A 118,059-nucleotide genomic window follows, 5' to 3' on the forward strand; every position below is an offset into this window, starting at 1 on the left:
TTTTACTTCATCTTATTACTTTAAAGACTAATGAGGAACTGGACTTTCAGAGTTGTTTCAGGGAATTGTTGTGATGGGTGGTTAGTACAGTTCTTAGGGATGTTCTGAGATAGAAGCAGTCATCAGAAACCTGGGCCTCCTTATAGTGCGAGACACTGAAGGAGTCTGTGGCTGACTTGCTGGATAGTTCCTTTCCTTAAATTCCTATTTAAGTATAACAGCTACTGGAAGCGTGACAGGAGAAATAATTCCACACGGAGGAACATTGGAGTTTTAGTTTATAATAAAATAATCCAGCTGAAAAATTGAGCAAAAATGTGTGTATTAGTAAAACCCACAAATATGGGTGGGATACTGAAGGGATTTAGACTCTCTGTGCTGGTAGTCCCCTTCCAGCTATATGGTAACATGCATTTCCACTAGAGTAATTTGCTCATGTGGCAACTTGCAAGAATGACACAAGGCAAAATAGGGCAACGAAGTTTGAAGTATGGAATTCCATAATTGCCTTTATTAGCAGTGTTCAGAGCTCAGCACTTAAACAGCTTGACTGAGAGGCCTGGTTTAAGGGACCATGAGCAATTTCAAATGCACATCTACATTCCAGGAGAGACAAAGAAAAACCAAAGGGTAAAAGTGAGTAAAGTGAGTAAAGTCATTGGGTGGTGTAAAGACAGTTTAATAGAGAAGCAAGAGCTGTGCATGCAAGTAAAGCAAAACAAGGAATTCATTCAGCACATCCCATGGGCAGGCAGTTCAGCCATCCCCAGGAAAGCTGAGCTTCATGGTGAGTGATGGTTGCTTGGGAGCACCTCTCTGTGAATGTCCCCTCGTCCTTCTTCTCCCAGCTCTATATGCTGAGCATGGCACCAGATGGTAAGGAATATCTCTTGGGTCAGCTGTTCCCAGCTGTGTCCTCTCCCAATTCCTTTTGCCCCCACAGCCTCCTCATTGGTGGGGTGAGAAACAGAAAAGGCCTTGGCTCTGTGTCAGTGCTCCTCAGCAACAAGGAAAAGGTCTCTGTATTATCACCACTGTGTTCAGCACAGATCCAAAGCACAGCCCATACTAGTTACTGTCATGAAAATGAACTCTACCCTAGCCAAAAGCAGCACACTCCAAATGGTGGAAAATACAGTATAACTGATTCTCAGCTCTGCTTTTTCATAGTGATAAAGTATTCATGGGGTTTATGTATACTGGGTATCAGTGCTTGAAGCTAAGAATGACTCTGTAGTGCAACTAGAATTCACAGAAATCCCAATCCTTGTTGATTGGGTTTGGGCATTGCCTGCAAATATGTAGCAATCCAGGCTCCTATGTAAGTTCAAGCCATAGTAATGCTTGACTAATGGCTCCTGAGGGAGAACTGTGAGAGTCTTTCAAAGTGGAACAGTTGTGAAGTTGCGTCAAAACAGCTTTGTTTTGAAATTTTAGGAAAAAAGAAACATTTTCAGAGTTGAAAATAGGTGGGTCTTTTCAGAAGCACGTAGGCAAAATTTAGATGCCCAAGGCTCACTTTAAAAGCCCAATTTATTTATTGGATTTAGAGGATGAAGTCTCACCTTAAAACTGATAGAAATGGATAACTCTTTCAACTTTTCAGACAATAAGAATAAATTTTCAAATGTTTAGTAACTGAAATACCTAAAGTTCTTTCTTCTCCCTTAGCAGAAAATAGAGCAATTTTTCTTCTTCACCAGTAAAGTGCAGCAGAAGCAGTTCAGCAGCACTATATCCCACTGGGATATTAATGCAGGGAACCCAGCCATTAGGGAAATATAAAAGTGCTTGGCTGTACTGAACTACTGCACCCCACAGGATATAAAAAAAAGAAATGAACTGGGAGAGAAATAAAGTTGTCTAGGCTGTCTAAGGAATCAGTGATTCTTTAGGAAGAAGAGGTGTCTTTAGTGGAAATAGGTTCTTTTTATGTTATTTTAGCCTTTGTGGCACAGACCTGTCTTGTGCTATATGAAAGATATCTTTCGTTCTCATCAAATTGCCTTGATCTCTGAAGACAGCCTTTATTTAGTTTAATTTGAGGCTTTGAGATTCTCCTTTGCGTATTATCTATTAACCCACTCCAAATCTAGTACTAAGTTAAATGCCTGTTAAAAAGCTGGCATGTAACTCATGTAGCAGTGCTACATTCTGATAGCACATGTGAACACAGGTTAATTTAAAGTTCAAGGAGCTTGATTATATTTTAAATTAGGGAAAAATTGCCTACCTCCTTACACCTGCAAGCATTTAGTGGCATTTTTCTGTGCATTAAATATGTCTTGTTTTCTTTTGTACAAGATACAGAAATTGTGCAGATAATGATTTTTAATTTTTATATTTCATTCTGGGAATTTAGCAGTGGTTAAAGACTGGACAGTACTGCAGCAGATTGAATATATTCACTGAAGTATCACAGCTCACAATGTGATTCTTTCCCATGTGTTTTTTCTACTCAAAGAATTATCAAGTGCAAGGAGGCTCTGGCCAAGTCCTGTCTTGATGTGCAAACAGCCTAGTTTAAGGTGCAAGGCAGAGGGAAGAGAGCCTGTGCTCTTAGGAGATCATGTCTTCCTACCAACACTGAGAGATTCTTGAACAAGAGGAATTTAATTACTTTTATTATTGTTTTTTCATTCATTCTCTAAGGAAGAAATCAGCATCCATGACTTTCCCCTGACAGGCCTTGTGCTTCTTTCTGAGTCCAATCCAAAACATGGAAAAATGTTTCCTCCAGTCCTCTTCCCAGTGGGATAAATCAGAATGTGTAATCCCATTTTCTTATGCCGTTAATGAATGGGTGTGACAAAACCTGCTGTTGATTATTCAACATCATTTCTAGTTGCTGATGGTGATTATGTTATCCCTAACACAGCATTATGATTTTCATGTAGGGATTAAGTGGTGCGAGCAAACATTTTTAATTATTTTCTCTTACAGTGATTTGCAAAAGAGGAAGAAAAGAAAGAAGAATCAACCCAAACCTCTGTTGAAAATTGGATATGTCAATAGAATAATTTATAGATATATTTTCACAAATTTTCAAATGGCTTTTTAGTCCCTATAAATGTTTTCCAAATCAATGGAACAAACAGTGAAGGATTAATATTAACCATCAAGCAGTTCAAGCAATAGAAGAGAATTTTAACTGCTGGTCTATACAAGAGTAGCAAATATAACATAAAATATGAAGAGAAATATCCATGACAAAAATATTTCAATTATTCCCTTCACCAAATCTCTTCCTTCTCATCCCCTTCCTTTTCACAGCTAACATTTACTTAATGAAAAATGTCTCTCATTTGTGTCTTCTCAAGAGAAGCAGCATGAATTTAGGGGAGAGATTGTTAAGGAGCATAGTCTGAAGAGAGAAATTAATTAGGCCAGTGCAAAAAAGAGTGATGTAGTCCAACTAAAGTCTGAATTTATTGTGTGGCATTCAGCTGGTTTGGAGGGTGAAAAGTCAGCCACAGAGAATGCATGAACCAATTATTGTAAACAAAGAGGAGGAAATTTTGCAAATATATATATCTCTATATATATGCACACACAGAGCTATAGTTTCTGTTTATCTAGTCTGCTTAGGAAGGGACACCAGAATTCAAAAATATTTCAGGCATGGGGATTGTAAAAATTCCCTGCTAGGAAATATTTATCAGTGAAGTAAATCTGAAAATTTCAATGGAGTTCAAAACATTTTGGTGAATTAGATCAAACATTATGAAGAAACTTTGCAATTTACAGAGGATATTACACAAATATCTGGAAAAATGGAAGGAAGAATTTACATATATATTTTTATAGTAATTGATAAACAGCTTCAATTAAAGTAGTAATTAATTTTTTAAAAGCATTTGGGATTAGGAATTAGGTTAAGGACCGATGAGAAATGCAAATGATGTCATTAGTGGAGAAGTGAATTTTATAAGGAAGCACCAAACGTATTTGGTGGCAGTGGTGGAAAGGCATTGTCCTCTAATCGTTACTTGCTTCAGCTAAAATGTTCTGAAGCTTTCCTTGAAACCACTGGCAGCATAACTGCCTTTAGAATTCTGGATTTACTGCTGACCATTTATTTCTTGTTCAGAAAATTTTGTTCTCCTGCAGATGGAAGTGTAGTCCCCACAGCGGCTTTAGGGGCAGGCAGGAAGCTCCTAATGCCTGCTAAGTGAATAACTTAGGGGTGTTTCTTGAATCCTCACAAGGATGAAGTTTGAGGTTTGCCCTCTCTGTCTATAAAGATTGTTCCTCTTCAGTAGGATGGATATGAAGGTGAATAAACTGCAGAGAAATTCTCAGTCAAAGCCAAGAATATATTGAAAATTAAAGTTTAATTCCTCATTTAAAAATTGCCATTAGCATGTCCATTGTATTCATGAGTTATAGATGAAAGTGGAAAAAAGAAGCTGAACCCTTTTTATGGACTGTAGAGATAGATAAACAAACTTCTATATTACATATATTTATGGAACATTATTGTGTTTTGTAATGTCCCTGCAGGAAGTTCACAGTTATTGATTTAAACCCTATTCTGGGACTGCTGGTTTGGATTGATCTTAAAGTTTATGTATTGTTTCCCTCCTGAAGACAAAGTGTTATATTTCAAATGGGTTATCAGCCCTTTTGCTTAGATTTACTCTTATATTGATTAGTTATTGGTGTTCTTTAGTTAATTTAGCAAAAATGCCCCTAGCAGTGTATGTTGGATCTCATGTTTGTTTTTGAGAAATGTAGCTCTACTGTGTTAGCCTAGAAAAATGCAAAAATGTACCATTATAAAAATAGAGCTATTTTTAAATTATTTTGTAGATCTTGTGCTCAGTTGTTAACATTTCTATTACATTAAGGTGCCAGATTTTGAAATCACTGAACATAAAATTTCAACTTCCAGAGGAAAAAGAATAAATATCTGATTATAACTGATAGAAAACTGAGCAATGTTTTACAATCATAGTTTTTCCATAATTATTTCTTATTTATTTTTGTTTTTACAATACAACACTTATAATATTGGTAGTATATTATACCAATACTGTAATACCAATATTATAGTATTGGTAGAATAATGCCTAACAAAACAAGGGAGGTTTAGTGCTCAATACCTGCTGTAAACTGATAAACAGGCATTCAGCAAAACCTTTTGAAGCATTTGTGTGCATGTGTTTTTGCACCTGCTAAACTAAAAGCAGTAAGTTTTAGTTAGAAGCTTATAGCTGTGTGGTAAAAGGTGTGTGTTTGGTACTGCAAGTACCACTTGATGCATATTTTAGTCTCATTCATACTATAGAAACAAAATCTACAGACAATTTAATCAGATTATTAAAAAGAAAGCTAATATTAGAACCAGAGTTTCATACTGGAAGATAGTAGAAGGGTGGAAAATTCCACTCTGGGAAACATGGGATGGAAATGAAGATAAAGCCAGGCTGGCCCTTCTTTGGGCCAACCTGTGCTGTTCTTGACAGAAAAAATTTTAACCTTATTCCCCCATTGAAGGTCTCAAGAACTGCAAATGAAACAAGCCTTCGCTATTAAAAACTTTCTTGCTTACCAGCTATATGGGATCTTCCTTCATGGGTTTTAAACCTAAAGCTTCTTGTCTGATCCTAAATATAGAACAAGTCCTTCTATTCTTCTCTGCATGTATTTTAGATGTTTTTAGGACTGTTAGACATTTCATCTCCTTTCTTCAGACTAATCAGCACTAATAGTTTGGTCATTCATCATTCTCATTGCTTCCCAAGCTGGGTGTATTATTCCAGCTGAGACTGACCTGAAATTCAGAACATATGGGAGGTGTTTCTTTCCTGCAAACCATTTCCTCACACTCACTAGGAAGGCAACAGATTTCAATGTGAGTAGAAAACATGAAAGTCGATTTTTAGTGCTAAAAGAGTCTTAAAGTCTGTACTCCCAAAATAAAGAGCTGTGTGGTGCTTCTGTATCAGAGCATACTCTGGTACTATGAAATTGTTCTGTCCCAGGAAACCACAGACACCAAGCTCAGTTTAACAAGCCTTAGGACACCAAGCCTTTTATCATCATCTGGTAGGGACTTTTTAAGATTTGATACCTTGTGGTATACTCAGAGCAATTTATCCCAGACAAAATCAGGATAAATGCAGCAGCAAAATGCATTTTATAGAAATGTTAATGTTGTAACAGAAGGACCAACATATTTATTCAAGCAAAAATTTCAAACTTCCTGCAATTTAATTTTTTCTTGCCTTTGGAAAAAAAATTCTTTTTCTTTCAGAAAGCTATCCTGTACACTGAACCTACAAAATGCACCTATATTTAATATTGAGGTTAAATGCCAAAAAATTACTATACTGCTGAAAAAAATCTGGAAAATGGTTGGCTTTTAAGATTGAAATAGAACAGGGTCCTGTTTTTCAGCGCATAGATCCCAATGAGTAGACAGGACATAGAACTATGTAATCAGAAGCAGATTCTTAGAACCCTTTTCCTATGAAGCAGTACTTTCTCTGAGGCACAAATAAGCAAACTTACAGTGGCCTAAGTGTTCCATTAGGTATGAATGAAAAATCTTTTGCTACAAATACTTTTCTTGCTTCATGTGGGGTAATTGCTATGTACTGTAATGGTCATTTCCTCTGAATTACATTTCAATAAACAAGGCAAAACAGGATATCTTCCTGGCAAGGAGGCAATCTGTGCCATTACAAAAATTAAGCCCAGTTATCCTGATACACAATCCCAAAATCTATCCCATAAACTATTCTTACCACAGCAGGTCCTTGCTGGGGCTTGCAGGACTGCACACATATTTCTTTCTATCCCTCAGCTTTGTCTGCTTTTCAGAAGCATTGATTCCACTGAATTCTCTCACAGAGCTGTCTGTCTTCTTCTAGGAAAAGCTGACAACTGTCTTACACTCACTTGGGTTTTAGAGATCAGTTCCAGAATTAGCTGCATTTTACTTTGTGAAAAACCTGAAGTATACAAAGTTGCCATGTTTTCAGCTCCATCAACAGCGCTGCAGCCTATTATAAAAAATTCTGTTATCCAAGGTGAATTTTGCAATCCACTTGCCCAGGATGACTTGAAGAATAGATTTTGGGAAAAGAGAACATGCCCAGCACCCCCCAGGTGGTTCAGGGCCTCTTCTCTTTGTCAGTCATTGTACACGGTCAAGCAGATTTTCACTGTTGTTTCTCCCTGGTCTAATAGAAGCTGTTGTTTTCTTTAAATTTTTCACAGCCATTTGCCAGTAGCAGAAATTTTGTTGTTGCCTTTCTGGTATCTGACACAGCGTGATCTGACCTCACAAGATAATTTTCTCTGGAAAACTGTGATGTATTGGTGCAATGGATCCTGAATTGGAGAGCACATTAAACATTACCATCTGTATCTGTGGTCTGCCTAAAGTTCTTAGGGGTTGCCCTTTGCTTGGCTGTTTCTTGGCTCCAGCATGCAGAGTCCTGCCTGTTTTACAGGCAGCATTGTAGTTGTTTTGTCCAGCAATTCTATTCTCAGATCTATTAATTTACCAAAACACAGAGCAGCCTTTACTGAAGCAGAATGTCTGGGATGTCAGGGACTCTAGATTTGGGGAAATGTGGTTTTAACACTCCAGTACTTACATGTTTGCATTTTTAAGATACAAAAACACCATGAAAATGCCAGTCAAAGCTGGTGTTATCTTTCACTGACGCATTTCATAGTTTGTTTCACTGATTCAGTAGTTTATTTTGGGGGGTATTTTGATGGTTTTCTTATTCTGGAGTGGCTGTAACCTTTCATATTTCAGTACTATAACCTCTGAATTGCCCATGCTGAGGGGTGCTGCTCTGGTCTGGCTCAGCAGTGTATCATAAAGTGGAATTAACCATGTCCCTTACATATGATCTCTCTGTCAACACGAAAAGCAGTGTCTGCTTACTTCTAGATATCAATGTCTGTTAGCAAAATAGTATGTTTGAAAAAATGTTGTTTCCACACTTTGCAGCCATTGACACATTTAATGATTACATTATTCAACATTTCTTCCTGTGCAGTTTTGTCCCCTCTCTGTGGTTTCATCCAGGGACGTCAGCTCTCCATTCTGCCACGCTGTTTGGCCAAGGTCTACCCTCTGTGCACATACCTGTCATGAATTTGAATGGCAGTTTCCAGTAGCTGTGGATGTGTTCTTGGGCTCACACAGCCCTGACCCCAGCCCAGCAATAAAACTGCTGCTGTGTCTGCTTGCCAAAAGCACTGCTCTTTGGTCTTACACACTCTTATGTCCTGTGCATACAGTAGAGCTGAGAAATTGTTACCAGCTGCTATTACAAGTAGATTCTATACCTAAAGCAAGATTGCAGTACTGAATTCCAAACTGGTAAAGTAGAGCAAGTCTGTAGTGAAGGAGAAAAAAAAGATACAGTATTTGCTACTTTCCCCCCCTACTTGATGCAGTTTCTTTTCTGTGTTCTCCCTTCCCTTTCTCTCTTGCTCTAAACCATAAATTGTAATAATTTTAAGAACTGGAAATCAGATCATACCTTGTTTTAAATCATATGGGAAAGCCACTGTGTTGTGTTTCTATAGGATACATCCTTCAATGGATAGAATGCTGTCACTCATAGTTAAATTTTAGACCTTAAAAACTCTGGGTGCACTTAGTTTGCCAGAGTTGATCAGAAAAGTGAGTTTCCTACATAGTATATGTATGTGTATTCAGATAGCTTTTACAATTTTAACAAAATTTTGGCTCCCCCCCCAAATCCCAGGTTACTTTGGGAACCTTTAAGAGCATTTAGAAGGAGAACATTGACTACCCTTATTGCTGTGTGATCTGGTCACTGTGACCATTATACCAAATGTGGCCATTTGCAGGAAAAAGATAATGGAAAATGTCAGACTGTGCCTTACATTTTGTGTCATAGAAGATGGGGCAGTAATGTTTCTAAAAAACAACCAATAGTCATTGTTTTGATGATGAGAAGTGGCACCTTGGGAAACCTGAGGCTGTCGAGGATGAAAGTTGGCTTGATATGTATATATTTGTTGTAGTACACAGTATGTGCAAATTCTATACAGTGTGGAGCTTTGGAGAGTGATCAACAAAGAACATATTTTCTTCTTTTGATAAGTTCCTTAGCTACTTTGTTTTAATGGAAGCGTTTTTGAAAATGTTTATAAAGAAGACCCTGATTTGACCATGACAAATCTGTTGGATACTGTTTTTTCTGGTTATTTTGGGGACTAGAGGAGTTTGGTGTTCAGAAAAAAAACTAAACAAACTTTTTTTTTAATCTTTCTGCAGAACATGAAGATGTTGTTTCCAAAATGGAAATAATATCATGTTCAGGTCAGATTTTTGCAGTAGTTTCCACCAAGTGTTTAAACACAGAAACACCCACTCAAATATTTATGGCTCTGATCCATCCATGATTTATTTATGTACTCATCTTGATTTTATATGACTAACCCCATTACTTTGCATGATTTTGTGTTCAGAAAATATTATTGTTGATACTGGCAAGGCCTGTCCACATGTAGATTTTTCTGCCTAACTTCAGCTGTTCATCGCAGAAATTGCTTGCTCTTTTTGATTTCATGAAATGGCATCTTTCTGGATAGATGTGATTAACACTGTATTAAAGATATTTTCTAAATACTGGGGGGGGGCGTTTGCTGGCTTCTTTAGTTTGGGTTTTTGGTTTTGGTGTTTTTTTATCTTAATGCGGAAAAGTTAGAATATCGTTTTTATAAAAGATTTCTCCTTGTTAGGTTGCTTATTTGCTTATTTATTTGTTTTCAGAGCTCAGTATCAGTCATAGTTTTGACTTTTCCAAAATTCCCAAAGCATGACACTTGACAGGCCTTACCAGAGTTTCAGAAATTCCATGTCCACATTTACAAAAAAGACAGGTTGGGTCTATGTTCTGACATGGTATGAAATAGCTCATATGCATAGATTGGGAATATCACCCTTACTTTCTGAGTTTTCCAATAAAGATGACAGTTTTTGAAAGTCACAAGAGATTATAGAGATATGTTATTAATATTGTATAATAAATAGAAAATATTTTCTAATTTTTCCCACTTATTAATGTAAATACTTTGTTCTGAGAGGAATTTCTTGAACTTAAGTTGATTGTAGACTTCATGAGCTTCAAAAAGCCCTAGCTTAGCGTCTAGATGGAGAATTTTGCTTTGTAGTCCTTTTTTAAGAAGGAAACCAACTCTTTGACTAAATATCTGTGTCACAGAATGAGACATAGAAAAAGCTTAAACTGATTCACTTCTTATTTGTAACCACATTAATGGTTGGTGCCCTCATGTTAATGAGGTGGGTGCAAGAGGGGAGTCAGGGGTAGGGAACGAAAATCTGCTGTAATGGTTTGAGAATGCTCCTGTCAACAAATATTCATAGGAATTTTGTCCTGGGATTACCCCAAATTGCCTAGCTTCCCTTGCAATGAAGTAAAATTGCTGCTTATCACCTGCTACCAAAAGTCTTAATGCCTGAACATTTCTTCACAGAAATCTAGCTGCCAAAAAGCTAATTGAAGGTATTCCTGTTGTGGAAGCCACATTTACAAGATGCTGTGTAACCACAGGGACATATAGGCTTACGTAAATATTTGTTTCTCCACTGCACATCATGTTTTATCCTTAGCAGTGCAAACACAAAGATGTACCCAAGAATCAGAGTCCTCCTGAGAGGGGAATTGGCTGCACTGAAGATATTTGTCACTTCATTCTAGGTGGTTGGTATATTCTGTAACATCTGTACGTTCTTTATACTGGATATGCAATACACAAAATAACAAGGAAAATGACTTAGGGGCCAGTATATAGAACTGATGAACTGAGACATGTAATCCAATTATGGGGAATTAAGCTGTTTGTGAATATAGCTTCTAATGTCACTGCCTATTTCTCCAGAATTCCTTTTTAATGTTTTTATTTAATTATATGGGATCATAAGTACCGATGCTGAACCCCAGGGTGTTCTGGATTTCTTTTGACAAAAGTTTTTTCTTTCTATTTTAATTTTCAAGTGAAGTTATAGCTTTTGGGAGCAATGAACTAAATGGAAAGGACTGAACAATTTGGTCTAATTTTGCATATTATTTCTTTCTTGCATTTCAGGAAGGGTTATCAAACTATGGTATTCTGGGAAAAAAAATCAAAATCAACACATGGGCATCTTGATTGGAAACTTTCTGGCTGGCTTTATTTCATAAGGTTATTAGTTTGTTATCATGGATTGCCAAACTGCTTCTCATATTCATAACTGAGCTATTTAATTCCAGCTGTAAAACAGTAACCAGAAATTAAGAAGGCTAAATATTTTGCATGAGTCCTGAAGTTCATTTATTGCCTATCCTTGTCTCATTTTCTATAGGCGACGTTAGTGTTTCTGCTGTCCTGAGAGAGAGCATTAGACTTGTGATAACCTTCAGTGTGGCTGGGAAGGCAAGTGAAATGAGGTTACTTGCCAGCTTTGCTGTCGTTCATTTGCTACTGTCTGTGTTCCCCGTCAAATCCTCTGTGTCATGAAGATATTTGTCCAGGATGTGATTTTCTAAAAGAGTAACTAAGTCTTTGCTCTCTTCAATAGCTTGTAATTTATCATTGTCAAAAATATGCAAGCGTTTCTTTTTGTTAGATGCATGAGAACAGAATATAAATGCAAGTGTGTGAGTGACACTTTGAGCACTGATGCCTATGGTGGCAATCAATCACAAGGGCTTCAGCAGAGCAAGGTTACTGAAATGATGTGCTGCAAACCCAGCAATATTGCAGTAGCTCTGGGTAGCTGGGGCTTTTATTACTGGTGTTACTGAGATGCTCAGGGTATTGCTTGCCTTACATGCGCCATGATTGGAGTGACTCTGGGAATGTGCCTCACGTCTTCAGGCACATGTACAGTGTAGGACTTGAAAGAGATTTATGCACTGATAGTACAAGTTAAGTTTTGGAATTAATGAAATTTAAGAAAAAGGTTTTGGGAGACATTTCTGAAGTAACAGTAGACTTCTTTTAAGGATGGCTGTAAGGGAGTTACTTTCCTATTAGCTATAAAATGGGAAAAGACTGGGGAAGGAATTTTTTTCCCCCTGATGGTTTTTAATTTTTTCTTGTTCTGAATGTTTATATGTAAAGGCAAAGGCATATAACTCACCCTCTAAATACCACTGGGCCACTGTGGCTTCATGAAGGAATGTAATTGCAAGAGACAAAAGAGGTATGTTTTTAGGCTATTCACAGCCTGCCACTGTCAGTCCAAAATTTCCCCCCTCTTTCATAAGCAGGAGGGATGTGAGTTGTGTTCTGATTGGATGGTGGCCAGACCAGCTGATGGTGGCTGCATCACTTTAAAAGCAATGGAGAGCACCAGCATGTGCTTGCAGGAAGGTCACACTACTCTGGAACTAAACCAGTAAATTTCTGTGTAAACAGGAGTGATTTATCTTGCACCTTAATTATGGATGGGAGGAGATGTGCCGAGGAGTACAAAGGAGTACAAACCAGGAGCTTGAGAGCATAGGAATCACACTCTAAAGGGAGCAAAGGATTTCCACATCTTTCATAAGCAGGAGGCTTGTGATGCACACAGGGATGATACAGTTGCCACGCAGACTCCAAGAGGATTACCTACACACTCCCAGTATTTAGAAGTATGCTTACTCTGCTAAAGTGGAAAAAATCCTTAAACCTTCATACAAAAAAAAAGGTGAGGCTAAGTATATCCATGCCTATGCAACTAGTTTAGTGTTTTCAAAAGAATATATCATATGTGTTACACAGTCATTAAAAACCCCTCCGAATTTAAAAAGAATGTGTTAGCAAGTAAAATAATATTGCAGTCCCATTTAATGCCCCTGAACTGGAGCACTACTGTAAGAAATAGCCCTTGTTGATAAGCAAACAGCAGGAAGCAAGAATTATGGTCTGTACAAGAATGTGATCTCTTCCCAACGACAGGAGATCCAAGTGCTTTTCAGAATATTATGCAAAGGAGACTGAACTAAGAGAAACTCCAACCAAAATGGCCAGACTGTCCACTCTGCTTCATATGGTGTTTCTTGTGGCATGTTATGAAATGCTGTTTCTCATTGCTTTTGAGCCTGACAAATTCTATGCATCATCATGTTATTTTGTGTGAAAGGATCACCCTGAGTTTCTTTTCAGCACATTCTCTTTTCCAGTGACTCAATGTCTCAGTGAGCTTATTCCTCACTGCTTTTCTCTGTGCTATTCCTTACAGCACCATGGAGCCAGAAGCCATGCAGGGGTGGTTACCACAACACTTAGGGATGGGATCATCAGACTTGATGCTTTTTCCACACATTCACATGCTCTCTGGACTTCAGTCTTTCCTCTGAATTTGTTTTTTACTGCATACTTTATTTTGAAAAAATGATCACTTTTTCATCTGCAAAATATATGTATCTTGAAACAGGGTAGAACATAGATGGACTCATTGCATAGCATGAAACCAGAGGAAGAATGGCAGAGAACAGTAGTAAAATAGATAAATATGTATGTCTTATTGTCATTTGCTATTCACAAAATTTGCAATGCTGTTTAATTTACATGAGAGCTATGAATATCTAGAATTAGTGCATTAAAATATTTCACTTTATAATGGCTGTCACTGTGATGAGCACTTAGCTTTCAAAGCTAATCTTTGCTTTTGCGTAGAGGGCAAAAATATTGTTCATTTCTGTGAAGGACAGAGCAGGTCACTGACATGAAAGAAGGCTCTGATGAGATCCTGCCTGCCATTCATGCCAAAAATACAGTAGACATTATTGCATTTCTCTACATAGTAATCTGCAGACATTGGAGGCACAGGACAGCTGCATTCTGCCCTACACATAACACAATGGTCACCATACATTTAGCACAGTGAATTCATGTACATGTGACTTCACTTTTTTTCCAGATATTTGAGTATATATATATATATATATATATATATATATAATGATGGAGTACAGGTAAGTGTCAAGCATATGGGTTCTGTTTTCAGTTGAATGATACAAAACAGAGGCAATGTAGGGAAACACTTGAACTGTATTTATTTTCATCTTTACTAATTACTTGTAAACATAGTTTTAAAAAAACAGTTCATTCACTTTTTTCAAGTCATAATACTGTAAGGTTACATTTTCCCTGTAGAGCACTTACATGTGATTAATATTCTCTGTTGGTGCAGTTCTCTGTAAAGATTGTATTATATTTATTTTGTCCACTGATATATAGAAAGTAGAAAAATGAAGGCTAATAATTTTGGGGAACACACACAACTACAGCGTTAGGAAGATTAACTGGGAGGTTCCCCAGAACACGAGTCAGATATGCCATGTGGCAGCAGTAAAAGTAAAATGACAAGCAATATATTATCTGGGAAAATCCACATTAGCACACACATTTAATCAACCTTAGGATGGAATTAATGAAGGGGTGAAGTATAATAAAGTATGAAAACTATTCATGTACCCTGAGACAGTCTTTCTGTGCTTTGAGACTGTCTTCCCCAACTGCTGCCAGGTGTAATGGAGTATAAATAATTGGTTTAGAGTGCTTGGCCAGGGAAGATGAGGACTGAGACAGGAGCATGTTTGTTAATAGATTTCGTCCCTGCCACAGGCATCATGGGGTCTTTCTTCATTATGTTACAGATACACAGATCTGTGCTTCTCAATGTGTCTGTCCTGGCCAAGGTATAACTCTTGACCCCCTGCTCCACTCAGGGCTGTGTGAGCATGGATAGAGGACAGAGAAGCAAATAAGCAGACAAGTGACCATCAAGGAAACTGTGTTGTGGTACAGGAGTTCTGAGAGCGTGTGTGTGTATGTATATATATGTATATATATGTGTGTGTATATATAAAAATATATATGAGTGTGTGTGTATGTGTGTATAAAACTTTTGTCAAAGGGCCAATGGATAGCTGGATTATTCCATTATGAAAATAGTAAAAAAATAATAAATGAGAGGAAATCCACCAGTAGCTACAGCAGCTTTTGATGTAAGTTGGGGTATCTGGTATAGCTCCAACACCTCACAGATGAACAGCCCCAGACTTAGTTCTAGGGCCCAGGTCACACAATGCCCACACTGAATAATCCTAAAAATGGTATAAAACATCCTCTAGTCTGTCTGGGCTTGACACAAACGCCTCATTTCTAGAAATGCTGTCTAGTCCTCAAGTTTTGTGTAATGCTATTGTCATTACCAAAACTTAAGGATATGTTTTACATTCTGGATACTTTCAGAGAGTGTATATTTTAAATGAGAATAAACATTTAGTAGCAGAAACAATATCAAAATATCAGTGGTTCAAATATGTGATATATGCAATAGTACAAATATTTCTCCCTTATAAACTGAGTATAGAGCCAAACACTTTATTTCTGCTTTGTTTTATTTTCAATATATGTATGAACATCTGAAGCTTTCAGAGAAAACCGAAACCAAACAAACACAACAACCAACCCCCAGAAGAGGTAGAATGATATAAATTACCTATTCTTCAAGAAATTAGGACTTTTTGTCCATTTCTTTGAAGCAGCTGAGGACATGGGTGACTGTCACTGATGGAATAGCTCACAGAAAAATCCTTAGTCTCGGCTGAGTGCAATGGATGTAATACTCTTCAGAATTTCAGCCATGGAATCCTGATAGTATAAGAGATTAGGTAGTGTGCAAAAACCAGAATACAAAAAGAAAACATGTATAGAAAAAAGAATGAAAAAAATGCTAACACAAAATCTGTTTCTGAATTTTGAGTTTGATCTAGAAAAGGGATTTTTTTTATCACCTGGGTAAGAATTATGTAAGGCGAACTGAGGTTGGCTTGTGTGACCCAGAATCCAGCACTGAGATGGAAAATCCAGAGCTAGGTAGGATTGATTGCTGCTCAGTCTATCAGGCTCAAAGTAGTCTGAAAGTGAGTTTGTTTCTGACCTGAGAGTATATGGAAAAGAAATTAGCTGTATTTATTAAAGCTTGTTTTCTGGATAAAAATTCAAATCAAATAAAATGACTCAGAAAATATTTCTGTGGAGTTAGACACTGAATTTACAAAATCTGCATTTTTACCTTGATGTGCACTATTTTCATATTTCCCTTTGTAACTCTCCTGCATGGCTTTTCTGTCTTTCTGTGGTTTTAGGTTTTTGTCTTTCTATTCAGCCTGTAGGTATTTTGCTGTTAAAAGAGAAAAACCTGAATAGGTTGGTTTTGTTCCTTCATCTGGAGGACCTTTGAGAATAATGCAGTTGGTGATGTGAGACAGATTTTTTTTTTTTTTTCTTTTTTCCCCTCAGAAAGGATTGTCTTCTTTCCAGGCACATTATGAACACAGAGCTCAGTTCAATCATTCTTAGCAGAGCAGGTTGTTCAGTCCGAGGACATGTTACACCCTGACAGATAAATCTCATGCCGAGAATTAATGTGCGCCTAGCTTGAATCTTCAGTCTGCCATTTTCTTTTGGATGTGGTGAAGAGGTGGAAACTGGAATTCTCAGAATTATCTCAGTTTGCTTTGTTCTTGGTGAATTCCCTGTGGGAGAACTTTTGTCATCTTGAGAGCTGAAAACATTAGTAAACTCTTCGTCTCCCAAAAATAAGTAAAAAGAGTGAGAGCACAGTTTCAAGTGCAAACCCATACCATTAGCTAAATATAACAATGGTGTGTATCATGCAGTACAAAGATACTTCTGGACTACTGGACTTTAGATGTATGTTTAGCAACTTTTAAGACTCCCAGCTAAGTAAAACATAAAACAATTAACAATTTTTCCCTAAATACCTTTTAATTAAAATTTTAAAGCTATATTCAATCATCCCCTCTCTGCCTCAGCAGGTTTGCTGGCTTGTAAAACAGTGGAAGAATAGAAGCAATGGTCTCCTTTTTATAGGAATAATAGGATGTCAGGGAACAGTGGTAACCTGAAATCCAGATACCTCTGATACGTGCCTGTCCAGCTGACAGAGTGGAGATACAGAAAAATATTCCTTAAATCAGCGGTGCTATGTAAGTCATGGCACAGTGGGGCTGGATACTGTGCTACCATCTTCTGACAACAATAAAAGTTATATCAGAAAGATGTGCCTTTTTTTAACTTGAGAACTATGTAAGTTTAGCCAAGTCATTTAAGTTTCATACCACCACTTTAAGTGATTAAAAAAAAAAAAAAGAAAAAGAAAAAGCAGGCTTGAAGTTCTTTTGCAGAAGTGTATTTCAGAATTGTTAAGTGGGATTTGCTTACAAATCCTTTAAAACATGTCACATAACTCATATCTTACAAACTACTTTGTCAATGTAGTGTGAATTGGACAGTTTTGAGTAACTGGACAGACTTTCACTGTGAAGAACTATAACCCTGATTTAAATTAGTCACATATTGAAGTATAAGTCAATGTGTATCATTCTATACCATATGCCAGTGATTCTGGGACTTGATTCTGTGTCTGTTCTTATCTCAGTTGAATGAATGATATGCTCTACTTCATGGTGTGTTTTGATTCCTTGTGGTATACAGACAACACAGGAAAGCAAAAATTGAACACAGGGCAGAGGTGTTTTGCTTCAATCTTTGCTTAAGGAGGGGAAGAGAGAAACCAAGGGGGAAGGAGAAACCACTTACATATGACTGCTGAGATGTACTGAGATTTCCCAGCCAGGGAAGGGAAACAGTAGGGATACAAATAATAATATTTTCCCAGTAGATGAACGAGTCAATCAAACCATGATTAACACACACAATCAAAGAGTCATCTCCTGACATGTAAACTACCAAAGTAGGGTGGGCTCTCTACAGGGGGGAACTCCTTTTTTGGAGGGGAGATGGAGTGTTCATGCTGAGGCATGACAATATGAACCACAGGTACTGTTTAAGAGAAAGGATAATATATCACTCCTTCCAGTTTCAGCTTCACAAGAAGTCAGTTTTATTTAATTACTGTGGTAATTAGGGGCTAAATTGGCAGGGCTTCCAACCCATTCTGCCTCACATGCAGGCACTGCATCAGGGTCTGAGCTTAGGCAAATCTTCAAATTATGCCTGAGCTTTTCCTCTGTAAAAGAAGTAAAATACAATTTTCCATTTTGAGGGGGGGACATAAGGACATTAATCAGATCACGTACTTAGAGTAGGTTAAAAATATCCAATAATCTAGATTAGACTGTGATGGGAATGTTCTTGCCCAGGAGCCAGTCACAGTTACACTGTGGGTTGTACATCACTCTCCTGCATACACAATAATCTCTGTGAAAAGATGCTTGTGAATTCTTACATGAAATAAACCAACCAGAATTCTACATGAATGTTATCAATAGACAATGACCTTTGCTAATGAAAATTATAAGATACCATATGAATGATATGTATTGTGATTGAACTTGCACCTGTGTGGACACATTTATGTATGCTTTGCTATAAATAGGTATTAAAGTGACTATTTTCTCTCTGTTTGTAAGAAATACCTAGAATCCTAGTAAATTTATAGGCAAGGACATCCTAACTGTTGTCAAAACAGCCCAAAACACAAGACAATACAATGAGGTAATTTGTGTATTAATGTAGCACTAAAAATTGAATCAAAGTGATAATTGGTGTTTTGAAGAGATACAGAACTTTACATTGTGAGAATTGTCCTCTGGGTATCTCAGTAACAAAGATTTTAACATAAATAAGAGAAAGAAACACCTGTCAACCATCTTCCTTGTCTCATGTGAAATACAGGAAGAAAGTTATTTATATTTGGAGCTCTAATATTAAGAACAAATATCATACTTTCCCCTGGCATCCTTCCAGGCAATTATGAGCAGAGTCAATGATGGAGAGATATGTTAGGCTATGACTGACTGGGCTAAAATATGATAACAGTTTATAGCATTATACCAGGCAAGAAAAATGGTGTCAAGTATGATACTCCAAAGTCTGCAGGGCACTTAATAAAAATGATACACATGTCGTATATTTGGATAGCTAGAAAATTTGTACCATTCTTTAAAAAACAACTTTGCTGAAAGGGTCTAGGCTGGGCTTTTCCATATTTGATTAACAGAACAGACAGGAGCATATAAGAAATGTTCTTGATTTTTTTACTTTGTCACTGTCTCAATACTGACCATGCAGCTGTGGTGTTTAGATTTCTGCACCTGTGAGATCCACATACACAAGATGACAGGTTATGTAAAGAACTAGAGCTTCATCTGTCATAAATCAGCAGAACCAAAGTGGGTGGGATTCTGTGTTCATCTCTGCTGGTGACCTGAATTTGTGCATTCCTGCTACAGACACCTTTTATGTGGAGACTCATTTCATGTTGGCTTTTGTCATGTAGTACCAAAGGCTGGATAGTAATAGGAAAGTAGTTTGTGAGAGGTGTGGGGTGAAGCTTTTAATAAATAACTTTGCCACTGTCACAGCCTTCACCAGTCCTGCACAAACAAAGCCATTTCCTCACTTCCATTGTTCACTTGATGTCCATAAACTGATTCTAGGCTGCAGTATGAACAAGTGAATTTCTAAAGCCTGTTTGTTTTAGCCATATTCCAGCAGTGACATGAAGTAATATTAAATTAAATGCTTCAAGTATAACAGAGCCTAGCAGATTGCTACCATCTTCCCTTTGGGTTAAAACATCAATGTAGTTGCTAACTCACATACATTGAACAGATTTATTATGGTGGGCACTCAAAAGAGTAATCTTAAGTTTGAACTGCCAAATAGATATCCAGTTTATGCAATGTTGGAAATCAGCTATGTAGGAGCTTGCATGACAGATTTTTATGCTTTTATGGAGTTAATGTCACAACTCCAGCCTCTTGCTTTCAAGAGCAGCAGTTTCTGTGTCAAGTATTTCCTTTAAAAATAATTCAAACACAACAAGGAGGTACTTCTGCAGCTCCAGCCTGTAAGCATAAGGCATAGAATAAAGCATAAAAGAAAGTAAAACTGCTGTGAAAATACAAGGGCAGAGAAGGAGTCAGGGTGGCACAGAGTATTAGCACTGCATTATGGTCACTTTGTTGCTGAAAAATCCAGTTTGCTGGTACCTGTATTTTCCTAACTCCTTTTCCTCTGTACTAAAACTGACACACTAAAAATTCATAATGTAATCATCCACTATATAGCAGTATTCCTGCAAATGTCTTGGAGCGCTTTACAGTCATTAAAATCAAATTAAAATACTATCTCAATAAATGGAAGAATGTGCATAGTAATTCTCATCTGAATATTAACCCACTCTAAGTACTGGCTTCTTTCTAGAAAATTCTAACAAAGAAAACAACTGCTTTCCAAAATGCTTTCTCTTTGAACTATTCTGTAAAGGGTACCATTCCCAGACTAAATTCTGCACCAGCCATCACAACTGCATAAGGTCATTGCAGTCAATAGAAGTACTCAGGTATTTAAAGTTATGTTTAAACTTAACCAGTGTCTTAGATGGCTTTTACTGCTGCTAAGATGCTCTTAAAATAATGTGAGGAAAATAAAAATAATTTATCCTCTATTCACAGAGCACAACTTTATTAATGTTTGCTTATTGTATATTGCATATGCTAAGAAACAGTCTCCAAATATTTTTTTTTTCTTCTCTCAGTCCTAAGGCATTTGGTGTATTTGTCGCCTGGCAATATCAAATCCCATCAGAGCCATGAATCCCCTTTTTTCCATTCATCTGTTTCTCCACTGTCACACAGAATATGCAGTAGTACTCACTTTGGGGAACTCAGATGGATCCAGCTAGTCTGGGTGGTTGTGGTCCATGTGGTCATCTCTTCCTGTTAGTGCAGTGTCTCATTCACGGTATTTTTAAATAATGTTGGCACTCAGTCTGCTTCTTATTTGTTGGTCACTGCATATGGAAGCTAGAAAGCAACAGCTAATGGTTTCCAATTTTCATCAGTGTAAGCATCAATCATTTTGCAAAATACTTTTATCCATAGTTGCTCAGCTGTTCTGCAAGAAAGCAGGTGACATTTGACTGCACTTGGCTGCAAGTAGGAAGCCTTCGTGTTCTCTAAGCTGTTTCTTTATTTACTATTTGCATTATGTATTAAATTATTGGCATGCGTTCATCCATGACCTCTGCTAGATTGACTGAGCATTTTTCCCCTCCATTTCTCTGCAGCTCTATATTAAAACAGTTTTTTGAGCAGAAATCAATCAAATGAGGAATGTATTTTTTCAGTGAGTCTCCCTGGATACCTGGTGGGTGAAAAAATTTGCAAAGAAGTGATTATGTCTTCTCACTTAATTTTTATTTCTTGAGATTCATCAGCTAAAGAGAAGATTAACACTACCAGTTTTTAAAAATATTTGGTGCTTAAAAGATTAACTACATTTAGTGGGTTTTGCTTTGAGCTCCAAAATCTGTTCCTTTCCCTCGAATCTCCTCCCTAGTCAGTTTTTATGAAACAAAATGGAAACCAGCAGCTAAGTATTAGTTTAAAAAAAAAAGAGAAATGAAAAAGGTATGAGAAAAAAACCTAAACTACTATCAGCTGAAATTAAAAAAGCATTATGAATCCCTTCAGCAAAGGAATGAAATTACAGATTCAGCATGAATCAATCACTTGAGTGGAAGCTTAATATCACTTTGAGGATAAATAACATGGCTCTGTGGTTTATTGCTGTGTGTTTATTTTTTTCTGCAAAGGCTTCTTCTTGAGGTCTCCTTACAGAAACACCATCTGTGGTTTAACTGGGATTCTTTTCAGCCAAGAAGAAGCATTGGATGAGGTGAGATTCTGTAGCTTTATAGTGCTTTGAGTAGGAAACACTAAACAGTGGAGGAGGGAAGAATGAACCACTCCTTTAGGGCCTATTAGCAGTGTGCAACAATATTCTCACCCTAGAGGAGATTAGGGCTAATACTTCATAATTAATGGAAGGGAATGTGGTTCTCTGAGGGCTTTCACTCTGTAATTGACACATGGTGCCTGGATTGAGTTTTCTCCCTGTGTTCCATATTCATGTTTCAGAAGCACTTTTGGTATTGAGATATGATCTCCTCTGTAATTCCCTCAGAGTCAATAGTCTGCATGTGCAGAATAACATGCCCTGCTCCTAACAGACCAATCTTCATGAGTTTTGGAATGTTTGGTTTTTTTTTTGTCTGAACCAGGGGTTATTCTAAACTTAGGAAGAAGTGATATTTAGCAGCTTTCAGAATAATTTTTAGGATGACTACAATATTTTCAAGGCTAAAATACAATATCTTAGTTGTTGTAAATCAAAGCAGAACTTGAGTGTAAAGAAATTGCTAGTGGCAATAGATAACAATCTGTTATGATGATGACGAAGAAATGGAAAATAATCATCTTGAGCCATTCCAGCTGTCCACATTTTGGGTCAAGTAGACACTGACCATCTTCTGAATGTAAATGATGTGTGAGTGTTTTTTAGTTACTCATATTAACAAAAAGTGAATCCACTTCTATTGAATTCTTCCATGAGATTTCAGATTACTGGAAGAGTTCTACTAGGCGATACTTTATCAATTTTCTGGTGGAGAATGAAGCACTTTTAACATGTCTTGCTGTTGTGAGACTGAAAAACTTGGGACAATAATGTTTAAATCCCGGAGTTTTACATTTCTTGCTGTAAATGAACCATCATATATACAGAACCTGTGCAGATGACTCTAAATAAGCACAAACCAACAAAATTATAGGAAGAGTTTTGAAAACAATATGTGGGTGTTTGAGGAGATAGAAGATTTAATTATTATTAATAATTAATAATTAAAACTGATTGCAAAATGACTATATTGCCACTATAGAGAGAATCCTTAATTTTTTGGGGGGGTTGATATAAGAGCCCTAATCTAGACTGAACATATGCTTAGCTTTAGGAGCAACAATTAATTAATGTGAAGGGAGCTGATTAGATGCTTTCATATACTGGTGGATCCAGATTTGCTTTCTATTTCCATATAATACGAAAGAAAGCATGAAAATTAACATATTTAAAAGACCTTAATGAATTTCTAGATGATTAGAGCCTCAGTCTCACTTGCTTTCACTGGGGCCACAACTCCAAGTCACTTTCTAAAACCATTAAGCAGAGCAATAATTACCAAACTGTGTGTGTATCAAATTCTCTGTGTATTAACATAGCTGAAAATTTCAGCAGTATAATTCACTTTAAAACATTAAAATCAGTCTCTGCGATGTTTTTAAAATCTCATCTATGTCGTTTAAAGACAGTGCTTTTTTATTTCCAATCTTGATTTTATTTGGGTGTCTGTGGGTACTTGTGATGTGATCTCTGACATTTCTGTGATTTTTAAGATGTGCTCTGTAAGGCTGCAAAAAGACTGTATTGAAAATAAAATAAACCTCACTATTCTTCAGAGATATATACCAAAGATGTGTAGTAAAACTGTTCTGACTAAAGTATCTGTTCTAAACTCCTAGAGAGGCAGAAAGTACTTTAAACAGTATGCTAGTTTATGCAGGCTTATGGTACTAGTAATCCTAAATTCTTTGAAACATGATTTTCTCAATGTTGGACACTTAGAACACAGAATTAAATGATGCTGAAGGCTCCAGTCTGTGGCAAGCACAGACTCTTTCCTATGGAACTTTTCTTCTTCTTGTGTTCTATAAACAAAGCTAAAGTTTGGATGTTATTGAAATGGTCTCTGGGAACATAGGCTGGCCAATCAGCCTAGGCCAATCAGCCTAGGGGGAGGTTTTGAGCTGACCCAATCTGGATAACCTTCTGAAAGTCTATATAAGTTTTAGAATTAAATAACAAAATCAGAAATTCGCCACATTCGACATGGCTTGGTTCTTGCACTCTGCTAGTGGTTCAACAGTGACACCCATCCACATGCAATATATTAGATCCCAAGTTGCTTCCATTTAAAATTTACATTGTTCAAAAAGCAGGCAGTCCAACATGCAGTTTTACAATAATAAACTTGCTGGTTTCTTAATGTGTCAAAACAGGGGTTATTATGTATGTTTCAGAACTGAGTTCAAGATCTATATGAAATATTTATGGCAAAATTTTGCATAGCAGTATATTTTTTACAGATAAATATTCAACCAACTTTAAAAATTAATTCCTTTCTGCAGTGTGACAATGTAGGCTATCTGTAGATCTGTCCTGTGGCTAATCAGGTGGCTAAAAGATGAAATACCTTGTGTTTTCTTATTCTCTGTCTCCTTTCTGACCTAAACCTTATTTCCATAAATGAGTCAGATTATCACATGAAAAGTAGATGGTTCCACAGTAAGTTATATCAATATACTCAATAAGAAAACACGATTCATAAAGAGGTGTAATAGAGGGTTGTTTTGCAGGTGTCATCCTAACCGTTATTTACCATTTCAGTGTGACAGCATGAACAACTGAGCTGAAAACTGCACATCTTTTAAGCCTCCCTCATATTCTTTAGCAAGATTTTATGTATTATAAATACTCTCTATATTTTAATAGTTAGATATTCGAAGTTTTCTGAGCTTGTATTTGAAGTATGTGCTTTAATTGGCACAATTTTCATCTCCTACTTACAATAGTGCAGAACTGTGTTGTCTACTTTTTAATGCAAATACCAATTGGGACAAATGGAATGAATCCTCTACCGTTTTATGTATATTCACAGTGGGTTTTGTAATGTCAGGGTGGCTCCACCTTGTTTAGAACAGAGGAAAATTTTGTCCAAGTAAATTTAAAATTTCTGTCTAATGTAATCCATTCCAAATACAGCTGAGCTAGCCAGTTTTTAAGAATGGGATTCAGCCTGTGTATGAGCTAAGTAGAGATACACAATAGAAATACATGCTGCAAAGTGTTTCAGTTTATTTTTACCCAGTTTCAGGATGTTTATATTTTCTCCTCTTTCTCATTCCTTTCCTCCTGTCTGCTTTTTAGTTTTTATTCTTCAGATATTAAAATAATTGTCAGTTTCTTTCTATCCAAATCAGCACCTTTTAACTTCTTGTCTCTTCAGTTGAACTAAGATTGTCTAAAACTGTTTTTCACTTTCTGTTTGTTATTCTGCTTGTCTTGAGACCACCCCACTCCTCTGGCTGCTTTTTCAATGGAAGCCTAATTTTCCCCTCTCGTATCACAGCTTTTAAGATTCTGTTTCAAAGGAGACAGTAGCCTTAGACTTCATATTATCCCTTCCTCCTAAAATAAGCCATTGAGAAAACCAAAGGAAGACATTGATAACCCATTTAAAAGATCAGAGGGAGAAAAAATGTTCTAACCATCTAATTCATTACTTTCTGCAGAGAGAGAGTGAGTTGAAAAATCACTGATGTTTCTGGGCTAAGTTAGTCTCTTTGCTTGATTCTTGCATGCTTTGGGTCACACTGTCAATTAACATGCTGGAGAAGTGAGAGTGAAAAAAAAAGAAAATATTCCTACTACTTTTTTGATCCTTTCTTTCAGGCTGGTTTACTAGGCCTTAGGACAAGGCATTCCAATTAACAGTGAGCTGAATGAATCCTGGAACAATCCCACTAGGAACAGGACTGAGGTGCATTGTTCTGCCCCCATGGAGAGTTAAGGGAATTTGCAGTGCTGACAACTGGCTTCTCAAAATCTGAAACTCAGATTTAGGATAGAAGGGAAATGACTGAAAGTGGCCTAGAATGATTCATTCCTTATCACACATCTGTCAATATCAATGTTTTGCTGTTTATCTGTAGGCAGTGAGAAGGGGAAATAACATCTGTTGTGTAATGATTGCTAAGTTTTGCCCTCTTTCTTAAATTTAAACTTTTAAGGTACTTGAATCTCTATTAATGTTTAGAAAAAGAATAAACAAAATATCAAGTGAAAAAATAGCAACTTTGCCTCTTTTCTCACAACTGAGACATTGCCAAGGAAATGAAGCATAAAACAGGAATTGTCAGCTTTAGAGTTGCGTGTGAAGGGATAGGATTAATATATTCAAATTTGCAGCTGGGCTTGAAATGTGAATATAGACCGTCAGGCAAAATGTGATGGACTTCAGCTATGTGTTGCAAATGGCCACAGACAGGGGCTAAGGGAGCTGGTTTTGCTGGTCCTATTCTTTCCTTGAAGGTCTGATACAACATTCTATCTTTCATGGATTCGATATTCTCCTTGGAAATTGACTTTCACAATGTTATTGTTGTTAAGTTACAAATAAGGTTTCCGTAGTTCACGGAAAGCACCATTATCCAGATAGTGCCACAGGCCCAAAGAGCAGCCCAGTAATACATTTTAGCAACTGAGAAACTGAGTTAGAAAATGGGTGCTGTAACAAAGATGAAATGCAAGCGATGCTTTCAAGCTAAGTTTCAGTTCTGTGTAAACTGCATGGTGGCAATTTGAAGACAACAGCAAGCAGGATGGAGGTGATATGAAGGGTCTCTGTCTGAGGCAAAGGTAGTAAAGTCTGTGACTGGACAAAAGGAATTAATTCTGCCTAAGTCCTGTGAATTTATAGAAAGCAAAAAGTAAGGTAATCAGTTGCCATGAAGGAAAAAAAAAATTTCCTGACCTTGCATTGCCCAGGAGCAACACTAGAAACCAAACAACTACACAAGAATATGGTCTCCCAAATGGCAAAACCAAACACTTGATCGAAACTCACGTAGCTGTGGGTGTAATTATTTGTATTTCCTGTAGAGTAGGAATAGCTACTGATAGTATTCATGAGGTGACTGGTGACATAATATGTCATAATATTTCTGTTTTGAACTGCTGTGGTAAGTCAATTGTTTTCCCATGTTGAAGGGATTTCTCTTTGAGCAGCGAATTATAGAGTTTCGGGGAATACAGCTGTGAAAAACAAATGCCATCCAATGCAGGCTGCAATGAAGGATACAAATGATCTAGTTACATGACCTTCAAAATTAACTACTAAATTAACTTCTCTTCCTGTCCTGTAAACTAGAATGCTGTGCACTTGATGGAGACTGAGAGAATCTTACAGAAATTCACAACACTATGTATAAAATATTCTGTGCAATACATGCTGTTAAAGTATTTTATTTTTTTAATATAGTGCTCTCAAGGAAAGAATCTAACCAAAGCCAGCTGCATTTATTAGAATATGGCATCCAGGAGCTCAATCATGAGAAGCACACAGATCCAACTCTCCTTTCATTAGGACTTTATTTCCTAACATTTTTAATGTTCACAGAGTCTGATTTAGAGCTCTTATTAGATACTAAACCAGACACCACCTGAGGCCTTGTAGAGACTTGGGATGGAAGGGCTGAACCTGCAAGAGACAGCTGAGAGTAATGATCATTACATCCATTCTGTGCTTCCTGTGAGTCACCTCACCAAAGGGTGCCTGCTAGCTGAAAATTTCCAAAAGTACGGGATAAACCTCATCCCGTGTCTCTAAAGCCTCTGAGTGAAAGGCAAGATGGATCTCAGACTGAAGTGTGAGTGATGGGGAGACACAGATGGAGAGTGCTAGAGAGGACATTTTGCCCTCCCCAGCTGCTCTTCAAATGTTCTCTGCTTCTCTGTATCTTCATAGGTCTTGGCTTCACTGAAATCCCATTGTTAGAGTGACTCAGAAGGTCAAAGGAGAGCTATGTGTGTTTTTCTGTAGGTTTACAGTGTCATATCAATTTTTATTATTGTGTGATTTTCACTAATAACAACAAATAAAAGTATCAAATTCAGTATTTAAATAGGATAACACCACTTGCTACAGGCAAGAGGGCAGCATTCAAAGTACAATGTTCTACTGCCATTTCCAAACACTCTTTATCAATTGTCTCACTACTTTGGGCACAAGGCAGGTGTCTTGCAGGGAAAAGCAAAAACAAAGGTTATTTTTAAAAAAACAGGAACTGGTTGATGCAGTTACTTACTTGCTTAGGAAACAGGGCATGTAGGGGATAGTCATTCTTAAAAAGCATTGTGCATTTTTTGAACTTGTGGCAATTACCTTGTGGCATCCATTGTAACTTGTCAGATGTCTCCTCTGATCACATCATTTTGTGATCCAATGAGTTAGGACAGATGTTACCTGCTATGTCACTTAAAGGAAATGCTAAAAAAATGCATCTGCCCCAGGGTTGGATTTTTATAGTTTCTAGGAAAAAAAAGCAGAGCAGCTTTGAAGAATACAAGACTTTGGAAAATTAAATGGAAGCTAAGACTAAAAGAATAAAGAAAAAAACCCCACAAGGTGCTGCTGATTAGAATATAATATGCACACTACAAGATAAAAATATTGATAAGATTAGTCAGCAGGATGCCAAGCATGTTCAGGAGCTATAAATGGATGGCTGCAGAGCATGATCTCCCTGTAACAGAGGAAATGGCATAATAGCAGATTTACTGCTGCTCATGCTATAGACACAATTGGATCAGATTAGAGCATCCTGATATCTGGCAGTGGGAAATGCATTCCTCAAAAAAAAAAAAAGGAAACCTTTATAACCTTTTCAACTTATACTGAAGTTTACTATATTATATTGAAGTATATTATTATTTGAGACAAGTAATGCTTCCTAACCTGAGGCAAAAGTCATGTTCTGACCTAACCCTAAAAGTAAAGTATTTAATAGTTCTGTATTCTGCAGTGCAGTCAGTGAAGCTGATCTCCCTACACTCAGAAGGATTAGGTTTTCAGTAAAGATGCAAACAGTAAATTAAGATTGAGGATTACAACTTTTTTCCCTATCTGATGAGAAAAAGTGTAAATTCTTTTCATATATATAATGTATTTATACATATTTGTTGAGGGTGATAAAAAATGAATAAACAATTCTTATTCTTGCTGGTACCAAGCCTGTATCCTCATGGTCATTTAAGGGTTCAGGACTCACATTTAACATGCTGCATACCCCTAGCATGTGGTACAAGAGGTGGGTACTCTGCATTATTAACCTAGTTTTTAGATTTAGTGGCTAAATCCTTTTCCACAAGAGCTTAATGTATTTCATCTCTACTGAATGATAGCTAAATGGAATTTTAGAGGAAGTATCTGCCAATTAAGTGAAGTTATGCAAATATTATCTTCACTCTAAGCACTTGGCATTGCTTTTTATTTGACAAGGACGAGGGAAGCACTGTTTATATTTTCTGTGTTAAAAGGGGGCTTTATTGTCAGGATATTTATGCTTTTCTGGGTTTTGCAGTAAGAATAGGATGCTTTCTTAGATCATCTTCTGATGTAGTAGTAAGGATGTGATTCCAAAGCTAAAGGAAATCTGTCTGTCCATAGTGATTAATGTCAGCCTAAAGTTGCCCTGTGCCATTTTGAAGTCAGATTTTGTTTTATTTCAAAATTTAAGGAGTTCCAAGTTACTCGATCTCATCTTCAATTAGTAAAAAATTAGAGTCAATAAACTTAAACTTTTAAAGGAAAAACACAGAAAAGAGTATTTTAAATGTGTATATGTACACATACATATACAGAGATATCATATATATATTTATGTATTTATTTATTTATTCATTCCTCTTCCTCTCTCCCCTCACACCTCCCAACAGTTATTTTGGACATAACTGGATACTTATTAAATTAATTACCTCTGTTTCAACCATGGTTAAACTGCAAGTATAGATAAAAAGCACTATTACATAAAACTGGTACACATTATATCAGCTGGGCCTGAGACATGAGAATATAGTGCTATTACACTTGTCTTGATCTTGACCATCTCTTTAACCATCTTGGTGTTTAGAAAGCAGGCTTTAAATAACCCTAGATAAGAAATGTTAAATAGTTGATAATGAAGTACAGTTGGATTTTAAGGCTGCAGGATGAGATAGCAAGGAATTCTATTATGAACACAGAAAACAATATTTAACCCTTGGACTAACACAGGATAATTTGCAGTCTCTGGAAATGCCCAACATCAGAGTTATGCACCAAGATTTAGACTAGAAACATATTTTGTCTAAAAGGTCTTTTGAAAAGAATGGAGAAGTTCAAAGACTTTGGAGATAAGGAGATAGTGGTGCTCCTGCATTTTCCTTCAAAAGTTGTGAGAATCCCTTAGCACAAGGTAATTTAATCCCAAAGCAATTAATTTCCATCAGTTCAGATCTCAGTTAACAGTCAGTAATGACCTGCATGCATTAATCCATTGAATGAGTCTCTTTGAAGCATTTTTAACCAATTTATGAGCAGATGTACAATATGAGGTTCTTTAACTAGAGGTGCTTTACACTGAAATGTATGAACTGAGTCACCATGTGGGGGAAGTTTAACGACATTGAGTCAAGTTAGTGGGCTAGTCAGCTACTGGAGGTGGCACCTGATCTGCTAAAATGGTATTTGTGTCTTCAAAGAGGCAAGACACCCTATAATTTAGTGGGAGAAATGTCAAAACGAACTCCTGAATAACTTGGAGTTAGACAAACTTCAAAAGAAGTAACTGAGTTTGAATGGATACCATGAATCACTCCCAGAAATGAAATGGTACTTCAGCAGGAAAGGCTTTCTAATAAGGCTGATATGTGTATATCTAGAAATTTAGAAAGGCAAAAGAGGATTCCCCCCCACCCCCAAATGATAGTACATCAATTAATCAATTTTAATTAATCAAATTAATTAAAAGCAGCTAGCTGATGAACCAAAAATCACTGTCAAGTCCTCCAGAAGTCTGAAGAATTTGAAGCCAGATCAGGCTCCATGTTTTTAAAGCAAATCAGCACTTTACTTATAACAGCTAGAATTATTTATACCAAGCAGACCTGTATTGGGTAACAAGCACATTTTCTGCTCACAGATATGACTACAGAGTAGGCTAATTGCCGATATTCTGCACAGCTTTGGCAATATCACCTCCAGTGACAAGTGCTATAAATTCTTATCCTCAGAATAAATCTCTTTAGGATTTGACACAGTTTAACACACCCATCATGTTCTGGGAGAAGGGTTTGTGTGCAATGCATCACAAGTTCAGGAGCCCTATGCTGCTGTCTCTAGATTTGTGAGCAGGGATGTTGGCTACCCATGAGCTTGACAGTCTTTTTTTCAGTTTCAGTGAATACAAGTTGGCTGGGAATAACTTGCAGCTGGTACAACTCTATTTTTAAATAAGAAATTAAAATTAGCTTTTCTGCTTCCCCTCAAAATTCCATCTGCTACAATTAATATTAACACGATTTCTAACTTGTCCTTTTAGCTATATTTTTAGAAGGACTCCATAAAAGGTTAGTGTGAAGAACTTAGATTTTGAATTTTTGACAATCTGCCTGCAGAAAATGTGATCCTTGATAATAACATGTAGGTCAGAAGGAATTTTATTTAAAACTTTCCAACTAATACACAGTACAGGAAGCACCCTCAAGCATGAGCTGATTTTGAGATATTGTTCAAGCCTTCATCCCCATCGCACAGTGGATTCCATACCAGCGCACTTAAGGAGGCTGGAATTCAAAGATAGCTGAAAAACTGAGCTCAGAAGAAGCTGCCTACACTTCATCAATAATGCACATCTTCATCATCTACAAGTGCTACAAATATAAAACAATAATTGGAAGTACAGAGAAGCCTTTCAAAGATGTTGCTCTCTGTTCCCAGTGCTCTAGTGGGTATTAAAGGACCTTCCTAAATTAGGTCATGACATTTGTTAAATTTTCCTATTTGGAAAATATTGGCCTTAACTCCATAAGGAATTTTATCTAGAGACTTCTAGTGAATTGCAATTGTATATTTGTAGATGAAATTGGCAACATTTTCGCCCAGAAGTGATCCCAAGAAGCAATTGACCATAGAATTGGTCATATTGGGTCTGTTTTATGAGAACTTTTCACTAAATAGCTTATAAAATGCTCTTCAATGCAAAAATTACCTTCTATATACTAAACTAATTTTAAGACTGTAGGACTTCAGTTACTTTTGGATGCTGAATAAGCCAGTATTTGCTGTATTTGAAAACAAAATGCTTCAGAATAAAATGTTGTGAATATTAAGCACAGTCATGTTATCTTGCCCCAACTTGAGTCTGGTGGACATGAATTTTTCTGTGCATTTTTAGGAGAGGACTTGTAGGACAAGTGCTATGGTTTTTATTCAGCCTGTTGCTTAACTCATGGGTCTCAGTGCTAATGCAGCATCAAAGACTCTGCAATAGGTGTTTGTATTTTGTACAGGTGACTGCAGGTACACATAAAGCCACATCCATTTAGCACTCAGTTGCACAATTCTACACTTACTTTCAGGCCAAGTTTTATAAAGAACACTGCTGATGTTTAATACACTATCAGCAGTAATTCTCTGAAATATGCACAATACCTAAAAAAGAGTGCTGAGAGTTACCTTTTTCTTTTTGGTGCAGTCTGAAAAAACTCCCAAAACTTTCGCTGTTGATCCAGCAGTCTTTTCATTCTGTTGAAGGATGACCTTTCTGGTTAATATCTAACCTTAGGAGTGATAGTAGAGGATGGAGTCTTAAAGTCTGTGGATACCTGGGAATTGGCACTGCTGCCTGGGCAGTAGAGAAAGAGCATGAGCCAGGGTGAGAAGTGCTCACTATGATAGAATATAGAATGGCTGAGGACAGAGGTCCTGAGCCATGTTGTATTTGCATCTCTAAATCAAAATACATTGAAGAAACCAGCTGTTGATCTTTAATTGTTTGGATGTAGTTAGCAAATTAAATTTGCAAGCTCTCCACTGTCCTCTTTGCTGCCATTCAACTCCATTCTGCTGTGTATTGAAGTAATTCCAGTAAGTACCTTAGCTATTGCTGAGTAAATAAGTGAGTAAACACAATTACTGCTATAATGAGCTGAGATCACAGTTTCTAGTTTGAAAATATTTTAATAAAGGAGAAATTAATTAGCACTCACTTAATGACTGTTCTCCTTTGCCTGTGTTGAAATTACCATTCTTTATAGTTGGTGGGAATTTCCTAAACAAAGGCACCAATAAAGTTAACCAGCATAATATTATTTTGATGACATTTACTTAATGGTTCTTTTAAAATAACTTTTTAATTTAAATCATTAAAATTACCTTCTTCATTGAATATTTATTGGTTTGTATACTTTACATGACTTGTCTGGCACAAATGTTGGCCCTGGTTCAGAAATTTATGTATCTACTGCTTAACTTTAAATATATACTTAACTGATAATTAAATAAATCTTAATTAAAAGTGACGTGGGATCTGAATTAAGTCGTTTTCCAGATAGAATAACGTGAGGTAGAAAAGTAAAGAGAATTTGGAGGGTTAAAAAATAAAAAGTGCTGTCTGCAGTGAACTGAAGTTCAACAGTCTTTTTCAAATAGTGAATGAATTGAGTTGACCCAGAGTGGTTCTGTCTCTGTTTTATATAAACAAGAGCTGCCACTTTCAGTTAGAGAAGTAAATATAACCTGCCTTTATGCAGGCATGCAAGCCTTATAAAGTTTAAAGTAAAAGCTGTCAAGGGCATAGTCTTTTTGTAGCATCACCACGTAATAGAAGCACAGTGCACAGAAGCAATTGCTGGGCTCAGAAAATGAAGGGAATCTACTACTAGTGTGCTGGAAAAACTTTTCTCAGGCTCTAGCTTAATACAAGAGTCTTAGGTGATGCCAAGGGATTGGTCTAGATTGCAGCAACCTAGACTTCATATCTCTCTAGAAAGCCCTGGGAATAAAGAAATTAGAGGTGTCAGAAACTTCCAGGCAATGAAGATGGCCACCTTCTGTTTTGTCCGAGACACAGCTTCTTTTAAAGTGGATTTCCCACTCAGTTTACTTACTAATTAAAATGAAACACTGCGCAAGCTGCTCTGTCCCTCCTACGCTTTTACACTCTGGAGATTTACATGTCTGAGTCTCTCACAGTCCCTATTTATAAATCCACATTTCAAGGAGCTATAGTGACATACTCTTAATTTCTTTCTGCTGGCCACCACTTTTCTGTAAGGAGTTTTAAAAGAATAATTAAATTTCCTTACAGTTAAAAGTCCAATTATTCTTTATGGATTTGGGCAAGGGCAGTAGTGGTTTCTCTGGAGGTTTGATGACAAGTGCTCTCTGAAGAGGCCTGACAAAATAAGTGCATTACAGTCCATTGCCTCTGCCTCGTGGCACAACAGTAAAGAAGCCAGGTGCAGCCTTGCCTCTGTCATACCCCAATGTCATTATATGGCATTCTTTACAAAGTCAGTTCTACTTGTATCATATATATAAATCCCCATGACCAAAATTTAGCATAACACAGTACTTATGAAATGTCTAGAATCTCAATGCCTTACTGGTGTCATGATAACCTCAGGAAGAAATAAAGTCCTTTAGGAATGTGATAAAATGCCTCTATTTCTGTCAGGAGCTGAGTCCTTAGAGTCAATAACTGCCAATAATGTAAACTTGCTTCCTGTAGCCAAGTAGTCTTCAAATATATTTTCATCTCAGTGAAATAATTCTTTATTGTATTTTCAAATTGTGTGAGAATTTTTTTAATCTAGGGTTTGTTTTCAACTTTTTGCTGTGGCTGTTATCTCCTTTAAGAATTCCTTACTTATGTATCATTTGCTCATTTTAGTAATGTAAAATTTTCTGCAAGTCACTTTGCAGTTGAGTGTGCAAATGGGATCCCGGAGTTCCCATTTCAGTTTCATTCTCTCTGAATAAAATTGTCCCTCTTGATCATGATTTATTTTTAATGGTGCAATTTGTGCAATTCTTCAACGTACCGTTGCTCTGCATGAGCAATAGTGTCATCAGTGTATTTTCCCTGGAGAAAGGATCAGGATAAGTACAGAAGGCATTCAGGATCTCGGGAGGAAATGCTTTTCCCATGAGCACACCATGTTGGGGGAGGCTAAGGCACAGCTGTAGCAGGGAGGCCACAGCACATGGAGTTCCACAGAACTCTCATGCAGGAGAAGTGAGGTGCTTTGCACTGATGTAAAGGAAATTGATGTTCGTGACTGTTGCTCTTACTGGGTACTGTCAGATGTGTGCTTTCTTGTGCAAATGAGAGCTACAGAGTGCTGCAGTGCCTCGTGTCCACTGTTTCAGGCTTCTGAGTCTTAGTGACACAACTTTTTTTCTACATGTTCGACAAATACAAGTATCAAGTTCACATTAATTTTTAAACCAGATTAAGGTTGTTTGCAAACAAACAAAACCCTTGAGGGTTCTGTCAATGCAGAAGTCAAACACTCCAGGGATTGATTCACTCCCTATGAATAAACTAGTTTGGAGTCATATTTCTGAATTTTGTGCTCTTTTATTTAATCCAAAACTTTTGTTAAGGTAGCAACTCTCAGAGCTCAGCAGTACTGAATCTTTCTCACTCTACTCCTCCTGCTGAGAGACTTAACCTTACTGTTTTAATGTACATTATTTTTTTACCTATTTTTAAAAATCTTTATATTATTTTTAATCAGGTTATTGGTTGTTACAACAGATTTCCCTTGAGCAGCTATGCAGGTGTCTTGGGAAATTACATAAGACTGTGATATAGCTGGAAACTTAACTCACCCCAGCAATTTATAAAGTAGTTCTGGATTTGATGGGAATTGGAAGTGACTTATGGAACACACTGTGCTATGTCATCTCTCTGTGCAGTACGGAAGTCTGTGGTTACTTTGGTATCACATCAGAAGACAAAACAATCTCTTCAGTAAATATAATCCATATTCACCAGTGTGTTTGTTCCCATGTTGCTCTTCAGCACACAAGCAAATACCTTTGTAAGAAACAGTCAGTGACATGCAAAATACAGTTTTCTGCTATTTCACTAACCCTGAGAGACTGAACTATACAAGGCAGCAGTTGGATTTTGGATGACTAAACCATTTACATGGTTACATTACAGTCTTGTAAGACTAATGTATCAGGAGGCTTTTGTCTCCATACAACCTATAATGAATAAATAATATTGGTGCAGTTAGTTAAAGCAGTAGAACAAAGAGGCTGGAGAACTCTGTTGGAACTGCCTGGATGTTATGTGTGTGGACAGCTGTTAAATTGCCTACCAACTTGAGGGGAAAACCTGATTCCCCCAAAACTGGAAAGAAAAGTTTCCTGTAACATCAGGGCAAAGAGGTCCAAAATTAGATACTTGAAGTTGTTTAAGAGGCCCATATGTTATCAGTTTCTCAGACTGCTTCTGCTTAGACAAGCCATGCAGTGTGTTTCCACTCAGCAGTAATTGGGCTGTACCTTTTTGTGACAACACCTTCCCTGAGTGCTCATCCCAAACCTGTGTCAGCAAGGCCTCATGTACTCTTTGATAGAGCTCAGTTTGTGTCTTTATCTGCTCCAGAGCTGGTCATGGGTAATTTCCTAGGATTGTCTTCATGCTATCAATAAAATCTCTTGTGTGCTGGTGTGTTAATTGTTCCTGTGTGCAAATACAACCTTGTAACAAGCTGTAAAGTCTTGAATAAATGCTTGCATATCATCAGTTTTCATTGTTCACGGAATAAATAAAAGATCATTAAAACATGTTAGTAATGTGTAGTGAATAATAATGTTTACTGAGGCAACCTAAAATAAATAATATTAATGAGCATTCTCATACCATGATATTACTACAAATATTATCATTAACTTACCCCTTTTTAAACTTTTTATTGTGTTGTTGTTAAGCATTCAATAATGTGTTTTTAATGAACTCTTATTTACTGAGCAATGAAATAGCTTTGTTAATAAATTTAATTAGCCATGCAAAAATGTTAATTAGAAAAAAAAAAAAAAAAAAGCACAAAGAAAAATGACATCTGCCTGGAATTCTGCTGTTGCTGCAGCTCCCAGGCAGAAAGGTTGCCAGGACCCTTCAGCTGCAGGAGATCACAGCCCTCAGCCAGGGCCTCAAACATTGCTTCAAGGTTTGCCTTTAATGGGAGAATTCTCAAAGGTTGACCTCAAGATCACCTAGTTATGAACTGACACTTTCTCTTAAGATAATGTTTTTTAAAAAAATCTGTGAGATTTATTATCCTGTAGGATTTATTCCACTGGATTCTCCATACCTTTTGTGTAAATTATTAGAAGATACAATGTAGGCACAATTTCTACATGGCATTCACTAGAAAACATAAATTATTCTTCTTTTAAATTAGGATAATTGGATCAGGCAGCTGGATATGTGAATGCAATACTAACCATATGCTAATGCATTTTTTCTGAGGCTGTTTTCTGACTAAAATACTCTATCATTGGATTTATCAAGGAAAATTCAATGCTGTAGACTGTGGGAAGCATTTCTTCTTGTTTGACAGATGGCAGTAGACTCCATGCAACTTTTTTCTGCATTATCTGCATGTGAGTAAATACAATTTTTTTTCAGTTCTTTCCTGTCCTCAGAAAATGGAAAATTGGAAAAAATTATTTCTCTGTGAGGAAGTTTCTACTGGATGGATTGAATGTTTATTAATATTAATGCAGAGATTTCAGGAGTTTAGGTCAGGATAAAGATAAGCCATTCTGGTGAAATACAACAAAAAACAGAAAGAAAAACAATAAAAAATAATAAAAAAAAAATGCATATCCTGGTTATACTGAATTGTATACTCTGTACAACAGTTTAGTAAATTTTGCAAGGTGGAATCCACTGTTTTCACAGGGATGGGATCCATGTTTTCATTTTCTCTCACCCCTCAGGTTATATTTACAACTTTTGCCATGCTTTTTTTAGTCTTCACGTAAGATATAAACATCTTCATGCAATTCATTGACTTCCAGATGGCAGCAGTGACTCACTTTGGAGAATGGTCTAGCTCAGAATAACCATACTAGTGCTCAAAGAAATTTAATGTCACTCATATTTGTCACACAATAGCTGAAAAATGGAATATTGTAGCCTAAAAATTCATACGAAAGTTTCTGCATATTTTCTTTAAGTGGCTTTGAAAAGCTTTCCTTCCATTTACAGTATTAAAACTCAATGAGATGGCTTTCAGTTTTTTAGAAATGCTTTTATTTTTGTTTAAATTAGGCCTGTCAAATACAATATTTATTCATAATTTCACTTTTAATCTTGATTTCCCTTTAAGTTTTTTAGTTTCTTTTTTCGTTTTTGTACAGTTGATTAGGAGTGAATTTTTTTGAGTTCTCCGCGTTCAATGTGCATAGAGTTTAATTTCTAAAAGATGGTGTGTAGTATACTCCTGCAGTTAACATAATAACTTGGCTACTAATGTTAATCATCAGCACACTTAAAAATGAGGATAATGCAAATGTACATACAAGTAAATTCACATTATGTGAGACTTGTATAACATTTATAATTAGGATTCATTTAAAAAGTGCATGAAAATGCCAGGAGGAAATTTAAAGTGACATGTATTACTATTATGCAAATCCAGCACTTACTAAACTCCTTATTCTCATACTAAATTCTGCTATCTAAATAATTGCTTCACAACTAGAAATTATCACCAGCAGCCAAATTCTCTTCTCCCTTCCAACCCTTCCCTTGATCGTGTTTATTCAGTAATACGACAGCATTCAGTGGTGTTGATAAACATGCTTAGTGTTCATTTGGTTAAGCTTCAGTAAACTGAGCCTCTGGAATTAGCAATCAGTGGTTACAAGGATACAATACATAGTGTAGTATATTTAGCTACTCTACCAGAACCTCAGCTAAAAGAGTGTGAAACATTTCAAAGCTCAGCTGACATTTGTTACTTTTTTTCTTGGCAATGTCAGTAGCTTTAACATCTGCTCATAAATCATTTTTAGCCTAATGTGGTGCTGAGCCTTCTTGTTTTCAATAATAGCCAGGGTGCTGCCCAGCAGAGGCAACACAAATGGATACCCAGAGTTAATTATTTGGACAGGTAATGGCGACTTCACTTCCTCAGCAAGGGAAACAAAGTCATCCGGATCAGATAATGGAAAAAATTAATTTAAGAGGCAATCATAGATGGGGAAAGATAAGTAGAGAATAAACTTCCAAACAAAGTTCAAATCTATCAGACATACACAAAATAAGTAGGCTAAGCAAACTCTGCCTCACTGTAGCTGAAACCAAAGTGTTCCCCTTTCTACCTATAAAAAGATTGATTCACCATGTTTTGCACAGGTCCCCAGCATATACCTGGAGCAATTGCTGCACAGTAAAACCTCCTCTATCAGCCATTGGCACTCAGCTACTGTGGCACTCCTGTGCCAGTAGTTGCGGTGTCTGTAGTTGTGAGAACAGAAATCTCATTAGAATTTGACTATGTTGGGAGGAAAAATGTGCACCATTGTTTCAACTATTGTGTTTCATATGAAAAAGGAGGGAAAAAAATTAATTTTTAACACTTTAAAATATGTGGGGTTTTTGTTGTGTTTTTTTCTTTTTTTTCTTCCTAACACATGGGTCTATTAGAGGTTTCTATGGTGAGGTCTTGAAGTTTACCATTTAATCTTTTCTTCAAAAGCAATCAAGAGCTGAATTAATTTGATATGGAGTTTGGATTCGATTTGCTTGACTCTTGCTGGCATTTACACAGTTTTCATCTGAATTCATGCAAGACTGAGCAGTGATGACATATTTTTATTAACTACCAGTGGGCATTTCATTGGAACAAGTATTTGTGGTAGAGTAATTAAAGAGCAGATTTTACCACATGTACCCTCCAAACAGCCGCAGGTAAATATTCCCAATAATGAACTGCCTGAATTATCTTAGATGAAGTGTCAACAGCAGGACTGATTTTGAGACATATTTATGAAACAAGAGATCATATTTCCAGATGGCTGGGCTGGTACTGATCCCACTGGTACCAATGTAGTTCTTGCATCACTGCTGTTCTGCCTCACGCATCTCCAGCTGCTTTGAGTTCACTGTGTACTCAAACTTTTGGAACTGTGTCACCAAAACAAAGACCTTTGCAATGGAACTATGGTTACTTATGTGAAATGGTGCAATTTATTGGGGAAGCATGTAATCAAGCACAGGAGATTGGGGTTCAACCTCATCTACTGCTTTGGAAAATTTTAATTCTCTCTAATAAATGACAGAAATTTTTCGATCATTTAAACATAAAAAAAGAAAATACAAAATATATGAAGTAATTTATTGGAGTAATTTAGTTTAATTCTATCACAGAGACAAACCCTTTGTATTTAGATATAGTCTACACTCATCATTTCTGGATATAGCTCCGATGCTGCAGTTGCTATATCTGCAGAAGCTTAGCACATCTGCTATATGAATCTGGAATGAAAAAACATAGCCTTGCAATTCCCAGAAAACACTAGCACTTCTACCACCTCAGTGTGGAAAAATGCCATAGACCTGGATTAAACTCACTTAATGCCAGCTAAATGTAAGGAGGCTGTGAAACCAGTCTGCATGAGACATTTATGTTTTGTCTATAGCCATGGAGATAGGGAAAGAGAGAGAAATCCTATTACATCTTGGTGCTCAAGATTTTTTGGCTGCATTACCTGTCAAGGCACTCCTTTCCCTTTAATTGAAATGGAACTCCAGCTCTTAGATAAGGCACTTGAAATGCTGATGGCTACAGCTGGACAGCCTGACCACAGAGTGCCATGAGCTTCACTTAGGATTGGAAAGAGGAGGATGTCAACCACTCTTAGTAAAATATGGCCCAGCTGTATTTTCAACAGTAGACATGCTAGAGGGAAGACACTTTTCTTGTAGCAGTTTTGTCAAGCTTATTTTTAGAGGAATAGCATGCAGCTTGCTTTCTTTACTAAATCCTTCCCCTTGGAAGCAGAAGGCAATTTCATAATTGCTAAAAAAAAATTAAAAAGCATTTTTGCTATTTGCTTATTGTCTTGTTGCATGTTAGAACTCTACTGGGAGAAGGGTCTTAAAAGAAGAGCCACATTCTTTGCCACCCTTCCTGCTAAGGGTAACAATAAATGCAAAGTGAAAAACATGACAAAAATCATGGTCAAAGCTGTCTGTTTGGGAGCTCTGAAGAAATGTCTGCATCAGACATTCCAGTCAAAAGAAAAAAAAGAACAAGCTGCAGTTCAGCATTTCTTCTGTTGCAACAAAACTTACCGTCCTTTCCAAACAGTATGAATAGTAAGTATTCACTGGCAGAAGGGAATTTCAGAAGCTAACAATTTCAAGACAGTTGATTCCTTAATGGCACCAAATGGAGCTTCAGTACAAGTTGGTCTGCCAGTTCAGAAATGTCACATGATGCAAACCTCTCATTTTCTCACAAGAAATAAAGGATGAATCACTGACTTCTGTTAGGAATCAGATTTTAAAATCAACACTGCACGTAACCTCAGTAGAAATTCAAGTGTTTTTCTACATTTTAGCATTTAATTTTACTCTGCATGGTTTATAATCAAATGTTTGTGCTGATGTAATTTAACTTTTGACCTGACTTCTTCCATAATTGCTACTACTCTGTGTGTGTTTGTCTGCCTGTTACTCTTTTTTCCAATCATTTTTAAAGCTGCTATCCAATTTTAGCTCAATTGGATAGAAAGACACAAGTCTGAGACAAATTTAGCTCCCACAAGACTTAGAGGAATATCTAGTTGGAAAAAAGTGTAGGGGAAAGGAGAGGGTCAGGTCTTTGTGGACATTCACCCCTGAGGACACAAAGCTTATGGGGTTTCTACAGAACTGTGTGTAATACTGAGCTGGCCAGAGAGCCAATAATAATGTCTAACCAGAAAGTAAGACATACTAATAATTAATTATGAACGGGGTCTTCGGAAAGGAGAACAAGGGCAGGGACAGATCAGTCTGTATTCATAGGATCTCTTCACCTTGTAAGAGCATAAATGCAGTTCTGCTTCCTATTGATGGATGTGAGAGCCCCTTCAAATTTCCATGGTAAATATACACAGCAGTCCGTGGCAAATGTAACATTTCTTATTTGACAAGGAAATTGCCATAAAGAAAATCAACTCAGGAAATAATAATTGAGGTTCTTTATTTATATCAAAAATTATATACTGAGTATATTGCTATTAAGAGAACATTAATGTTGGAAAAGTTGGAAAATAGTCTGGTGATTTGAAGGAGAAAAAGAATCATACATAAGGTCACGTGACCTTTTTGAGCTGGAGACTAATTTTAAAGAAAGGACTACGTTGTTATCATCTTGCAGAAGTCTGTCAGCAATTTGGCACTTGCAAATTAGAGGCACCTAAGAGCCACATGACAATTCTTATCGTGAGTGTACATAGGAGGCAGATGCTGATAAAGACGTGTGCAGAAGGCAGAAGCCTTGTATTTCCAAAGGCATGAAGATTAAAGGTAGAGTATTAGCAAGAAAATGGAACAAATAAAGCTGTGAGGGTCTATTCTTTAGCAAATAAATGAGGGTGCTTAGAAATATGGTAATGAGGTTTGAAAGAGGGTGGCAGTGTTTTGTAGCTGATGAATGCACAGTGTGACAGATCATTATTTCACAACTCAGTACAATCCTAAGCTTGGTACTTGTCTAATGAATGTAAAATTATTTTTATTTCATTTTATACCAAATAAAGCTTGCATAAACTATGGTATGTTTGCAAGGGTTTATGCTACCCCACCCATTATGGTAAACTGCTTCTTGTCTTTTAATACATAAACACATTATTCATATAAAAATTAATTTCAAAAAACGAACCAAGTTACATAACTTGTATTTTCTTACTCCACTGAAAGAAACCATTAAAGACTAAGAAAAACACCAGTTTTATGAACAAGTTTATGAGTTCAGGACATAAAAGGAGTCAAGTGTACCTTGGATGACAACATTTCTCAATAGTCAATAGACTAATGATGCACATTTTTCACTGTGCACTCAGAAAACCTTTTAACTTCCTTTTTTAAGATCCACAACATAATGACAGTTTATAAAATAGTGAGAAGAGAAGCAGTAGTTTGAGTAAGTGAGAGCTGTAATTATTCCCTGTAGCAGGTGTGTTCCCTTAGTTTCGTGAAAAGCTGATGAAGCTACATTAGGACTTCTGTGTTATTTGAATACAGCAACGTTGACTCTCTTTCAGACATTTCAGGAGTGAATCTGGAAAAGATGCCAAATCTGCAGTTCTAAATGGGGCTGCTGATCTTGGCCAACAGAGTCATCCCAACTGAGGCATCCAAAGGCAACTCTAAGGAGCTCTGAAGCTTCTCTCAGTAATGCTGACCACTACAATTTGAGAAGGAGAATATTTGAATTGTGTGTTGGAAAAGTGCCATGAACTTTGAACGATGCTCATTCCTGAGCATCCTGCCTGGTCCTGAGACAGTCTGGGAAAACAATGATGCTTACCATATGTCTTCAAAAATCTGTAGAGCTAGAAGGGTCCCAGGGCTCGTTCAGCTGCTGCCTAAATGGAGCCCTAAGCAATAGGAAAACCCCAGTGATTTTACATCATCTCTGAATTCTATTTCTCCTCATAGTTTCTACATCAGTATCAAAAAGAACTGAAGAAGCTGTCAGAAACTTTTAGAAAGTAAGGGTGGGGAAAATTGTTTAAAAAATATGTAATTATTATTTGAGCTTTAATAATTAGGTATATACATAAAAAGATAAAATTTTATTTCCTGGCTCTGCATTTCTTTCTATATCTGTTTTTCTTTGAACATACAATACAATTTTCATAGAGAGTGAACAATTATCTTATCGCCTAATAACTCTGCTGGGTATTTTTCAAGCACAAAGGCAATAAGCTTAGTAGAGTTTCAAATATGAGTTGACATCTTTATCAGCTTAACAGTTATTCATATGAGCTGATGCTTCTGTATCAGTTAAAAGTTTTCATTAACAGAAGTTAAAATTAACAAAAACATTGGGAAATTTTTGCAGACTGTGTTGCTGCCTAATTTATAACAAGGTTTTTAAGTGCTTAGGAAGACAATTTATTTCCCAGATTCAAAAAGACAGATTTTGCATAAATATTTTCTTATAATACATTTAGAATTTTATTAACTTGTTAATAACTTGTATTAACTTGTTGATCTGGAGAGGAATTGTCAAGGAATTATCCTTTCCTGTCCCTGTAACCATGTAACAGTATAATAGCGTAAGAACTGGCTAAATTTGAGCTTGGTTGTATAACAACATCTCAGGGAAAAAAGATCTAATGGAATGATATTAGCGTATCTGTACATATACTGTGACAACTGTAGCCTCAAGGATGCATTTGTGCCACATTAACTCATTTCAGATTTCATTCACAATGTGGAGAGCCTGCAACTTGTGCTCTGAAAGGAATATCCTAAAGCTAGGACCTATCAGTCTGGATAGCTCACCTTTTTCTTCTTGAGTTAAACACGGATAAACAATGAAAATGAAGTATCTGAAATATGGAAGGAACTTGATAAAAGAAACTTGATTTCTCATTCTGTCTCTCTGGATCTCTTTCTCTCCCTTATTATTTTGCCTTAGAAAATTACAGAAGCATCATTTAATAACAATAAATCTATTTAAATAATTGGGTGTCAAATATTTGCCTGAAAAGGTTCCTCTTCTAAGAAAATTTATATTATGTGCCATGAAAACAAAATCACTATCCTCTAGCACTGTATGATTACTGTTGTTGCAGTTCTGCTGTTAAATTTGTGGTGTGATACTGTCTGGTTCAGAAAAATTAACAGAAAGAAGGGAAACAGCTGAATTGTCAGCAGTAGGACTCAAAGGTGTCTGATGAAAACAGATTTAGCATCACAACATCACAGATGACCTGACCAATAAAATATCTGGAAACCATGCATCCATTTTTGCTTTGGAAACAAAGGGTAGTAGTGGGAATTGGCAGTGAAGTCTTCTGACAAATATTGACTTTTTCTGAAGGTAATTACTGTAAACTCTGAAAGCATCTGTAAGAAGAATCTAAACATCAGGAGGAGTTGATAACATAGCTTGTCTTTAGTGCCTGTAAGTTACTGTGGCTGGTGTGGACCTGCATGAGTGGCTCTTGAGTTTAAAATGAGAGGCCATGCAAAGAACAGGGCAAAATAGGTAACTCTGAACATTGTAGGGTACCCATATTGGAGTTTATTCCCACTGAAAAACAATTTCCTGAGACCAAAACCTGCTTATCGTGACTTCTCTTTATGCCAATGTTTGTACTGAATTAAGCATTTGTTTCATTTCAAATGAACTAGTACTGGGAGAGGTTTAGATTTGGTATTAGGAAAACTTTTTTAACTGAGTGATCAGGCATTGGAACTGGCTGCCCAGGGAAGTGGTGAAATCACCATGCCTGGAAGTGTTCAAAGGATGTGGCACCTGGGGATATGATTTAGTCCATGGTAGTGTGTGTTAACAGCTGGACTTGAGCTTAGATGGCTTTTCCAATGTTAAAGACTCTGAAGTACTGCAGAATGGCTTTACAGCGGGAGAAAAATCCCAAAGAAAGCTGCAGCTAATAAAGAGTAATTGATATCCCCAATTGCAGGGGAATTGCTTTTTAAATGTATACACAGAAATCCCTTAAAAGGTCACTTATGGCCCAGAACTGACTGAACAGTGGATCTGGACCTCCCTGTTTCCCTCCTGGAGTTGCAGTATTTTATCTGTGTAAGTGTTTTTCATGAAGCTGCTTCATTTGCAGTTTTTCATATCTGGCTTCTGCAGCCTAAATGGATCTATGACATTTGACAACATATGCGGGTTTGGTACCTGAAAAATTACAAATACATCACAGTAAAAGAATGAGTAGCCCCTTGAGTATCTTTTGGGTTTCTGTAGCAGTTCAAGGGAAGGAGGGATATCAGTGTGGAAGGTCTTTTACTTTATGATTGTGTGTCTAAAATTAGTAGGGTTTGTAACAATGTGTTTCATAAACCTGATCTTCTGGGGCTGACCAATAAACCCCTATAATGGCAGAGAGCTCAGAGCAGCTGGGAGGGGTATGTGTGTCTGATGCTCAGGGACGACTGAGGTGTGCCAAGCCCGGCTGTGACCAGTGGGGAGGGGCTGCCTTTGTTTCAGGTAATCAGGTAATGAAGGCATCAGTCGCTGCTGTAAATGTTCCTCTTGGAGCTCCTTAAGAGTGGATGTGGCAATGGGGTAGCCAGGCCAGCCTGGCAGGGCAGGTGGCTCAGTCCAGCAAAGGGTATCAACCCTAAAAAGCTGTCGAAAGCTTTTCAGAGACAGCAAGGGCTTGAGCTGACTGCAGCCTCCCTGCTCTTTCCAGGGTAGTGACAGTCAGCATACTCCAGGGACTGGCACTGGAAATCACAGTGGTATTGTCATTTAACTATATATTCCAAATTTTTTCTAATTGGCAATATACACTATACTGTATTTAGTGAACTGCTAAGTCAGAAATCCTTTGTAATACATGCTACCTTTACATAAGTAAATTTTATATTAAATATTATCCCATCTGTCACCAAAACTGCGGGAAAAACAAAACAAAAAAAACAACTCCCCAACATTTTTTAGTGTTAGAGAATCAAGGCATTACTTCATTCTGTCCAGGATGATGTTCTGGCCAGGATGTACAATAGAAATAATTTCATCCACACATAGTCCGGGTTCTGCAGAGAAAATCATTCCAGGACGTATCCGTTTTGCTAGAGTTTCCAGATACTTATCCAGTCAAAACCCATAGAAATTCATTGGTTCAATGTTCATTGGTCCCAAGTTGTGCAATTCTTAGTATTTGGTCTCCTATTGGATGCGGATTTCTTCGCCTCCAGTGTTAATTAGGTTCTCATTCTTTGTTCTTATCTCTCTTTTCCCAGACCAGGTTTCTCTGACCATGCCAGGGGTGATATTTGGAGTTGATGTCGTTAAAGGTCTTTAATAGTCGTTATCTTTTGTGTATCTTCTGTGCTAATCCCAGTCTGTTGAGATGTTCAGCTCATCACGACTCAAGTTATGAAACAGTCCTTTGAAAAGAAACTTCAATTCCCTTCCCCCGGGGCAAAGGCGAACAAGACTGACCAAAGTTGCAAAAAATTTTAAACTTTTTTATCATTTCCAGCACATCCATGCATGGAATAGCCAAAATACTGTGGTCAGAGAGTATTGAACTCTGACACCTTAACATAAAAAAAAAAAACAACTAAAAAACCAATCAGTTTAGTAATAGCTGGCAGGGCTGGGGAACTGTGAGAATTGATCTGTACCGGATGCCAGTGAGGATAAAAGGTTCAATAGCATCTTTGTATTTCACTGCGCTTTTCAAGTAGCACAATTTTTCACAAAGTTTTAAGATAATATTCTTCTGAGTCGCTGACCAAAGGTTCTCTTATCTAAATGAGCTAATAAAACAAACCTGGCATCAAAGGTTGCAATTATCGCTTTGGCGAATGAAGGGGGAAGCAAAGCAGATTTAACATTTTAAAATGTACTTATGGTTAAACACTAAACTTTCCAAGTATGAAATGGAGGAATAAATTCAGTATTAGAGCTCAAAAATAAGAAATTTTATCAAATCATTCCTTCCATCTGAAGAGTCAAGTAAATCCAGTTTTATTTTATTTCTGAACCATTTTAAGCATTGTATGGTTTTTGATGCATTTGGGTATTAGTTAGTTAGAAGGATGGTGCTATCATTCTGTTTCTTATGTAAATGATGACATTTTTATGGTGACCACTGTTGCAATAACATGGCTATTCTGAATTTATATTGAAATTCCTATACATGGACTCTGTGCAAAGACTATTAACGCCAAGTAAAGAAAGAGAAAGCTTTTGAGACAAATATATTAATCTGGCATATTCAAAACCATTCATTTGATAAAATTAGCTACAAAATACAGGATATACTCATACCCAACTATTGAATGCATAATGTAAATCACTGTTTACAACATAGTGTGGCAGTATTTTCTTGAGAAAATTGTTATGTGTTGTTTTTATTACTGTTTTTGTTCGGTTGGTTTGGTTTGTTTTAACTGAAAATAATCACAGTATAACATTAAAATGTTGTCATTGATGCTCTTTTCTAAGTTAAAAAATTAAATGTAATGAGTACCAGGACCAAGCAGCACAAAGCCTTCTTGCCAGTCCATTGAGTTCTGCAGAACTGGCATCATTCTAAAGTCAGTGTTGATGACCTTGGGCAATGAGTTGCAGTCTACATCTATGTGCATATTGCATCTCAGACAGACTCTCCAAGATTCACAACTGCATGGTTTTACTTCTAGACTCCATCATCTAAATTTGCATTAATACAAAATTAGGAATTATACATGTGTACCACTATTCATTGTGGCCTATATTGGAACTTTGCTTATAACTGTAAATGCCCATAAAGCACAGCTTACAATTTTACTGTTCCCCAGCACAACTTGGCAATTACTGCCTGTTACGAGTAGCTCACTAGTGCCAGATTGTAAATATACCAACAGTGTCATTCTCAAATATCTCATCTCACATCCTGGTAAATGGGATACTTCTGGTGCAAAAGCTGAACTGTTTACTTCGCTCAAGTGATTTATCTTTACCTCTTGTGTATGTGGCTGTGCCCCTGTTAAAAATGTCTTTCCTTGTGCTTTACACTTTGAAAAGGAGAATTCTAAATACCAAGTCTCTAAAATCTGGGTTTGGTCAGCTATGAGCACTAGAAATAACGTGTGAGGGTCACATGCTGAATAGAAATCATTTAAAAGTGCTTAATTCTCTAACCCACGTGTGATATTTAGAAAGCAGAACATGTCTGTTATGTGACCATCCCTATAGCAATTAGTAGTATTCCTGTATTGCCCCAGGAACAATTTCTCATGTGAGTATAGGCAACATCATTTCCTTCGTGCACCATGGGGAGCAATGACTGCAGAAGCAGCAAAACCTGTAAGAGAAGAAAACAAGTTGTCTTCCATTGAGATGAAGAATTGGAGAGAAAAATCTCTTGGCAGTACTTCAGTGACCATACTTCTGTGCTTTGCAGAAGTGTGTAGGGGGACAGATGGCACCATGTCACTTTCCTCCTGGGACGTATAGCATTAGCCTTTACATTTAAAACCAGAAGCAGGGATTATAATGAACTCTTCTTTCTTTTGTCTTTCTCTCAGTAGAATTGAAGGTCAAAGGGCATTCTGTCAGAAGAATGCGTACTCATTCTCTAAATATATGTGTAAAAAGGATAGGAATAGAAAATAATTTACAGCTTTAAACAAGCAGGAAAATAGCCATGCTTGGTGTTAAAACTTTAATATTTCTAATAGACTAGAAAGTTGGTGCTTAAATTTAGCATTTTAACATCTATGCAACTTATAAATCATTTTTCAATGCAATATATTTTCTGCAGACCACTACAGTTAGTCTTTGCTTGATATTGCCTTTTAAATTATTGAGGCACTTTCATACAATGCATCACCTTTATTCATTATTAAGAAGGCAAGCCACAGAACTCCCATATTTTCACTTGGGTGCTATTAATAACAAGAAGAGAGCTAACCAAGGCAGGACAAGAATAAGGATTGTACAGAGAGAAAACATTTCAACTGAATTTTCTTCTTCACTGGAAAAAAGAGATAAACATTTAAGTCAACATAACCAAAATACTGGAATGAATCAACCAAAGCTGCAGCTTTAACTGAACTATTGATTATTTTGTTATTTTTAGCTAGCATTTAAAAACATTTAAAAAAACACATAAGTGCTAATGTACCAACAGTAGAACTGATAATGCTTCTGTTATCCTGTATTATAAAATGTAATGTTGATTTTTTTTTTTTAAACAGATGAGATGGGAAAATAATTTCAAATATACAGAGGGTTTCACACACATTGCATTGTACACAACGTTTGTAGAACTTTTATTTATTTATTCATACTTATTTACTTATATCATATTCCAAGGTAAATGACAAGAATACACAGAACATAAATGTTTGCTTATCACCTTAGCTTTTTATATACTTTAACCCTTTTTAATGAGGAATTCAGAGTTCTGCACTGACATTAAAATTTGAAAACCTGTTTGCTAGCATTGCTTTGGGGTTTATTTTAGAAATGCTTTTTTTTCTTCTCTTCTTGTCTATTTTAGTGTTTTTGCTTGCTTTGCCATGAACGTTCATGCAGTATTTCATTAATGCAACTGTGATCTTTCATGTGAGTAAGAACACTTCCCATGTAGATAGGAGGATTCATTATTCACTTAAGGACTGTTGGCTCCTTTTGAGTAAACATCACTTTACCCAACCAAGCAGCAGAAGCAGTGCAATGGAATTTAGATGTTTGAACATGAGGAACTGGAGCAATAAGTTTCACAAAACATAATGAAAGCCAAATCTTGAAAAAAGCTATGGCTGAATTATAACCTAATATTTCATTTTTCATAATGAGGAAATTCATAAAAGTATAAATCTGAATGTGAAATTACTTCAGAGACAAAAGGGGAAATATTAATTAGATCATCTTTCCTATCCATGTCTGCTGAGAAAAACCAGGTAGTGGTGGATTTCTTTTCAAAATCCTCTTATTTCCTATCTTAGGTATGGTGAAAACAGGTATTAATATGTAATATTTTATTTACCAATTCAGATTGTGCATTTACTGCAAAAAGTCCTTAGGGAAGCTAATACAGAACTTGTTACTTGAGTGAAACTAGAACATGACTTTGGCTGAAAGGTAAATTGAGCTGGTTGCATGATGGGGAGTCAGCATGAGCTGCCTAGTCTCAGATAAGCTTTTCCATGATTGCTTATGTAACATGTTGACCTTGGAAGAATTTCCTGCCAGTCACAGTGAGATTGTTGACTTGACAGGTTTTACACAGTAAGTTTTGCATGAAATTATTGAGGTGCATCTGGATGCTCAGGTGCCTTTATTTTATATTGCTGATAAAATAACGGGCATTTTAGAAAATTAATGTCTTTAGTAACTGTATCCCTTCTTTGGAGCATTTGATATTAAGAAACTCTGCTTTTCATCTTCTAAGCCAAACTGAAGCTGCCAGCTCTCTAAAACTAAAGTATATTGAAGTTATCAAGGTGCAACAGAGACATTTCCTACACATTTTGCTTATGTAGCAAGGATTGGACAAGAGATAAGAGCAAAATTATGGGATCCTTCTGTCCTGTGTGTCCTTCATGAGTTTTGCAAGTTGCTAAACATTTCTGTGCTTTTTTTTTTGGAAGAAAAAAGAAAGAAAGGAAAATCTTCCTTTGCCCCTTCCTCCATTAACTTTTAGAGAGATCCTTTGAAAATAACATTTCAACCACTTCCATATTTTTTCTTGAACTACCATTAAGATTTTATGGTGTTATTTAGGGTTTGGGGTTTTTTTTTTCTTTTTTTGTATTAACCATTAATAAATTTAAATTGGTCTGATTTTACATCACCTTCATTTAATTAGGTTTTAGGGCTTGGTGCTATGCTGGGAAATCCCAAGATTAGAAGATTAGATTTAAAATCTTGGGGAAAACATGAGTGCAAATCCTGAATGAGTCTATTTGCAAACCATCAGATGAAATAATTCTGATGTTCTTTCTCAGTTTTACTGACGTGAGTGATGATTGTTTTTAAATGGTGAAACCCTCGATCAGATCAGGTGGAGTGACTATAGCACAGCAGAAGGGTATCCATTTGTCCTTGTCAGGATACTCATAGTCACATTTTCCTGGGAATAAGTACAGACAGATTAGTAAAAAGAAAACTCAGTGTATTGCCCAATAATCCCCTGATACTGCTACTGAATCTGCTGGGGACTATCACTGCTGATCAGCACAGAGGCCTCTAATACCTTATTTTCAAGTATCATCCTGGAAAAAATAGTAATCTGTGCTAAAGCTGACTACAAAGCCAATGACAGCACAGTAATGAAAAAATGTGCATTATCAAATGAGAACACAGCAACAATGATAAAATGCTGAAATACTCTTAGAAATATTTGTATTTTTTTGTAATTGGAGGAAGTTCTGCTCAGCATTTAAAGCTCTTGGCTTCCTTCTCTCCATTAAAATATATAAGTAATAACTGTAAACAAATAATCAACTCTTTATAACATCACAGAAGTAAAGAACAACAGCTGCTGAATGAAATAAGAAAAGTTGGTGTTGAATATCAAAACTGAAAGCATACAGAATATGCACAAATAATGGAGATGTAGTTTGACCATGTTCAATAATGAATGTCAGGAATTGCTCACTGTTTCCACCTAGATAATTTCATCCTATTCACTATGTCCAAAGGTAAATGTCTTTCCTTTTGGATGGTGTTAGAAGACAGATAGATTGGCTGTTGGTGTTTTTACATGGACTTCACAGAACTTTGGGTGCAAAAGCTATTGGATTGCCTCAGAAAAGGTGTGACATGGAGCAGTTCTTCAGGGGGATACACTGGCAAATAATTTATTTTTGAGGAAACACACGAACAAAACCTCAAGCACAATACCCCATTTCTGCAGAATGTACTTTTATCTCTGGACTGACGTCTTGGGATGCAATGTTTTTCTGATAGGCATGTGACTATACAGGTGATGCTGATACAACATCTGTGTGTTATGCTCAGATGTCTGCTGATAAACTTGATTTTACCTTTGATGGCCACTTTCCTCTTTCATCTTGATCTGAGACTTGCTAAAGGACATGGTGAAAAGCAAGATTTTAGGCTTTAGATATCAACCATTGTACTTAAACTGCAGTTGTAACTGAGGGCCATCTGTGGAACATGGGTGATGCTTTTCAGTTGGTTTGTGCTGTGTGTAGTGGCTTGCATAGATGGCAGTGACAAGACTGAACCCTCTGCTGCCTGTCTGGGATTGTTTCCCTTGCTCTCTCGGTAGCAGTGCTATGGAGCACTGAAGGACTAAGAACAGGGATGTTCAGAAACTCAGGACTGAATCTGCACATCAGTGTTTTTATGGAGTTTCCAAGGGGGCACCAAAAAAGGCAGTGAAGTCTGCATTTCTCCATGAACTGTGTCTCACAGGAGTCCTTATAAGCAAAATATAGTTTAATCTTAGAAACGTTGTGAGACCAATATAACATTAAAATGAAAGTCTGCCTTTTGCTTTCTCTTTTCTGGCATGGGGAACACCAGGTTTTGTAATGCATAATAAATGCTCCTTTTTTGAAAAAGAAAGACTAGAAGAACTTGGGGCAGCATGTGGGGGGATGGTTAGGCAGGGTTCATCTTCAAGTCAGCACATGTAACAGAACAAGAGTTGTTTGCAGATCTGGTGAGGCAGAAAATGTCATTTACATAGCCTTTATCAAAGTAGAACCATGCTGTCAGAAGTAGTAGAATTTAAAATTTCAAGTCCATGATTCATCCAGTCATTCTATTTTTCCAATCTGTTCAATGCTTTGTAACGCTCCATCTCTTATGGAAAATCCTTCACTTACACACCAATTTGGAACTGTTTTTCCTCCTTCCTTCCCTGTGGCACTGAACTACTTCATCCCCTGAGATCTCACTAACACCTTGTGCTGTTCACACATCTATTCCCTTAACCCCCCTGCTGGCACAGCAGCTATGCCTGCATCTCCCCTGCTCTCAGATTCCAGCTTCCTCTTCTTGTGTTTATTTTTTCTTTGCTATTGCCTGAAACTTTCTGAATGTGTCCAGCTTTTTACTCCCTTTTCTTCTCCCACCCTTCACAGTACCTTAAAATATTGTTACACTGTGTTATACAGCAGTACTTGGTCTGTCATGGGACCTTTTCATTTCTGAGTCTTCAGTGAAAGTCACCTGATACAACATTGTCTTACCCAAAGGTAAGGGAAGATCTCCAGCAGCCCTCTCTCTTTTTATTTTTTTGCATCAGCCAAGAGAGGCTGCCACAGGATGGAGTAGCTAAGGAGGAGCCATAGTTCTCTCTGGGGTGGAGACTTCTTAGGATTTCATTTTAATTTGCAAGTTAAATCCAGGATGGTTTTTTCCAACTATGAGATGTGTAGTTTGGTGCTGTAACAAGGATTCCAGAAAATGAAGCAGTAAAAGGCAATTTTTTCAGTGTTTCACTCAGTCAAAAATGTGATTTCCTACCTATTAAACAAGCACATTTGAACCATTAGAACAGATCTCAGTATTTCCATTAATTGAAGTAGATTTTGTAAAGATGGCTTTAAAAATTTCTAGTATTTAAATTAATTTATAAAATATTAATTTATAAAAATTATCTAGTATTTTAGTGTAACAGTCCAGTATATCCAAACCAGGGAACTCAGTATTTGTAAAGTCAGGACTGAAACAAACCACACATGCTATTAATAGAGACCTGCTGCCACTGAGAATACAAATTGAGATCCCAGTTGGAAATTCAGGCCTAAATCTAAGGAACCACTTTCTAAGCAGGCAGCATGTCAAAACAAGCTGCACTGGTGGAACACCACCCTGAGAAGATTAATGCCCATCCATTCTGTTTAATTTAAACTGAGCTTCTAGACAAGCTCAAAGGACTCTGACACACAGCTCCCAGTGAAAGTGAATCCCTGACTTCCTTAAGCCTTATTGAAAATCCTAGCATGAGGTCATTGAAAGTCTGGCCTCTGACTGTCCTCAGTGTTTGTGCAGATATGCTGTATGTTCTTCCTCACTACCTGCTCTGCACTCACTGCCTCCACACTGGGATGTGCACCAGGGATGGAAATCACCAAACTCTGATCATAGCTGCCTCAGGGAAGAACACCTTAAATAAAGATGTAGTTTAAATGGCAAGTGACTACTGGATTTTAAATTATTCATTCCAGAGGGGGATTTGGATACCACTACATATGGATTTGCTTCATTTCAGTGGATTATTTGTCATGAAAACTGTCACACTGACAACTTTTGGATAAGTTTTTGTGTGTCCATCCCAGACTGCAGGGATGCCTTTTAAAGAAGAGCAGCTGTCAGAAATGTTGTTAATTGGTACCTATTGATGGAGTGAGGTTTGGTTTTGACATCTGTTTAGGAGAAAGTCCCATCATCTCATCTGCCACCAGGCCATAGGCAGCCATTAGATTTCTTTTGATAACTGCTTCCCTGAAGGAATTTCCTTTAACTGCAATATTGGACTGATCCTTTCATGTTCTAGAGGAGCCTGGTTCAAGTTAATGGGGACCAGAGGAGGCCCCACCATGCTAAAAGACAATTAACCTCTGTAATTGAATTGCATTTTAGTCTTCTTTGGATTAAGCTACTGTTCTTGTATTTTGGGCTAACGCATGCTGGTTCTGTTCTTAGAGCAGAATAAGTCAGAAATTACTGAAGGCCTTGAGTCTTTATTACCATTTAGGCCTGAGGATAGATGCATTATTTATTTGTATTTCTAAGGGTTGTCATGTTTTGATATACGTTTTTTAGGGAGGAGTAACATGACAAATATTATAGGGTCAGCTAGCTTCAAAATCCAGGACTGATTATTCAAAGATTAGGACTTGTTGATATAACAACTACAAAAATAGATGAGACTGCTTGTTTTAATGAGGCAAGGAATAACATATGCACAACTAAGTCCTTTACAGCATGTTGTAGGAACATATCTTTCTTCACACAATCTGGAAAAAAAAAAAAAGGGAATCTTTCAAGACTACTTGACAGGCCCCTGATCAGTGCCAGATTAGTTTAATGAAGCACAGTACCACTAATACTAATCCCTTTCCTAAACTTCTATTCAGTCCCTTAAAGCCTTTACCTTTCAATATGTCTGGTTGTGCAAAAGCATAAGAGATAAGGAAAAGGAGACAGTGAGGCACTCAAAAAGCTGCATGAAGCTATCAGTGATCAGCTTTCAGTAGCTCTAGAGGTGCAAGCTTGCCATAGCTGCTTAGTGTTATTACATGCACTGCAGGTATTTACATTGTTCCAATTTTTAACTTTAGGAGAGTGCATGCATTTTTGAAAAGTTTAGAGATGCAAGTGAAGCTTCTTTCATAATTACAGTAGGATTCATGAAATGAAACATTACTTTCTCAGAATTTTCATATTATCTGGGTTTTTATAGTAATATGACATCACCATAAATCTTCTCTCATTGTGCACTCATTCTCTTATTGTTTGAAATCGAGAATGCAATGAATATATTGATATGTTGAAAGCTGTCTGTCTCAAATCATCTCCAGAGAGCTCTGTGTCTTGCAGAATTTAACCCTCTGGTAGCACAAATCTCCTCTCTTGAACTGTAGGGAAGTACACTGAGATAATGATACATTTTTTATCCATATGTGTGTTCTGTCACATATATCCTCATGTTTGCTGCATGTCAGAATATTTATGACTTGATTTATGACTTGATTTTTCTCCTTATGAATATTGTCATGTTGATGCTGTGGAGAAAAATATAGTAAGAATTTCTTTTTCCAAGTGTAGTTGAGAAGACTTTTGTTTAAATTCTGTGATACTGACTAAAATCACAGCTTTATTAATTGAATGCTCCTGTACATATTTACACCAAATGAAGGTCTAACATTATGCTAAATTTGAAGATTAAAGAAATAGCTATATAAGTTATTTTAAGAAGTGTCTGATATGCATATATACTGAACTGTGTCTATTTCTTGGTTAAATTTCTATTGAAAAAAGAATTTATATGAGGATTCTATACAAAAGATCATATTTTATATGAGGATTCTATATAAAATATCATATTTTATATCAACATACTAATTAAAAGTAGTGTTGATGCTATAGAGATGTAGTCTCTCTTTGGAAATGCATGCTGAGAAAATAGAAGAGGTTGGCTTGGTGTAACTGAACTACATTGTAGATTTGCTGGTTAGAAACCACTAAATGGTAAAGGTTTCATGATATATGCTATTCGTAAATTAAAAAAAAGATACAATATTTTTAATGAGGTTAAGAGTACAGCCTATGACTGTTTTGGATGAGCAGTGAAGAATGTTACTACAGTACCTACCATAGTAAATATATCTAATAAAATAATATCATTTTAATTAGCTGTGTTGTAAGTGAAATGAAAGTAATTAAAGTGGCTAATAAGAGTTTAACTCTGGAGAGTTAATCAATGCAGTTAAAATATACACTAGAAAAAATATATATAAAAAGAAAGTATTTGGACACTGTTTGATCTGTTTAATAATGAACAACATCACTGAAGAGCCCCAGTGAGTACTTGGGCTGTATTTAACCATGAAGTCTACACATAAAGTCACACTCCCTGGTGAGTATCATCCTGTTGGTCACAAATGACAACTGAATACTGCACTTCTTTGCCAAGTTAAGTAAACAAAAAGCTCACAATTTTTCCCAGTGTTGTGATTCTCTTAGGATCTCTGCAGATGGCAGGGGAGCTGCCTGGTGATTGCAGCACAGGAACCTAACCTGTATGCAGTGGGCTGTGGCTTCCTTGCAGCCCACAAGCCAGAATGAACAGGGGCTAATTTAAAGGAATTTCCACTGTGTTTCCTGTAGTTCAGACACACTTAAATGTTTTCATTTGATCCACTTTGGAACTCTTTGCATTAGTGTAATCCTACTTTCAGCTTTGTTCTTTCCTCTCAGCTCACAAGAGAAGAGTGTGAGAAGCATTGTGGGGCACAAAAACATTGAAGCAAATCTAAGAGTAACCTGAAGCCAACACAGCGGGAGCTCCTAAACGTCGTTCATGTACTTATTACATTTTTTTGTTGAAAGCTTCCTACCAGGATCAATTGCATCCCAAATTATCTCAGCACATGCTCTTGCTGTCAGCACAGGGAATACAGAGTTTTGTTTTGTTAGATTTGTTCATCGTGATTCAGGCACTAGGTTTTCTCAGGAAAAAGTATATAAAAAGTGTATTCACAGTGTAAGGGCCTCTTTTTATCCTACTGCCACTCATGTGTTTTTAAGGCTAACACCACACAGACCATCAGCAGATCTTAATAATATCTCTGCTCTTTAGATATCTAAAAGGTTAAATGAAGGGCAAGGTTTTGAAGCTTCACCTCCTGTGTGAGCTGCCTTGTTCTTGCTGTTACCCACGCACTACTTCAGTGTTAGACTGAGGCTTGCATTGCTCCTGTTTGAGAAAGTTTATTTTTTCATACTGGGAATTATAGCAGCCTTAAAAAGATAATTTTAAATGGTGCCTATCTGCTTCAGCAGTGGCTCTTTTTTGTTGTTTTAGGAAGCAACTGCTGCAAGTCCAAAACATTCCAAGTCACGTAGTAGGGTGTGCTGAACAGGATAGGAAATGAAAAGATACTGATCTAGCTGATGTTGTGTGGTAGTAATCTATAAGTCATGGGAAGGAGGTCGATGCTACCCACTTATACATTATATATTTGCAGAGCCTGCCTTTTGCTTAATTAAGTCCATATTACTTAATTAGTATTGAGACATGAAGGAGGAATAGATATGTATCTCCTCTGAGATCCAATTTTGCTAAAACAAAAGGAGACAGAGGAAGTTGACAGTAATAGAAATTTATTAACAATTTTCCAGTTTGGCATCTACTAAGTAGGCAAAAAATTCTATTCACTAGAGTAAAAGCATCAGCCAAGGGCTCCGAACATACTTCATGGTGACAGGTATTTAAAATTTGGCAAGCAAGGCAGGCTTGGACTGAGCAGAGGGACTAGAAATATAAGGAGAAAGAGTTTCAATTTATTTACACTACATAAAAAGCTTTGATTTAGTGCTTCCCTTTATAAAAAGAGTGTTAGAAGCATAAAATCATGTGTGTGGTCACTGTCCTCACAATATCACTCTTCACTACCAGAACGACGCAAGATGGATCTCTTATTAGTGGACAGCAGAACTGTATTTTTCTTCCTTATTGAAAGCATCCCATTATCTTTTTGGATAAGAAAGTTTTACCACACAAATATGGGCTAGTATCAGAAAAATAACATGTTAAACCAACTTATTTTTATTGTTCCTTTAACCTTTCATGAATGTTAAGAAAGAACTGAATCATTAGGTGCTTGAAAGACACTTTTGCTGGCTGAGGCACAAGGTCTTGCAGACATGCTGCTAGGAAAGTCTTTCAAAAGACAAACAAACTATTTTGATGTTGCAAGAAATTGAAGGGGTCTGAAACCAGAAAATTCAGTTATCAGAATAGCTTCTGACCTTGCTGCTGAATCTCCATGCTCTGGTCAGTGCTTCCATCACTCTGATTTGCTGTAGGTAAGCAGAAAGCATTTCTTTCATGTGGTGCTTAGGTTATTTCCAATTAGTTTTCTAGTTTCACTCTTCTCAATATGTGGAGCATTGTTACTGATGCCTCCTGTACTGGTTGTTCCCTGATCATCTTTACTAGTGTATAGCGAAATGAGATGATGCTGCAATTCCCCTTTCTTTGCTCACATTGCAGGCACACACAGACACCCACGCATTTACGCTAAGCTAAATTCCTTCGCTTTGTATTGAAATCTGTTTAAACTGTTCCCAGTGTTCAACAATAGTTTCATCGGGGGGGAAAAGAAAGCATAAACTGAATATGCACTTAATTAAATTTAGAGTAGCAGCTTGGAACTCTTCTTTGGACAACTATTTGTTGCTAAATTTCAAGTGATTTTTACACTGATTATTTCTGGAGGCAGACAGCAGAGGCTGCATAATGACACCCTCATGATCAGCAAGTGAAGAGACTGCAAACTATATTTTACTGTTATAGGGTAAATGATTAGAAATTAACCAACATGCTGATGTGGGTTTCATTTCAGTAAGTAGTATTTCATCAAGACACAGTCAGATTTTAATTAGAACTCATTGAGGGTACTGTTGCATTCGGAATACAAAAATGAACATGTTAAACCATTCATCAAATAGTTTAGTTCAGCTTTCTACCTCACAATTAATGTTTTTGTATTAGCAAAAGCTGTTTGGTTACTATCCTGATAGTGAAATTTAGGTGGTGATTTATTTTGGATTAACCCATTACCCAAACTCTAAACCAAAATTCATGTCCCCCATAATAAGCTACTCTGTGTTTTTTTCCTATTTAAAACTATGATGACCCAATGAAGCTATTAGGTTTATTAAAATTTGTCCAAATACAGACAAAGCAAGCAATTTCCCAGCATTTTTCATGCTTTGATATCATAAAGATCAGTTTGTGACAGGGAAATATATAGTACCAGTAGAACAGAAATCTGTGATTTTCAAAGAATCCTAGTATCAAAATTTCTTCTTCTACCACTGAAGGCAAAATAATATGAATCAAATAAACATAGTTGTTGGCCATTTTAGTGAAAAATACCCACGTAGATAATACCCTCTTACAGGAGTAACTTTTAAAACCCAAAGTTAACCCATATTTTTAGCAATAACTGTTGCTATCAGATATAAAACCTATAAGCAACCCCTAATCCATAGGAATGTCTGCTCAAGGTGCTGTGTAAATCTGCATTGGGAACAAAACTGCATCCTGCAGCCATCATTCCAAACGCAGATAAAGGGACTATGAACTGGGAAACTGTGGGGTTTGAGCTGGGAAACAGCACACAGCTTCCCCTCTGACTGATATCTCTTCCACCCTCTGTCCTGTACTGGGGCAGGGACATAAGATGCTGGGCACTTTTTACCCAATAACACTTTTCCAAAATCCTGAATAAAATTACAAAATGAGGGAACGAGTGAGTGAATGAATTGTTTCTGAATAAAATAATGCTTTACTTTGGAAGTAGTGGTTGAGAGTCAGAGGCAGGTCAAGGTTGTAGTATTAATACCTCCTATTAGACATCTGAAAAACAGAGACAACCTTCTGTTTGCTCTAGTTTTTCTTGAAATCTAAAATAGTTGTTAACTTTACAGCTGAATAAGAACTGAGGATCTACCAATCTGTTCAACCTGGCAAATTTACCATAAATTATATAGAAGTCAGAAAAACATCTCATCTCCTTCCTTCAATTGATTTAATTATTCAGCTCTGACTATAACAGAAAGGTTTAGCTGTGTCTTAGTTTAAAATAACTGTATGGGAATAGGTCTATAAATATGTAAATCATATTCTGTGCAAGGACATCTGATTGTTAAGCAGCCACAGTTCAAAGTACTTCAAGTGCCTTTGCTTTGTTAAGAAAACATCTTAGAAGTTGATCATGAGGCCAAGAAAAGAATGAAGGGAAGCAGGAGTACAATTATGCATAATAGAGACTAAATTCTTTTCAGAACACGGAAATGTAATTGTTAGCATATGATATTCCTCCCATTGTCAGTGTAGAGAATCACTCTTGTTCCATGGCTAGGTTTTCAGAAGTATTTTGATTCTTGTCCATCCTCTTCAAGAAAAAACTAGGGTTAGCTTCACCATACCCTGGAGTGGCTCCACATGGAGTTGAGGGCAGTGTGGAGTTCTTGTAGCCCTGGGCCAGCAGCTCTGGGGATCCTCTGTGTGCAAGTCTGCAGACCTGGGGGTCTGTTGCCTGGCAGGAGCTTTCAGGGCTCACCCACCAGCTCCACAGGGTGTTCATCAGTTCCTCAGCTAAGAATGCATTTTACACAGTTTTTTGTTGTGTTTTTTCTTTTTTCCAACTTATGTTCACAATAATATATTTTGTCTCAGGCTCAGTTCTTGTTTTCCTCTTCCGCCTTGGTTAGGTGCAAATCCTAGAGCTCTTCCCCTGCCTCTGTGTTACAATGTACCTTATGATGTCCTCATTTGGTCTTTTCTGGGTGACCTCTGGATCTTGTCATCTTGTCACTGTAAACTCTTGTCATCTAAGAGTTTACAGTTTACCAGGGCCTTTGGGATGTATGCTCTTTCCTGTTATTTTTGGGGTTTTTCCACAGCACAACTTGGAATTTTTTTTAGCATGTGCTTTTAGCATACACCTCTGGTGAAAAAGAATGATAAAAACCTCTCCATTCGTGATATCTTAAGCAAGTTTGTACTTTATGAAAATTTCAGAAGAGATGTTGTTGATTGGAATATTTCAATCAGAGCTCACAGGCCACATTTTGAAGAGGGTAGAGTAAAATGGGTGTAAAGCAAAATGTATTGGCATGAAGGACAGTCTTTCCCTTGATTTGTGTAGGTAGATAACTGATAAACAGTACCTTTGAAGATATGGCTATTACTGAAACATTTTTCATGCTTGCTTCTCCTGTTCTGAAAATAGAAGAGTCAATATCTTGTTTGTATTATTTATTTCTTATAAACTATGTATGTCTACCAATTTCTGCTTAGAAAGAGAATGCTAACACCTCTGAAGTCATTCAAGATATGCATCCTGGAGAACAGTGTGCTGTGTTGTCAGCCTCTCTGAATTTATTAATGTGCAAGATTATTTTCTGTTATGCAGTGTCAGTTTGAAAAAAAAGGCAGATCGCTGGGTTGGAAAAATTGGTCCTTCATTTGTTGATTAATTACTGATTAGTAGTATTTTGTAGTGGACAATGTTAAGTTTTCCTTCTGGTTTGAGGGTACACATACTTTAATATAACACAACTCAAAGGAAGCTAAAGGAATCATGCTGACTGGCAATTGCATGTGCAGGTTGATTTATGGGTGAAGAAACTGGATCATACATTAACATGTGATCCTATGAAATCATAAGTAATGGGCCCTGAGCTGAAGTCAGTGCAGTCAGCTTAAAAAAAGTTCAATAAACTTTAATGACCTGCAGATCAAACACAGTAAATTAAATGTTCTATGCTGAATAAAGCATACAGCTTCCCCTAAATCCCTCTTCGTGTCAGCACTGAAAACCTCTCTCTCTAAGGAACCAAATATGAGCACACTAAATTTCAAAAGAGCTGAGATTAAGATATAAATTTTGAAGGACCTTGTATGGAGCAGATCTGAAGCCCCTTAGTGGTAAGGGTTGACATTTGGATATGTGAACTCCATCTAAAGCAAGGCACATGATATAAAAGCTGTTTGATAACAAAACTGACTAAGTATTAGTAGAACCAATCAATGTTTACCAAATCTTTCTGTTCCTTTATTACTTGTGAAAACACGCTCTTTTAAACTGAAGATTTTACTTAGCTTTTCTACTTTAGGAGTACCCTGTAATTTGGAGTTAATGTACACTCAGCGATTAGAAAATAACTAATTACAGTCAAAAAAGCATGGCAGAGAAGCTCAGTTATTCCAGGAGAAACACACAGAACAGGAGATCAATCCAACACTAGTATTTCTCTTTCCAATTTTCTTGTCAGTGACTTATCACCTTATGCTGCAATTTTACACTTTTTCTCCTGTCAATCACATTCACTGGTGTGAATCCAAGCTAAGTCTACAGGCTTCAATGGAATCACTCTTTATTTACCAGAGTATATCTGAGATCAAAATCCTGTGCTATTTTAGCATGCCTTCCTCCCAGTGAAGCCTTTTTTCTCTCCCAATGAAGTTTCCAGAGTGCACTTTCTCCAGACTGATGCTTATGGTGTATAAATAATTTGGCAGGTGCATTGTATTAATATAAATGATCTGTCACAGCAGTGATTTCCTTGCAGCCCAAGTGAAGTGTGCAGGAGCAGACAAAATGGGAAGTGTGCCTGTTTAACTCTTCCTGCTAGTGCTGTTTTAAGTGGGACTACAGTTATTTGCAGCCTGTGGGTATTCTGATACTCCTCTCATGATTTTTGGATACATTTTGTTTCTCTTACAAACCTCTTCAGATATGGAAGCCTCAAGGATTCCTACCTTGTCTCTCTTTTCTCGAGGAAGCTTTGTATCCACAACAGGTTGAAATAAAGGCTGAAATGAAAGAGAAAACACAAGGTTGCAGCACTGGTCATGGCCATTGGGTCATGGTTCAGCGGTATCCTGCTTATCTAGACCTAAATAGCAGCTCCATGGTGCAAGTACTGCCAGTTCTGTCTCTAGAGGGCTCTGCACAAGCTTCTTAGGCACCCCTGTTGCTATTACATTACTTGTATGCATCAGAAAATATTCATCCTCACCGTTCTGTCAGTTCCTGCATTGCTTATTTTGGAGGGCAGGACAGACACACAAAAAATCTGTACAGCTTGCTCAAGGTCATGGAGAAACCTGTGGCAGAAAATAGAATTTAAATACCCTTCCAATTATGGCTGCTTAGATATAAGTAATTCAATTCTAGAGTATGTACGAGTAAATATTGGAACTGGATAAATTATTCACAGCAAGTGTGCTATTCTGAATGCTTAGCTCCCATGCAGGTGATTTTCAGATTGTTATAAATATGTTTATTTTTCCAAAATGCTCAAGCAACAGTCTCATATGTAATATTTGCTGAGATGATTTTCTGTATTCACCATTCAGCAGTTATCTGCAACCTGAATTTTCCTGATGGCATCACTGATTTGATATTTTTGAATATTCTCAGTATTTCCAAGACAACTTATTTAAGCACAAACATGACCACATGTATTTTTGAGAACTGAGAACTTTTAATCATTCCATTGACATTATTGAAAAAGGAGGTCACTTGAATGAAATGTGTTTCACTGTTATGAAAAAGGGAGATACTCAATGACATCATAGCCAAATCATGAATTTTACTTAGTCACAACTGTTAAAATTTGCTGTCTGATATCCAGAATGCATTTATATTCTAATATTTTGCAACTCCCTTTGACAGAAATACAGTTAATTAGGCATGCTGAAAGGAGAACGTTAGCTACTTCAATATGCATTGCTTCTGTCACAGAATGTTCAAACAGTGGTGGTGAATCAATTTGAAAACTCCAAGTAGGCTGGTTGATATAAATTAAATTAAAAGCTCAAGGCTGCTTGATATGCACTTTTTCAGACGCTGGCTGAAATCCTGCTTAAAAATACCCTGCCAGACTCAGCTACAATTTAAAAAATCATCATATTTCAACTCCCATTTAACTGTCCTGAACATTTCTGTATTTGCTTTGCCATCATTGCTGATTACTGAGATGTCTGTGTACAAACAGAAGCTCCCCCTTCTATTAGCATTCTCCTGATTCATTCACTGACAAAACCTTCCTGTGGTATAAGATCATATTAATTTTTGCAATAATCACAGAAACATAGTGAAACAAAATTCTCCATTGTTGCTTCTGTTACTGGAATCCATCCTCTCATCCTGCTCCTCAGATAGCAAGAACTTTGGCCCTGAGCTTTGGCTTCCTGGTGAGGAGAAACTACAATGACAACTTCTCTTTGAATCCTGCTTCTGCAGGATCACCCCTGAACAGAGCACAGAGTTTCAAAATCAGAGGACAGCATGATCATGTTTTAAACTTTTCTGTAAAACAGAGATATTTGAAATTTTTGTGACTTTTTAAATGCTTTTAATAAATATCCATATTTTGCTGGATTCTGGTGTATTTTCACATGTAGGTTTAAACCCACTTCTGCAAGTCATCATTCAACTGCACCTCTTCTCAATGTGTATAATTTTCAGAACATCGCCAAGCCTGTGATGAAAAAATAGACTGAAGGGACCTTAAGAGGTCCCTTTTACTCAGAATGGGATTAGCAGTACATGTAGCATCCTTGACAGGAATGCATTAAATCTTTTTCTGTGTATGGAGACTACAAACTTTACAAGAGGCAGAATCAGATCTCTATTCTTACTGAGTGATTTTGGTTGTCTCACTCGAACTTTTCTCTTTTGCAGTTGTTTCATCCACATGGGTGGAGCAGACATTGTATTCCCTTTCCAAGAGTCTCTCATACACTTTGTGCATCCCACTATTATCTAGTCCAAGTTCACCCATCCCTTTGATGAGAACCTCTGGGACACACCAGATAAAAGTCACAAGGTCTGAATCTTCTACTTCTTCCCCATTCACAAAGTCTCTAGGCCAGTAAAGAGTGTTAAAGGAAATTAGGCTTGTCTGACACAACTTATTCCTGACAGCTCCATTTTTGCTACTCCTCACCACCTTGCTATCCCCAGATGTGAAACTATCTGAGTGATAAATAATGCAGTGCTCTCTGTTACTTGACATGTTTGTTGTGCACCATTATTTAAGAAAACCAGTTGTAACTTGAACTGGTCAAGTTTTTTTATGTTTTTCAGATCATAAATATTTATGAATTTTTTTATTGTAAAAATGTTTCAGTTTATTTTGCAAACTTGTAGCAAAACACAATTTTTACTTAAATTGTTTACATTTTTTGGCTCATCCTCAATTTCTTCCCTTCCTTCTCCATCAGATGAACAGATAAGAAAAAAGGGAAGCAAAATTATTAATACCATAAAAAATGGAAACTAATGAAGTTTGTTACGTAATTTTGGGGAACTATGAGTATGTTGGAGGGAGGCAGTATTTCTTTTTGCACGATATAACACTGGAATGAACTATCCTCTGCCTAGCCTCAGCTCATGCATATAAAACTTCTTTAACTCATTAATAAGAATAATTAGAACATCTGCTAAAGTTCCCTCTCACCTATATATTTATTATATTATGGAAATAATCCTCCCCGGTAAACCATGCATAATAATTCACAGTGATATGTGCACATCAAAACAAGTGCAACAATTACTCTCTGAAATCCTCTTTTTTTCACTTTTCCATTATAAAAATGGTATGATGTTTTTGTGAGTAAACATTGAATCATTAGACTGCATCAGCGCAATCTTAATTTGACGCTCGGGAATATTTTTTCATATTGTCCTAATCCTGTGATTGCATTTTTTTCTCTCATGAAAATCCTGTCTCATTCTGTTCAGAATGAATGGTGATCTTACATTTTCACAACCTGATATTACTTGGATTGTTGCCCATCCAGTTCTTGAGTTGTCCACTTTTAAAAAACTTATCCTTGATCAAATACCTTCCTGTAAACACCTGTTTCATCCATGAACCAAAGGACTTTTATGTCTCTTGCCCTTCTCCATCTGTTTGGCAAGTACTGCAGTTTAAAATTATCACTAACATGACTGAATACATATAAGAAATATCCTTACATAGCCTCAGTGTGTCTTACTACAATACAAATGCTAATAGAAAACAAGTTTTTCTCCTTTTTATTCCCCCGTGTCCCCTAAAGTGATAATGCTAATGCAGCAAGGGCAGCAGTGTGCTCAGCTCTCTGCTCAGCACAATGGAATCACCTGCGATTCTTTCACTGCAGCTGGTTTCCAGTCTGATTCCCATTTCCCACCAGGGCACAACAATAACCCACTGCACAGCAGGACTTGTCCAACAGAGATGGACAGACCACAGTATTTGCAGGAAGCATCTATTTCCTGGGACTTCAGTCAATGAAGCAACTCTAAAATAATACTGCAGTCCAAAATTCATATTCCCTGTGACGGCTTAACGTTAAAGCAGAGGGCAATTAGTGGGTGGGACACCAATGCACCTGTGCCTCGTTACTAACCCAGCAACACCTGTGTCTCATCACTGAGACAATAAAAGGCTCCACGTTAACAGAGAGCTTTAGTCCCGGCTGACCTGAGTTTGAGGTAAGAGAATTTAATTTTGAATGTGTTCAGTTTCTGAAGTGTCTCTGAAAAGCTTTTGGGTATTGTTTAAATTTAGGGAGGAAGTTTAGTGTCCTCTTTTGTTTTGGTTGGGTAGCTTGACTACAATTAAATAGTTATAGTTGTGAGCTATAAGTAGAAAGGTCTCTTAATATAGTTTGCTATTTTGTGCTTGTTAATGTCAGGGAAACCAAGATATTATTAATAAAGTAGGACACTAAGGCATCTTGCTTTATCTCCAAGGTAGGTTCAGGTTATGTTCTTGTTTCTTAGTCTGCCATAAAATTTCTAGTTAGGAGGAAAAAATCCTCACACATCCCTACACTTTGTTTGGTGGCATTAGCTTCCAAGCTTTGCACTTTTTTTATTGATTTCTCCTACGTTGTTGCCTGCTTCTCAAACAAAGGAGGAGTTGGCATGAGGCACTGCTGTACTCTCAGTGCATAGCCACTTGAATTAAGGCAATATAGATGCTAGGCATACACAGCCCAGTGTCCCTTTGGTCGTGCTTGTGATGCACAGACCTCCAAACCCTCGTTGGGGTAGTTAGATGAGACAGGAGGCAGCTGCGTGCCTCTCTTTGTTGGGGTGGGAGAAAGGACTGAAAACCACAGGACTGAGTGTGCTGTTAAACAGGCTGAGGTTCCAGGGGAGGCCTGAGCAGCTGTGACTGTGCTGCAGCTGGCTGGGGCTGCAGGAGCCTGGCGTGGAGCTGGGAGCAGGCTTGGGGCAGGTGCTGGCTGATACAGTGCCCACGTGAGCTGAGTTCTCCTTCTCTCTCTTGTCGTGTGTGCTGAGGAATCAAGCTCTAGTCTTTCTGTAGACATGTCAGGCTTTCAAAATTTCTTGTGTGTATATATGCCAGCTTTGATTCTGAAATAATTGTGTGACTTTGAGAACTAGATGGTCAAGAATAAGTTTGCCTTTATCCAGATCTATTTGTGTGATGTTTAAACAATATTATCATCATGTATTGCTGCAGTTCATATAACCTCCCTCTCCCTATAATATTGAAAATTTTGTGTTTTCCAATGTTATGTTGATGCATTTGAACTAAAATGTTTTCCACTGGGAATTTAAAACTTTTTGAAATACATGTCTGTAAAGTATTTGCAGACAGATTTTAAAAAATGTTTTTCTGAAGTTATTCAACTTTTTATTTATCTATAAGTTGACCTCCTAACTGTTCAATGAAATACTCCTTCTTTTAGTCTTAAATCAGTGCCTTTTTTGTGTGTGAAGCTGAATGCAAATGCTTGTTACTGTTTGTGTTGTGTTTGTGTTGTACTCCTCCCCATTACGGTGGCCTTTGGTATATTGAGCTGGCATATGTGAGACCTAACTAGGGCTTTTTTTTGTAATCACTCTTGCCACTTGTAAATTATTTGTGAAGCCTTTTTAAAAAATACCCAGTGTTTTAGGTAATAAATAGTTTTGCTGAAATTTGTTCAGTGGTTTTCTTTGGAAAACTAGACAAACTTTGCCTTTTGTCACAAGGTGTAAAAAGCTATCTTTTTATTGACTCAGATTCCAGGGTGAGTTTTAATTTCCCCAGAGAGAGAAAATATATTGATTAGATGGAAAATTTTGCAAAATGTTGATGTATCTGTGCCATCTGCTGAAATAGTTCAGAACATTGCAGACATTCCTTGTGAAACCTAGTGTATCATCATTTCTGTGGAGTTGCAACAACTTCTTTTACCTCAAAAGTGACTAAGACTGGTTTCCCAATGAAAACCCTGAACAGGAGAGCTCGTTATCGCTGCCAAGGAGTTTGGCTTGCTGAGGCTAAATCAGCTGTATTCATTTTTATAATACTGAACTCAGCCAGCAAGAAGACCTCAAATGAACAGAAGGTCAAGGAATCTCTCCTTTAACTGTCCCACCGCTCACTTTTTTGCAAAGTGAAGATAATACTTTTCTACCTTACAGGGCTTTGAGGTAAGCCCATACTCATATTCATGCCCCAGCCTGCTTAGGCACATGCATATGTTCCTGGCTGCTTATGCTTGCATGCCCACTGCTCTCTGGAGCTTGCCCTCATGAGGTAGCTACAGCTGAATTTAGGAAGTCTATAACCAAGATGAGCCTTTCTGTACATTTATACATTTATGGTTTTCTGGGTTTTTTTCCAGAGGCAAAATTTCAGAAATGCAGATAGAGCTAAAGAAAGTGCATCCATTTAGCAAACTGCCACTGCCAGGAGCAGGTGGCACTTGTATCAGGCTCTTGGCACTGGGGACCTGGCTTGTGTCAGCTGACAAAAGAGTAATGTCAGCTTAGTGCACAACTAGGGACCAGACAAGCCTGTGGTCACTATAGAGATACTCTTTTTGTCTCAGACTGGATCTTATGCAAACCTAATTAGTTCTCAGTGTGGAGTGGATATCTGTTCTGTTAAGTTTATTGTCATTCTGTTGGCAAGGCCTGATAATGGCTTGGTTTAACAGTGTATGGATGGCATTCATGTAATGGAGTGTAACTTGACTGGAATCTTGCCTTATCAGAGTGGCAGAAATAGCTGTGAAACTTTATTGACTGGTGAAACAGTGGGTCAGAAGCTCAGTGTGTAAAAATCAACACAGCTGGCTTGAGAGTCAGCAAACACCATCAGTTTATGTCAGCTATCTTGTTTCAGTTGTCTGAGAACTCTTTTAACATGATGGCTATGAACTTGGTTTTCCTAACATTTTTTTCACTGCATTCACAGTCGTAGTTCTTAAATGCCTGGAGTATTTTCTGAACTCATGGAAGTGAAATGATTATAAAAATATGTTAAATCTATGTAGAAATGGAGCTGCACATAAATTCAGAGCTGTATTTTGCATAACATCTGGGGTGACGGTGAAAGAAAAATGAAATATCTGAGACAAGTTGGAAAAGAAAAAGGTTTGGTATTTGCAAAGACCTCAAAGCCAAATTCATCAAAGCAGTTTGGTTTTTTCAAGAGAAATTTTCATTTAAATAAGAATATTTTCATTGTTTCATTCTCAAGAACTTTCTAGTGGAATAATGGTAAATTCCCTTTCAGTCAACATCATACAGAGTCATGCTGCTAATCACTCAAGGTTTCTTACCCATGAACAAAGTTAAATTTTTATCTTCAAATATAAAATTCTTTTTGTTAAGCACATTAGACCAATTTTATTCTTCTGGTTGTTTCACTGATTCATTAGAACAGCTTCTGTGTAGGACTTGCCTCACTTAATTATGGTTTGTGGTCTGTGACAATAGTAAGATGCTGCTACAAGCAACTGCATTAGGCAGCAGTGTTTATTTCTAGTCGTGTAAATAGAAACCAAAGGAATACAATAGCTCTGAAATGTCTTTCTTAATCATCAGCTATTAATCATATTGCATATAAGAAGTTGTCCTGCAAATCCAGAGAGATGCAAAGATCTCTGAGCATTTCAGATCTTTCAGTGGGCTTTAGGAGAAAACTTTGTTCTTCTGGATGATCTACTGCTTAATACTTTGACCATTTTAAAATTCATTTAATAGGTCCATATTTTTTCATTTAAATCTGATTGATTTCAACAAAGGCATTGGATGTCTAACCCTAGAAATGCAAATACTTTGTTATGAAAACATCTGTAAAAGAATTATCCATTAGATGCCTTTCTTGCCAGTAGTTTAATGTCAATTTCCAGGGGCTTTATAATTTAGAAAAACAAATATTGGCAGTTTCAGAACAATACTTAGCAGGTGATCCCTTTCAGTTCTTGAGAAGTGCTTTTGGTGGCTGAGATGACTTAGTTTCTGTAGTGGTCTGTGAATTCCTACAAGTACGGTCTTGGTCAGGGTGACAAAGGATTCCAAAATCATCTTTCACTTCAAAAACAATGTTGTAGGATATACAAACATCTTGTAATGTGTGAATGCATAACAGTTAAAGAATAATCCACATGACACAGTGCAAAAGGAATAGGTCAGGATGAGGGAGAGAAGTTCAGCTCCATGTAGATGAAAGGTGTGTGTTTCCCCAATCATTCCAATGCAGTCCTAAGCATATTAAAGTTAACATATACACCCTAACAGTGGTTCCCTATTCCTTGTTAAAATTAGTTTTTAAAAGCAACAGTGTAATGACTTAAACTCTTCTGCCAGAAAATACTACTGATTCAAATCCCCATTTAGAAGCTTGAAAAAGCTCTTTACTTGCAAAAAGGTCCCCGAACATGTAAGTACTCTCTAGTGTTCTGGAGTGAGCTCTTAAAATCTTTTTGTCGGTAATGACATCTACTTAATATATTAGGCTTTACAGAGGTCTTATTTATGGTGACAAATCAAAGTGCTGCCAGGGTGCTCATCTGCCATGGAACTAATTTGTCATGTCATCTGTTGTGAGAATGGGAAATGAAAAAGTCTTTCTTTAGTTATAGATCTGATCTGGGTGTGGAATAAAATGTATGGGCTGAGTTCTGCAGGAGAAATCCACTTGCAGGGAGGTATAGAGCTGTGCATAGGCAGATGTTTGTGAGTACTGAGTTTTCCACAGTTGACACCACAGCCCTGGGAGCTGGCAACAGGGCAGCTTCAAAGCTCTTCCAAGTCAGGTTTTATTACACAGAAGTACAAGGAAAATTTTCAGGAAAAAATCCCACAAATGCATCGGTCTTTAGTTTACATATAAAATAAAATGCTTGTAATCTCTTTTCCTATTGGATGGAGTGATCTGTAGATTTTTTTCTTTCTATACAAGCAAGGTCTGGATTGAATCTGTTATGTTCTCTTTAAGTATAATGAGCTCTATACAGTTATGTACCTAATACCCTCACAGAGTTCAGTTATCTCAGAACATCAGTGTCTTCCTTTAATATCTCTACAGCTTCAGAACCTGGAAATTCACTCTGGCTTTTCCCTAAATGGGTGCTGAATTTTTTAGTGTACTCAAATTTTTAATAAGCCCTTTCACATCATGTGATTCACGGAGGTGTTCTCTTCAGGCTTCATTTCTGCAAACTCTTGCAAGGACCCCTGTGGTACCCAGCTGGCAGAATGCTACATCCCTGGCAGTGGATGTGGCTCACATTTCCTCCCTGTGCAGCACAGAGCCAGCCCTCTGACATGCTGAAATAGAGGATACAACTGTACAAGGACTTAATTTGCATAGCAGAAAGGTGTGAAATGTAACATGATTTATTACCGTAGTGGAGGTGAACTTGGGGTGAGCTACACTCTACTAAAAGTACTGCTCTTTGTGCTTTAATATTCTACTTTTTCTTAAAAAGGACAACTTCCAGGGGAGAATGAAATGTGGAAGTCTGAGCTCAAATTCTTCATTTCAATCTTGCCACCATAGAAATTTGGGGAAAATCAATATTGTCTTCAAGCTGTAGGTTCTTACAACTTGAACATATAATTGAGGTATGCTAACCCTCATCAAGATGTTTGTTGCAAAGTGGAAAGATTACATTCAAACCCTCAAGCTTGGAAAGACTTGATGGCAAACCTTAGAGGCATAAACAGGATTTATGAAAATAATGTTATTACTTAAGAACATGGAATGTTTGGTGTGATGCCTTCTCTGTCACATCTGATAGACTGAAACTGGTCTGTCTATTACAACCCTTAAAGGAACCAATCAAATTACAAAATTTGAATTTTTACCTGGAAAGAAAAAAAGAAATGAACCAAGTAGCATTACTGCTGGAGTGTATTTAATCTTTGCAGGCAAGACAAACTAATTCTCCTTGAGCTTTCTGAGCATTTTAATTTCTTAATCCATTTTGTACATCTTCTGTATTTTGTTTGTTTGAAATCACTTGGCAGTTGAATCAAAGCCAGAAAAAGGATGTATTCTTTCATATGTGTAACTAATTAATAAAAGTAGTAAAATTCAGTATTTGAGGATGCCAAGCTATTTCAATGAGTTAAAAATTACTAAATTAATGAAAGACAAGTCTACCATGGATCATCTATTTAGAGATGACAAGCACAGATGAATGATTCTGGACTACTCATGTTGCTATGGCTTTTTGTCACATCAAGTCCACTAAAACTAAAGTCTAGCTCTTGTCCAAGATCTTTCCTATAGTGGCAATTACTTAACTTTTAGCAGGTATGAGTCATACTGTGTTGCAAAGTTGAGGAGTATTTCATATTGTATTATATCTGAAAACTTTCTGTGGAAAAGCTTGCAATTACTTCCATTTTAAGCGAGATTTTAAAGATTTTCATGGAATAACTGAAGAAATACCTGAATATGTCTTAATTGTGGGAAAATAACTTACATGATTTTAAAAAACCACAATTATTGCATTAGAGTTGAAAGCTTCACTTTATTTCAGCACTAACTTTCAAGGATTCAATCTAGTGTATAAAAGCCCTTGAGGTGGTTGGGCTTTTTTTTCTTCGCTTTGTTTAGTTTTGGGTGGTGGTGGTTGGTGTTTTAAAGTATTATGAGTACATTTATTGATGTATCACAGGAAGTCTTTATTTGCCATATGGAATTCTAGCTTCTACACGAGATAAATCATCATCTTGGCAGGTCCAGGTTTGGCTCCTTCCTTTTTCCTTTGGGAAGACACTATTATATTATGAAAGACACTTTTTTGCTATTGCTATTTTTTTTATTATTATTTTTTAAATTTTTTGCTCCCCAAGGAGCAGACCTAAGTGAATGTGAGGGGCAATAGCTCGGTTGCTCAGTGACAGGAGACAATATTTGCTATTAAATTTGAGCACATATTGGCCAACCGTTATGGTGCCTTAGGGAGGAATTTCAGCACTCAGCTGAAATTTCAGCTGGTTTGTAAATCTAGTAAAGTCAGAAGAGTCAGAAATGCATAAAGGTTGAGACTTCTCAGGATGGTTCCTTCCTTCCTTTCCGTCTGTTGTCTCAGTCCCTGTTGTGATAACAAATACAGTTACCCTAAAGGTGATGCATTGTTTTGGGTGTTTTAAGAATCACTTTGTCTAAGCAAAGTGCTTACCTATATAAACATCCCCCAATAGTTAATGGTGATGATGAGCTATGTCTATTCCTAAGTGAAAATTCTGAAGTCTAAAAGGGTGCTGTCCAAGAAGAGCATATGATGAAGCTGTTGACTCACAAAAAATTTTAGTTCAGATAAAAGCCACATAATGACAATGTTAATAATTCAATCTTAAGAAACAAATAGATAACAAAAAATTGATAAATACAGTAATTCCACATGAGAAACTGTTCTTTTGTGTAAGTGCAAGAAACGAGAGACAAATCTGGATACATATATTTCAGTTCCTACTTTATGATAATACAGTGAATTCAGTTTCCAAATCTAAAACACTATCATATCCATCAAATAAAATCTATTCTCTGATAATCTTCATGTTATGTATTAATGTCTATCAACTCTTCCTGCTGTCTTTTTTGTTCTCTTTGCAATCACATTATGTGGCAGGTATATAAATACTTTGATATCTGCGACTGAACATTTTAAGTGCTGTGTAAGCACCATCTATCCCCATCTATTCTACAGCCTGTCAAAGACTGCAGTGGAGAAAATTTACTGTCATCCAGTGTGGGGAAGTGACAGTGCTCTGTGAGCCCTACTGCTCTCAAATTGTTGGGGTTAAGAATTAGACCCTAGGATTAAGTGTTGTCTCAAAGAGGCTAAATTTGTGCACTCTAAACTAATTTAACAGAATACTAAGCCTTTGCTTATGAGTTTTGGAAGTTTAAAATCAGTGATCTGACTACTCTGGCAGAGGTGTTGCAGGATTGAAGTCATGTGTGTAAAAGCATCACTTGCATTCACTGCTGGATTACAATCAAACAAACTTGCTGTCTCTTTACAAAAGCAAGACAGCAACTATTAATCAATATAACTTCTCAATTTAGACAACTAAAACATTAGCAGGTGCTCTTGTGGTGGGGGGGAATGCCAAAATTACAACAGTTCTAAAAAAATCCTATTACATTCCTTAACAGGACAAATAAGTGCATTTGTTATTATGAATATAATAAGCTTCTCACAATATTTCTGTAGTATACTTTATAAATTGGCCTATAAAGGCTTTAAAACATTAATTTTTGTAGAACCTGGGACTATTATTCCCTCACAGGAGCAATCATCGAGATGCATAATCAGTAAACTGTCCATGGTGTCTTCAGGAGTGCTAGGAGCACATCTGAATATTTTGTTTTCCCTGTATTGAACCTTCATGTGGCTATTGGCTACCTTAGGCTGTCGATCACAGGCTTTGTCATAAAAATATCACTGCTTTTTCAAGATGAAATTAGTCCAACAGGATCAGCTTCACACCAAAGTAGACATAGGTGGTTTAGATTTGCGGCAATATCAGATTATTATTGATATATCGTGTCAGAAAAACCTTCTTACCATACTGGGTACCTCAACCAAACTAAAATCAAGTAGAAGTAGTTTAATTTCAGTTTTGACTCAAAGAAATATGTATTTCCTTTCTCCAGGGTTATAAAATCTGTGATATTAGAGTTATAAAGTGTATAGTGTCAAAACAGTGAGATAATGCCTCTAATAAAATAAGATGAAGAAAAAATTGCACCGAGTAACTTTCTTTCATGTTTGACCTGTATTTTCACTTTTTATTTTTCAGTCTTTTTCCTTCTCCTTTATTACATCAATTTTTCTCATAGATATTCACAAGCAGCACAGATAGCAGGCTCCTGAAGCAATGCACTTGGCAGACCCTGGGTTGAAATAGACACAATCTCTTTAAATATGAATTAAGCTTAACCAATAATTATGTCTGCCAACGTTGATAAGGTTCTGTTCCTAAAACTTCTGAAGAAGATATAATGTTGTTCCCTGTTCAAATGCACTCCAAAGCAAAATATTCTGCTTGTGTTTTTCATACTCTGTACAAGAAATCACCCTTGCTCACCAGGCCTGCTCTGGTCCTGGTGTTGCTCTGACCTTTACAGATATATTAATGTGTCAGACACAGGCAATTCAAGCAGTCCTGATGGAAATAATGTCTTAATAGAGGCTGACAAGTATTAAGGAAAGAAAAATATTTCCTTCAATTGTGAAAGATCAGTTGAGTTGATTTCACACACTAGAGAGGCATTGTTTATCCAGAATCATGTTGGCTTTTTTTCCATCCTGCCAGTTCCTGTAATAAATGCTACCTGCAAATCTCTCCTGTTGTGTTCTCTGATCACCAGTGCTCCCAGACCTACAACTGTGCAGTGTACCAGTGCAACAGTGTGTTCTAGAGCAGATGTGTCTGGTTTTGAATTAGACTCAAGGCCTTGGTTACTTTGCTTGTTTTAATGTTTTATTAGACAATGAAAAATTTAAAACCTCAGTCAAACAGGTAGGAATCAAAATTTGAGCTCTGAGGCTTTCTCACCTCTGTGTCTGAATGCAATTTGCAACAGAATACATGGAAATTGTTTTTTGTAACTGAATTTTTTTAGTTATTTTTTCTTGAAGGCAGTGGTGATTTGTTATTTTTTAATGTTCTGAATTGCTTTCAGTATTCTAACCATTACATGCTGATATTTTAAAGTGTTAAACAAGTAAATATTATGGCTGTTGGTTTTTGAGTGATTATTTATTTTGGGAATACTACAAATTCAACTCTCTTTAAGGAAAAAGAGGGACAAAACATCGTAATGTTGGTGACAATAATGTTTACTGCTGTAGGCTGGTTGAGAGAACAGAGTAAATATTTTCTTTTGCACGTTAATTTCAGTGTGTACTTGGATATTATTTGCATGGCACGTCAAACTAAATCAAATCTGTTTGAAGAGATGAGTGGAGAACCCTGCATTTAGTGATTTGTGTACCCTTTTGTGGATAACTGCATGACATTTGAAGGTTGGATCTCATGTTTAGAGATGGTGCTACAAATACTGATGAAAAGAGCAGTGTGGGTGAAATGTAGATGCATAACAACTCTAGAAATGGAGCTTGGCAGCAAGCAGGTAGAAAATAAACATTGGTGCTGACAGCTGGAGGACAGTAAATACCAGTAAATGAAATGAGGTGGCTCATAACAAATCTGGCATCATACTGGAGATAATTGAAAGAAATTGGACATTCCTGTAGGACTTTGTTTCGGCCCCATATAGAGGTGCCATGAAAAGAACATGGAAACAGTGGGTAGAGTGCCATCAAATGGACAATTTATGATGATGGACTTGGAAATTCCACATCATAATTCACCTGATAATTAAAATAAAGCCTAAAGGACAACATGGATACTTTCAGCTGTTGTGCCACTGCTGAAAATAGCGCATTTTCCACCATTATTTCTACTCCTCAGTTAAAATGTACATGTCAACATTTGACCTTGGATGCTTCATGTTTCAGCAGCTCTGAAGTGTGCCTATTCTATCCCTCACACTCAGTAGCACTTTAAATACACCACATTTGATTACAGCCAACCAATCTTCTGGGATGTACTGCAACGTGAGAAGTTAATGCAAAACCATGAGCAGTTGTTGGAAAATGTCAATTTTGAACTACTTTTTTTTTGAAAAAAGCAGTTTAATTGACTTCACATGAATAGTTTGAGAAATTCCTTCAAAACAGTCCTTTGAATGTACAATTGGATAAAGTCTGTGGAAATTGTTGGGTTTCCTGTAAGTTCTGTCAGGAGCACAGCAGGTTACGTCTGTGTTTGGAGTTCTTCAGTAAAGTCATTTTCTGCCATTTCCTATGGCAACTCTCCTGCACGTGACAACTGTGACAACTCTGCCTGTATTTGGTGTCAGGCAGGAGAGGGTCAGCCTTGCCTTGTTCACTTTCTCTTCCCTTTTTTCCTGTAATCTGCTACTCACATACAGAAAGGTGGGAGAAGAAAGTACATCCTTAATGTTCTTATTCTGATATCAGTGCAGAGTGAATAGGCTCTTCATGGGCCACTTCATTCTCAGCTGAATGTCTGAGTTTGAAAGTAAACACTTAGGAAAGTGTAGTCCTTTTGCAGGAAGGGAATAATGGATTGCAAGATGAATTGTGAACTGCATAATGCCTGCTGACTTGGGCATACACCATCCAGTGAGGAAGCAGTGGCATATGTAATGCTTTTCCTAATTAACTGTAATGGTGAAATTGTGACACACAATCATGTCATTTGATCAGTCACATGAGTTGTTCAGTATTTCATACTGGGTGTATGGAACAGGACATGTGTGTCTGTCACCTCCCAGCAGGGCACCTGAGGCTTTCAGGGTATGTTATGTGCTATTTTATGGTTGTCATAACACTTCGATCCTTTCCTCCAGCAGGAAGCAGCAAATCAAGTGGAGTATCTTTGTTTTGAAATTACGTGTTCTGGTGATTGATTTTTGTTCATAAGACCTTTACTTTGAAATATGTGCTAAGGAACTTGTGATCACTAAAATTGCATTGCACCTGAGGCAGGTGATAGATTCCTAAGCAGGTCATTTCCCATACTCGGACTGGCCTCATAAGAAACTTTGTCCTTCCTTACAAAGTATTTAATTTTCAGAGGGTGAGGGACAGCTTCTTTTGGCCATTACAGTAGAACTCTATTACATTTAACAGCTTATAAAATTTCAAATACTTCCTTAGCTGAGCACACATTGTAACAGCATTTGAATTAAACAAACTTCTTTTATTTGTCCATTAAGACTTCATCATTCTCCCATGCCAGTTTTCATGTAAAATCCATTATTTTGCTGGCTTGAGTTTTGGTTCTACAAATCACTGTGAAAACTCTGGTTTGCTTTCTTTTTTTTTCTATGTCTGACACAGAAATTTGGAATTACCATGGCTTTTACACCAACGCTGCATACATCTGAGGTGATTTGGCACAGCCCACTCCCATGAAAATCCTGGGCTTGCAGACTGATCTGATGTCCCAGAAGGTTTTTTTTTTCCTCTGGAGCTGAATGTGTGCTCCATTCTTGAGATATTAGTTGTAGAGCTAGTTCATCAGAGTGGATAAAGGGCCCTGGATTTTATTCCTTCATGTTTGTTTCCTGTACTCCAAATTAGAATGTTTCTTTTTGTACATTTTCTCACATTTATAGATGCCAAATGAGGTAGGTGGTGCTGTACCAGGAATGATGTCAGACATTAAATACTCAAAATATCAGGGGACAGTTGGTTTCTCCAGATTTAGTTTTTTCCTGATAAGCATGTAAACAAATGGCATCCTTATTCAACAGATCTTTCCTTCTGGGAAATTTATCTTTCAGAGAAGTAAAGTCATACAGCATTTAGGTTCTATATAAACCTCATTCAGTGTGGAAGATGAAAAATATTCCCCTAGTGCATTTCAGGAAAGGTGAAGTGCACATTTCACCTGCACGTGGTGAATTCAGTGTTAAATTTCCAGCAATTTCAGTCTCCCAGATGGGCTTAAAATTCTGATCACCAGTAAGATGAGCATCTTTTATATCAGGGGTAATACAGAAGGAAGAGACCAGAATAGAAGATAAACCTTAAATAAAATATGGCATGACATTTTCCAAGGTAATAGGAATTTTTATTCTTTTTCAAGCATATTATGTTATAAATTACCATTAATTTTTTAAGGTAAAACATTGTTTTTCTATTCTAAGTCTGTGCAAATGACATGGCATTTAAACAAACTGGATCTTTTTAGACTTCTTCTCATTGAGTGTTTCTTTGTTCAAAAGTGTGCATTGATTCTTCAGGTGCATAGGTTTGGAAAAGAAGAAATTTATTAGAGAAAGTGAGAACACAATATCGGGTTTGTTAAAAAATTTTCAAAGGAAACGTAACTGAAAAGCCGTGAGACCTCTCAACTTTGTTGTAGTACTTGAGCATACTTAAAACTATGGCATGACTTGAAAATAGAGATGCAAAACTTGTACAAAAAAGTTTTGGTGGAAAAAAATATAGCTGAAGTGTTAACAACACTGAAAGCTCATTTCTGGAACATAAAACCATTGCTGGGACATTTAACTTATTTCCCTGTTGTTCAGTGAAGTGTTGCTTGCTTTCCCACTGTGAGCACATCGTGTTCAATCCGTAATGCAAATAGATTCAGTTCCAATTCATTTCATCTCCATGTTTTACTTGTTTGTGTCCCACAGAGCCATTCTTTTGAAGCCAGGTATCTGCTCATGCCTTTTTTTTGTGTTTGTTTGTTTTTGTGTATTCGTTGCTCTGCTGTACAACCTAGCAACACATTTTATCTGACAATAAGGTGCATTTGAATACGTGGCTGTTTCTCTGGAATAATAATGGTCAGCTGCCATTAAAACTGGCAACATGACTGTCTGTGTCACATAATCTGTATTATTTTATTGTAAGACACTCATTATTTCTGACCTTTTAATATGGCTTTGCAAATCAGACACTGGTAAATTTTAAAAATGCCTATTTAAAAATCCCTCCAGGTTATCTACATTTATGCTATAGATGACTGCCTAGCATATATATTTTTCACTGTTTGTCATATAAAGGGATTTCTTTCAAGGCTATGCATGTAGATGCAGACTAGGATTGCTTTCAAAATTAGCTGAGTGTCATTGTCCTGAGTTACACTTAGTATTGATGAATTCTTTCACAGGGAAACAAGTAGGACCTGTCACAAATGTCTGCAGAAATGTTCCCTACTTGTTTTTGAAGACAACTGAATGTCAGAAACCCTCTAAACATTTTCCTACTCTTTTCAGTAACTTTTTCTATTCTTGGTGGGATGCTACAGAGGAATAGTTTGTGCAGTTCCTTTCTTCATATTCCTCTAGCTACTGGCAGTATGAGCCATTTGTTATTGGTTGCAGGTATTTACACATTTGCTGAATATCACTAGATCTAGAGAGTTGCTAAACACTCCACAGAAAATTCCCTTTTGCTGTAAGTTCATTTTCCAACTATTTTTAAGGCATGTGGGCTTTCAGGACATTGAGGTGATGACTGATGGATTTCCAGCCTTCATATGCAAGTTCAGGTTAGATATTGATTATTTAATTTAAAAGTGTTATATAAACATGTATGTTCAAGTTGAGGATTCTGGCAAGAGAGTCTTAATATTAGCCTGATGTTCATTTTCTTCCAAACCAGGATTCTCTCTCAGACTTTAGCTCTCTATTAATCAGTGTTTTTACTGGAACCTCTTTATCTTACAAACTACAGCATGTAGTTAAGTCCTTGTAGAATAGTATCTTGAATAAGAAATTATAAAGACAATTTATTAGGGATGTTGAGAATTCTGCTCTGAAGAGGAGATGGACCATTTTATCCCATGATATCAGAACTCATGAACTGAGTGCTGATTGAATGAAAACCCCCAAACCTTTGTATTCTTCCTTTCAATGTTTAATTTCCAGGAAGAACTATTTACATGAATGCTAGTTAAAATTAAATTCTCAATTCACAAACTGGGACTTCTAAATCACGTAGGAAAGGCTTTCTAAGACCTCTCTACAGGACCCCAGTGCACAGGCAGTTACATGAGCCAGCTTAGAGAGAGACCAAGCTCCTTGCAACCAGACCCATACCCACAGAAGTAATTATTTAGTCTGATTCTGATAAGAGAAAATTAAATGTAAATGTTGTACCTAACCAGTGAATGGTGCAGCAGCCTGAATTTTCTAATCAGGAGGTCTCAGGGCTGGGGAGAAAACATAGAGGCAAAGGAGGAAGTTTAAACTTGTTCTGAGGTTTCCAACCTTTCCTCTTTTATCTGTCACTTACCTCTTTTTGCTATGACTACCTGAAATATTGAAAAACTCAGTGGTTCCTCTAGATTTTTCTTCTGTTTCTAAGAATCACATTAAATTAATACCTCCAGGTTAATGGAGGAGCTGAAGTGAAATATCAAAATAACAATGTAGTGTTCACACTTATTTTGAGCATTAAACATTAAAATTCAAAAATTATTCAGCTTACACAAATCAACTAAAATAAAATCTATTCTGTTTTTAGGCATGGCCACTGAGAAATGTGCTTTCCTTTGAATAGCTTTTGGATATTAGTATATCATATTTAATAGAGATATTATTAATACCTATATTTAACATAAGTTAAATTTATTTTCATGGGAAATTGGACTCTATTTTTTTCTAAACATTGCAAAGAAAGTTGAATTTTATGAACACTTTGCATAACCCAACCTTTTCCAGGCAGAGATAAAGAATTAATTTCCACAACAAAGTAATTAGACTCTAAAATTATTCACTGAAATCTTTGAAAAAGCCATTAATTTTAAATAAAGTTCTTTAATAATGCACAGATAATATTTTGGGGATGCATGGGAGTGGCTGGAGACACTATTTGATGTCAGAATGTCTTCTCTTGTTTTCACCATTTTTTCACCATGTTTTCTCTTGTTCTCACCATTTTTGTCTCTGTGTTTTCATGGACATCAGTAGATGTGAGATCAGGTAATGAAAGAGGTCTCTAGTAACAAGAGGGAGCTTGCTTGTCCTGCCTCTTTGAATTCTGAAAAGCAGGATGTACTGACCATTGGGAAGTGTCAGCTAAATTAGAACAGAACAGTATAACAGAAATCTGAGAAGCCATCTAAATTAATTTATTTGTTAAGACAAAAATTGAACTTGTCAATTTAAACAGGCCCCTGCATGAGCCCTGAATGTCTCTGAAATATTTAAGCTTGTTCTTAAAGATTCTCTTATTTCTCTGGCAAAATTAAGCCCTGTAGAAGTTCAGCAGTTATGCAATTAATATGTTAATCTGAAGGTTTAAGGAATAAACAAGAAGTTTATCTAGCTAGGAAGAATAAATTATTCTTGAAGCAGGAAGCAGATGGGCACTTGATTAGCTCTAACAAAACATCTTATTTCCATGGACTTCAACTGCAGCAAATTAGGCTTTGAGTAAATGAGGTGTCCAAAAGCCAGTAAAGAGAACGTTATTAAGTTTGTTCCTATTTTTAGAAGATGACATGGGAAAATGTCAGTAAAACAATAAAGGATGTAACTAAATAAATACCATTTTTCTATCTGTGTGGAAAAAGGAAAGGCAGGCAGATGGGAGAAGAGAGGTACACAAATTAAAAAGCTAAGCTGATATCCATGAGTAATAATGCATTTACACGATGCTTTCATTAGCCATTGTCCATCTGTAAAGCAGTAAATGTTCACTGGTAAAAGATATCCAGATCTTAAGTGTTGTAGGAGAGGAGTAAAACATTTTGGGCTCAATTGATGGAAAATTCCAGGGAATAAAGATTTAATGAGCTAGCTGGTTTTGTTAAAAGGATACTTGAGATTGTAGAGTAAAATTAGAAGTAAAAATTCTTCCCTTTGTATTCGTAAGTTGTAATGATTGAACTAAAGCTGATAAAGGTATCGTTTAACCTGAGTATTGCAAAGTGACTAGAAATCAAAGGGTACTGCAAAGATTTTAAAGGCAGTGCATGATTCTCAGTGCTCTTAACCATGCTTAAGTTTCTCCACATTGGAAATGTATCACTGGGGACATGATTAGCAATAAAACCAACACTTCATCAGGTGTTTGAAGGAGGCTATAATAACATATTAGAAACAGCCTTTCAATTGCTGTCTGAGTGGGGATAGGTTTTCACTTTGCGTGGCTCAAACATTATGAAGCAAATGGAGACTGACCACAGTTCTCTTCTGAATCCTCCTAACACCACATGCCCTGCAGGCACTATTGAGAGAATATAGCTTTGTTTTCCAAAACTGCTCATTTATGCATACACTCCTCTCTGACTCTGTAACTAAACAGCAAAAGACAGCCTAAATATGTAAAATGCCACTAAGAGCTGAATGATAGCTTCACCTTTTGGATTGTATCTCCAGCCACTGTAGATGAAAAGCAATCTTTTATTGAGAAGCTTCTATGGAGTCTAATAAAACCTGCATGAAATTTTAAGCTGTAACAATTCCAATTTCCCTTCTCTGGCAGATTGATGAAGATAATTTTTCTTTCTTTTGTAGGTATCTTGCTTAAATTCTTCCTGACTACCTGTATAAAGTTGCTCTTAAAAAGAAATCAAATACTATTATTTGCATATAAAAGCTAGTAGAAAATACAGATAAAACTAATTTCTCATGCACAGTCTCAAGTATTTAATTATTTAGAGGTCAAGTCTAAGTACTACCAAGTACTGGAAAATGAGAACAGCATTTGGCCAGGAATTTCAGTGAAATCTGAAAAAGTGTGGTTTCAAGGATTAAAATGTAGTACCTTTAAAATTTATTATGAAGTCCTCCAATTTATCTTATTCTTCCCTATTCTTCACCTTTCCCTGTCCCTCAAGAAGGTACTTAAACTTCCCTGCCTACATTCAGATATGAATTTTTTTCTCATCTGGCTGAGTGTGCTCATGAATAAGTAGCTTCAATAGAGTGAATTGTGTGCTTTTGTCTGGGTATAAAATGCCTGTACAGCGCCAGAGCTAAAAAAGAAGCTGTGGAGTAGATGCTTTTCATATTGTTTGTCTTTAGTGAGAGCTGCTATGAGGGTGTGAATGTGATAATGACTTTTCCCAAAATCTGTGGTAAGAGATCTCAGAAAACAAGCCATTCTTTTTATTATTATTTCAAGAATGATTTAATTGCTGTTATTGGATTTTTCTTTAATTTTTCTGTTTTATTGGTAAAGCTTAGGTAAAGAAACACACTCTTCAAAATGGACCAGGCTTCTCTTTAAGTGCTTTTAGACCATATTCATCATATCATCATCTTTATTATCACAATTCTATTCTTGTCAGTCCTTGTTATTCTTAAAAAATTCATTTAGTTCGGAGTTTTCCTTTTTTTTTTTTTTTTTGCCTCCGTATTCTGTCAAATTTCTAATTACTGTATCTCTTCCAAACAGTGCAAGCTGGATGAAAGTTTTCATTAATAGCTGTTAGGAAAGTGGTTGCAAGATCCAAATTGTTTTGTATTCCTTTCTCACCTTTTATGAAGTGTATTTATGTTCAGTGTAAGTAGTGAAGATCCAAGTGAAAGGAACTATGGAAATTTTGCAATGTGGTAACACCTTCATTCCTCATGCAACCATTCATGAATCTCTGTTTGAAAGCAGTAAATGAAACACCTCTAAGTCAATGATTAGAAATTCATAGGTTTTTAAGATGTCATTAGTGGTTTTTAGCACACCTTTCCTGGTGAACGGTAGAAGAAAAACATGGCAAAACAGAATTAATCCCTGGTCCTCGTTCATATCAGTCCAAAGTGGACTGGTTCACTTTGAATCAGTGTTAGAAGAAATTATTCCATCTTCCACAGGAATTATTCACAGCTTCATCATGCAGCCCTGAACACTGTAGACAGCTTCAGGAGACTAATGGCTTTCTGTTTGTTTCCCTACAGAAAGGGGAAATGACTGCTTTGTACAAGAGGAGTTCCTCTGTGTCTCACATGCTGCTATGCAGCCCTCAATAGTTTGGGGTATGATGCATATTGTAAAAGGTGATATGTCTGGCACTTACTTTGTTTTCAAAATGAGCTTCTATCTCCCAGAGAAAGGAAGCATTTGAAAGTTCTAAAAGCAGTTGTTTTCATTAAAGTGAGATTTATGAATGGTTCAGGGTGTGGATTTTGAGGTCCTGTTTTCACTATAATACTGTATTATATTATTTTGAATACTAACTGTGCTGTAGTCCTGTATTTTCAGACAGGTTTGTCAAAAACTAAAATAAACTTTTTGTTATAATCCTAACAATATATTAGGGTAAATTAAGATTAAGAGGTAGAAGTGGAAAAGCTTACTGTGTCCCTTCCTTCTCTCCCTACCCAGAGAGAGGAGGGAGAAGATGCAGGGATCCCAGGGGCATCAGAGATGCCTGGTTCCTCTGAGATGGTTGTTTTGTGATGATTACTGTGTTGGATTTCCATGGTGCAAGGGTGCAACCTGAAGCCACCAGTAATCTATAGGTAGCATTGACAGAGGTAATGTGGAGGAAGCTTTTTGTCACTACTTAGGAGAAGAGTTTTGATTTATGATACAGGTGATGTTTGTGGTACTGTGCTGGTGCTGGCTCTCTGAATTCTGACCTGCAAATTGGGATGAAAACTGAAAGGGGGACAAATGATGTTTGCCATTGTGTGGATATTTTATGCTTGGATTAGTGTTACTTTTTAGCTGTTCCACATTTCTGCTAGGGGTGCACTATTTGCCTTTTCTTGCCAGGTCTTTTTCTTCCTGAATAAAGGCTTCTTTAATGAACTAGGTTTTGCAGTGTGTAAGGGGAAGGGAGATAACATTGTTCACTAAATTAGTGGACCTCTGGTTCAGGATTGGTGAAATTGCCAAGCTTTGCAGAAAGGTAATTCAAAGTTTCAAGATCTTTGATTAAAACAGAAAATTTTGAACCCTCAGTTTTGTTAAATGGAAGAATATGACTCCAAAATATGTGTTTTTTGCAGCTGAAATGATAAGCTGGAGCACCTCACTGCTTATGCCACTTGCTTTATATAAAGGTCTCACCTATTTTCAGTGTAAGTAGGGTCTTTCATAATTTGAACAACAGCTTAACTTACAAGTGCATATAGGAAAATGCATTTTTTAACTATATAGCAAAGAATGGAGATTTATGGGAGAGTTAACATCCTGTGAATTAGTTCAAATTATGATAGTGATGCAGTTTTTTCTTCATGCTTTGGACCTATTTTTGGATTACTGTTTCTTCAGAAAACAGAGAAATGTCTTTAGGTTCTTATGGTCTTATTCTTGAGACTTCTCTATTTTCTCTTTAATCCTTTAGCAATTAGATCTGCACTTAGTCTGCTCTACTGAGTAAACTTCCATATAGGTCAAATCATCAGTGAAGTAAGAACTATGGATTTTCAGCTACATAAAAAAAGGAATCCTCCTGAGTTTGTTTTGACCTTTCTCAAGTCTTACCTGCATGCATTTCTTCCAAACTTCCAGAACAGTACCTTTCAGTTGTATCTACCACCTTGCAAGGATTTGATCCCTTGGTTTATCTCCAACAAATTTTAATGTTTTCATCTAGCTTTGCTTTGGAAGGGAAAACGTATTTTTAAGCTTATTTGGGGAGGTTGTTGCACCCATAAAGAAGCTGAATTGGAGGATGTTTTAATTACTGCAGCACTACACCTTTTCTCCAGACAATTTTTAACTAAGTCTGGAGCCTTAACCAGAAGCTTCTCTTCCTGTGACTCCATGTGGCTGTTCCTTAAACACAACCAAAATGCAAGTCTAAAATTTCAACATCAGCATCTTTCTCTAGTTCGTTTAACCTAATTACCCTAATAATGGGATAACTGATGTTTCATTAGAAATGCATTTTCAGTCTCTGTAGGCCTTTTGATTTCTTCTACAATGTTGTATTTGTTGCCCTTCTTGGGAAAGGGGAGGTGTGCTTCCAGACATATATTCTTTTCTTGAACTGGAATTTTAATCCATCAGTTTGTGAATTCTGTAACTCGCTGTTGTAATTTATATGCAGCCATATTTGCAACTCTATGTAACAGAGCATTCTAACAATGTTAATATGTATCTAGGAAATTAAGATTTTGCTTAAAATAAAGCTGCAAGAACTTGAAAATCTTACCTGGCAAGGGAAACATCTTTGCTTTTAGAAACAAACTATAGTCCCATGCTCTGAGCTCAAACTGCTTGTAAGAACTAAAGTAAGCAGAGAAAGCTGATTGAAAAAGAAATGACATTTTAAATATGATTTAAGAATAAATATACTGTTTTCCTTGTCTATTCCCAGTCTCAGATTTAAAGAAAAAAATACTTCTGCTGGGAAATTCATGGATATTTGCAGTGCTGAGGCTTCCTATCCAGCAAAAGCAAGCTGTTAGTTTCTGTGTACACTTGGCAAGAGGGATGGCCATTCAAGATGGACTGAAGAAAGCAGCTTGATGCTATTTGGTTTTAAGCTAATCAGGTCACTAATGTATTAAAGCTGAGCTAAAACATGAGCTTACAACCTCCTTCTGCTCATCTTATGTGTGGGCAACAAATGACAAATCAGTTAGAGGAAGCTGGGCTGAGATTGGCACTGGGATATCTCATTCTTAGGTAAGCTCAGGAGACTTCAGAGCTTTGAGAACTCCTAAGCTGGGTTGATCTGCAAGGGGGTTTTTTCTTTCATCTTTGTCCTTCAATTGTTGCATTGACACAAATGATCAAAAATTTGACAGTACTGTGGAAGTCAACAGAGGGAAAGCTTTATATGTTCCCTTATGTTTTTTTGAACATTCCAAGATTCCACTAAAGAATCATTTAATCCCATGTTATTTATGAGAGAAGTGCTCTGAGGTACAGTGAGATATCTTGTTAGGTCAGGAAAAAATTATAGTCTCTGGAAGAGGCCATTTTCTCTAGTAAAAACACATGAGGATTGGGTGGCTGAATGTAGTTTTAGACAAAGTTTTTTTGGGACCTAACCCCTTCTAGTCACCTTAAGAATCAAAGGTGACAAGAGAGAAAAAGCAGTCACCATTCATAAGAATTTATCTAGAACTAGATTCAACTCTCATTTGGAATAAAATTGAATTTAAGTTTTACATATTTGTTTTCCGTGGGATCTTTTTGGGGTGTCTGCATCAATTTCTTCCTGTGCTTGTGCTTGGCCAGAGCTAGTTTAGGCAATCAGGGCAGGTAATTAAACTCAACAGAAATTTTACTACAGCAGCTCCCAGTGTAAGATGAAGCAGTGATAAAAGCAGTTCTGGTATCCCTAATATATTGGGCTGTAAATTGCAGTATAATGAGGAAAACCATCCTTTGAGAAGGGACTCAATTACTGTGTCAAGGTATCCCGTTCCCTTTAATTAATCAGACCACCTAGTTTCTCAAAAGAGCAAATAAATGAAAAATAATAATTTTAGACTTGAAACGCTCAAGATGAGGATTGTATTTTGTTTATAGCCTTCCTTTATTTTCTCACTGGGCTTCATGTGAAGTTTGTGATATACACAAAAATTAAGTTTTAAGGCACTATAAAAATAGATCCAAAGCAAACTGAGATCTGAACTGAAAGCTGATGGTATGTTTTGTATTTCCCTGTCATTATTATCAGGCTTCTTAACAAGAACAGGAGAGAGAGAATTTTCTTTCTAGCTGCCAAAAATTAAATATTTACTGTATTAGCCAGGAGAATAGTCAGCACACATCTATGCAACAAAAATGTTTTTCTCCACAAAATCACCTTTCTATGTGTACCTGAGCACAGTATTTAAAATGTATCTTACATATTTGGGAAAATATTTCTGGTTTGATTCCTTTTTCATTTACAGCTGGAAGCAAAGTAAACTGTTACATCAAATCCTTGTTTCAGGAATGATACTGTTCCTTTATTTTATAAGTTATCACCATGCAATCTCACCATGGTGCTGATATTTAATTATAGCTTAGAGTACTGAGTATTTTGAGTAATATTGTAAATAAAGATATTATTCATGATCTACTTCTTAGATCTGTATTGTATGTGCTTCCTATAAACTATTAAATCATAGTTATACCCCCTTATAAGAAACAGAGTTATACTAGGATATTTTGACTGAGTTGTATATTGCCATTATAAATTACAGTATTTACAGTAGATACAATTAATATTTCCAAAATTCGGGACAAGATACAACTGAAATACAAGACTAGTAAAACTAAGGTGACAATATATAATATATATTTGGTCTTATTTCCTCAATGGAAATGAATCGGCACAAGTGTAGTACTGAGGTGTATAAATGGACTCTGCATTTCTTTAGCTATGAACAGCCATCTTCACAACTTTTAAATCTTTACAGTGGTATTTCAGAAATTTAATTAGCTTCTGTAGCATCCTCTTCTCTTCACACCTAGAGCACAAGGACACTTTATAATGTTTTAAGCTTCATAGCTGGTAGATAATGGTATATCAGGCTAATGCCATTGTTCAACATGCTTCAGAAACTACAGAAAATAACTTCTACTAGCAAGGAGTAGTTTTCTTGGCTTTAATTTTTTTTTACCAGCTAAGACATCCATGCTATCCACTCAAAATCCATTCACCATGGGAAATGACAGGTACAGCTATATCTGTATTTTGTCTTAAGGAAATGATTCAGTATTGATCTCTTCTAAATCATCACATATGTTGTATTTAGTTGGATTTTGCAAAAGAAAACAAAAAATTTAGAAAATATTTATGCAAATATGGAAACAAAGTTAAGGCTGTGTACATACAATCCTTTGCTTTTCTCTTTATGTCCTTTTCATGAATTAGAAAATGTTTACCATTAGACTATTTTTAAATAAGTCTAAATTAGAGATTTTTTTTCTTCTGTTTTATAAAAGTAGTCTACCACTTTTTTTTTCTTCTGATGGTATTATTGCCGTGCTGGAGATATTTTGACCACATAAGTAAATTTTTTCTCAAGAATTTACTGGTATTAAGTCCTAGAACAAGTTTATTATTTCTGGCTACACCATGGTACTCACTGGACAAGATGATGACAAAGGGCCTCTTTGTGTTCAACTGGCCAGAAGTGTTTCTATCATGACACAAAAGATCATACACTAACAACTTCTGCTTTTTGCTGAAGAAGTCAGGTTTTCTAGGTAGAACAATAAAATATTGAATAAGATACAGGCAGCAAGTGACAGGCTTGATGTAGAGAGTGTTGACTCAAGAAACTACATAACCATAAAACCAAAAACCAGGAAACTGCTGTATTAAACTTGAAGAATAGTATGATCCAACATTTTGATGTAAGCTGGTTTGGACAGCTATTCATTATTCATTGTAACCTACACTCCTAACTACAACTTGTACTTCTAACTTTAAGTACGGAGAACCTTCACATAAATAGATTTTAGAAAATGTTGCTCACAACTGGAGTGAACTTGCACAATGCAAGTTCCACAGCAAGGGCTGGAGAGCTCAGTGAGCTGTCAGCCATCCTCATTCTCAATTCTGTGAAAGGAAGCAGCAGGATAGAGAGGGTCCAAGGTCAAGTGTGTGGTGGGCTAAGTGATGAAAGAAAATGTTACATTCTTTCTCTGGGATTTCTTAATTACATATCCTCTTCCTGCAATATTCATTTCAGTTGTATGTTGTTGAGCAAGTTCTGAATTCCTTGGGCTTTTTCTAAATCATGAATGAAGTTTCCTTCCTACTGCAAATTCATTCACAGAGATTATTTTGCAATATTTACTCAGTTGATCATGCAATGGAGAAAATATTCTTCTCTTAGCAGAGAGCAATACCATGTTATTCTCTAATTCAGTCATATCACTAAATGCCATTTCCAAAGCTGATGGTGTCAAAATGCTCCAGAGTAGTTAATTGGATGTAACAAATAGGACTTGTTTCAGAGTATTTTTCTCAAGCTGGGTAAGAAAGTATGAATTAGGTATGTGACAAAGTGACAAAATTCACAGTGAACGCTGAGATGCTTTATGCCACTTGTACCTTTTCAACATTCAAAATGTTTTTTCATATGGGTTTCTATCACTTGCTGTCAGGATCTTTGTCTGTGTGATGTCCAGAAAGCCCTAAGGCATTAAGCTTCTCCCTGGAAGGCATGGAGACTCTCAAGTTTTAATAAGGCATTAGAGCCACTGCTTCAATGATACTGGGATTTATTACTTGGCATTCTCTTCAGGTGAGACAAAAATAGGGATGGTTTGAGGTAGGAAAGTAAAAAAAGATGCAGCATGCTGAGGTCCTGGAGAAGTTTACTCCATAGTCCAGGTTCCAGTGCTGAAGTAGCAGAGGCCTTCCTTATGGGGTGGTGTTGAATTCTTGGCATGTCCTGAGGCAGAATATAGAGCATCTCAAAGGGAAAGAATGAGTACTTGAATGTAAATCATGACCTGGAAAAAAAAATAGAGAAAGACTGTCTTTAATCTTGCAAGTTGCTGAGGAAATTAGCAAAGCAATGTAATTTGGCATAATTTGGGACCTCCTTGCTGCAAGTGCTTTTTCACTGATACAGTCTCCAAAGGGGATAAAGATTTTGATTTTGGTTTATGGTCTCTCAGCCAGCTAAGAAGAGAAAGCCTCATGCTCAGGGCTAGTAGCATGGTTGGTGTCAGGAGTGATTCAAGGAAAGAGAGGAACACAGAGGTTGTCAAAAAAATATTTCAGTTGTACTTTGTAAATGTGGTAATGCATTGAAACTAAAAAACAGAAGTTATTTCAGTGGCAAAATAAAGCAGTGAATATTTGTAAAATTGAAAACCCTGGAAGTGTATGAGTCTTGTTTTCATGTTAGCTCCCTTTTCCAGTGCCCACATACAAGTATTTTGACATAAGAGTAGTAGCATGTCTTTCTGCATACACAAGAGTAGCTCCTCTGCTATTAAGTATTTTATGTCAGTTTCTTCATGCAGTTTAAAATAACGAACCATTTTACAGCAATCGAAAAAAGTCATATGCATACATACATACATATGTAATCTTTCAAACTGTTCTTAGGTAGCTTAACTGCTAAGATTCAACCCAAAGCCTAGTACTGTACATGTGCCAGTGCTCAGTCTCAGGAACGGTTTTGCTTATTATGTCATCTTACACTAATACCTTGATCCAGGGGCTTGGAAGTTAAGTAGCTGTTCAGTGTTGTGCTTCATCAATATTTTGTGTGTTGTATGAACTATCTCAGTGGTTATGCAGCCTCAGAGATTAGGGTCATGCAGTCTCAGTGAATTACTTACAAACCTGTGTGAAAACTGCCGCAGTTCACTATTCCTTGTAACAGCAGAACAGGAAAGAAATGTATTTCTTATTTAAAGACCATTGTCAATAGGTTGTGTATGTTACTAGAGGAAGTTCTACAGTCTCCCAGACTGAGTTGTGTCTGTTCTGACAGGAAGCAGAAAAGTGTGAGTCTTGCTTGGGTTTTGCACATTTCTGCCCTTTTTAATTAAATGGCTAAAAACTCCTTGTGATAAGTGCTAACTTCCTTCAGCGTTACACTGCATTGCATCATCTAGAGAAAATTGGAAACAATTTTGTCAAAGGGAAAGGCAGGGTGAAGTGACAGGTTGTACTGGCCTGCAGGAACTCATCGTATTAACTCCCTGGTGGAGAAACTAATGTGTGCCGTTGTATTATGTGTAATGAGTTCAAACTGGAGGGAGCAGGGCTTCTGTTTAGTGTTTTTAATTTGCAAAATATTACTGCAGCTTTCAGTTTTGCCTGTGATCGGTGAAGACCTTAAATTTAGAAGTGACTGCTTCTCCAATTGACAGTTTTAAATAAATTCAATGAAGAAAAAGGTCCAAGGATAAATCACTTATATTTACTCAAAACAAATAACAAAATAAGGTCATAGGATCCATGCAATAAGGTATTGGAAAAAGGAAAGGGATTAGCTATTTTCTTGTCCAATTTCATACGAATGTTTGTGAACTAAAATGTATTTTATGTATAATGAATAAGGTGTTTCGTATTTAGATGAAGTTTTCTCATTAGTTGGAAACCTGACTTCTAAAAACATATATAGATAGATACACGCATACATGTAAAACCTTTTCCTTTGAAGAGCAGAAATAATCTTGTGGATGAGACACTTAGCTGAAACTAGAAAAGTTTCTTCTGCCTCAATTTCTATGTTGCCCAAAAATTTCTGAATATCCCAAATATTGTAATTGTAAACCAGAAACTTCAGTTGTCTGTTTGGATTTTATTAAACTTAAACCTAATAAAAGCCATTCCTTACTATATCGATGATGTTTACAGGTAATCATGAGCTCAGGTACTCAGAATGTTTCTGCTGTGTAATAATCATAACCCAAAATGATCAATATTTAAAATCTCTGCATTGTTGGTGTTCTTTAACTTACAGTGGACTCATGAAGTAGAAGTTCTGAATTACCTCACTTTTCTTTGTACCTTCTTTGTACCTGAATTACCTCCTTTCCTTTGTAAGGAATTTTCCTTGTCAGGGTTTACTAAACATTCAGCAACACTCTCAATCTTAATGTTTGCATGATCTGTAAAAGATGGTACCACTGAAGCTTCCAAGGCACCACAGTGACTTTAACTGATATTATAAATGATTCCAGATTGATTTTAATACAGGGAAGTGAAAATTTGTGACATAAACAGAGTTGAGTGCATAGTTCTTAGAGTAGAAAAAGATTTATGAAACTAATCTGGAAGGACAATTCTGGCACCATTGGAAGTTACCCTTCAGGTCACAGAGAACTTCCCTTGCCCATGTGTTCTGCTTTGATGTACCACTCATGATTCATCTCAACATTCCACTAGAAAGGCAAAAAGAGTTTTATTCAGAAGCACCTTGCAGACCTTTGTGAGGACAGGTTGCCAAGCCTCTCCCAGGAAAAGAAATCAGATCTAGAAAGATTGAAAAATGAAAATGCTACCCAGTAAATAGTCAAGATTCCTTTTTTAAAAACTTGTTGGCGGTTTCTTACCACTGAGGGCACTACTAAGGAATTACTTTAACCCTAAAGACTTCAGTCCAGTAGGTTTTGCTGTCTATTTCTGATAGTTTTATCCACTTAAACACTGCTTTTACTGTATCAAATGTTTAAAAGGAATGACATCAACATGACTTGCATTTTTATGCATTTTATAGTAGCTCTATCATTCGAATAGATGGAATTAATGGTCTATTTCCACACAGATTTCCTGATTTACATGTGGACTAGAAGTACTGTGATAATTTTTAAAAGACTTTCCATAGAAAAATTTGTCTAATTTACAGCGTCAAAGGGAAGTACCAAATCCTTTAACTCTGTTTGATCACAAAGAAATAAGCTGCATCTACAAAAAAGAATACTTTCAACATTTCTAATTAAATAGCTTAGGAGAAAATATGCAGCCATTTTGTTAGCACCACACTCCTTACATAAATGGCACTTCAGATCAGCTGCACGCTTAGTCACACGAGGCTGTGAATAATTCATCAGAAGAGACGCATCACCCTCATCAGGAAGAAAAGCTTTGCAGTGTAAGGAATGTTATCAATGGTGATTTGCTTTCTAAAGCCTCAGGAAAGAGGTGAGCTGCTGAAAAATACTAATGTGCCACAAGGAAGATTCTGGAATTTGTATGACAAAACACAGATTCAGTGTGCAAACAAGATGGTTATTGTCACTTGAGCATTTGCACCACTGCAGGTGTAACGTCACTTACTTAGTCAAGAACTTTTGAAGATCTGTTTATTCACACATCTGTAATGTAGATGTTTATCAACTATTTCCTCTGTACAAGGTTTGTGTAATATCACAGGGGAAAGGCTGTTCAGGTCACGTAGTTTGTCAAGTTGGCTATGAAGCCATCTATTAATTTTGTTTTGAGACGTCATTGCCAGTTTTGGAGCTCTACCTTTACGATCAGTATTTATAATGAAATAGATGAGAAATATTGTCTGCAAAAAGTATACTTCCTTTTGAAATGTGCCAGTAGTACTAAGTGGGAAAAACTGTTGTGCTGATGGTGAGAAATTAGAATTACAGTGATATTAAATAAGCATGAAAACTTGGCATCTATGCACTGTGCTCCAATCCCACTCTTATTTCTTGATGAAACCATATTTTGAATATTGCATTCAAAAAGCCATACAAATTTAAGAAAATATTTAGACACATTCTTGGATAGAAATGGAGCGTGACAGAGATGGCCTTGTGGTGTGCCTGTTCCTTACAGGTACTGTTGCTAAAATATTTGGTGTTATGGAGGACTAACAGGGCTAGTCCAGTCTGTATTTACATGAATACTGCCAAGAAAATATTTTGAAGGAGTGGGACAAATTATGAAGCTATGGAAGTGTAAGAATAAGAAAAGTTTCAGCTTCTGAAGACAAGTATCAGCTGGCATGAATAAAACCCCCTGGTGTATGAAAAGCAGTGGGAGCAAACAAATGAGAACAAGCAGTTTCTAGCAGTGAAGAGCCCTTGGCAGAGCCTGGTGGGCAGCTGGCTATGTCCTGTGGTGTTCCAAGGAGGTAACTGTATTACAGAGGGGAGTGGAGACACAGTATTGAACAGTATGTACAGAAAGAAACTCCATTAAGTTTGTTTTTGTCATTAGTAGCCAGTGTGTGTTTGCAGAGCTTTGCAGAAGTGGAATGGCAGAATGCCATTTCTGATTGCTGCACTGTTCTAATTGGACAGTTGGTCAAAATACTGTAAGTGCAGCAGAACTTTTCATCTGAGGTTACTGCAGGGAAATGAGCATTTCTATCACTCCAGAGATGATGATTAATCACTGTAGTTGGCTAGTAAATTTGTGTACAGCACCAGAAAAACCATTCTGTTCTTCATGCCCGCACAAAATCACTGCCTACGTCCATCCCTGTGCATGAAGGTATTAAATGTTTTGGCAGAAAACTCCTCTTTCTGATTACCTTGTGAAGGACCTTGCTCTTAGAGTAAGAGCTTCTCCACAGAATTTGACTAGTTTTTAACATTACAGGCTTTTTTTAAGATTCTTTTCGTTTTGGGCCTTTGATTATTAGGACCTCATGCATCCTCTTATGTATTATTTACAGCTTAGGGCGAGCAGGGAGGATTTCCCATGGTATTTATTTTCTCTGCCCAGGTGACCTTAGCAGATTGTTTGTAGGATTTATTAAAGCTTTAAGATTTTAGTTCAATCATTAAAAACTTCTATCAAGTTGACATCACTTTTTTTCTTGTGTGGGTGGGGATCTCAACAAAAGTCTCACCAAAAAATAATGCAAGTCAGGGAAAGAATAGTTTGGCCTATAGAAACCTTCATCAGAGTGTTTTAGAATGATTTATAGACCCTAAATTAGTTGACCCTTATGGCAGCTCATGTGACAAGTTGTACTCTTTACCTACAATAAGTTTGGTTTTTTTTTTTCCAAATCGTTGCACAACTGGCTCAAATGAAACTGAAATTTCCCCTGCTTTATGTGTGTGGGCAGAGCTAAGCTGCACCTGGGTTGAGAGAAGCATGAAAGAAAATCTAAATGACAAAATGCAAATTGCATTTGTGCTGTTTTCCAGTCTCCGTTTCCTCAGTCATCTGAGGTCTGCAAATGAAACTGCGTTTTAGCACATAGCGGTTTTTGTGCTTAGCTCACAGAGTTTGTAGTCTTTCATTTCAAGAGAAGCAAATGTAACTCTTCAAAGGCTCTTTAGGGACCTCTTTGTGTGTCGTTTATATCCATTTTGGGCTGTGTCTGGTAGCATCGCTGTGATTTTACAGGAGCTTAACCCAGAGTTGGAAGTAGCCATTGAAGAAAATCTCACAGGATCATGCAAGTTACACTGGCCAGTTCTAAGGGCTCTTCTTAGAGTTTCTAGTAGGTTTTTTTGCTCAAGTGACTGGAATTAAATGATTGTATAAAATCATGTAGCCCAGGCACATGAAGATGTTTAAATTTTAGTCATTGCACTTCAGAATCATCTGGGTAGCTAATGGGAAGCAAATAATGAGGGAAACTTCCCCAGATTTCCCTCTGATACATGAAGAGTGAAAAGAGAAATAAGGGACAGCAGAGAGTGAATTATACATAAAACACTTCCACATGGATCAAAGAGAGAAAAGAGGAAATAGTGAAAAACAGAGAATGGTTTCACCCTTTGCTGCTTATCTCTGTAGAGGTGTTCAAGGTTTCCATAGAAACTTGAACATAGCCTGAATTTGGGGAAAATAGAATTCCTTCCATTTCTCTTTAACTGCTACAAATGCCATAAAAAAATTGATGTGGGGTTTCTGTTTTGAATAACTAGGCCAGCTACTTCCACAAAAAACAATTACTGAAACAAATTAATCTATTGAGCCTCACGGTGAAGTTATGGATATATAGGTTATTTTTACATGTCACTGGAACAATTTTGGTCATAAAACACAAAGCTCAGTAGCATCAGGAGCTATAACTGAGCTCGTCTTTCAGCAGGTGATACAGTTATAAGGTATTGGTCAAAGAGATTTCTTGAAATATATATCTACAATTTCTACTCTGGGCAAAGCAATGATACTTTAAAGGAGCTTCTCTAATTTTTTTTGTCCCACACAATGTGTAATATTAGCTTCAGTTAAAAAAGAATGTGCATAACTTATGGTACTTTGCCATCTAATGACTAATACCTAGAAATGGATTAAAATTAATTAAAAATAGGCTCCCATGTAAAACTATATACATAACAATGTTTTTTATAACTAGTGAATAGTTTATTTTTTTCTGAGGATGGTAATGTGTGTATATAATTAGTCCAGATACTTTCAGCCTGAAGAAGGTGACTGTTACTTTGGCAATATCTCCTCTCAGTACTGTTAAGGTATGAAAAATTTTTTAATTAAATTCATGACTATGGGCTAACTTTGAAAGTGTGTCTGACTTCCATAAGAATGTTAGTTAGCAATTGAAGGTGTTCGTTATGGATGGACACTTTGCTCAGCAGTAGTCTGCAAAACAGCTCCTGCAGAATGTGCCCAGTAAGAGTACTTTCTCAATCTAACTTTAGAGAGCAGGTTTGTGTGTATCTGCACATGCCCCAGGAGTAGAATATGGGACTGAGTGAATCTCAAGGGAAAGGCAGATATTCCTTCATGTTAGAGAGCAGACAAGCTCAGTTATCAGGAGGAGTATGGACATTGCAGTGCTAAGAAGGTGGAGATGACATTCCCAATCTTTGTTAGAAGGACTTGATATCATTTTTGCAGTAATTGATCATAGAAATTGGTGCCTAAAAAAAAGACTGGCAAGGAGCAGAATATGGGATTCCCTGTTCTGAGATGAAGAGCATCAGTGGTGTAGACACACAAATAATGTGTGTGGCCAGTGGGGCAGATGGGATGAGCAGGGCTGCTGCCAGGGCACTCAGCTGGCAGAGCCTGGCAGCTTGGCAGGGCTGTGCTCTCCTCAAGCCCATTCCTGGTCTTTAATTCATCATCACCCCAAGGTGCTGCTCAGATTTGTTCCCTGTCAGCTGTTGGATGCTGTCCACCCCATGGCATCACTTACTGCGTTAAGCATGGGCACATGTAAAACACAGCTCTGTTTGTGGTTGAAAACAGGCTGGATGGATTTGGGTCCAGATTTTTAGGACTCCAGATTTTGGTAATTAAGTTCTGTGTAGTTATGGCAGATTGAAAATTTCAGTGAGTTTTCTGTTGTTGATTTTTCCCTTTATTTTTTTCTCACTTGTAAAAAACCAAAAATCTCCTGTCTACACTAAAAATGAAATGTGCTATTATTTCTATACATATACTACAGTTCATAAGGAATAGATCTGTTCTTAGAAGTACAGGCTTTGAAAAATTTGTCTGTTGAAAGGTAACATATTAATGGAAAAATATTGAATATATGAAAACAGAGGTTTCTCAAAATTATGCCTAAAATGTCAACAACATTCTCATTATTAAGGTTTAATTTTCAAAAGTTATATCTAATAATTTACTTGTATTGTGATGATTAGCTACAAAGATTTCCTTTACCCTTTTAGGATGTCTCCTCTTTTTCTTTCACTATAAGCATTTTTATGCTTTTTAAATTTCTTTCTTCTATTCTCCAAGTTTTTTTAAAACAAAGTGGTTCACCATGGGTACATTTTGGTAATAGTCATATTACAGCTGATACTCTGACTTCAATTCTTTTCTATGTCAGTGTAATTATTAAAATGATGGTTTAATCTGTGGTCTTGGTTGGGCATTTCCAAAGTCTGCAAAAAGCATCTCTGATTTCCATGCAACATGAATCAAGGTTAGTACCTCACAGTCTCACTGAAAGAATTAACGTACAATATTTCATACTGTGGTGTTTCCTGAGGAATATTGGCAGAAAACCTCTGGCTCCAGCAGGCTGGAAGCTTGAATGCTAAACTGAGGATGTTGTTCTCATTAAAATTATTGTAATTATACATTTTATTAGCAATAGAATGGATACATATACATTAAAATAATAAAGTAGTGTTTAGTTGCACTAAATGAGAAGGGAGGTGCCAGATGCTAGTGAATGCAGCTTTTTGAATTAGTGGAAAATATAAAACACTGAGGGGATAAGGGCTGCCCTTTGCCTGCCCTCAAACAGGGTATTTCAGAACATCCACCGAATTATCCCAATGCAAAAGGTCTGTCTGACTCAACACTTCTGACACTCAACTCACCAGTGTGATAATATGATTTGCTTAAGTTGTTCCTAGGAGGAGCCCTTTAAATATAAATGGATAACAAATAATAAAAACCCACCAATTACAGTTCATTGAATTTTTGCAAATGTCAACAGATTAAAAACATTGTAGGAACAGTTAATAAGGAATACATTAATTTAAAAAATGTCTGATATTGAAACTCTCCTTTAAATGTCTGTACCTGTGCTTGATACTCCACACTTACATGGTCAATATCTTGAAGATCTGAAATGCACAGTTAAAATATTTTCTTAATATGCATTGATTTTAAATATAAAAGCATACATTCACACAAGAAGAATTTCTAGGTGATCTGTTTAATGTTTTATTAGAATACACTTCAGTATGCTTCCCATTACCTGAGAACTTTACTCCTGTTCACTATGAATATTTCTAAAAGAAATTCTTTTATCTTAAAGTTCACTTCTTTAACTCACCCCATCACAATTAAACATACTTCTTTTCTTTTCTTGGTTTTATATCCCCCTGCACATAGTAAAAGAGCTGTAATCTTGGATCATAGCTCATGTTAAAATCCATAGACAGGATGTCCTTCCCTGGTAGTGAATAAGATTAACAAACACAATAACCTGGATATGATGTGGGATTAGCCAGGCAATCTATATTTAAGCATTAGAGCTCTACTATTATTCCATTCTTTGAAAACACAGCAGAAATTGCTTTGTATTTTGAAACAGTCTAAGCCTTGAGAAATCAAAATTTAAAAAAAAAAAGGGGGGGGGAGAGGGGGAAAAATCCTTTTTCTTTGGGCTACAGCTAATTTGGACTCTTGAAGTTTCCATAAATACTGTTTCCTTAATAAAGAACTGATTGATGTCTTCTAACATCCTTCAGAGCGTTAGGACCTTGTTTTATAGACCTTTGCTAGTGAATTTATTCCCTGGTTTAAATCTAAAAAGTCCAGCTGTTTCCAGTGTGGAATTCTTAACGACTGAAATATTGGATTTATTTGGTAATGACAAATAGGACACATTTGTAGCATTAGGGGAAAATTAATTTACCAATCTATAGTAGTAGGCCTCAATCCCACAATTTAAATTCATGGAGACCATTTATGTGAAAGTCAATGCCAGCATTTTACATCATTAAAATGAACAATATGATCCATGGGATGCCAACATAACAGCTCTCCAGGACCTGAAAAATTTACTAAGACAGTTTCCATTTACTCCATTGTTGAAAATCCATGAAAAACACTTTCAGAAAGCTCCTAGATATTTTTGGTTTATGGTGGAAGTTCACAGTCTAGTGTTTCTTTTAAGGTGCTTAGTAAATAAACTAGATTTTTACTAATAACATAAACTAGGCCAGGATTTTTCATTTATTATGACATTAGTAACAGACATCACTTGATATCCTGCTTATTATCTAAACTGTGATAGGAAACAAATAATGCATGCTACAATGAAATTAATTGTCAAAGCTTGTGTTATATGCATTTCTGGTTTAAAAAAAAAGGAAAATGTATATTATCCAGGACAAACAAAATCTTGATGCAATATATGTAATTTTACAAGTTAATTCATTCTTTTCCCTTGGAGAAGCAAAAGTATGTCTCAAATATGTATCAAAGGAGTTTGTCCATCAAAAAATACTTTCCCTAATCTAGTTTAGATGTTTTATATCAGTAGATAATGACTAAGTCTGGGGCAAGGTTTATAGGTATAATGCTATCCACATAAAACTGGAATTCATCAGGTTGATGTTTTAAAAATTTGACATAGCTTCTGGAACAAGAAAGCCTTCTTTTTCCCAAATAAACTATTGATTTACCTTATGGTCACTGATTGTATTATAAATCATTAGGATCTTCTTTCAGTACTATACACAAAGAGTTAGTAAGTTGTCCTAGCAAGAGCCTTCTGGAGTTTCTATATGAAATAACAAAGCAAACTTTAAAATGACAGCAAATGCATCTACATGCTTCAGATGCTCAGAAGCTTAAATTCATGCTTCTGGAATTATATACATAGAAAATACGAAACTGATGTTGTGGTTTGTACTGTCAATCACCAACTTTGTCATGGATGAACTGGACATTCAGAAAATGTAGAGTTTCTTTTTGAGCAACCCAGTTTGTGACTAATAATTGTTTTAACTGTTGATTTGACAAAAATAACAATAAGACAAGTTTGAAAGTAAGTAAGATTGTTGCAAAATGCCTTTCTTTGTTGAAAGGCTATAAGCCAATCATCTCCCTGTCAGAGGTTTAGGAAGGAAACCCACAACTAACAAACCCAAACACCTCCCAAATCCACTAGTATTCAACTTCGCAAGCATTATAACCAGGTTTAAATTCAGCTGCAAATCACAGGTTGGTTATGTCTGACCTTTTGCTCTTTCTGACCTACGCTAGCCATTGTGAAATAAACACTACAGATTGCATGCAAGCCAGGAAGCAATCAGAATTTTAATTAGTGCTGATAACTCTATTCATCTGAGCAGCTTCCATCACTTGTTCTCAGAAGGACAATTCCTGCACTGGTTTTTCAAATCCATTTGTAGTTTTATGGCCCAAGCCAGACTGCTTATTTTAGCCTTAATGTTGCATTTTCTGGGCCTGAAGGATCACATAACTTACATTTTGTGAAGACTGCAGGCATTTCACCATTTAGAAAAAGAGAAAATTAGACTGAAGTAATCATAGTTGAATATTTTGCAGCCTGAAGGGCAGATTAACAGTGGAAAATGAAAGATTGAGTAATGAGTTAGGAAAATCCATCAGAGTCATGGAACTTGTTGATACCTGGCCAAGATTTACCTCTCAAATTTCAGTGAAAACACAGCTAATAAGCAGCCTGCAATGGATTCAATGCTGAGACAATGTGGCTGATGGTCAGAAGTGTTGTATTCTCACCTCTCCTAGTATTACAGTATGAAGTTGGTAAAGCCCTTTGGCATTTCTGCATCACTGTTTCCTTATGAGGCAAGTGATGCTGCTTTATCTTGGTAAAATTCAATAAAGTCTATTGACAAAACAGCCAAGCTTTGTGCTAAATAATGCTTAGTGTTATGCTCTTCTGTGATGCTTCAGAAGTATTGGAAGAAGAGCTGGAAAACTGAGCTGGCACGAGTGTGTGGATGTAAAAGGTACATGATCTGGTGGGTTTCCCTTTGAAGAACAAAGTGAGGACTTGAAATATTCCGTAAGAAAACTGAGATTCAAGGCAGAATCGCAGGTTCTTAGTAAACTGGAGAAAAACCTGGCAGTGAACACAAATAAGTAGTACTGCAGGTGATTGCTTTTTTGTTCAGGATATTTCTAATATTCTTACAATGGATATTCACATGTACAATAGAGAACACTAGAGGAATATATTCTACACTTACCCTATGAAATGTAATTGTTCTTCTATCTAAAATAATAAGCATTTTCATACTAAAACTGCTGTTGTCAAACATCTCAACTACTAGACTTTTATTGGGTTGAGGCTGCAGTTATTAAGTCAAGTGTAATTAAATTATCACACTTTTAAAGATTTTTGACTTGAGAATGCCTGAGTCTGCATTTGTGTTTCTATTGATGCTGATATATGCTTGCTTTAAATGCGTGAACTTCTTCAAATTTAGGGACCTTTCTGCCTCAAAGAGATCATCTTTGATATTATTTTTACTGATTTTCTGACTTTTTGTGACCAGGAATCCAAATTAATGACAACTATGAAACTGGAAAGACAGATTAGAATTAATAAGGAAATTGATTAAATATTCAATATGTTGTATCTGTCATTAAATTATGGCATATTTAAATTTTTAAGCATGTCTTATAAAGCAGATTTATTGTTTTTTTCATGTCTTAATTTAGGTTTTTTGTTATTGTCAATATAAGATAGACACTCATAATTGCTTTATCTCTGCACTGATGTACAAGGAGATGGCGTAAACTTTTATAGTGACTATGTTTTACCTCCTTGCCCTATAAATTGCAGAGCTGGACAGACTGTGGGTGATCTTGAAAGAAGAATATTCCTGGGCCTATAGCTTTTAAATTCTTAAAATCCCATCTAAACTTTTCTCAGTTTTACCTTTAACAAAGAACTCTACAGAAAAGCTATGCAGGAATAGCAATAAAGAATACATTGCAGTGCATGACATTCCATTTCCTCATAGCTGGGGAGATTAATGAACTTGCCTGTAGGTTGGTGCTACCTCTGGTGTTACAGAAATAAAATGCCCATAACTGTAATGCAGACTCTCTTGCTTGGTCAAAGGCAGCCTTCCTTTCAAATAAGTTCTTTTGGATAATTTTTTCTTTCTAGTTTTTACTGTGTTAGCATGCCAGCATTTTAAAGATGTTAAAGAGTAATTGGTTCCAGCAGTGAAATGCAAATTTAATTAATTTCATGAATGTAGAGATTAATCCCTGAATATTCAGAATTGGGAATCTAAGGTAAGGTACTTAAAATTTAGGTACATAAATGTGTGATCTGATTTTTGAAGGCAACTCTTCAAAAGAAACTAACGTTTAAAATTAACCACCTCTGAAAATGGCATATTATCATTATGGTTATGGAATTTTAAGGACTACAAAAAGGGAACAGGTTGCTCCAAATGTTTAGAAATCAAAACCAGACCCAGCTAGTGAGGATGATCCTCTTGTGTGATACTTTTAACATTTTAGCTTAATTTTCAAAACTTTATTGTCATATACTTTTTCATTTGGGGAAATTGCTTCCTTTAACATTCTGTAGTATTTGATGAAGATTTCCAGGCAGGCTTCTCAGATCATGTTGTTCCTGAGCAATGTTATTTTTGTGGCTTTTTGTAAGTTATGTTGATTTCGTGTGCAGGTCATTAGGGGAAATTTTATCTCTTGATGAAATTAAAAACACTTTAAAAGTAATTTTTAGTATGCAGTTGGGAAGAGGCTATTCAAATACATACAAATAAGTTAAAAAACATAGCCCCTCAGACACGTAGCTTTTGCTTAATTCAGAAAATTTTCATTTTCAATTTTCACCATGACTCTGCATATATCAGGATTTTCAGATATAGAAATGTTCACGTTTCCATATTTAAAATTAAGAAGGAAAAAGTTAAGAAAAATCAAAGGTTATGTTGGATGGTTTGTGTGAGAAGCCAGTGAGTTTATTTGAAATATTAATAGTACAATTTTAGAAATTTTGAGCAGATTAGATAGAAAGTGTTGAAGATCTCCATCCCTGTCTTGCACTTAGCATTTTGAAAGTGAGAATAGTAAATATCCTGCTTTTAATTGTGAGAGCAGATTTCTACTTTAGAAAAGAAAACCATACAGCTGAAACTGTTGGGTGGCAATTTATCTCCTACTTGACAGCGAAACCTTATCCCAAAGTATCTCACCAGTAAGGAAGGGGATATACCAAGAAAAGAGTACACAGAAACAGATGTAGGGGCTCAGATTATCCAAGGATGCCTGGGGAAGACTTAAATAGTGCTGTAATATCCTCTTGGAAGAGACAGCAAGAAGAAAATGCACAGAAGTATATTGCAAGCAACATACCTTTTCCCTTTATTTTGTTGCTTGATAGTGGTGGGCATACCTGCATTAGAGTGGTCAGTGAGGAGAGCAAGCATTAGCTGGCTTTTCACAGCTCTGACTGTGATGTTCCTCTCCCTTTCTTATGAAACTCTCCTGAAACACCATGAGATGCAGTAAGCACCAGGCTGAGCTCATGCAAATTATCAATGCTGAATTAGTTACAGATATAAAATAACCCTTAAAGTACTTCTAGATAACTCTTTTGTTGACGCTTCAGATACAAAATAGACTGCAATGAATTTATTTCTAGCATACAAATGCTTCTTGCCTTGAAGTATTCTTATCACAAAGCCTCAGATTTATCATTTTTCCACCCTACTGCACATTCTAGGAGCCAGGTAGGCCAAAAACAGTTCAGCTTTCATCCTTCAATGAGTTAATTAAGCTAAAGCAAAAGAGAGGCATTATGGAGGTATGGAAATGAATTTGTTGTCTTTTTTCCATGAAATCAGGCACATCATTACAGAGCTGAGTGCCAAGATGTTAATTTCCTTGCTCCACAAGGATTTACAGACACTGCCAAACTGTCTGTTCTTATCAAACTTTACTTGGTTGCAAATGAACAAAAGATTTTAGATCAAATTTCACTGTTTAAAGCAATTTGATTAATTACTAGACATGGATTAGATAATGGAATAAGACTCATGCTCTAAAGCATGGAAAAATAGCTTGTAAAATTACTGAGGAACATGAGAAAAAAATTCTTCAAATTTCCTACCACTCAGAATTTCTGCTGCTTACTAATACCGTAAGGTGCAAAATGGAAACATAAAATTAACTTTTCTCAGGTTTCTGCGAGCTATCATTATTTCTGCCTATGGGGAAAAAAAAAAAAAAGCCCAGCCCTCTGGTTGTGTATTTCTTGGCAAGGTATTCAACCATGGGATGGGCCAAGAAACCTTGGACAACGTTAGATTTCCATGGCGAGAAATCCCCAGTCAGTGCTGGCGCTAAACAGCAGGAGATGTTTAAGAGACAGAGCTGAGCCTGAGCTTTGCCGTGCCCAGCTGTGGTGCCCAGCTGTGGTGCCCAGCTGCGGTGCCCACCTTGCGCAGGTGAGGGGAGGTGATGTCCCCGTGCTCTGCGGAGCTGGAAGCAGCTGTGTGTGCTGTGTGAGGGGATAACAGCACTAGCACAACCAGTATTTAGGCAGAGGGGTATTGGTTTTCAAAAGTTTTGCTCGTTGTTGCCTCTTTGCGTGTTTTTGGGGTGGATTGCAGGATGCGAGGTCCCTCCTCTCCCTCAGGGCTGCCCAGGGTGAAACGTGCTGGGTGGGCAGCACCGTACACTGTGTGGGCATGGCACAGCACTCTCTGTCCCCTGTCCACCTCTCTGGCTCTCAGTAACGCTGGGTTTGGAAAAAAGGCTTATTTCACCGTCTGGCAGCCCTGCTGGCCGCTGGCTTCACAGCTTTTGCACGCAAATTTCACGCAGAAAATTCTTCTTGAAACGAGGTTTTGATTTTGATTAGTGTCCTAAGGAAGGAATTTTGGAGGCTGAAATGTTTACTGTTTGGTACACAAAGGTATAGCCTGGTGGTTTGATGTTGAAATGCACTCACAGCAATTCTGAAGAGTTAAGGTAGTGTGGGGTGGAGAAAGGAAGCCACCTGCACCTAGCTTGCCAAATCAGATTTGGGAAAATCCCAAAGTCATGATACCTAAAATTTCATTAGGGTAGGGAGATTAGGCACTACCTGTAAATTATATGGGACAGCTATAATTTCATAAAATCCTATGAAGGGATGATGATGATGCCTGTCTCTTTTTCCCTCTAGAGTAAACTCTGAAGGCAGATCTCGCTCAACACAACTACAAACCTTCCAGCAGTTAAATCGAAGTGTTGGGACTTGAAGTGTCCTGCAGCTAAAGGGAGATGAGCTTCAAACGTCATGTCTCGGTGGTTTTGAGGGAGTGTTTATCCCAACACAGGACACCAAAGGTAGGTTTTAATGCATTAGTGCTCTTTACTTTCCTTTTATCATCCCTGATATGGGAACTTATATTTTTACATAACTTTGGCAGATATTTCTCTTCTAGAGCTGTGGCTCTACAGACAGTAGGTGGGTGGATCTCCCTCTTGTAGTTAGGCCAAGAAATGTGGTTTTAAAATTCTAAGCTGAGCATATACTGTAAAAAAAAAATGCTTTTCCTGTATGATTGTTTGTAAAGAGCCAGATAAAAAATTAGTCTGAGTTTCCTGTGTGGTAATTGAAACTGTTGTATATTGTCTGAAGGAATATGCCCCAAAGAGAAGAAGTGTCCTTTATAACACCAGGCAAAATCTTGTATTTAAAGAAGCAACTTCTTTTGGTTGGCAGAAAGAGGTCTTTCACTACTACTGGTATGAATGATGTAAATGGAATACAGCTGAGTCTAACATCAGTAATTGGTTGCCATAGGTTTGAATTTTCTCCAGAATCTCCGTGATAGGCTTCATACTGCTTCTAATTCCTCCATTCTGTTTTGTATCTTTTGTTGAAAAAGCTCACATCCACTTTTCTCAACAGTTAGATGCAATCCTGTGCTGCACACCTAAATGGTAAGACCAATTTATTTTCTAAGGCGGGGAAATAACTGGCTGAAAATATTTGCTAGATTATCCTGTAATTTTGATAAAAGGGGTTGAGAAGTCTTTGAGTAATTTTTGTAGCAGTTTCTCCTGTTGAAGGAAATAAGGTGGAAATGTGCATCTTCTGGGATGTAAAAAGGAGAAGGGAGTACCAAGATTTGCTCTTGTTGTCTTGATGCTTTGTGGAACTTATTCCCTGTGCTGCAAGGTGCTGACCAGGAAGCATTTCCACCCTTCATTGGAAATCTGATGTTTTTCAGAGCTGACATAGAGTGAGGTTTGGTCTCTTTTCCTTCTATGTCTACACAGACTGAATGTGCTCTCTCTGCAAACTGTAAAATCAGAACTTCCCTGACTTTTTTTTTTTTCTTTTTTATTTGACTTGCTAATTAGGAGTTTTGAAAACTCTTTTAATTACTCCTTTTGGTTTGGGATAGAGTCCATCACTGCCTGTTATTTGAAGCCAGTGGAATTATAGCAGCAGAGGGTTTATCTGTTTATGGTGTGGATGGAAGAGAACGGATTTATGTGAAAGCTTTTCCCTTTGACTTGGAGTGAAAGACATACAGTGATTTCCATGCTAGTCTGAGAAATATTGTGAAGTCATGCTGCTCCTGCTTAAAAGAGTATGGGATATTCTGTTTGCTTTTTGTATTTGAGAATTGTGATACTGTAGTAAATATTTTTGTCATAGAGTGCATTAAGAATAACCTGCCTTTGGCATTTAATGATTTATAAATAAGCAGTTGTAATGTAATGACAGAAAAAGAAAGTATCTGACCTTTTCCAAATGGATACTAATATTTATTCAGGATGACTTCCTAGCCAAGAGTTTCCTACTAATGAGTTAGGTTAAAAAATTAGTGCCTTACCAGTCAATTAGCAATTTCAGGGCACTGGTAAGCAGTCAATTAGTGTTGTACTATTCTATATTAGGTCAAACCATTTTGTAATTACATCTTCTCTTTCAGTTTATGGGTGTGAATATCTATGATACATAAAACAATTCTGCATCAGTTTATCAGAAATAAAACCATGTCTGGAAATGCAGGGAGAATATAGCAGAAGAACTTCATGTTTTCCTGAATTTTATTTATTTATGTCATATGGGAACAACATAAGATTACTGTGTGTACAGTGGTACACAAAGGGTTTATGGACCTGGACTCAAGTTCCTAAAACTAGGAACTACTTTACAAAAAGTGCATTGCTAAGAGTTGCACTGGAAATATAACTGTGTGCAAGATATGCCAGGTGATCTAAACTGGGAAAAGAGCTTTAAAGAAAAAGCGAAATTGTGTCTCTAGAATAATTGACTTGATATGTGGATGATATGGATGTTACGTTGTGTAGGATCTTCATTTTGTGTGGATTGGTACAGATCATTATGAAGTGCTATTGTGTAAAACACTTATATTCCCTCTACTTCTGTAAATTTTCATTCTGCATCTGGAACCTGAGGTCAGAGCAGCCCAGTTGACAATTTGAGGTGATTCCTGGCAGACTGCTTCTCTTTTGGGAAGTTTGGTGATGGAGCTGGCTGTGACACAGAGTTGCTGTTACCTTATTTCTTGGCTTCTTTCCTGATGTTTTTGTCTCTCTGTCATTTCCATGACTTTCAGATCTGGTTTTAGTGCAGGAGAGATGACCAAAGCGGTTTTTTGGTTTTTGGGTTTTTTTTGGTCCTGCTGAGCAAGTGTGTGACTGCCCTACATTGTGATTTAGCTAGGCTGTTGCTGGCCCCACTTGGTTTCACTGCTGCCTATATCAGAAGGAAGATGGCTTTTACAGCAAACAAAGAGAACAAGTTTTTCAGCTTTTCACAGAATAGGCACTGCCTGTAAGGGTTAGACAAACAGCAGCATCAGCCTGGTAGGATTTGGGATCTACTGCACAGCCATGTAAGATGATCATGGTGTCTGCACCTCTGAGATGGAACTTATGACCTAAAGAAAATCAAAACAGCTCCTCTCAGGTGTGATTATGATGTTTTATTGTCTTTACTTTTTTAAAAATCTTTGAGGTATTTTGGCTCTCTTTCTCCCCCTTAATTTTCAATGATAGAACACCAGGTTGGAAGAGGCCTCAAGGATCAGCTGGTCCAACCTTTGCTTGGCAAAATTAGGGTCTAGACAAGATGGGCCCAGCACCCTGTCTGGCCAAATCTCAAGTGTCCAAGGTCAGTATCCTGAGGAGATGATTCCAAAGGCTGATACTTCTCATTGTGAAAATTCCCTGTCAGAAAGCATCTTGAAAATATGCAGTTCACCTTCTTTATGAGGGTCATCACATGGGAATGGAAAAACATTTTAGATGTGTCCCTGACCAGGACAAAAAGTTCCTTAAGGGACATTGTTTAATGCTGCAAAATGGTAAGGCAACCACTGGGGCCAGTAAGTGAGATGATATATACATTGTCTTTCTAGATATAAGGGAAGAGAAGAAAAGGAGCGAAATGAGAAGTTTTAAATGTCAGTAATTATTATTTTCATGATGGTTATTAGTATATTAGTTTTAATAAAAAACATGCATATTTTTGGCAATGTGCCATAATGTGCCAAATCTGAAAGAAAAAGGTGTTCTAATAACGTATTTTATTGCTGAAATAACTGGTAGAGCTAAGGATGAAAATCTGTTATTAGAAGAAAAGTTTCAAACAGAACATGCCATGCTGAAGTTACAGCAGGTTTACTTTGTCAGTGCTGAGATTTTTAACAGAGGGTAGGTGTTTCTGTTGGCAGAAGGCCAAGCAACCCTACTTAGTTTTGTTTAGTTATCCCCAATGACTTGGAGAGCTTATAAAAGTCAGGGGTTGTACCACATACCTGAACTCTCTGTTAAAATTTAGTCTGACGTTCTGAAACTCAAGGAACTGTCTTCAGGCAAGAAAATGAATGAATTTTACCCTGAAACTCTATACTAATGAAAAGATACTATAGTCAAAATTAATACTTTGTTTCAGTTTACCAGGTTCATTTCTCAGGATACTTTCTCTAAATTATGTCTGCTTGTAACAAAATGGGCATTTGTTACCTTGAATTAAAATTCTGCTGGGAGAAAGGGGGGATACTGTACTAGGATTCTTGGTGCTGCTTTTGATATATTGTCTTGGCTGATGTCAAGGCCTGCTGGTGTCACTGTGCCACAAAGATAGCTGTATCTTGGGTCAATTCCTTAGCCATGCTGGCTACTGGTTGGAAAGATTGACACCAAAAAGCTCTTGGGGAAGAGTGTAAATGAAGTTGAGGAATGGGAATGAAGGGTGTAGCTGCTTCCTGCATACAGAGGATTTAGGTGATCCAGTGCATGCTGTGTGGTACATGTCCCAGTGCAAACCTGAAGAAAATATTACTTTCCTACAACTAATGAAGGCAAATGAATAAATGTTCCTCTCACAAAGCTGCCTAGTTGCAGAGAATATAGGGCCTTTCAGTTAAGGAACTGTCACAATTAAATATGTGATATTTTCACTTACATTTATGTGTTTAATTCTCCTGTATCTTACTAGATATTTATACATAAAGTTTAGCAATACAGTTACTGAGTCAAAGTACTCTTCAAAAATGGTTCATAAAATAGTGCAAACCAGAGACTTCAGTGAGATTCAGAAAAGTAAGGCATGGATTCATGGGCTTATTTTGCTTATTGCTGCTTAGGAAAAACTTTTTTTTTAGTATTTCTTTGATACATTACTTAATGTATTCTGATTAATTAAATAGACAAGCCAAAAATACAAACTTTTGCTCTGAAAACAACTTGTGTATAAAATTGTTTGTTCCTATTTAACTCATTTTTATACCAAAATAGGAAAAAAAGTTAAAAATCCAGCACTGAATATCCTTTCATGAGAATTTACAGTGTATTTTATATGCTGAAGATACCAAGTGATTGACATTGCTCAAAAAGATATTAACTGTACTTTTTTCTATGCTTACAAATACAGCATGGAAATGAAACAAGTAGCAGAGAAAGGCCAGCACAGGCTCATAGCCACACTGAGCATGTTGGCCTGATGTCTGTTCAGCTGAGTCATTTTGACTTTGAGCCCTGACAGTGCAGCACTGCCAAGCCCAGTGGGAATGCTGACAAAATCATATCAGCAGCCTTGGGATGTGAGAATTTCAGGTTTGGGTCATGTCATGTCCCTCCATATTTGTGTGCCTGGTGCCCTCCTACCCTCACTCCCCCAAAAATAACTTTCAGGAAAATTAACGTCTGCATGGCCTACACCTATTGCCTGTCATGCTGAAGATCATGAAAATTTATTGTCTGTCTTAGTTAATTAGCTTATCCTTCTATGTTTCCTAAAGATCCTATTGACTATCTGATTTTGAAGGTGAGCTTTGAGTGCAGAAACAGTAGAAATTTGGCACAACACCAAGCATTGTTTGAAAGACTTGGGAAAAGCTCTCGTATAAAGGGATCTCTAAAATATTTATTACTTGCTATAAAAAATTATCATTAGTTTTTAGATTGCTTTTCAGGAATCCTTTAAACTCAATCCAAAACAATACATTTAATTAATGCAACAAACAAGTACATGCAGCTCAAATGTGTGAGGTAAACTTAGCTCAGTTTTGTAAAAGAATGTTTTCTGAACCTTGTTCTAAAATCACAGTGGACTAAAGAGAACCCACACAGAACAAAAATGTCCAGCCAAGTACTACTTCTGAATAAAATAAGCTTAGGAATATGTGAACTGCTTCAAGCTTCAGATCTTTTCACAAATAAATACTAGGAAATATTTTAACCATTTTTGTGACCATGTGACATTTCTCTTCAGTTCCAGTAGTATTGAGTTCAAAAGAATATTAAATAAAGATGGTATCTACTCATGTAAAGCCATCTTCTAGTTTGAACAAAACAGTCTTTATTGATATCATCTGTTGTGGTTAAAGTAAAACTTGCACTCAGGTCATTAATGATGCTCATAATCACAGATAAAGCTTATGCACTAAACAGACCAGAGACATAAAAGGAGAGACTGGAAAGAGAGATGGAGATATTGGATTGCAGCAGAACCAGAAATAGGTTTTGATTTTTATGTTCCTCTGACAATATTCTACTATATCACTTTTATATTCATGTAAGTGTTCTGAGGTTTCAGTTGGATTTCTGGGATGCTTATTTTAATACATGGTATAATAAAGTGGAAGATTACCTCTGTGTGGAAAATTACCCAAATAGATAAAACCTCAGCCACGTAATGCCGCAGAATCCATTTAAAATAAATAGTAATCTTATTAAATTTACATGATTGCTAAAAATACGTGAAAAGGTACTGAACATAATTTTTTCCCCTGCAGTATGAGTGCAGAGAAAAAAACAGGGTGTTTTCAAATCAGTACATCAGTAAAGTGAATTTTTACACATGTGAAGAACAAGCATAAGCATTTGTTAGCAAAATCTAGAACAGTTCACCATGGAAAAGCAAGATGCAGATGTCCTGGGCTGATGTAAAGGTGTTGCCATGTGCTCAGCTGATTTGCACAGCTGAACTCTATCAGAATGTAATAGATGAAGACAGAGGTTTGCTCCTTCAAACAATCTGAACAGCCCCTCACAAACTGTCATTTATGCAGGCAGTCAAATATGTTGGCAAGTGAATTCTGAAAGCCAGTTGTGACTGGAGATGCCTGCAGATTTCTGTAAAAGAAAATTAATAAATTCTTTGGTAAACCCTCTGACAAACATGGAAACTATTCTGTGGGTTCAGGGGCTACCAGTCACTCCAGTGGTGCAGGTTCTACAGCTACATGAATATAGATATAGAAATCATTGCAGTGAAAAGTTGTGCAGTGATTTTTGGTTCAGCTCTTCTGTTAGTTTGTGCTAATATCACATTTCTTGTTAGGTAGATTTGTTTCAGGATGTATAATGAAAAATATGTTAAATATTTATTTGCTCCATGATTTGGGGATTCTCCTGATTGTTCTTATGCTCCATTTGAAAGCTTCATACACACTACATAATTCAATGTTGCAACTTGCAATTCTTGAACAAATAAAAATGTGAGAGCCCTAAAAATTAAAGAATCTGCTAATTAATCCAGAGCTTCCAGTGCTGATAACTGTGCATCTGCACATTATCCTCAGAAAGGAAAACCCTACCCAGCTTGTGGAATGCCAAGTTTGTGTGTACAAGTGCTGAGAAGGTAGGTCATCTTGTTATATAAAGTTAATCTTTTACAAGCAAATGTCCACTTTATTCTTTATTATCAAGGAAATTCTATAGCAACAGAAAGTAAACCTAATTACAGTTACAGTCAAGTGAATTGTCTGTGTCTGGAGTAATGAAAGACAGGGTCTTCATTATTATGGGAAAGAAACTACTGAGAAAAGAGATGTAATAACTTTTCCTAACTGATTGATGAAGGAAAACTTGGTAGAGAGAATTTGTGAAATCACTTTCTATTTCTTACCTTTATTGCTAGCTCCTTGGGATAGAACAAAAACCGATTTTACAGTATTCTAATCCCTTGACCATCCAGCTTTCTGTTGGAAACAACTTCTGCATGTTTTGACCTTCTTTTTGACAAATTCTGAATGACATTGAATGTAAAAGCCATCTTTGTTTGTATGTAAGAATGGGAAGGACAGAGAACAAAATAAGGTCTCTGAAAAACTTTAAAGATCAAGATGTAGGAGAAAACCTTTAAATATGTTTTTTAAAATAACATGAAAAAGTATAATTTTTAAACACAAAAATCATTGTACTACACTAAACATGTCTATTTTGACTGAAAAGATAGTGTTGATTCATGCTGATGAAGTGTACTTTATAAAGAGGTTAGAGAGGCAGTTAGCCCTTAGTCCCTTATCTCTGTCTATTGCTGGGTTTTATGAGTGGGAATCTCAGTTATTGTGTATTTCACCTTGAAGTATTTTTTGTCATTTTCAAAATAATGATGTTGATTAACCTGTGAGGTTCATTGATGACAGTAAATTGTATTGCCATCCTTTTGCAATATTCATTTTATGATTAGAGGAAAACCAAACATGTATGACTTCATGAATGAAGTGCTCTCAGTGGGCAAACAGCAATGCCCCAGTCATTGAAGTAGGCTAACTCAGACTGGGATATTCTCTGTAAAATTCTTGTTAAATGCCATGTCAGGTTCCTTACCACCATGACAAATGCTACTTAAAAGTCTGAAAATAGTTTTTCTTTGCCTAGCCTTTGGAATTTGTGTATTGCTCTTACATTTTCATCCTTTAGCTAATTATTTGAGATATGCAGCAGTGGTGTTTTAATCCCTCCTTCTACAAATTAAATAATCATTGGCCATTAGTCATCTTGGTCTTTCTTTCTCTTTCTCCCTTTCAATATAGGGTACTGACAAAAGTATAGGACTCAACTTTATTAACTTTTGTATCTCGAAAAAATGTATTATTTTCAGTACAATAGCAGAAATAATATCAATTCCAGCTTTGAATTATATGTAATTTTCATTTGTAGCTGCCAGGCATTCCACCTGAATTTTCTTTTGTTTTTAAAGCACTTCAAGTGATTTTTATTTCTTTCTCTTGCAGAAGATTTTCTGAACTCTGAAGAGAAACAAACAAAAAAAAACCCTCTAAGCGATTCTTTAAGTTGACATTTAGTAAATCACAATTGCTGCATTTCATCATAGTAGGACTTAAGCTTAATAGAGAAGATAATATAAGCCCAATGCTTTTCCACTTCTTGTACTTATGTAGCTGTTTATTACATATTTAAAAGTCTGTTAGTAATTTCTAATCCTTCTTGGTAGTAAAGGTAGATTTGATGTATGCTTTTATTAATTAAAAAAAAAAAATTCAGAAACCCAGGACCATATCCAGGCACAAAAAATTTTATAATTAATAGCCTACATTTTATAAAGCTTAGACTTCTTCTTTTTTTCTTGAGACTGGTGCAGTAATTTATGAAGATTTCTGACAGAGAACTCTGAAAAATTGTTTCATTAATACAGATACCCTTCATAGGGATTTTTGCACTGTAGCATATCCGTGCTGTGGTGGGTGTTGCTCTGTTGGCCAGTTCATTTGTCAGCTGCAAGTGCCACACAAAGTGAGACATGGTGGACTTGGAAGAAATGTAGTGGCACATTAGCTTGTGTGTTGTCCTTGTGGTGCAAGGAGGGGCTGCACCTGCCCAGGGAAGGGCAAGGGTGCCACTTGACACATCCCTCTGGGCTTGCATTTTGCTCCCATTGCATTTTGGTAGCTCTAATGCTTAGTTACTGAAGGAGAAAAAGGGTCAGGGACCTGAAGGAAATGAGGGGACTGATTTGCTAGACTGAACTTTAAAACGTTACAGGGGGCAATCCCAGTGACAGCAGTGAACTTGCTAGAATATAAAAAAATTACTTTGCTGAAACCTTACTGTTTAGGGTGTTCTCTGTGGTCAGCCTTCAGCTCTGCTTGTCATTCAAGTTTCCCTGAGCTTTCCCTGAATGCATAAAATAAAGAGATGGCATTGTAGGAGAAAGAGAAAACAGGTGATGCTGAATAAGTTTCTGCATCATCTATTGCAGAGATGATGTCTAATTTTTCCCGCATGGATAATATATGTATACAATAGATTATGCTACCCAGAATGCTAAATATTCTGAAACAGGTAGCACATTATGCTTTGGATTTAGTTCAATCTAGAAAATTATATATTTTGGCCTATGCAAGCGTATTTATTTGCTATCATACTATATGTATATATATATGGATGTACTGTTGCCAAGTGTATTTAAAATATACATGTGGTTGAATATGTATGCACATGGGTAAACTTGTATTTATGAAATCTGCAGATTGAATCAAGCCTGAGGTAAATACCCTGTTTCTTTCAGAATGTGTGGGAAAGAGGGGACCTTATATATACATGTGGCAACATCTGTTTTTGCCACCCACTTGAGAAATTAAAATATAACAGAAGGGAAGAAACATCTGTCTGCTGGAAATCATCTGTGCAAGCAGCATGTCCCCAAGTGGCCCAGAGCGGAGGAGTCTGTCATATGTGAGCAGCAAAGCAGGGTGTGTGCTCCTCACCAAAGAGAGGGCAGAGCTGTGTGAAGCTTCCCAAGTGCTCATTGCCCACAGTGCACTCCTGGAGCTGTAAAAATGTTGGGCTTGGTTAAGGCTGCTGGACTTTGCTGCTGTAGGGCTGTAACTCAAGCAATGCAAAATTAGGAAGAGGGGTTAAATTCAGTGGGACAGTCAGATTGTCCTTTCAGTCACTGCTGCTTTGAAGCTCATTTCATTAGCAGTTACCTGTGTCTTGCTAGAACTGATCTCTTGGCTTTCTTGTCCTTTACCATTTCCAAAACTTACACAAAGCCTTCTTTTCCCATGCTCTGTCAAACTTAATCTAAAAAACAAATTTGGACAACTTCAGTGTTTTTGAACGTTTTCTTGTATTATGTGTTCATGGAAGGAGGATAGGAAGGAGCAGTGTGAGACAGCTGGCATCAGTGACCTATGTATTGTACTGTTGAATTAAGTGGGGTGTACACATCAGTACCCAGAGGATGCACCTCTACAGGTCAAATTTCTTCTGCTGAAAATCGTTTTTGGTTGGTGTTTTTTTTTTTTTTTTGGTTTGTTTTTTTCTTTTAATTTAGTTAAGCGCTCTGTCCAGCATGTTCTAATGTTCTGCTGAATCTGGAAGCCAGGATAATTTTTTTTGTGCTCTATTTAAAGATATATAGGTGTGTATATATATATATATATATACGTACAGGGAGATAGACATGTTCTCTGCTTTGCTGTAATTATACCTTTAAGTTGGGAATTGAAGTTCTGAATATTGCCTTCATATTATTTCAGGGAATAATGTTTCACAGTTCTTACGCATTTGGTGATATCTTTTGATAAGTAAATGTGATTACGATTGGGATTTTACAGTTGAAATAAAACTGAAAATATCCTCAAATATTCTTCAAATCTCAATAGCACTTTGCATATTTCTGCTGTGCAGGATGTAAAAAGGGACTGTGGGAAACCATGTATTTTTCAGA

General features: G+C 36.7%; 1 long non-coding RNA gene across 1 annotated transcript; it reads left to right on the forward strand.

Annotated features, from left to right (window-relative positions):
* The first annotated feature begins 66,928 nt into the window (after positions 1 to 66,928).
* Positions 66,929 to 117,542, forward strand: LOC146435503 (uncharacterized). The gene is made up of 3 exons (XR_014852973.1): positions 66,929 to 66,995; positions 107,272 to 107,435; positions 116,893 to 117,542. It is a non-coding gene; the product is annotated as an uncharacterized LOC146435503 (long non-coding RNA).
* The last annotated feature ends 517 nt before the right edge of the window (positions 117,543 to 118,059 follow it).

The sequence above is a fragment of the Lichenostomus cassidix genome, chromosome 6, assembly GCF_008360975.1.
Source record: "Lichenostomus cassidix isolate B80296 chromosome 6, HeHo_3.0, whole genome shotgun sequence".
NCBI lineage: Eukaryota > Metazoa > Chordata > Aves > Passeriformes > Meliphagidae > Lichenostomus > Lichenostomus cassidix.